Genomic DNA, 141579 nt, shown 5'->3' on the forward strand with positions numbered 1-141579 from the left:
TCCAAGGGGTTGGGGAGCAACATGTTGCCCCTGGTTGGGGATCACTGCTATAGACCATAGAGGAAGCATAGGGGAGTGTGACTTTTTTGTGTGGGGAGGCTAAATATGGGCCATACACAGACTGACCTAAAGCTAATGTGAGACTTAGTGGATTCGCTGCTGGTGTTAAAAAATGAACCTCCCAACTATCTCTTGCGGTTCCCACTGACTTCCAGGGACACTGCGCAAAAGTGCGGGTGGGAGTGTATTTTTTAACCCTAAAATGCTTAGGATGTAAAAGTATTCATCCGTGCACTTTTGTGAGGGGTTCTCCGTCCATTTGTGTTTGTGATCAGTTAGCTTAAAGGGGTAGTTCACCTTTAATTCACTTTTAATATGATGTAGGCATTGATATTCTGAGACAATTTGCAATTGGTCCTCTTTTATTTTTCATGGTTTTTCAGTTATTTAGCTTTTTTTCAGCTCTCCATTTTAGCTTTTTTGTTCAGGTCTCTGTTCAGCTCTCCATTTGGTATTTCAGCAGCTATCTGGTTGCTAGGGTCTTATTTACCTTATTTTTTTGTATTATTTGTATTTTTTGCAGTGGCCCCCAGCAGCACATCTGAGTGGTACGGCTCTAGCAGGTTGTACTTTGCATGATTGGGTGAGAAGAATTGTGAAAAAGAAAGAATGTTATTGATTGGGGGGATAAAAACGCGTGCACAACTCCTGTTGGCCCCATGCTGTGACTGCTACGCCAGCAGTGCGTGCCACGGTCAAACACGCAGGCTGACCTCAGTAGCTTGGTTCCCAGGCCGTCCCTGCCTCATCCAGCGCGTGGGATGACATTATCCATCACCCAGACTGGTTGTATTTGTTTGGCCATCGAGCTTGGCAGCACGACGACCCCTAACATGGGACACTGGGATTGTGTCCCATCTACCACATGACATTCCCCATGTGACAGCATGGCACCAACTGCCTCCCAGGCCTGTTGGCACAAACCAATTGACCAGTCCGGGGGCTATTTATACCCCTAAATTGCTGACTATTTTACCTTGTAGAGACATTTTGTATAAAGTTGCCAATTTCAGTGCACAGTGTTGTGCTTGTCATCAATATTATCCCTGCGCGTTCCTCGGGTTTCTTAATCAAAGCAGAAATGAGCCTATTTCTCTCTTTGTAACAGAAACTGGCACCCTAACTGATATGCAAATGAGCTGCCAACGGCTGCTGGGTATCTCCGTGCCCAATAGGAACAGCGCTACTGCTGCTGTGGGAGAGGGAACTGTTATGTAATTGGGGGGGGGGGGGCACAGCATCACTACTGGCTGCAGGTTTAACTTTAATATTGATTGTTTTACATAGGTTTTAGCAGATGAGCCCCAGCATAGGTGCATTGCTCTATCTTTGACCATCAGGGACTCCCCATGACACAACCTGATACACTCTACACAACTGCAGAGGGCCCTTATGCTACACACCACTGAGTGCCCCAGTCATTTAGCCAATTGGCATTTATTGATGGGTTTTTGACCTCTTCATTTCATTTTTGGCATAGAACGTCTTTGGCTTTATGGCAGCTCCTGCAATCTGTTCTTTAGCAAAAGCTAGATGTCAGTGGTGTAACTATAGGGGGTGAGGAGGGGGGGGGCTCTGGGATATATGTTTCTTTTTCTATACTATTTTTTCCTAACTATATTTTGCGGTTCCCACTGACTTCCAGGGACACTGTGCAAAAGTGCGGGTGGGAGTGTTTTTTTTAACCCTAAAATGCTTAGGATGTAAAAGCAGTTTGTAATATCTCCCGAGCCCTGTCTGCATCTGTGCCTTGATTGGTCAATTTTACTGTCTGTCAAGAAAGCTGTGCTCTGATTGGGGAATCCACAAGAAGAAAGATCCAATCAGAGCGTAGCTGATTACAGCAGAACCGGAGCTTGCAGGAACAGGAGAATATTTGCCGGACAGTGCAGAAACAGAGCGAGGTTTTTTTTTTTTTTGTTTTGTTTTTCTAAGGTGCCAAAGCAGGTTTAGGGAGGCTTAGCCTCCCCTAGCCTTATTGAAAATCCGCCTATGAGAGGAAGCATAACAAGGGCCACAGTTGGGCCAGGAACTATTTCCTCTATACAGGGGGCCTGTGTAGCTCATGAAGGACCTGGCAGTGCTTTGCACAATCCAGCCTCTAGCATGTTGCTCAGCCCAAAAGGTGTTCAGAACCCAACATACACCCCTAGCACATTTCACAGCCCCAATAGTACCCTTTTACTGCCTTACGCAGCCCAAAAGGTGATGATTCTGCACACTGCACCTGCAAAATCTTCTGTGACCCACAATTTAGTGTGGGGGGCCCAAAAAAAAAATTCTTGCAGGGCCCACAATGTTACCCTACTAGAACATGCAATGCCTTAATAGCCCAGGGATAGCTGCTCTGTGCCCTCACTAACTGCCCAGCCATGAAATACAGAACACAATTGACATTGAGCCTGGTGGCACAAGCTCCTCCCCACATTTTTATTTTATGTATTATTCATTATTTGCAGAGACATGATTGCAGAGATTGTTATTGATATCTGTCCCTGTCCCAGTGGAGCTAACAATCTAAAGTCCCTATCACAACATGTTTCAATAAGCATCGCTTACCTTAGGCTGATGACACACTGGCTCAGCTGGTAGAAAAGCACCCCAAAACTGCCTAACTGCCACCTCCCATTCACTTGCCTGGGAAAGGTGTGAGTGGCATTTTCCAGGTCAGTGGGGGGCTCAATGAGCAATCAGCTTTGAAGTGGGGGATACAACACCACCCAGTTGTTTTATTACATTATATATTATTCATTGGTAGGTCTCTGCCTAAAAAATGCCTCTGTGTATTTTTTTTTTTTAGGCTTGGAGGCACAATCACACTTGTGCCACGCTGATGTCAGAGGGTGCAGCTCTGATGTCACACAGTGCCCCAGGGATGAAGACGAGTGACAAACTGGGGACCTCCCAGGGTTCAGCGCTGATCTGCACAGAGCGTTACGGATCGAGCCGCACCCATAGGTACCTGGAGGGAAGTAACGGCAGCCTGGTGTGCGAGAGGCACCCTGCTGAGCATGGCTACCGCTCACTGAGAGACTTCTTCGTGGTGAGGATTCAGGGGTTGGAAATGGCTGAAGGGAGAATTGATGGTTGCATTGTTTCACTCTGTCTAGCAGGGAAAGTTTCAATCCCCCTCAATTCCACCTTTTATCCTCTCTTTCCATTGTGTCTTTCAGTCCCTGCTTCTTCCCCATGGATATCCGGACAGTGTCAGTAAAGACTATTTGGCATATCAGCTTTGGGACACCATACAGGTAATATCTGCCCCCCATTACCCTGCTGTACCCCACTTGCTTCTTCTTTCCCCATTTATGTATTTTTCCCATTCCAAATGGCTTTATTGCAGGCATTCTCCAGCAGTGTAACCGGGTCATTGGCCACACAATCCCTTCTGCGCGGATCAGGTGTCGGGGACAGCACTGCCACGGTAGCAGCTGCAACCATCACATGGATCCTTAGAGGTACCTTGTGGGTCGGAATTACAGGACAGACATTTATGGGGGGATATTTCGATGCAGATCACTGGTTGGCTCCACAAATGCAATGTAGGCATTATAGTCACCTTGTGCCCTTAAAATTGATTCCAGAATCTAGCCAGTGCCTCTGCTGTGTCTTGCATAGCTCGTGGCACGGCAGTGCTTTGCACAGTTGAGCACCCAACAGGTGTCCTAAGGAACCTTGCAGAACCCAGCACATCTGTTGAGCACCTTATACATCCTAAATAGAACCCCTTGTATTGCCTGCATACTCTTGTGCTGGAAATGCAAAAACATCAGCCCCTTGGGATACTTTCAACTGATTCCATTTTAGTGAAGTCACCAGTCATCTCATCTCACTTATGAGGTCATTGCGCTGACATCATCAGCTGTTAGCCTTTAAATGTCAGCCCTTTTCTTCCCAAATACAGAGTCTAAAGCAAATGAATGCAGTTGCTTACAAACGGATACCTGTTAGGAACAGAGCCAAACTCATAAAGTGTAGCAGTAGTTTTCCTTCAAAGGGCATCTCCACCCAAACATAGCTTTTTGAAACAGAAATTTCAATCAACTTTGCAATATACATCACTTAAAAAATATGCAGCCTTTTCATTATTATTGTTATTAACATTTATTTATAAAGCGCCAACATATTCCGCAGTGCTGTACAATAGGTTTTCATGATTTATAATGCAATAATATGGTTTGGAACAGTTCCCTAAGCCCCACCCCCTGTTCCCCTGCTGATCTGGCTACTTTGAGACTCAAATAAATGTAACAGTAGTTGCCTGTCCTCAGCTTGCATCCTCCACATCCCACAATTCCCTGCATGCGTGATGTCAATAAGGAAAGGAACATCACAGTGCAATGCATTGTGGTTTATGTAGTTCCTGCATGCTGTGGAGAAGTTGTTACAATTTGTAACATCAATGTTTTAGTCCTTCCTCCCCTGCCAGGATTTAAAATGATGCAGAAAGATTCATACTTTTGGAAGGAACAGACTAGAGTAATAGGTATATTTGGGGTTTCTATGTTGTGTGAGGCCTGTTACCAAATTTTGGTTCAGAAGCCGGAGTTCCCCTTTAAACTGCCTCTAACTGTGGCATATTTATTTTTCTGCCCCCTACAGATGGTACAGGAATGGTGGGAAGGATTCTCTTTGCATGGATGAAAGGGTTTGTATCTCTGTATCTGGGCTGATTTAATGTGGGCTCCTATGTGCATGATATAAAGCAGCGCTGTGCAACTCTTTCCATGTAGTAGGCCAATTAGGGGCCTGCAGTTGTAGGTAGCTCATGGATTGCAAGTTGCACCACTGCTTAGCCTTGGGGCCTCAACACTTGTTCAATCTGTCCTCATTTCTTTCTTACTATTCTTTAGGAGCCGACTTGACTGTGACGCTAAAAGATGGAGGTAAAGCACTCGTATGAACATCCAGTGTGTGTGGGTCCAGTATTGTAAATGTTTCCCCCCATAGTCTAAAAGTCCTTTGCCATAAGTAGTTGGGGTTCATATTTCACCCATAAAGGGGTTGTTCACCTTTAAGTTAACGTTAATATGACGTAGAGAGTTATATTCTGAGACTATTTGCAATTGGTCTTTTTTTTTACTATTTGTAGTTTTTTTAGTTTCATTTTTAGTTTTCATTTTCAGTTCAGGAGCTCTCCACTTTGGAGTTTCACAGCTATTTGGTTGCTAGGGCCCAAGATACCATAGCAATCATGGAGTGGTTTGGATGAGAGTTTGGTATATAATAACAATGGAATTCTAGCCTCACAAAACAATAGTTTTTGGCTGCCAGGGTCAGTGACCCTCATTTAAAAGCTGGAAGAAGGCGGCAAATAATTGTACAAATAAATCACTGTAACAAATAAATAATGAAAACCAATTGAAAAGTAGCTTAGAATTGGGCATTCTATAACATACAAAAGGTTAACTTTAGATATAAGGTAAACCACCACTTTAAGCCAAGGAGCACCCTTTCCCTATTATCATGGCCTTCTCCAGTTGGTCTGACCTATTTGGAAGTGAATCTGATCACATGACGCTCACATGGAATAATGGCCTGGGTGGTGTGGATGGTTTACGCCAAGCAGTGGGGTGCAATGTGGATGATCTCAGGGGCGGGCCAAGCCGACTGGGCGCCCTAGGCAACCCGGTCGGCCAACTCCGCCCACCTCGCGGGGCGGGGGGATTAGATCAGTCATTGCCTCCGTCGCTAATGACAAGCGGCGGAGGCAATGACAAAGTAGCACTAGGGGTAGGCAGGAGAGGCTTCTGCCTGGCGCCCCTCAATCTTTGTGCCCTAGGCAGCTGCCTCTTCTGCCTACCCCTAGTTCCGGCCCTGGATGATCTGACCTTCTCTCTCTCTCTCTCTCTCTCTCTCAGGCTTTTCGCTGATCTTCTGAATGATATTGCTATTTTCATGGAGATCATGGCGCCGGTTTTCCCATCATGCTTTACTTTGACTGTGTGCGCAGCAGGAGTGTTCAAGGTAACACAGCCATATTAGTTCATATGCTGTTATGAGTTTGTAGTGGGTTTGCAAACTCATTGTGCACGTATAGGGGCACATTCACTCAGCAATTTTGAGAAAAAGTAAATTTTTTTTTTTTACTTCTAGATAATTTACAAATGGGTTTTTGCCAGTACTCGATTTTTCTGATATTGTTTCAGTAGATTTGATCTGTTGAGTACCATTGAGTCCTATGGGGGCTTAGAATAGTAGAGGAATTGAATAGTCAGTGACAGCCTGTCCTTGACGTATTTTCAAGTTAATTCCCTTATTGTTTTCTGTTTCACCCAGTTTCAAGGGGAAGTTAATCCCATCATTGTTTTCTGTTTAACCTAGTTTCAAGTGAAACTTAAACACAATATTGTTTTCCAAGAATGAGCACCAATGCTCTCAAAATGACTGCTGGAGCACTTCCTGTTTGGAAAAAATAAAGAGGATACCTGGAAATGAATGTTTGTTTAAACTCAAATTTTTCGAAACTTTTCAGACATTTTATAAATATAACAATGATCAAACTTATTAGAATTTATACCATGTGGAGTTTTTACGAATTTGAGGGCTCCTTAGTGTACGTGGCGCTGTAAAAATGTGTGCCAGTTAATTCAGTATCTCTCTTTTCTGGGCTACAGTGCATTGTGGGAGTGGCAGGAGGTGCCACAAGAGCTGCTATCACTGTCCACCAGGCCAAGCGGGACAATATGGCTGACGTGTGTGCCAAAGATGGAAGCCAGGTAAGATTTCATGTTGCTTGGTGTTGAGCCCTGCCACAAAATTGTCAGTGGATGCTACAACTAAATGTTTATTACCCAGACTCCCCATTGTGGGAGATTAAAGGGGAGGTTCACCCTTAAGCTAACTTTTAGATAACTTTTTAGTTTTAGAATGTCCTTTACCTAGCAACTTTGCAGTTGGTCTTCATTATTTATTTTTTATAGTTCTTGTATTATTTGCCTTTCTCTTTTACATCTTTCCTGGCAGCCATAATCCAAGTGCTCTGTGAGACTACAGTTTTATTATTATTGTTACTTTTTATTCCTTATCTTTCTATTCAGTCCCTCTCCTATTCATATTCCAGTCGCTCATTCAAGCCACTGCCTGGTTGCTAAGGTAAACAAGACCCTGGCAACCAGATATCTGTTGAAATTCCAAACTGGAGAGCTGCTGAAAAAATGGATAAATAATTGAAATACGATAAAAAATGAAGACCAATTGCAAATTGTCTCAAGTTATCACTACATACGAAAAAAAAACAATCCCTCTAATAATCTTCTATTGTCTTGCAGGAGACCCTGGTGAATCTAGCCGGCCTGCTGGTCAGCCTCTTTCTTGTCCCACTAGTATCGGACAGTATGATGTAAGTATCTGGCACCTCCCAAGAGGCTCAGTAGTGTTAGTGTGTTGTGTAACTGTCCAATACTCACTGGGCCACCTTTGCAGGGCGACATATTTACTCTTCTTCCTCCTGACCATCCTTCACCTCTACGCAAATTATCGAGCCGTCCGATCTGTCATTATGGAAACTCTTAACCAATCAAGGCTCAGCATTGTGTTGCACCATTACCTGAAGGAGGGGAAGATCCTTGATCCGGAGGCAGCAAATCTCCGGGAGCCGCTTTTACCGGGTAAAACATGGATGTTGAGGGGACAGTATGGGTGTCAATGTAATTGTGAGGTAGAGTATAGGTGACAATGTGAGGACGGGTACAAATCTGAGATGGGGCTGAGGTAAATGTAAATGTCAGGCTGGGTACAAATCTGAGATGGGGCTGAGGTAAATGTAAATGTGAGGCTGGGTACAAATCTGAGATGGGGCTGAGGTAAATGTAAATGTGAGGCTGGGTACAAATCTGAGATGGGGCTGAGGTAAATGTAAATGTGAGATGGGTACAAATCTGAGATGGGGCTGAGGTAAATGTGAGGATGGGTACAAATCTGAGATGGGGCTGAGGTAAATGTAAATGTGAGGCTGGGTACAAATCTGAGATGGGGCTGAGGTAAATGTAAATGTGAGGCTGGGTACAAATCTGAGATGGGGCTGAGGTAAATGTAAATGTGAGGCTGGGTACAAATCTGAGATGGGGCTGAGGTAAATGTGAGGCTGGGTACAAATCTGAGATGGGGCTGAGGTAAATGTAAATGTGAGATGGGTACAAATCTGAGATGGGGCTGAGGTAAATGTGAGGCTGGGTACAAATCTGAGATGGGGCTGAGGTAAATGTAAATGTGAGACTGGGTACAAATCTGAGATGGGGCTGAGGTAAATGTAAATGTGAGACTGGGTACAAATCTGAGATGGGGCTGAGGTAAATGTAAATGTGAGACTGGGTACAAATCTGAGATGGGGCTGAGGTAAATGTAAATGTGAGACTGGGTACAAATCTGAGATGGGGCTGAGGTAAATGTAAATGTGAGGCTGGGTACAAATCTGAGATGGGGCTGAGGTAAATGTAAATGTGAGGCTGGGTACAAATCTGAGATGGGGCTGAGGTAAATGTAAATGTGAGGCTGGGTACAAATCTGAGATGGGGCTGAGGTAAATGTAAATGTGAGACTGGGTACAAATCTGAGATGGGGAGAGGTAAATGTAAATGTGAGACTGGGTACAAATCTGAGATGGGGCTGAGGTAAATGTAAGAGGTAAATGCGCTGTTTAGGGACATGTGACAGTTAATGGTATATATACAGGAACTCTGAATGCCACCTGAAGCCACTTTAGGCAGTGACAGACCCCACGGTTATACAGAGGAATGAACCTACATGGGCAGGGCTAGAAGAGGCCAGTAATAATGACAGGTGAGATGCTGGGGGAGAGGATTAATCTGTAGGAAGGTGGGGGGGTGCTAGGGGAGACTTTATTATTTAACGCACATTGGCAGCACCATAAAAATTAGACTTTGTAATGACTAATAGGCACATAAGAGCGGGAGTTGATTTTACTTTTATTTTTTTTCTTGGCAGGTCTGGGCTCTCAGGCACCAATCAATCTTGGCGTTCCCCTGAGCTATCTGGCCTCCAGGTGTAGTGCTTTAGCCTCTGTACCTCTGTCGCTGCTTCTCAGCCCTGCTCAGCCACAAGGTCACTGCTATTTAGTACTGATGTGGGGTGTCCTCACACTACTGGTACAGACTGGTCTCTGGCCCATATCCCAGCATTCCCTGCCTGCTCACACTACTGGTACAGACTGGTCTCTGGCCCATATCCCAGCATTCCCTGCTCACACTACTGGTACAGACTGGTCTCTGGCCCATATCCCAGCATTCCCTGCTCACACTACTGGTACAGACTGGTCTCTGGCCCATATCCCAGCATTCCCTGCTCACACTACTGGTACAGCCTGGTCTCTGGCCCATATCCCAGCATTCCCTGCTCACACTACTGGTACAGCCTGGTCTCTGGCCCATATCCCAGCATTCCCTGCTCACACTACTGGTACAGACTGGTCTCTGGCCCATATCCCAGCATTCCCTGCTCACACTGCTGGTACAGACTGGTCTCTGGCCCATATCCCAGCATTCCCTGCTCACACTACTGGTACAGCCTGGTCTCTGGCCCATATCCCAGCATTCCCTGCTCACACTACTGGTACAGACTGGTCTCTGGCCCATATCCCAGCATTCCCTGCTCACACTACTGGTACAGACTGGTCTCTGGCCCATATCCCAGCATTCCCTGCTCACACTACTGGTACAGACTGGTCTCTGGCCCATATCCCAGCATTCCCTGCTCACACTGCTGGTACAGCCTGGTCTCTGGCCCATATCCCAGCATGCCCTGCTCACACTACTGGTACAGCCTGGCCTCTGGCCCATATCCCAGCATGCCCTGCTCACACTACTGGTACAGCCTGGTCTCTGGCCCATATCCCAGCATTCCCTGCTCACACTACTGGTACAGCCTGGTCTCTGGCCCATATTCCAGCATTCCCTGCTCACACTACTGGTACAGACTGGTCTCTGGCCCATATCCCAGCATTCCCTGCTCACACTACTGGTACAGACTGGTCTCTGGCCCATATTCCAGCATTCCCTGCTCGCACTACTGGTACAGACTGGTCTCTGGCCCATATCCCAGCATTCCCTGTTCGCACTGCTGGTACAGACTGGTCTCTGGCCCATATCCCAGCATTCCCTGTTCGCACTGCTTGTACAGACTGGTCTCTGGCCCATATCCCAGCATTCCCTGCTCACACTGCTGGTACAGACTGGTCTCTGGCCCATATTCCAGCATTCCCTGCTCACACTGCTGGTACAGACTGGTCTCTGGCCCATATCCCAGCATTCCCTGTTCGCACTGCTGGTACAGTCTGGTCTCTGGCCCATATCCCAGCATTCCCTGCTCACACTACTGGTACAGACTGGTCTCTGGCCCATATCCCAGCATTCCCTGCTCACACTACTGGTACAGACTGGTCTCTGGCCCATATCCCAGCATTCCCTGCTCACACTACTGGTACAGACTGGTCTCTGGCCCATATCCCGGCACTCCCTGCTCACACTACTGGTCCAGGCATGGACTGAGATTCAAAAGTACACAGAGGCCCATACAGCACCCCACCCCCACCAGCCCACTAAATAGTGACTGTCTGTGGCATCTTACAGTAGCCCCTCTGGCATTTGCCAGAACCCAAAGGTTGCAAGCCCAGGCCTGTATCCCATATCCCAGCATTCTCTGCTCACAATGCTAGTTCAGTGTATGTCCTGTATCCCAGCACTCCCTACTCACACTGCTGAGATATATAATATATATATAAATATATATTTACTTATATTAAGTCCTAGCATGTGCGGTTCTCTCTCTTTCTCTCTCTGTCTCTCTATATATATATATATATATATTTACTTTCTGCTATCTTTTATTGTTCCTATTTTTTTACTGTTCCTCTGTGTCTCTCAGTGTCCCGGAGCTTGAGCAGTTAAAGAAAGATAACCATTCCCTTTACCTTTTGGGCTGGAGAGAGGATACAGGTAACATTATCTGTTCCCTATCATTTTCTCTGCATGAGTTTGGGCTGGTTTTGTTGTAGTTATGTGAATATTAACTCTTTCCCTTCCCCTAGGCAGTTTGGCTGTAGTGCTACATGAGCGAGCGTCCAGTGTGGATATGATCAGAGCCTGTGTCCATGCAGAGATGCTTCACAGGAAAACCAGCAGCTCAGGTAAAAACCCGCCTGCCCTCAGTCCTGTGTTGCCCTGATCTGTCCCTACTCTGCCCTCCTTCTATGCACATCTCTATAGCTTGTGTAAATAAAGCTTTTTTGCTTTTGTTTTTTTTTTAAGATCACCACAAATCTAGCAGTTTTCCCATCCTTTCTGCGCTGCAGTGTGTAAGAGGAAGGGGCTCCCGCCCTTGCACAGGTTTTGAACAACATGGCCGCTTCACTGCTTTGGAACAGACCCACAACCAGATCAACAGCATGTTCCCCACATTTCTGCAAGGTAAAAATGAGAAGCTATGGAACCAGGGGGATCACTAAGGGGACCCTCTTTATTCTGTACAGATTAAAGGGGAAGTCCATTAGATATAGTATAATGAAAGAAAATTTGAATCTAAGCAATTCTAAGGCAGTATATTTTCCTTTCTGTACTCTATACTGCCTGTTCTGACTACATGTACCAGTATTTGATCTATGAGCTGAAAGTTGTATATATATATATATCAGAGAGCAGCATAGCTTCATTGTAATCAGCTTGAAAAAGGAACTAAAATGTTCTGAAAGCTTGCTATGGTTATCTTAGTTAGCCAATAAAGGTATCACCTTTATACCACTTTTGTTATTTTTTATTTCAAAAGGGTTACTCTGTAAACATTATAACAATGTAGCACCTCTTCCCCAGCCAAGACTCCATTTGTCACAATGTATTACATGTTTGTATAAAGTCTCCTTTCCAGCTCTGTTAGAGCGGTGGCAGAAGGGACTGTTGGTATTAGGAGTCTTAGCTGGAGGAGAGCTGATTAGTACTATATTGTTTCAGTGGTACATGTAGTCATGACCAGCATTGCAAAAAACAGCACAGTAGTAATTTCATAAACCATACTAGACAGTTGCTTGGAATTACATATGCTTTCATTGTGCAAAATGCTCTGGTGGGGTTGACTTCCCCTTTATTACTGTATAATATACAGCATTACACCATCCCAGTACTGAAAACATGTTCCATGGGGGTATATACATGGGGTGAGGGGAGACGTCATAGCTTATTTCTGTGCTTTATTTTTGTGTCTCTCAGGTCTGACCGCATCCGGATGGGTGACCAATCGCAATCTGTTGGACTCTGATGACTGGAGAGCAAACTGGGATCTGAAAAAGCAGCAATGAGGAGTAGTGACGTCATAACGAAATGATATGTTGGAGAGACCGTGTTGGACTGGGCCCCCTAGGGCCCACCAGAGAACTCTGAGTTCCCACTCTCACTGTTAAATGCTGATAATGCTAAATGCCATAGGGGTCATAGATAAGTGTGGGGTAACTAATGGTAATGCCCTTGGCTGGTGCCTGCCATGAAATCAACCCCAGGGAGGGTAACAAAATGAGGACCAAACTGTTGCTGAATAAAGAGCCAAAGGGGTATTGGTTCCCATATGTATCGGGTACCCTGCCCTCTGTGCTACATGTGGGACCTATAACCTACCTGCCCACATTTATACACCCAAAGTTGTGCCATTTTTAAACCATCGCACCCTTGTTACACCCAGACATTTTCATTCATGTGACCTATTTCTGGTTGTGCTTGGCCCCCTTTCATTTTTTTAGGGGTCCACATGTTGGAACTGTCCCTCAGGCCATTCCCCCAATACCCCCCGTATGCAATAACAGGAAGAGGACAATGGTGGCGGGAACCAGTATAAACTGGCATTAAACCAGGGACCTATCTTCTATTTAGGCATCGAAGGGTGTGGGGGGGGGGGGGGGTTGACTCCACGATTAGGGATTTTCTTATTATCAAACTTTATTTAGATTCTCCCAAAATTCATAAGTCATTAATAGAGCAGCCAGGGAAACCTATCATCTTGGCTATCGAATCCAATCAATTGTAAATTACATTGGTTATTTTTTTTTTTTTTTTACAACCTTTGGAGCAAAGTCTAGACTCTATGTGACAGCAGACACTCGATTCAACTTAATCAGAGTCTTAAAATACCGGCAGGATGCCACTTGGGGACCATAGATGGGGAGCAGTCTTTACACCATTGCCCAACATTATATGGGATGTACAAGCTTGTAGGCCCAGAAACACCAGGGCAGTCCACTTACTGAATATAAGAGCAGTTTGTTAGACATCACCCTATCCCATAACTTTTATTTTTGAGAACAAGTGTTATCTGCAAATAGCTGTGGGGTAAAGTGTTGTGCCATCCTTTGCCAGTCTGTAGATGGCTCAATATGAGGGTAGTTACTGTATATCACACCTTTGTTGGGTGGGCCCATCTTATTTTATAAGAGATATATTGATGACGTGTTCTAAGTGTGGCAGGACTCATTTTCTGCTCATTCTTTTTGTGGGTAGACTTGATTCCCTCCCCTCGCTGGAGGAGGAAGGGACATCCGTGACATACTTGGCATGGTGCCCACGTGGGTTGGCTTATTTGGGGAAGGTTACAGTGACATATTGTGAGCAGATGAATAATCATAGATGTGCAGTCGGATCAGCACTTGCCATGGGGAAAAGCGGAACAACCTGTTACTAAACATTTTTGGAAGGCTGGGCACAGACTGGCACAATTCGGGCCACACAGACCTGGTGGGGGGGATAGGGACTCTGTCATCTGAGATGCCAAAAAGGTGGATATTCCCTCTGGACACCTTAGCCCCAGGATAGGATTTAATGAGACACTGCTATGTTCATTTAAAACGTTTTTTATTCATTTATTGATTTACACACGACTTATGAATCAGTTTGCAGTACACCAAATATGTGCTCCATTTATTACGATATATTTTTTTTCTTGTATTTGCATCACTTTGTTTGTAGGGTGAAGTTTGTTATCCTGTAACCTGTCTGTTCCCGGGTTTGTAATGGACAAGCAAAAGTGCTAAGAAAATGCTAAAAGCAGATCTTTGCTTGTTCTTTATTCTGTTGTTCTACTCTTCTTTGCAGGGTTTCTGATAGGCTCCAGTCACAATAAGCCATCTGTGAGGATTGGAACCATAGTAAGGGGGTGGTTCACCTGCAGGTTAACTTTTAGTATGCTATAGAATGACCTATTCTTAGCAACTTTTCAGTTGGTCTTCGTTTTTTTATTTTGTATAGTTCTTCTAACTCTTTCCAGCTTTCAATTGAGGGTTACTGTAAGGCTACATATTTCTGGATATTGATCCTTTTTATTACTTATCTTTTTATTTAGGCCCTCCTCTATTCATTTTCCTGTCTCTCTTTCAAATCACTGCCTGGTTGCTAGGCTAAATTGGACCCTAGAAACCAGATAGCTGCTGAAATTAGAGAGCTGCTGAACAATAAGCTAAATAATTAAAAAAAACACAAATAATAAATTGAGACCAACTGCATATTGTATCAGAATAGCATTCTCTGCACCATACTAAAAGTTTAAATGCCACCAGTTCTTATTTTTTTTTTTAGGTAATGTGGATCTGCCCTTTCCCACTATAGGCTAGTAGTCACTGGGTATATGTGGCCTTCCCAAGCACAACTATTGTACCTATAGCAGTTTGGTTCCTTTACAGATTGTGACCAAAATGTTGGGTTTTTGAATTAATAAAAACTCTGATTTTTACAGTCCTGATGTACATGAATATATATAGTGTATAGTGTATATATGTATACACTTATTTATATATAAAGATGGTGGTGCATATGCACCAAATGGGTATGGGAAGGATTGGGCCTAGGAGTGTGTCTAGATATGTATTCAGGGTTGGACTGGCCCACTGGAATACTGGGAAAATCCTGAGCCTGTTACCTCCCCACAAGCCAGCCGCCCCCCGGCCACCACTGCTCGTGCTTCACTATGCTACTTACTTCTCTGTTAAAAATGAAAGATGGCCATGTGGTCCACTGTGGAATGCACGGACATCTTTCATTATTAACAGCAAAGTAAGTGACACACTGGAGCGGGAATGGTGGGTGCAGAGTGGGTGCAGGGAGCAGTGGTGGCTGGGGTGGTGGGCCTTGGGTACCCCAGTCCAACTCTGTATTAATCCAGCATTGGGCACAGGGCTGTCAAGTGCATGCAGCAGCCATGTTTCCTAATGGATATTTGCTTTTAGCAGCCCAATGTTCAGTGTTAATGCCTTCTGGGCCAGACCGCTTATCCCTGACCATTAAAACCAGAAAGATGGCCAAATGTCAGTGCTGTACGTGTGCAAACTGGTGCACGTCCTCACTGTTTACATTTGTGTGCCCCAAGATGGCCGCCTGCACCAGGGAGCAGAGGAGTCATCTGATGTCTCTCTAGTCAGCTCTAAACAGAGCAACATGGCAGCACTTTGTGTACTTTCAAGGATTTCAAGTACACAGAGGCCCAAACAGCCTCCCACTAGCCCACTAAATAGTGACTGACTATGGCATCTTAAAGCAGCCCCTCTGGAATTTGCCAGAACCCACAGATTGCCTGTCTGGGCCCCAGGGTTGAATTGGGTGTGCAGGGCCCACCAGGGCTATTGCTTCAGGGGCCTCTGCACCCCCACCACCCTTCCCCGAGTGCGCTTAACTTACCATCAGCACGTCGGTGGGAGAGAGACTGGTGGCTCGAGGGAACGCCCTGCATAAATATATATATATTCTTCATATGCACGTACCCCATGTTGGATTCCCCATGCCTGAATGTCTGTTTGGCTTATGCTGAGTGAGCGAGTGGGAAGGCATAGTTACATAAGAACGAACCCATTTGCATGATGGAGTTGGACTGGGATCAAAGTTTTTTTGTCTTTTAGGTTGGATTATATGTTGGTTTTTTTTTCTCCATTAGGCACCGCCCCTGAACTCAATGCACTCGCATTGCCATATCAGACTGAGCCACATCAGGCGACCAAGCCACGTTGGATAAAATAGTCACACGTGTGGCCTTGGCCCTGCTGCACTCCTGGAGTAAAAGGTGCTTTTTAAGACATATGGTACATAGGGCATGAAGTCTGCTGGCGCAGGCACATTTGGGCAGAGGAGAATATGCTCCATGTGTGGAAAAGATGCTGCTGGGATAGGGGGTACAAGGACACCAACATGTGGGAAGGAATTCCACAGTAGAGATAGGAGGGGGCCCCGAATATTAGCTCATTATTAGTTACCTGACTCCCCTGGGTGCTGGGCCCTACCAACAAGTACAATAGGAACTCAATAAAAGGTGCCTTACCCCACGCGTGGTCAAGCCCCTGATCTGCCCTGACCAGGACTCAATATGCCAAAACCCATCCATGCTTTGCCTAAACTCCACCCACTACCTGCAAGCCCTACCCACCATGACCTAACATTTGCACCTTCATGTTTGGTTGCCAGAACTGGTACAAACCCGGTACCTATAGTATGTGACTTTATAATGTCAGTATAAGAGTCGGTAGCTTTTAGACTGATGTAGAAATTTATATTCAAGGACAATTGCAACTGGTCTTCATTTTTTATGATTTATATGGTTATTTAGCCTTTTGGTCAGCAGCTCTCCAGTTTGGTATTTCATCTTCCATCTGGTTGCTAGGGTATTATTTACCCTAGCAACAAGGCAGTAGTTTGAACGAGAGAAGGGAATATGAATAAGAGAGGGCCTGCATAGAAAAATAAGGAATAAAAAGTAACAATAGCAATAAAAACTGCAGCTTCACTGAGAAATTGTTTTTTTGGCTTCTGGGGTCAGCGACCCCCCATTTGAAAGCTGGAGTTTTGCAAAGTTTTGAGGAACAGTCCATACTATAAACTACTAATAAAGTTTTTTAGATGCAACATTTCATATTTGGGTTTATATGCCCTTTATGAGCAGGAATACAGAGTTCATTTCTGATGCAAGCCAAGTGTATGTCTCCTTTAGCCAGAAGGATACCGCAGCCAGAATAGGAAGAAAGCCGGGCCTGAGGGCTGGGTCTAATTATACACTATTCACAGAACGCCGGCTGCTCAGAGCCCTTCGTCTATTGGCTTACACGCTGAGCCCGCTGCCGCCTGATTGGCTGAAGTGTCTCAGCTGACGCGTTTGGACAGGAGCGGGGGGAGGAGCCTGAATCTCTATGCTGAGTCTGTACATGCCAGCTCCTATGAGAGGCGTGAGTGCCAGGGGTGAGAGTGTGTAAGTAGCCGATGCTCTGCCAGGGGAATTTCCATTCATTTGTATAGCAATGGGGTTTTCTGGAGTCATACAGTGTCCTCTGTCCCACTGTGTCCTCTGTTAACTGGTATATCTATATCTATGCTCTATATATGCACTCTGCCCTATCCTTTATGTGCTATATAGTGATATATGTGCCTTATCCTGTATGTGCTATACACTCTGCCCTATCCTGTATGTGCTATACACTCTGCCCTATCCTGTATGTGCTATATAGTGATATATGTGCCCTATCCTGTATGTGCTATATACACTCTGCCCTATCCTGTATGTGCTATACACTCTGCCCTATCCTGTATGTGCTATATAGTGATATATGTGCCCTATCCTGTATGTGCTATATACACTCTGCCCTATCCTGTATGTGCTATATACACTCTGCCCTATCCTGTATGTGCTATACACTCTGCCCTATCCTGTATGTGCTATATAGTGATATATGTGCCCTATCCTGTATGTGCTATATACACTCTGCCCTATCCTGTATGTGCTATATACACTCTGCCCTATCCTGTATGTGCTATATACACTCTGCCCTATCCTGTATGTGCTATATAGTGATATATGTGCCCTATCCTGTATGTGCTATATACACTCTGCCCTATCCTGTATGTGCTATATACACTCTGCCCTATCCTGTATGTCAGTGGTCCCCAACCTTTTTTGCACCACGGACCGGTTTCAAGCAAGACAATTTTTCCAAGGACTGGGGATGTGGGGGTGGTGCAACTAGTGCATAGTATATAATTTTAATTATTACATATATAATGTAAATGTAATTATTAAATGTTATATTATGCACTTTATTATTATTAAATACAGCTTAATAAAGTACTTTGGTCCTTGTACTTATCAGTAGAAAGCTTCCTGGGCTTCGCATAGCTGTTATGGCTGTGTAACGCATCGGGGAGTTGGGATCACAGGTAATTGGGACCAGAGGTGGCCCGGTTCAGCACAGCCCACGGCCCGGCACTGGTCCCCGGACCGGTGGTTGGGGAGCCCTGCTGTATGTGATATATACACTCTGTCCTATCCTGTATGTGCTATATACACTCTGCCCTATCCTGTATGTGCTATATACACTCTGCCCTATCCTGTATGTGCTATATACACTCTGCCCTATCCTGTATGTGCTATATACACTCTGCCCTATCCTTTATGTGACATATACACTCTGTCCTATCCTGTATGTGCTATATAGTGATATATGTGCCCTATCCTGTATGTGCTATATAGTGATATATATGGCTCTGCCCTATCCTGTATGTGCTATATAGCGATATATATACCCTATCCTGTATGTGCTATATACACTCTGTCCTATCCTGTATGTGCTATATAGCGATATATATGCCCTATCCTGTATGTGCTGTATATTGATATATACACTCTGCCCTATCCTGTATATGCTGTATATTGATATATGTGCCCTATCCTGTATGTGCTATATAGTGATATATGTGCCCTATCCTGTATGTGCTATATATTGATATATGTGCCCTATCCTGTATGTGCTATATATTGATATATACACTCTGCCCTATCCTGTATGTGCTGTATAGTGATATATGTGCCCCATCCTGTATGTGCTATATAGTGATATATGTGCCCTATCCTGTATGTGCTGTATATTGATATATGTGCCCTATCCTATATGTGCTATATAGTGATATATGTGCCCTATCCTGTATGTGCTATATACACTCTGCCCTATCCTGTATGTGCTATATAGTGATATATGCACTCTGCCCTATCCTGTATGTGCTATATACACTCTGCCCTATCCTGTATGTGCTATATAGTGATATATGCACTCTGCCCTATCCTGTATGTGCTATATAGCGATATATGCACTCTGCCCTATCCTGTATGTGCTATATAGTGATATATGTGCCCTATCCTGTATGTGCTATATAGTGATATGTGTGCTGTATGTGTGCCCTGGGAGAGAGAGGGAGATATGATGCACAGTGTATGTATCAGGCCAGCTATGGGCTGGTATATGGGCTGGTGTATGGGCTGGTATATGTGCTGGTGTATGGGCTGGTATATGGGCTGGTGTATGGGCTGGTATATGGGCTGGTATATGGGCTGGTATACGGGCTGGTATATGACCCAGTAGTCGGAGTGAGCTGGGTATGATATTGAGTCGGACACAGGCGAGTGCTGGGCTGAGCGGGTGTCACTAAGTGAGAATATGGAATGTCTCAGGCAGCTGTTACTTGGCTGTGCTGCTGGGGCAGGGGGTCTCTGTTCCTTTATATTCTCCAAGCTGCACACATTCCCCGCCCAGCAGCTTCTCTTTGTGCTGCTCCTAATCTGCCCACCCCACTCCTGCCCATGGGGGGGCGGAGAGAAAAGGGCGACACCCAATTGTATCAAGTGACCGGAGCTTCCAGCCCCCCTATTGTGTTAGCAGTCACACTGCATCCTGCCCGAGCACCCACAGCTCTGATGCCTATTGGGTGACACTGACCGGGTAATGCCAGTGGGCCCTTCTCTTTCTTTTCTCTCTGTTACTGTGCGCCTGTTATTGTGTGTGTGTTTAGTGTACACTTGGCTACACTGGCCTATATGTGTGCTGTGTAATTGTATATGTGCCATGCTCACTGCTCTCATATTATTTTATATTCACTGTATTTGTCATGTTATTATAATATTCCTGTGTACCAAGTGCAACTCCCTATAGGCAACATAGAGCCTGTACGTGGTTAGAACTGATAGTGACTGGCACCATTGGCCACTGGATTCTCATATAGGGCAAGGGGGGGGGAAGGAGGGGGGTTGGGCTAGTTCAGCAGTGGGTGAATATTGGCTATACATAGATAGGGCTTTGTTCCCCTTTAATTTACCATGCCCCTACAAACAGCTCTGACTGTTGGAGAGAACTGCAGATTGTTACTGTATTTATTTATTTATCACTTGGGGGCCACACTGCGTTGGGTAAAAGGGACAGACACATAATAGCTACATGCCCCACGCTGAGAGGGGACCCCCACTAGAGATACATTAGTATATAACCTGCCACAGTGCTTTGCCCGTAATCAGTGCAAAATGATATTTCTGTTCTACAAAAAAAAAATGCTGTTCTCCTTCCCTGTGGAGCAGAGGCGGAAATCAGCCAAAGGGTGGGGTGAACATTTATTGCTTGCAATAATAAAAAGACTTATCCACCATTATATATATATTATTATATGAACCCACAAAGTGTACTGGCACCAGTGCTAGACTGTATCCTGTACACGTGATGTGTTTGTGGGTAAGTAACATCCTGCCTGCACAGTAAAGGGGAAGTTTCACTAGCAACCAGAAACACACGGACTGTAAACTGAACGCTGTTAGCGTGCCTACAGATGTAACTGGCAGCTGTATGGAATGGGGCAGATGGTGAGGCGTTTATAGGGCACTGGCTAACTCTGTCTCCCTATTGTGCTACAGGTCCTATCTGGTTTGGCCATGCGTGGAGCAAAGCAGTCTGGGGGCATCGTGCAACGTTCCAAGAGATGGTATGTCCTTCCTGCCCAGTTCCTTACTGGATAAAGGGGATGATTTACTATGCTAAGTAAAGTCGCCAATAGCAACCAGTCTTACCCCTAATGTACATTACACACCTGTCCTTCTGCTTTTGGACCTCGTTAGTTCTAACTTCAACGATCCCTTATCCATTAGGTTACCTGTGCCTCGACTTTCCATCAAGCGGCGCCTCGGTCAGCTTCCGCCTTCATTAAGACTGCGCTCTTGGCAGCTGCTTAAGCCACTCCTACATGCTGGGCTTCGCCCACCTAGTCGTGTTAGCAAGGTAAATAAAAGAGGGGCGCAGGAAGAAATGAAGGGCAAATAAACTGTAATTGGGTTCAGACTGATTTATCATCACTTTGGGGCTTATGTTGAAAAAAAAAAATATAGCCTGCCCCTTTAAGGGGAACTATACCAATGACCTTTGTGGGCAAATATAACACTTTTTTGTCCTTTTCTGTGTCACCAGGCTGTGTACAGCAGAGCCCCCACGCGCCTGTTATCTCGAGTGTGGGGCCTGATTAATGAGGTCAACCTCCCTCACTGGTTGCGCCGGCCCCTGCTCTCACTCTACGTATGGGCCTTCTCTGTGAATATGGCCGAGGCCGAGGAGGAAGATTTAAACCGGTATCAGAACTTGGGGGAGCTCTTCCGACGGTCACTGAAACCCACAGCCAGAACCATTGACTCTCATTGTGTGGTGTGTTTGGGGGGGTTAATACCTACTCGGATATCTTATCCAGCCTTTACACAAGAGTGGGGACCGAATGTAATCGATGGAATACCCGTGTTTTCATGGGTTCAGCTATTAGTTCTGACCAATATCACTGTAACCCCAATCCATTAAAGAAGGGGTTGCCACCATAGTGCTGCCTTTGTGTATATTAGTCTGTAATGGTGCCTCCAAAATGGAGCCTCCAAAATCAGGAGTTCATATTGGGACTAATGTGCTCTATTGCATATAAGTAGATACTTGCCCCTCTATCTGGGTGCCCTCTGATTGTTGACACTTCTCCAGACGTACAAAGCATCCCTTGAATTACATTGGAAATTCCCAAAGCTCTACCTTTATTACTCATTCACTGTCCAACTGTCCAACCTCGCACCCTTGCAGGGACTCTAGAGAGGGATCCAAGACATTTACCCAAATAACTCCCCCTTAGACACCCTGCTGGAACTTATTTGTTCTTCTCTGCTGCTCCATGCATAGCATTCCTCACCAGCCTAAAATAATTGCATGTATGTATGTATAAGGGGGTCCCTCTTCTAGTATATGAGCTGGTCATATAAGAAAAGTCAAGTCATTGCTATGTTTTCTGCTCCCTTTGTAGGTCAGTCCATGTGACGGACGTGTTCTGCACAGTGGCCGAGGCCGTGGTTCTCAGATCGAGCAAGTTAAAGGTCTGACATATTCACTGGAGAGCTTCTTGGGACCCCAAGACTGGCGGGAACCAACAAATCTATGTAAGTGAATGCTATTGTTAGCTCCACTCTCTCATCTCACAACTATTTTTTCAAGACCTTCAGATCCATTTTTGTGAAGATTTTCTGTTCCTTAGTTAGAAAGCCTAGTTTTGTTATTACCTTCTAAACTGGCCAGTACTGTCTTTAGGTGAAAGCAGGTCAACGGTCTTGAGTTAGTCTTTAGGAGAAGGCTGGGCATTGGGCTTCAGGTAGTCTTTAGGAGAAGGCTGGGTCAGGTAGTCTTTAGGAGAAAGCTGAGTATTGGCCTTCAGGTAGTCTTTAGGTGAAGGCTGAGTATTGGCCTTCAGGTAGTTTTTAGGTGAAGGCTGGGCATTGGCCTTCGGGTAGTTTTTAGGTGAAGGCTGGGCATTGGCCTTCAGGTAGTTTTTAGGTGAAGGCTGGGCATTGGCCTTCAGGTAGTTTTTAGGTGAAGGCTGGGCATTGGCCTTCAGGTAGTCTTTAGGTGAAGGCTGGGCATTGGCCTTCAGGTAGTCTTCAGGAGAAGGCTGGGCATTGGCTGTTAAATAGACTTTTCTAATCACTGCCAGAGAAGCAGTGGCATTGCCATGTCTGGTCACAACGTGATCCCTTCAAGTTTGGGATGTTATTCCCTCATTCCATAGCCAGTAAGCCAAGTTGTATTAATGCTAGATGCTCCACCTCTCAACTAACCAACCAAACCCTAACATCTCATTCCTCTATTCCCAGGCCTGCCACTCCTGCAGCAGTTAGGTGTAAGATCCTCCAGCCGGATCTACCACCATGTCATATACTTGGCACCGGGTGATTATCATCGCTTCCATTCCCCGACAGACTGGAATGTCCAGCATCGGAGGCACTTTCCAGGTACACTAACCCAATTAGCCCCAAAGACCAAAAGTACACAAAATATTTATGTACCCAAATTCATGCCATTCACTAACTGGTGAGTTATATGGATTATATGGTTTTGTGGAGCCTACATTTATACCAGAATTCTGGTGAAAAAGATGCTTTGTGGGAAGAAATATAAGAAAATGTAAGCCCTATGTCTGCTCCGTGTCTATGTCTATTTGTCCATCCCTTTCAGGAGCACTCATGTCCGTCAGTCCTCACGTTGCCCACTGGATACCCAGTCTCTTCTGCCAGAATGAACGTGTTGTGCTTAGCGGCCAGTGGCAGTTTGGCTTCTTCTCGCTAACAGCAGTGGGAGCAACTAATGTTGGATCCATCCGTATCTATGGGGACCAGGTATGATACTTATGCCATTTCCCAAAAACAACTTATTTGTAGACATCTGCCCCTGTCCTGTACTCTGAGAAATACCCCTATCATAATACCAGCCCATCCTTACCTTCCCCAGTAGCTAGAACCCCTCCCTTGGACTGCTTGGAACCAATGCTGTGATGGGGGAGGTTGGACTTGGGTCTTGTAACCTCTTAAATGTTTTTTGTTCAGATGTTATGTTGTTCACTTGAAAAAGGGCTTTGCCCGAAACATGTAGTGGAACACACGAATAAACACTAATTGCAGCAAAGCCCTGCAGTGTCAGGTGTCCTCCATTATCTTATATGATGTCTACATGCAATTAGTGCTACAACAGTGATAGCCTGCTTAAATGAGGTAGCTGAACTGGAATACTGGACTTGGAAAGATTTTGCTTCCCTAGTAGCTGTAGAGACCCAGGAATGGAGGGAGATTGCTAATATACAGATGCTGGCCTTGCCCAATTGGGTTTGCAGCCTATATGATTGATAGCTGAATAAGCCCCTAGTCAGGAAGCCTATTAATATGGCTTCCTCCAGTAGCCGATACTGGCTGGCAATCTCAAACCGAGGGCAACAAAAGTTTGGTCTAAAGTCTCATTCCATTCATCTTTCTCTCCCTAGGACCTGCACACCAACTGCTCCCGCCACGTCAAAGGAAAGTACCATGACTACAGCTATACGGATCAGTATGGACCTGAAGGACTATCCCTAGTGAAGGGACAACCCTTGGGCGAGTTCAACTTTGGTTCCACCATTGTGCTTATCTTTGAAGGACCTCTTCAATTCAAGTTCCAGATCACGGCAGGGGGACGGATTCATGTTGGAGAGGCCCTGGGAACCTTTTGATGACTTTGCACTAAGGAGCAACAGTATTGACACCTAAACGGACTCTAGGGTGTTGAACACCCTTAGTTTATTTTTTTGTTGTTTTTTTTAAAAAAAAATCATTTTTCTAATAATGGAAAACAAAGCACATGAAACTGTTAGGAAATCGTGATTTTATTTAAAATACAATTTATAAAAACGACACACACAAGAGTGCACTCTTTTCTTCACACACAGACAGACACACACACACAAAGGCTCGGCGGTACCCCTAGGAATAGCTTCCCCGGGGCATCACCCCATTCACCAGGTCTTGTCGGACAGCCCAGCGCAGGGCGTACCTTTTCTTGTCTGTGGGAATGACATAGGTGTTAGGTGGCGGAACAGAGCGGGGAGCAGGCTGAGGGGGTGCAGACATCATTTGCTCCCGGATCCCCCAGCGTAACTCCTTTCTGCTCCGCTCTAGTGCCACCTGTAAGGCATCCCACTTTTGTTTGTACTCTTGGTACCGACCGACGGGATCTGAGCGCTGCCGGTACTGATCCAGCAGTGAATATGGGGGAGGGCGGATGAAGGACTTAATACAGCTAGCTGAAGAGCGGCCAGAAGATTCAGAGCGAAAATCCACAATGGAGCTCCCAGAATCCCCCTCTTCGGTCTCAGTTTCACTGTAAAGAAAGGACTCGTCGCTTACGTGCGTCTGTCCGTCACTTTTTCTGCGCAGTACTTTACGTGTTATTTGCGGAGCTTTCTTTGTTGGCAGCGTGTTTCCCCCCAAGCTCACTGTGTGTTTAGTGTAGGAGTCTTGGCTTCTCTGCTGATTGCCCCATTCTGTGCTGGAGGTTGCGGTGGTGGTGGGCCAGGCTGAGGCCTGATGATGCCAGGCATTGCTTTCCGCAGGCGGGGGCGCAGTGGTGTTGGTTGTCTCCTCAATGGTCTCATTTTCCAGCCTAGAGGTTTCTGGGGATGCTGCCACACCACCCTGGTTCATCAGACGTTCTAGATCTTTCTTGAATTCCAGAAGCCTCTGGCGGGGAACATAGGAGAAACCCAGCAGAGACAGCTCATGACGCAGCTCCTCTTCTGAGACAGTTACAGACATATTGTCCTGTGAGTGCTCAGAGAGCAAAATACTGTCACCTGATTGCCCAGAGGCTTCCAGGGGCTCATATGATTGGTCATGCTCTGTGGACTGTGGTCTGAAGTGATTTCTAACCAATGGCAGGGCGTTCTCTGAAGGCTCCTCCCTGAACTGCCTGTCTCTACGCGACATGCTGGGGCCACAGGAAACACTGTAAAGGCAAATAATATATAAATAATATATATATAGAATAATATGTACCACCACATGTTGCACTATTGGATGTGTGTCTGTTACAGCACAGCCTGGGTGCTGCACTTTCACCCCTGGCTCCACAGACTGCTATGGGTGACAGTGAAGACTAAATTAGAATCCTGTATAAATACCACTCTCTAGCCAATCAGAATGTAAGCTTTCTTGAGCAAAATGGCCTACTTTCAGTGATGGCCCTTGGCTAGTCCTGCTATCAAGCTGAAGCAAATCCTTTATTCAGTGCCCCCTACTGGCTAGTGCTGTTAGTGCAGCTGATGAGCAGATTCAAAGGGAAAAGCCCCTCGTTAGCAGTAGGACAATCCTGGGAAGCTGATATTGCATCAGGAACTGATACGTAACCTTTCCCCTACAGACCCAAACCTTATCAGTTAATATTCTGCTCATGTGGAAGCGCATGAGGCTCTGGCCACGATCAAAGGACTTAGGTCAAGTGACTTATCCAGTCAATCTCCTGATAATGTAGAATACACAGTAAATGATGAAACTCCACCTGCTCAGTGGAGCGGCCAATTATCATTTCAGCAATCCAAGATACATGAACTCATTTGTTTTGTTTATATAATACGGTTATATCATCGCTGGCACAAACATTCCCACGCTGCGGGGATCATGGCGGATGGATTACCTACAGCCAAAGAGCCTGCTCCTATCAGGGGATCAGTTGGGTGAAGATATTCAGCACAAGTTGGCCATGAAATGTCAGAGCTGGCCCTTACACCAGTGGCTAGAGGCAAGGTGTGATGGGCACAACTGGTTATTTGTCACTGTTACAGCCTATTGCTCATGTTCCCTGAACATTCAGGGTCCTTCAGACAGATTCAGCATCTTATCTGCCCATGTATGGGCAGATCTCGTTTGGGCAGGTTTGATTTTCCTTGGGATAGGAGACTGATCCTATTGTTGATGCGGCCCTTGGTCCCATGGCACCTATGCCTACTCGATCGTTTAGCCCTAGGGCCAAGCGATCAAATTAGCCCAATATCGCCCACCTTTAGGTGGGCATATCGGGAGAAAAATCTGCTTGTCAACCTTGCCAAACGATTAAATCTGACCATGTATGGCCACCTTTAGGGCTCTGGCACACGGGGAGATTAGTCGCCCACGACAAATCTCCCTGTTCGTGGGAGACTAATCTCCCCGAAATGCCATCCCACCGGTGGGATGGCATACGCGGCGCCGAAATCGCTGAAGTTTCCTCTCAAGGCAACTTCACCAAATCGCCGCGTATGCCATCCCACCGGCAATTTACGCCGGTGGGATGGCATTTCTGGGAGATTAGTCACCCACAACAAGGGAGATTTGTCAATAAGCATTAACTATTTGCTTTACCCTGGCTGATATAGATAAGTTAGTATGTAAATGTACCAATTCAGAGCTAAAGAGAACAGAACATTGCCTGGGAAAGCAGCGCCACCTGCTGGGTAGGAAATGGCAGTGCAACCTAGAAGATTAGATAATCTTGCACACACCAAGAAGTATGGAAAGTCTACAACTAAATCTCTCTAAAAGTTAATTTTTTTGTTGCATGAAATTAATCTTTGCTGCATACAATCATTATAACATTGCCACAGCTGCACCTCAGAGCTACACCAACACTGTGTTCCAATACAGAATTATATCCAGCGTTATTATACAAAGCAGTTACACTTGCAGTCTTCTGAGAGTCTGGGCATCGAGTTCCTAATATTATGAGTGCAACTGTACGTCTGTGCACCATGGCAACTATAGCTATGTTTGCAGGTCTGGCCTGGGATTCAACATAGGCCTTGGCATTGCACCACACATAACTTTGCCAGTTAAGAAGAAAACGATTGAGGAGCTTCCCTTGTGTGAGGGATTTCTTGTGCCATAATGCCTTGAATAACAAAAACAATGAAACCCACGTATCACTGGCAAGTTTAACCCTTTAAGTGCCAGCCGAATTCGTCATTTCAGTTCCCCCCAGTGCCAGACGTTTTGTAAACATTCTGTGCTCTCTCAATGTAGGGGCTTTTACTGGGGGCAGGGTTAAGTTTAGGTAGGCAAACTATATATTGTTTTTTTCAGGAGAACCTGAGCTTTCCAAATCTACCTGAGTTTTTGTGTATTTCCACTTCTGGAACAAGATTTAGAGCTTGAAATACAAAAAAAAAAAGAAAAAATGCTATTTTTCATGATATAAGGATTTATACCAGAAACACATTTTATTTTATGGACAAAAATTCAACTGATTTGGAAAGCCTCATGTCTCCCGAACGTGCCAATACCTGATATGTATAGTTTTATTGAGATTTCTGACTTCTATAGATCAAAAACTCCCAGCAGTAAATTACAAAATTTTCAAAGCATTACAGCAGAATACGGCATACTTTACATTCCAAAGCCAAAAATCCTGGAATATTAGGTTTACCCCAGGAAACCATACATTTTTGAAAACTACACATTCTGACGAATCCGAAATGGGTAACTATGTCTTCAAACTCCTAAGTACCAAACGGCAATGCTTTACTGAATTTAGCATTTTCTATAAAAAATTATGAAAATTCTAAAAAATCACCTCAAATCTTCCATTTTCAAGCACCTTATCTCCCACATAACATTAGGTACGAAGAAAACACACCCTAAATATGAAAGCCAGGGGTCCACTGAACAGTTTGATGCCCATTGTGCATAGGATCACCAATGTATCTGGAATTTAGAGACCCCAAAAGGAAGTTAGTACATACAAATTGCCCAGGAGATCTCTTTAGCTACTGAAAATTCAACACATTTACTGCATTTTCTGTGGGGTAAAAACACAAAAAAATACATTGACCCCCCAAAATCATATATTTTTGGAAAGTACACATTCGGACGAATTCAAAATTGGTACCCATGTCTTTCTACTCCAAACTACTGAGCCGCAATTCTTTCCCAAAATTGCCAGTTTTGATGAAATACCTAAAAATCACATCAAATCTTCCACTTTCAAGCACCTTATCTCCCACATAACATTAGGTACCAAGAAAACACACCCGAAATATGAAAGCCAAGGGTCCGCTGAACAGTTTGATGCCCATTGTGCATAGGATCAGCACTGTATCTGGCATTTAGAGACCCCATAAGGACGTCAGTGCATAGAGATTGCCCCAGAGGTCTCTTTAGCTACTGAAAATTCAACACGTTTACTGCATTTTCTGTGGGGTAAAAACACAAAAAAATACATTGACCCCCCAAAACCATATATTTTTGGAAAGTACACATTCGGGCGAATTCAAAATTGGTACCCATGTCTTTCTACTCCAAAAGGAAGTTAATGCATACAAAGTGTATATACTGCAATATAAGCTACCGGCATGTGCATTATGCGGCATAAGACCCCCTAACAGTAAGGAGACCCTAGAAAACCATATATTTTCCGAAAGTACACATTCTGACAAAACAAAAATGGGTACATACATCTTTCTACTACAAACTACCAAACTACAAAGCTATGCTAAACAGAACGGTTTTTATGACATTTCTGAAAATTGTCACAAAGCTTGCATTTTACCCCATTATGTACCCCCGCATTTTGTACCGTATCAACATAAAACATTCTAAATATAAACGCCAGGGTTCTACTGAACAGTTTGATGCCCTATATGCATAGATTTACCAAACTATGTGGGGTACAGGGGCACCCAAGTAAAAATAGTGCATATGAATTTTCACATAAGATGCTTCGGCTCATGCAGTTTTTGCACCCGGTATGTGTATTATGTGCCATACGACCACCTAACAGTAAGGAGACCCTAGAAAACCATATATTTTCCGAAAGTACACATTCTGACAAAACAAAAATGGGTAAATACATCTTTCTACTACAAACTACCAAACTACAAAGCTATGCTAAACAGAACAGTTTTTATGACATTTCTGAAAATTGTCACAAAGCTTGCATTTTACCCCATTATGTACCCCCACATTTTGTACCGTATCAACATAAAACATTCTAAATATAAACGCCAGGGGTCTACTGAACAGTTTGATGCCCTATATGCATAGATTTACCAAACTATGTGGGGTACAGGGGCACCCAAGTAAAAATAGTGCATATGAATTTTCACATAAGATGCTTCGGCTCATGCAATTTTTGCACCCGGTATGTGTATTATGTGCCATACGACCACCTAACAGTAAGGAGACCCTAGAAAACCATATATTTTCCGAAAGTACACATTCTGACAAAACAAAAATGGGTACATACATCTTTCTACTACAAACTACCAAACTACAAAGCTATGCTAAACAGAACGGTTTTTATGACATTTCTGAAAATTGTCACAAAGCTTGCATTTTACCCCATTATTTACCCCCACATTTTGTACCGTATCAACATAAAACATTCTAAATATGAACGCCAGGGGTCTACTGAACAGTTTGATGCCCTATATGCATAGATTTGCCAAACTATGTGGGGTACAGGGGCACCCAAGTAAAAATAGTGCATATGAATTTTCACATAAGATGCTTCGGCTCATGCAGTTTTTGCACCCGGTATGTGTATTATGTGCCATACGACCACCTAACAGTAAGGAGACCCTAGAAAACCATATATTTTCCGAAAGTACACAATCTGACAAAACAAAAATGGGTACATACATCTTTCTACTACAAACTACCAAACTACAAAGCTATGCTAAACAGAACGGTTTTTTATGACATTTCTGAAAATTGTCACAAAGCTTGCATTTTACCCCATTATGTACCCCCACATTTTGTACCGTATCAACATAAAACATTCTAAATATGAACGCTAGGGGTCTACTGAACAGTTTGATGCCCTATATGCATAGATTTGCCAAACTATGTGGGGTACAGGGGCACCCAAGTAAAAATAGTGCATATGAATTTTCACATAAGATGCTTCGGCTCATGCAGTTTTTGCACCCGGTATGTGTATTATGTGCCATACGACCACCTAACAGTAAGGAGACCCTAGAAAACCATATATTTTCCGAAAGTACACATTCTGACAAAACAAAAATGGGTACATACATCTTTCTACTACAAACTACCAAGCTACAAAGCTATGCTAAACAGAACGGTTTTTATGACATTTCTGAAAATTGTCACAAAGCTTGCATTTTACCCCATTATGTACCCCCACATTTTGTACCGTATCAACATAAAACATTCTAAATATGAACGCCAGGGGTCTACTGAACAGTTTGATGCCCTATATGCATAGATTTACCAAACTATATGGGGTACAGGGGCACCCAAGTAAAAATAGTGCATATGAATTTTCACATAAGATGCTTCGGCTCATGCAGTTTTTGCACCCGGTATGTGTATTATGTGCCATACGACCACCTAACAGTAAGGAGACCCTAGAAAACCATATATTTTCCGAAAGCACACATTCTGACAAAACAAAAATGGGTAAATACATCTTTCTACTACAAACTACCAAACTACAAAGCTATGCTAAACAGAACGGTTTTTATGACATTTCTGAAAATTGTCACAAAGCTTGCATTTTACCCCATTATGTACCTCCACATTTTGTACCGTATCAACATAAAACATTCTAAATATGAACGCCAGGGGTCTACTGAACAGTTTGATGCCCTATATGCATAGATTTGCCAAACTATGTGGGGTACAGGGGCACCCAAGTAAAAATAGTGCATATGAATTTTCACATAAGATGCTTCGGCTCATGCAGTTTTTGCACCCGGTATGTGTATTATGTGCCATACGACCACCTAACAGTAAGGAGACCCTAGAAAACCATATATTTTCCGAAAGTACACATCCTGACAAAACAAAAATGGGTAAATAAAACTTTCTACTACAAACTACAAAGCTATGCTAAACAGAACGGTTTTTGTGACATTTCTGAAAATCAAGCGAACAAGAACTATGCATAACTGAAAATGCTATAAAATGGCTAAACATGCAGTAAAATACCCCAAAATCCACCAAAATCACAGAAAATGTAGTAGAAACACCAAAATAATACACAAAAGATATTGCGCAGTGCGGTTAGCGAATACACTATCCGCAATGGCAATAAAACATTTTTTTCAGGCAGGAATAAAAACGATGCGATTAGAAAAAAAAAAAAAATTACAAAATTACATAAGTGTGTAAGTGTGTGTGTACATTAGGTAAAATGTGTTTTGTGTGCATGTATGCAAGTAAGTGTGTGTAAGTGTAAGTGTTGTGAATGTTTGAAATCTCCCAACTCCCCTAAAATGTATGTGTTTGTGTGTAAATGTGAGTATAAGTGTGTATTAGTGTATTATTAGTGTATTATGTGTGTGTATGTGTGTTTTTGTGTGTTTTTGCCACTTACCTGTGTAGGAGATCGTGGATCTGCAGGGAGACACACACGCAGCCGTTCCGGAGTAAGTATCAGCAGCAGGAAGCAGGGGGGCCAGCAGTGGGGGGAGCAGAGAAAGGCAGAAGGCGATCGTGAAATCCAGGAATGGATTTCACGTGCCTGCCTTTTCTTATGTGGCCCCTGGGCGATCGCGCCCCAGGGGCCACTTGTTCCCCACCTCTGACTGTTGTCTGGAGGCTGGGGAACGAGCAGGGAGCGAAGGAGCGGCTTGAAAAGCCGCTTCTCCGCTCCCAAACCCGGAAGTGCCCCAGGACGTAGAATCTACGTTCTGTGGCACTTAGGTCCTTTAGTACCCAGGACGTAGATTCTACGTCCTGTGGCACTAAAAAGGTTAAAGGGATAAGTTCAACATCGGGCCACCCCTGATGATCAGCAAGTAACTGTCTCAACTACACAATAAGTTCTAAACGGAACGCCAGAGTTTTGGGTGAACATGGACTCACAGTAAAATAACATTCAGTGCCTTCTATAGGCAGAAGTCCTTTGCCAAGTGATATCAATTTATAAATTCAATCAGTCTTCTGTCAGCCGACCCTTAGCTCGTGATCCTGGGGGATCCTCAGATGTCAGGTTAGTACTTTAGTGAAAAACCACTAATGGCTAAGGGTGAAGACACACTGAGCTACTAGTAGCAGCTACTTTTTCGCTGCAACTAAACGCCAGAAAATCCCCTGCCATAGACAATACTGAGAATTGCCTCTGCTAAAACACACGTAGAGACAATTATCAGCAAATGATCAGCACTGTCTGTTTCTGTAGCTGCTACTAGTAGCTCTGTGTGTCTTCACCCTAAAAAAACAAGTCCAGTCTATCTACATTCTGTAGGTGGCCCCTCGGGATAACTGTGGCTCTCACATTAGGGGTCATTTGCAAACTGTGGGCGGTTACACGGAGCACTGGTGCAAATGTAGCCAGAGGGGAACTTCAGCTTTGAGCCCCACACAACACAGAAACCCTTAATTTATCTATCACTGTAATCTGTTCATTAATTAGGAATAAATCCCATTTTTATATGCTGAAATCCAGCCGCAAAATAGTTCTTCTCTTTCAGCAACATTTGAAATGCTGGCGGGGAGGAGGGACTAAAACACTGATGTTAAAAATTGTAACAACTTCTCTACAGCTTACAGACTGCATGCAGGGACTACATAACCCACAATGCACTGCACTGGCAGGGGAGGAGGGACTAAAACATTGATGTTACAAATTGTAACACCTTCCCCACAGCTTACAGACAGCATGCAGGAACTACATAACCCACAATGCATTGCACTGGCAGGGGAGGAGGGACTAAAACATTGATGTTACAAATTGTAACAACTTCTCCACAGCTTACAGACAGCATGCAGGAACTACATTACCCACAATGCATTGCACTGGCAGGGGAGGAGGGACTAAAACATTGATGTTACAAATTGTAACAACTTCTCCACAGCTTACAGACAGCATGCAGGAACTACATTACCCACAATGCATTGCACTGTGATGTTCCTTTCCTTATTGACATCCCGTGTGCAGGGAATTGTGGGATTGGGAGGCTGAATGCTAAGGGACAGGAGACTACTGTTGCATTTTATTTGAGTCACAAAGTAGTCAGCCAATCAGCAGGGGAACAGGGGGCGGGGCTTAGTGAACTGTAACAAACCCTATTATTACATACAAAATCATGGAAAAGCTGCTTATGTTTAATTCATATGTACAGCAAAGCTGCTTGAAATTGTGTTTATTTTTCAAAAAGCTTAAGTTGTTTTTGGGTGGAGTTCCCCTTTGAATGAGCCCCAACACTCAGTTCCATCTGTCAATTAAGTTGGACATACCAGCGCCAAGGAATCCCTTCTATTCCGTTCCTAGACACAACTTAGTACAAAAAAAACCCCAAAACAAATACAATTCTGAGCGGAAAATATAGTTATTACCTGCACCTGATGCTGCGCGTCCCCTCAGGTTCCTCCCAAAGGTTTAAATAACGGCCACTTCCTCTCTAGGAGCGGAACTTGCGTCACCGGCGTCTCTGCTCGGTCGCCTGGTTACTGGCTCTGACGTCACTGGGCTGAGCCGGAAGCGGTAGCGGACGCTGGTGCGACACGTGATCGGTAATATTGAAAGCGCCTGAAAAGTAAAACGGTGTTGCTGGAAATAAGGCCATATAGTGAGGAGGTTGGGAAAGTACATGAATCCCTGTGGTTTGAGTAGGGAGAGTGCTGTGCAGAAAGGCAGTACAGTCAGTGCAGCAGGAAGCGGCCATATAGCTTGACTTTCAGTGTATGAGTTGCCCTGCCTCCTTTCCCAGCTCCCCTTGCCCTGCACTTAGTGATTCTCTTAATAACCGTAAAGGTATAAGGTTTCTGCAGAGCTGACAGTCTGTGTGGGTAATTCAGCCCTTACTGCAGCTTTCTTTGCCCTTGAAATTCATAGAACACATTTATACCGTCACATTCTTCATTTGTCAGAAATCCCCCCCTCCTCATGTTATCAAAGGCCCCAACAAGCTTTATTAACAAGCCTTTATGTACTATATACATATCAAAGGGGAATGCTTTAATATAGTATACTGATTAAGTGATCAGTAATCAGTGAAAAGAAAATGGTGAAACTTATCGGATGGGGAGATGCGTTGAACAGTTTGAGTGTAAGTTTTAGCGCAGTGACCGTTTTTGTTTTGTGTAGGTGGCGTTGTCACGATGTCACAGGAAGATGAAGTGACGCAGCTGCGACAGAGGGTACGAGAGCTGGAGGATAAAGTGCTTCGGCTTGAGGAACAGTGCAGAGGAGAGGCCCCACCTCAGGGGGTTGTGCAAGGGCCAAGCCACACAAAACAGAAACAGCGACTGCAGCGTGCCTTTGATTTCTCTGCACACCCAAAGCAGCATGTGGCCCTGCGATTGGCCTACTTGGGCTGGGGTTACCAGGGATTCGCTAGCCAAGAAAACACAAAGAATACAGTGGAGGAGACTGTGTTTAATGCGCTCATCAAGACACGTTTGGTGGAAAGCAGGCAGACTTCCAACTATCATCGCTGCGGCAGAACGGACCGAGGAGTCAGTGCACTGGGACAGGTGAGATATAGCTAGGATAACTAGATGTTACTGGGCCCCACAGCAAATTGAATTTAGGGATCCCAAAACATTAGTAAACATTAGTGTTCAACCAAGTTATATTGAAATTGTTCATTTATTTAGTTCCCTTCTGGGCCCCCTACACTCCTGGAACCCAGAAAGGCCCTAAGTAAAAGAGCTTCCTCTATGGTAAAGCCCCTGATAATGAGCAAGAGACAAAAAATGTCAGTCCTGTTGACACTATGGGCTGCTCCATTTCTTACCAGGTGATCTCTCTTGATCTGCGATGCAGTGGCGAAGGCAAACCTGAGATACGGTATGTCCACATCCTGAATCGTGTGCTTCCACCAGATATCCGCGTGTTAAGCTGGGCCGCAGTGCCACCGTCATTTAGCGCTCGCTTCAGCTGCCGCTCCCGCACTTATCGATACTTGTTTCCTTGTGCGCAACTCGACGTGGAAGCCATGGACAAAGCTGCTCGGTTGCTGGAGGGAACCCATGATTTCCGAAACTTGTGCAAGATGGATGTCGCCAATGGAGTCATGAACTTTATTCGTACTGTTCTTAGTGCCAGAGTAGAGCCTGTCCCTGAGATTCCAGGGGACATGGGGCCATTTCAGCTCTACCGTTTGCAGATCACAGGACTTGCCTTTCTCTACCATCAAGTCAGGTGCATCATGGGAGTCTTGTTTCTTGTCGGCCAAGGGAAAGAGAAACCTGAAGTGATCACAGAACTGCTGGATGTGGCAAAGAACCCGCGCAAACCCCAATACAAGTAAGATGGGGCAGGGTCATGATATTTAATATTATTTAGTGGGCATACATTGATGCTGTCCATTCCAGAAACCTATGCAGAGGTGCCAAATACCAGTGGATTTTGTGGAACGAGTTGTTTACCCATTTTAAAGACTTAACTTAACCATATAGGTGCTGTAACACTTATTCATAAAACTGGGCATGTTTGTCTTGGATCTAAGAGTCCTTGGTGCTTTTTTTACTGGATGGAGTCATGAGAGGATAGCATCTTGGGGAAGTTGCCCTTGAATTACTTCTATGTTATTATCTACAGAAGAAGCTGAAGAACACTCCCTGTAGCCATCCCACCTGAGGGCCTGTAGCCAAAAATGTGATTGAAAAATGTAGCCTGAAACGTTAAATTATGGACTTGTGCAGACTGAGACTACCCTGCGTGGTTGATAGTCTTTTCAGCACTGCTATGACTTAAGGTCCCCATACACTGTAAGATCCGCTCGCTTGGCGAGATCGCCAAGCGAGCGGATCTTCCCCCGATATCCCCACCTACGGGTGAGCGATATCGGGGAGCTTGTAGTAAAAAAAAAAAAATAATCCGATCGTTTGCCCTGGGGCCAAACGATCAGATTATATTGCGGCAATGGGGCAGTCGGTTCGGGGACCACATCAACGAGCCGATGCGGTCCCCGATCCGACCAGGTTTTCTAACCTGCCCGATCGAGATCTGGCCAATTTGAGGCCAGATATTGGTCGGGCAGGCTAGTTGGGAGTGCCCATACACGGACCGATTAGCTGCCGAATTGGTCCAAGGGACCGATATCGGCAGCTACTATCGGCCCGTGTATGGGGACCTTTAGATAAGCCTTTAAAGGGGAACTAAAGCTTAGAGATAAGGTTAGAAATATGGCACAGAATGTTTTTGTCTTTTTTAGTAGCCCAAGGCAGATGCCCAGTAGCACACAATCTTCTCTTATGCTTTTTTTTTTATATCCCTATTTTGTTCCTCAGTATGGCGGTGGAGTTTCCATTGGTGCTGTACAACTGCCACTTTGATGATGTGCAGTGGGTATCAGAGAAGGAAGCTCAGAGTCTGACTGTATCTCACCTACAACGACTGTGGACACAAGAAGCGGTGAAGACTCAAATACTGTTTATGGCCATCGGTGGCCTGGACTACATACCCATCTCCTTGGAAACAGGTAGCGACGTCATCCATATTTCATATAACATTCTCCATTTCTCCAGTACATCATCCAGTGAATCATCCATGTTTGACAGCTGTCTGCATTGCCTATGTCTTAATTATGCAAAATGTTATGTTTGGGCCCCTACGCCATAAATAAAGATTGTTGTGTGATGTAATTTCCGTCCTTTTTGATGTCATAGGTCAGGATCTTGTTCCATGGAACCTATGTAAGCCTACAGTTTGTGATCTTAGTGGCGGCCTGGTCGAAGGAGTAAGCGCTCGCTCTTATACCCCTCTTATGAAGAGACATCTCTGCCAAGGTCTGGAAGAGCGAGTGCAGCATTACGTGAAGCGCGGAAGAATTACATTGCCCTCCGACAGAGACAGGCTGGAGGACAAGACACCCACCGAGAAGGGAGAAAAAGAGGTTGCTGATAATCAAGTACAAAACAATGGACAATTGCCACATAGTAACACTCAGAGTAAAGGGGGAGTTAAACTGGATCAGAGCCGTGATTATAACAAGGAAGGTGCATTCAGCCAAACTTTGGAAAGGGGAGAAACAGTATCAGAGAGTGAAAATTGTGATCCAACAACACAGGAGAAGCCAGCAAAGAGGCAGTGTCTCGGTACTGGGAACTGATATGTGATGGCATTTCTGTGGGTCAGATAGGCCCATGAATTAATTATGCCTCAAAATACAGATCCCTGATACGTCTTCAAAATCAACTCACGAATTGTGCCCACAGCCAAGTAGCATGTCCTCTGTAATGCACTGTTCTCACCAATAACCAAAGACCCCCTGGGTGAATCCCTCTTGAGACCATGCAGAGCACTAATGCTCTTATCAATGTACCCATCAGGTAGAGCAAATCACCAGCTAGTCACCATCCAGTGCGACTTCCAATACAATGTAGTGTTCAGCCAGAGTGACAGGCAGAGAATGGCACCCCCCTCAGATCTCAGATTACCCTGCCAACAAGGGCTGTTTCTCCTCAGTTAATGAACGCTGCCAAGCAGTATACTATTGTGCCTCATATTTCCTTTCATGCCAGTCTCTGCCGTGGCATCTTTAAATCGTTTCATATCACCCACACTTGTGTGCAGGGTTGTACACTCTTTATTTTACAGCTCTTTTTTTTTATTTCGATATAATAAAATTTTATTATATTCTACAAACTATGATTGGAAGTCTTTTTATTAGCCCTCTGCTAGGTTAATGCAGTATTCATGGGGAAGCAAGAGACAGGAACTAGTCCTGTAGAACATACAGACACTCAGTACAGGTAAGCATGCTGGGATTTGTAGTGCACAACAGCAGGAGGACTTTTATCCCCGACCTGTAAGGCATGGCTTATAGGCTTTAGCGCAGATATCTACTTTTTGTGCTGTTCTCTGATTGTCTGCTTGGTTCATGCATAGCCTGTATGCACAGATATCTGGCCTAAATGGACTATCAACCAGTCACATGTTTGCTTTGAAACAGGGGCATGATAAATGCTACCTGCTTATTGATTGCTATGGGTTATAGGACATTGGTACAAAGCATGTGGCTTTTATTACAACCCATCCTTCCCCCCCAAGTGTGATTGTTTTCAGTATATACATCAGCCTGCAGCCCTCCTGCTGCTGTTGGACAGCAAGCTCCTTCAACTGCTGTTTGTGGGATACTGCTTGTCAGACATGTCTGATTACCCAGCTGCCCCCAGTCTTCCTGCTCTGTGTTAATTCACTTGTCAACAAACAAAAGGTGGCCATACACGCTAGGACCTGCTCGCTTGGTAAGGTCGCCAAGCGAGTGAATCTTCTCCCGATATCGCATTAATTCGGTCGTTTGGGCCAGGGCCAAACGATCGAATTAGAACGACGGGCATAGGCGTCCGTCGGTTTGGGGGCCGCATCAACAAGCCAATGCGGTCCCCGATCCGACTAAGAATCAAACCTGCCCGATCGAGATCTGCCCGATTTAAGGCCAGGTGTGGGTCAGGCAGGCCCGTCATTAGTGCCCATACACGGGCTGATAAGCTGCCGAATTGGTCTAGGGACTGATATCAGCAGCTAGAATCGGCCCGTGTATGGCCACCTTAACTGTGTGCTGGTCCAAATCAGGCTGATCCTATTGCTGGCCTATAGAAACCTGTCACTCACAGATGTGGTTCTTGTCCAATGGAGTCTTCAAAGCTGCCAAATAGATATCTGGCTGGGTGTTTGGCAGTTCATTGGGAGGCCTCCATATACTGCTTAATATGCTGCCAAGTTGTTTACCCATGTTGGCCGGTGGTAAAATGGTGTAAAATAATGCTAGTAGCTAAATATGACTAATATGGATACCAAAGAAACAGTTACTGCATTGTTCTTTGTTGCTAAAGGGAAAGTTCATTAAAGGTATAGTCCACCTCCTAATATGTTATAGAATGGGCATTTCCTAGCACATTTTCATTCTGTATTCTTTCTAGTTTCTGAATTATTTCCTTTCCTTTTCTGACCAGTTTTCACATGGAGGTCGCTGACCCCAGTAGCCCTAAACTATTGCTCTTTAAGGCTAAAATTTTGTTGTTTTATTGCTTATCTTTGTATTCAGACCCGCTCCTATTCATATTCCAGTTGCCTGGTTACTAAAGTAATCTGGATCCTAGCAACCATATAGCTGTTAAAATGCCAGACTGGAGCGTTACGGAGTAAAAAGCTACATCATTTAAAACCAAAAATTATAAAAAATGAAGACAAATCGCAAACTGGTTCAGAATATACTAAATACTAAAAGTTAACTGACAGGTGGACAAGCCAGTCAACAAACTGGCAGGTAAATATCACTATAAATCACAGTAATTAATAGTACTATTCTGTTAGCAAATCTTGATATAAGTAGACTGTCATTTTCTGCTATATAAGGTAACACCACAACTTTTAGTAAAGTGGTTAGGTAATGGAAACAGAACACAGACATACAGGTGCCACAGAGATCCCTACTTCCCTATGTAATTGGCATTATGTGGGGGCTGCCACTATTAAAGATGGCGTCGGCTTTCTGCACTACCATATGACGTTTCCGACTGTGATTGGCTTCTTTCGGACCCCCAGAAAAAATGGCCGTATCCTATTTGAAAGTTGCAGCAGAGGTTTGTTTTTAGTTCCGTGCCCTTGGGAAACATGGCGGCTGCCGGCGGCGGAGCTACACGTGGGGCTCGGATGTTGGCGGAGCGGATCCGGGCTGAGAGGAAGGTGTTAGAGGGAGCGGCGAGGGAGACGAGTAGGAAGGTATTACTGCTGCTCCTGTGTCTCTGCCTCATAGCTTTGTACTGGGTGTGCGCAGCTGGGCGGGGGAGTACCATTCTGTAAGTAAGGGGAGCTGTACCAATAGCAGCACTGTCAGGGGTACCATTCTGTAAGTAAGGGGGGTTGTACCAATAGCAGCACTGTCAGGGGTACCATTCTGTAAGTAAGGGGGGTTGTACCAATAGCAGCACTGTCAGGGGTACCATTCTGTAAGTAAGGGGGGTTGTACCAATAGCAGCACTGTCAGGGGTACCATTCTGTAAGTAAGGGGGGCTGTACCAATAGCAGCACTGTCAGGGGTACCATTCTGTAAGTAAGGGGGGTTGTACCAATAGCAGCACTGTCAGGGGTACCATTCTGTAAGTAAGGGGGGTTGTACCAATAGCAGCACTGTCAGGGGTACCATTCTGTAAGTAAGGGGGGCTGTACCAATAGCAGCACTGTCAGGGGTACCATTCTGTAAGTAAGGGGGGTTGTACCAATAGCAGGACTGTCAGGGGTACCATTCTGTAAGTAAGGGGGGTTGTACCAATAGCAGGACTGTCAGGGGTACCATTCTGTAAGTAAGGGGGGCTGTACCAATAGCAGGACTGTCAGGGGTACCATTCTGTAAGTAAGGGGGGCTGTACCAATAGCAGGACTGTCAGGGGTACCATTCTGTAAGTAAGGGGGGCTGTACCAATAGCAGGACTGTCAGGGGTACCATTCTGTAAGTAAGGGGGGCTGTACCAATAGCAGCACTGTCAGGGGTACCATTCTGTAAGTAAGGGGGGCTGTACCAATAGCAGCACTGTCAGGGGTACCATTCTGTAAGTAAGGGGGGTTGTACCAATAGCAGCACTGTCAGGGGTACCATTCTGTAAGTAAGGGGGGTTGTACCAATAGCAGCACTGTCAGGGGTACCATTCTGTAAGTAAGGGGGGCTGTACCAATAGCAGCACTGTCAGGGGTACCATTCTGTAAGTAAGGGGGGTTGTACCAATAGCAGGACTGTCAGGGGTACCATTCTGTAAGTAAGGGGGGCTGTACCAATAGCAGGACTGTCAGGGGTACCATTCTGTAAGTAAGGGGGGCTGTACCAATAGCAGCACTGTCAGGGGTACCATTCTGTAAGTAAGGGGGGTTGTACCAATAGCAGCACTGTCAGGGGTACCATTCTGTAAGTAAGGGGGGTTGTACCAATAGCAGCACTGTCAGGGGTACCATTCTGTAAGTAAGGGGGGCTGTACCAATAGCAGCACTGTCAGGGGTACCATTCTGTAAGTAAGGGGGGTTGTACCAATAGCAGGACTGTCAGGGGTACCATTCTGTAAGTAAGGGGGGCTGTACCAATAGCAGCACTGTCAGGGGTACCATTCTGTAAGTAAGGGGGGCTGTACCAATAGCAGGACTGTCAGGGGTACCATTCTGTAAGTAAGGGGGGCTGTACCAATAGCAGGACTGTCAGGGGTACCATTCTGTAAGTAAGGGGGGTTGTACCAATAGCAGGACTGTCAGGGGTACCATTCTGTAAGTAAGGGGGGCTGTACCAATAGCAGGACTGTCAGGGGTACCATTCTGTAAGTAAGGGGGGCTGTACCAATAGCAGCACTGTCAGGGGTACCATTCTGTAAGTAAGGGGGGCTGTACCAATAGCAGCACTGTCAGGGGTACCATTCTGTAAGTAAGGGGGCTGTACCAATAGCAGCACTGTCAGGGGTACCATTCTGTAAGTAAGGGGGGTGCTGTACCAATAGCAGCACTGTCAGGGGTACCATTCTGTAAGTAAGGGGGGTGCTGTACCAATAGCAGCACTGTCAGGGGTACCATTTTGTAAGTAAGGGGGGCTGTACCAATAGCAGCACTGTCAGGGGTACCATTCTGTAAGTAAGGGGGGCTGTACCAATAGCAGCACTGTCAGGGGTACCATTCTGTAAGTAAGGGGGGCTGTACCAATAGCAGGACTGTCAGGGGTACCATTCTGTAAGTAAGGGGGGCTGTACCAATAGCAGGACTGTCAGGGGTACCATTCTGTAAGTAAGGGGGGCTGTACTAATAGCAGCACTGTCAGGGGTACCATTCTGTAAGTAAGGGGGGCTGTACCAATAGCAGGACTGTCAGGGGTACCATTCTGTAAGTAAGGGGGGCTGTACCAATAGCAGGACTGTCAGGGGTACCATTCTGTAAGTAAGGGGGGCTGTACCAATAGCAGGACTGTCAGGGGTACCATTCTGTAAGTAAGGGGGGCTGTACCAATAGCAGGACTGTCAGGGGTACCATTCTGTAAGTAAGGGGGGTTGTACCAATAGCAGGACTGTCAGGGGTACCATTCTGTAAGTAAGGGGGGTTGTACCAATAGCAGCACTGTCAGGGGTACCATTCTGTAAGTAAGGGGGGTTGTACCAATAGCAGCACTGTCAGGGGTACCATTCTGTAAGTAAGGGGGGCTGTACCAATAGCAGCACTGTCAGGGGTACCATTCTGTAAGTAAGGGGGCTGTACCAATAGCAGGACTGTCAGGGGTACCATTCTGTAAGTAAGGGGGGTTGTACCAATAGCAGCACTGTCAGGGGTACCATTCTGTAAGTAAGGGGGGCTGTACCAATAGCAGGACTGTCAGGGGTACCATTCTGTAAGTAAGGGGGTTGTACCAATAGCAGCACTGTCAGGGGTACCATTCTGTAAGTAAGGGGGGCTGTACCAATAGCAGGACTGTCAGGGGTACCATTCTGTAAGTAAGGGGGGCTGTACCAATAGCAGCACTGTCAGGGGTACCATTCTGTAAGTAAGGGGGGTTGTACCAATAGCAGGACTGTCAGGGGTACCATTCTGTAAGTAAGGGGGGTTGTACCAATAGCAGCACTGTCAGGGGTACCATTCTGTAAGTAAGGGGGGCTGTACCAATAGCAGCACTGTCAGGGGTACCATTCTGTAAGTAAGGGGGGTTGTACCAATAGCAGCACTGTCAGGGGTACCATTCTGTAAGTAAGGGGGGTTGTACCAATAGCAGCACTGTCAGGGGTACCATTCTGTAAGTAAGGGGGGCTGTACCAATAGCAGGACTGTCAGGGGTACCATTCTGTAAGTAAGGGGGGCTGTACCAATAGCAGCACTGTCAGGGGTACCATTCTGTAAGTAAGGGGGGTTGTACCAATAGCAGGACTGTCAGGGGTACCATTCTGTAAGTAAGGGGGGTTGTACCAATAGCAGGACTGTCAGGGGTACCATTCTGTAAGTAAGGGGGGCTGTACCAATAGCAGCACTGTCAGGGGTACCATTCTGTAAGTAAGGGGGGCTGTACCAATAGCAGGACTGTCAGGGGTACCATTCTGTAAGTAAGGGGGGTTGTACCAATAGCAGCACTGTCAGGGGTACCATTCTGTAAGTAAGGGGTGCTGTACCAATAGCAGGACTGTCAGGGGTACCATTCTGTAAGTAAGGGGGGTTGTACCAATAGCAGCACTGTCAGGGGTACCATTCTGTAAGTAAGGGGTGCTGTACCAATAGCAGGACTGTCAGGGGTACCATTCTGTAAGTAAGGGGGGCTGTACCAATAGCAGCACTGTCAGGGGTACCATTCTGTATGTGGGGGGTAATATCAGGGGTACTATTCTGTATGTGGGGGGGAATTTTAGGGGTACCATTCTGTATGTGGGGAGCTGTGCCAGTGGGGGGTAATATCAGGGGTACTATTCTGTATGTTGGGGGGAATTTTAGGGGTACCATTCTGTATGTGGGGGGGGTGGATATCAGGGGTACCATTCTGTATGTGGGGGGATATCAGGGGTACCATTCTGTATGTGGGGGGGAAATATCAGGGGTACCATTCTGTATGTGGGGGGATATCAGAGGTACCATTCTGTATGTGGGGGGGATATCAGGGGTACCATTCTGTATGTGGGGGGGAATATCAGGGGTACCATTCTGTATGTGGGGGGGATATCAGGGGTACCATTCTGTATGTGGGGGGGGGGGGATATCAGGGGTACCATTCTGTATGTGGGGGGGGGGATATCAGGGGTACCATTCTGTATGTGGGGGGGGGGGGGATATCAGGGGTACCATTCTGTATGTGGGGGGGGGGGGATATCAGGGGTACCATTCTGTATGTGGGGGGGGGGATATCAGGGGTACCATTCTGTATGTGGGGGGGATATCAGGGGTACCATTCTGTATGTGGGGGGGGAATATCAGGGGTACCATTCTGTATGTGGGGGGGATATCAGGGGTACCATTCTGTATGTGGGGGCCGGGGAATATCAGGGGTACCATTCTGTATGTGGGGGGAATATCAGGGGTACCATTCTGTATGTGGGGGGGGGATATCAGGGGTACCATTCTGTATGTGGGGGGGGGGGGATATCAGGGGTACCATTCTGTATGTGGGGGGGGGGGATATCAGGGGTACCATTCTGTATGTGGGGGGGGGGATATCAGGGGTACCATTCTGTATGTGGGGGGGGGGGGGATATCAGGGGTACCATTCTGTATGTGGGGGGGGGGGGGATATCAGGGGTACCATTCTGTATGTGGGGGGGATATCAGGGGTACCATTCTGTATGTGGGGGGGATATCAGGGGGTACCATTCTGTATGTGGGGGGGATATCAGGGGTACCATTCTGTATGTGGGGGGATATCAGGGGTACCATTCTGTATGTGGGGGGGGGATATCAGGGGTACCATTCTGTATGTGGGGGGGGGGGGATATCAGGGGTACCATTCTGTATGTGGGGGGGGGGGATATCAGGGGTACCATTCTGTATGTGGGGGGGGGGATATCAGGGGTACCATTCTGTATGTGGGGGGGGGGATATCAGGGGTACCATTCTGTATGTGGGGGGGGGGGATATCAGGGGTACCATTCTGTATGTGGGGGGGGGGGGGGGGATATCAGGGGTACCATTCTGTATGTGGGGGGGGGGGATATCAGGGGTACCATTCTGTAAGTGGGGAGCTGTGCCAGTGGGGATAAAATTCACCAAGTGGGGTGCTGTGCCTTTGGTATTTTCTGTTGTGCCACTTATTGACCTTGTTTGGCTGAATGACATTATTCCCTCCGTTTGCACCCCTGTGTAGAACGCTCCCACCATCGTGTACCTCAGAGAGTTAAAGAGTCAGGTGGTTCGTGAGGACCCAGAGCTTGTGCTTGTGAATAAGCCCCATGGACTGCCTGTGCACGGTGAGGCCCAGTTTCCCTTTAGTCCCAGAGATACTCCACCAGTTTTGTTGTATGTAGCAGTGCAATAAATTTATAAAATGTGCTCCAAATCTGGTAACTCATAGCAACCAGGTGTTTGCTTTAAAAGGTGTTGCTTTCTGATTGGCTGCTTGCTGACTGGCTCTTATTTAGTAAATTCTCATTTAGTAAATTCTCATTTAGTAAATTGCTGCTTGCTGATTGGCTCTCATTTAGTAAATTCCTTTCATGTTATTGCAATCTATGATTTCCTATGCTGTGTCTTGCTTAATGGGGCCCATTGTGGCATCTCTCGGTAGGTGGCCCTACAGTGGAGCGCAGTGTGGCCTCGCTACTCCCAGCGCTAGCTAAGCATCACTTTGGCTGGAAGGCAGAGCCTTTAAAGCTTTGCCATCGATTAGACAGAGACACTACAGGAGCCCTGATCCTGGCACGGACCACAGAGGCGGCAGAGCGAGTGCAGCAGGCACTGAGAGAGCGAGAAGTGCACAGGGTGTACTGGTGAGTGCATATAGGGGATACGGGTGAGCAGGAAGCGCACAGGGTGTACTGGTGAGTGCATATAGGGGATACGGGTGAGCAGGAAGCGCACAGGGTGTACTGGTGAGTGCATATAGGGGATACGGGTGAGCAGGAAGCGCACAGGGTGTACTGGTGAGTGCATATAGGGGATACGGGTGAGCAGGAAGCGCACAGGGTGTACTGGTGAGTGCATATGGGGGATACGGGTGAGCAGGAAGCGCACAGGGTGTACTGGTGAGTGCATATGGGGGATACGGGTGAGCAGGAAGCGCACAGGGTGTACTGGTGAGTGCATATGGGGAATACGGGTGAGCAGGAAGCGCACAGGGTGTACTGGTTAGTGCATGTGGGGGATACGGGTGAGCAGGAAGCGCACAGGGTGTACTGGTGAGTGCATGTGGGGGATACGGGTGAGCAGGAAGCGCACAGGGTGTACTGGTGAGTGCATGTGGGGGATACGGGTGAGCAGGAAGCGCACAGGGTGTACTGGTTAGTGCATGTGGGGGATACGGGTGAGCAGGAAGTGCACAGGGTGTACTGGTTAGTGCATGTGGGGGATACGGGTGAGCAGGAAGCGCACAGGGTGTACTGGTTAGTGCATGTGGGGGATACGGGTGAGCAGGAAGCGCACAGGGTGTACTGGTTAGTGCATGTGGGGGATACGGGTGAGCAGGAAGCGCACAGGGTGTACTGGTGAGTGTATATGGGGGATACAGGTGAGCAGGAAGCACACAGGGTGTACTGGTGAGTGCATATGGGGGATACGGGTGAGCAGGAAGCGCACAGGGTGTACTGGTGAGTGCATATGGGGAATACGGGTGAGCAGGAAGCGCACAGGGTGTACTGGTTAGTGCATGTGGGGGATACGGGTGAGCAGGAAGCGCACAGGGTGTACTGGTGAGTGCATGTGGGGGATACGGGTGAGCAGGAAGCGCACAGGGTGTACTGGTGAGTGCATGTGGGGGATACGGGTGAGCAGGAAGCGCACAGGGTGTACTGGTTAGTGCATGTGGGGGATACGGGTGAGCAGGAAGTGCACAGGGTGTACTGGTTAGTGCATGTGGGGGATACGGGTGAGCAGGAAGCGCACAGGGTGTACTGGTTAGTGCATGTGGGGGATACGGGTGAGCAGGAAGCGCACAGGGGTGTACTGGTGAGTGTATATGGGGGATACGGGCGAGCAGGAAGCGCACAGGGTGTACTGGTGAGTGTATATGGGGGATACGGGGCGAGCAGGAAGCGCACAGGGTGTACTGGTGAGTGCATATGGGGGATATGGGCGAGCAGGAAGCGCACAGGGTGTACTGGTGAGTGCATATGGGGGATACGGGCGAGCAGGAAGCGCCACAGGGTGTACTGGTGAGTGTATATGGGGGATACGGGCGAGCAGGAAGCGCACAGGGTGTACTGGTGAGTGTATATGGGGGATACGGGCGAGCAGGAAGCGCACAGGGTGTACTGGTGAGTGCATATGGGGGATACGGGCGAGCAGGAAGCGCACAGGGTGTACTGGTGAGTGTATATGGGGGATACGGGCGAGCAGGAAGCGCATAGGGTGTACTGGTGAGTGCATATGGGGGATACGGGCGAGCAGGAAGCGCACAGGGTGTACTGGTGAGTGCATATGGGGGATACGGGCGAGCAGGAAGCGCACAGGGTGTACTGGTGAGTGTATATGGGGGATACGGGCGAGCAGGAAGCGCACAGGGTGTACTGGTGAGTGTATATGGGGGATACGGGCGAGCAGGAAGCGCACAGGGTGTACTGGTGAGTGCATATGGGGGATACGGGCGAGCAGGGAAGCGCACAGGGTGTACTGGTGAGTGCATATGGGGGATACGGGCGAGCAGGAAGCACACAGGGTGTACTGGTGAGTGTATATGGGGGATACGGGCGAGCAGGAAGCGCACAGGGTGTACTGGTGAGTGCATATGGGGGATACGGGCGAGCAGGAAGCGCACAGGGTGTACTGGTGAGTGCATATGGGGGATACGGGCGAGCAGGAAGCGCACAGGGTGTACTGGTGAGTGCATATGGGGGATACGGGCGAGCAGGAAGCGCACAGGGTGTACTGGTGAGTGCATATGGGGGATACGGGCGAGCAGGAAGCGCACAGGGTGTACTGGTGAGTGTATATGGGTGAGTGGGGGTTTATTCTTAGATCATTCATAAATGAGAGTTGAAGGAGCAGGGCATGCTGGATGTAGTGATGGGGTAGGGCTCAGGATATAGGGGCCACACTTGGATGGTATTGTATATGATTTCCAGGGGAGAACACAGGGATTATGGGAAAGAGTATTAGGTACACAGGGGCCACACCTGGATGGTATATTTATGGTTTATAGATGGGCACACAGGGATTATGGGAAAGAGTATTAGGGACACAGGGGCCACACCTGGATGGTATATTTATGGTTTATAGATGGGCACACAGGGATTATGGGAAAGAGTATTAGGGACACAGGGGCCACACCTGGATGGTATATTTATGGTTTATAGATGGGCACACAGGGATTATGATAGAAGGGTAGCGGGTACAGAGGGCAGTGGATCGGCCCTAATATCGCTGTCGTTCCACAGGGCTCTGTGTCTTGGCACCCCCTCTCCACGGGAGGGCATTTTGGACATTCCAATCATGGAGAAAGAGACTTCTGGCCCCCAGAAACACTACAAGGTGATACTATATGTTACTCGCACCCTCCATACGGCGAGGATTCTTGCTCTGTCTGCGTCACTGCAATGTTCTACTCTCTGTAGATGGCTCTCTCCCCTCGGTTCCGCGTCTCTGAGGAAGGGGCAGTGGAAAGAGTCCGCGTACCCCGATCTGCGCACGAGGCGGTGACACGGTACCGCACCTTGGGGGCGGCCTCAGGAGCCTCCTTGGTGGAGCTACACCCAATCACAGGTCAGTCTCGGAGATGCCAGCTCCACTACTTCCTTCTGGCTTTTTTGTCATTTCTACCCGTTTAGCAGAAGGGAGGTTCCGTTTAAATATTGGGAAAGGATTTGTTACAGTGAGAGCTCTCAGTACAAGTGAGGGAATACAGGGGTAGGGGAGATAGCTCTCAGTACAAGTGAGGGAATACAGGGGTAGGGGGGATAGCTCTCAGTACAAGTGAGGGAATACAGGGGTAGGGGAGATAGCTCTCAGTACAAGTGAGGGAATACAGGGGTATGGGAGATAGCTCTCAGTACAAGTGAGGGAATACAGGGGTAGGGGAGATAGCTCTCAGTACAAGTGAGGGAATACAGGGGTAGGGGAGATAGCTCTCAGTACAAGTGAGGGAATACAGGGGTAGGGGAGATAGCTCTCAGTACAAGTGAAGGAATACAGGGGTAGGGGAGATAGCTCTCAGTACAAGTGAGGGAATACAGGGGTATGGGAGATAGCTCTCAGTACAAGTGAGGGAATACAGGGGTATGGGAGATAGCTCTCAGTACAAGTGAGGGAATACAGGGGTAGGGGGGATAGCTCTCAGTACAAGTGAGGGAATACAGGGGTAGGGGGGATAGCTCTCAGTACAAGTGAGGGAATACAGGGGTAGGGGAGATAGCTCTCAGTACAAGTGAGGGAATACAGGGGTATGGGAGATAGCTCTCAGTACAAGTGAGGGAATACAGGGGTAGGGGAGATAGCTCTCAGTACAAGTGAGGGAATACAGGGGTAGGGGAGATAGCTCTCAGTACAAGTGAGGGAATACAGGGGTAGGGGAGATAGCTCTCAGTACAAGTGAAGGAATACAGGGGTAGGGGAGATAGCTCTCAGTACAAGTGAGGGAATACAGGGGTAGGGGAGATAGCTCTCAGTACAAGTGAGGGAATACAGGGGTAGGGGAGATAGCTCTCAGTACAAGTGAGGGAATACAGGGGTAGGGGGGATAGCTCTCAGTACAAGTGAGGGAATACAGGGGTAGGGGAGATAGCTCTCAGTACAAGTGAGGGAATACAGGGGTAGGGGAGATAGCTCTCAGTACAAGTGAGGGAATACAGGGGTAGGGGAGATAGCTCTCAGTACAAGTGAGGGAATACAGGGGTAGGGGAGATAGCTCTCAGTACAAGTGAGGGAATACAGGGGTAGGGGAGATAGCTCTCAGTACAAGTGAGGGAATACAGGGGTAGGGGAGATAGCTCTCAGTACAAGTGAGGGAATACAGGGTTATGGGAGATAGCTCTTAGTACAAGTTGCCCCAGGGACTGGTCCGATTGCCATCTTGGAGTCAGGAAGGAATTTTTTCCCCTCTGGGGCAAATTAGAGAGGCTTCAGATGGGGTTTTTGCCTTCCTCTGGATCAACTAGTAGTTAGGCAGGTTATATATAGGCTTTATTTTTTAGCATGATGGACATAAGTCTTTCTTTAACCTAACTTACTATGTTACTTGGGGTTCCTCTCCCTGTATGTGACTGTCAATCTAATGTCCCCCCTACAGGAGTGAAACACCAGCTACGGGTTCATCTTGCTCTTGGCCTGAACTGCCCGATCCTCGGAGATCACAAGTACTCTCACTGGGGCCGCCTCGCCCCACAGGTAATAGAGTAATAGAGTATTAGGGGGACTGCCAGATGCTGAAATAGATTGGGACTGTGACGTAGCTAGGGGTTCCCTATGTGATCCAATCATTGGCTGCTGTAAGTCATCTCACTGCTGTGTGTGGTTCTGTCTCCTCACAGAAGCCCCCGGACTCTGTACTCAGGGCTCTTGGCTTAACGGTGCCACAAGCGCGGACCCTCTCGCTTCACCTTCATGCGGTACAGCTCACCCTGCCATCTTCTGATGGAAGCACTCCCATTGTACTGCAGTGCCCACTCCCGTACACTTTCCGCAAAACTCTACGCAAATTGCGCATCCCTCCCCCAGATTTAGAAAGCCTCCAGCCCCCACCAACAGACTGATATCCCCAACCAAGAAAGATTCATCACTGCAGCGCCCCCTGGTGGGCCCCAAGCGAGTGGCAATAGGTACTTGCCTGACTACAGAACGGCGCTGGGCTCAGAGGGAATGGTCCGCTTACAGAGTGAGCCCTGTCATAAAGTAAAGGAAGTCGTCATGGCAACACTTATGTATAAAACACACAATGAGGTTCCTTAAATAACACGCAATTTATTAAATGCAATTAATATATTACAAACCCTCCCCTGCACTGTGTCATGCAAAATATGCCCACAAGAAGATGGCGCAGGACATCATAATCAAGGCGTTGATATTCACCAGGCGGGCATACTTGGGGTCCTCTCGGATATCTGGAAGGTCGGACAACTGCTTCTCCTGGGTCTGAGGATCGCTGACCCCTAGTGGACAGAGAAATGAGTACATGGTGAATAAAGTGTATTTATATTTTTGACTATTTTTTGTGTGTTTTGCCTGAGACTGTTGGGGATCAAATAGTGGTTGGGGGAACCATATTTCTAGATGTTCTTGTAGATTATGTTCCTGAACTGGATTCCATTGCTGTGGGGCAAAGCTTGGACCCAGCCTAGAGCTAAACAGGGTTTTTTATGACTACATTGATATGTGTGGGTAAAGTAAAGCTGGTTGTTTAGACTTCCTGGCCAGCAGAGATCAATGCAGAGTCAGTCGCCAGTTAGCGGAAGTGTATGGAATTCCTGACTTGGGGGCAAGTTTGGTTGAATAAAAACAAGATTTCCTACCAAATAAAGCTCCTGTAAGCTGATAGGGTGCATAGAGGCTGCCTAATAGCCAATCACAGCCCTTATTTGGCTCCTCCATGAACTTTTATGATGTTTGTGCTGCTCTCCAAGTTAGAAGGTAATATTCCAAGAAAATTAGCAATTGGTCTTCATTATTTGTGTTGTTTTTTCACTTCTTGTTCAGCAACTCTACTGTTTGGAATTTCAGCAGTTATCTGGTTGCTTGGGTTCAAATTACCTTAGCAACCAGGGAGTGTTGAATGAAAGATGGGAATATAAATAGGTGAGGACTCAAACAGAAAGATAAGTATGGCCCGGATAGTTTGAGCCATGTTTGAGGGCTTCTCCTGCTGAAGGCACATTACCTGTCTCCTCCATTTCTTCCCGCGGCTCCTGGCTGTGCCGGAGACTATAGACCAAGCGATGGAGCTGGGGAGAGAAGCAATTGGATGTGAGGGAGAAAGAAAACTCAAACATTCCCACTTTCTTCACCGTTACTCCACCCATGTCCATCCCCTGCCGTATTGTCCATCCCCTGCCGTATTGTCCATCCCCTTGCCGTATTGTCCACCCCCTGCCGTATTGTCCACCCCCTGCCGTATTCTCACCCAGCCCCAGGGGGCAGTACCTTCTTCTCTGGGATTGGAGGGGTGCACAGGGATACGATCAGGACGATGGCTCCAGAACACAGGAAGAGAATGATGGCAAAGTACAGATAGTGAACCCCACAGATTATGGTTGGGCAGGAGCTTGGGGCCGAGCAGCTTCCAGATCCGAATATAAACTCGGGCACCATACGGCACAAGCCCAGGAACAGGCCGCCGACCAGTCCCCAGAATGCACCCTGCAGGGGGAAGAATAACGAGAGGGAACATTGGGCGCTTCGAGAGAATCCAGGCTAATTCGACTAATTATCACGAGTGGCATAGGCAAAGTCGGTCCGGGGACCGCATCAACGAGCTGATGCGGTCCCCGATCCGACTAGATTTTTTTAACCTGCCCGATCGAGATCTGCCCGATTTCAGGCCAGGTATCGGTCAGGCAGGCCCGTCGCTAGTGCCCATACACGGGCCCATTAGCTAGAATCGGCCTGTGTATGGGGACCTTAAGGGTGGAGAGTGTGTGGCTAACAGATATGTGTAGGGGAGAAGGCAGTGGGGCATTATGGGTAATGATCGGTATGGGTAATGTTAGAGATACAGAGCAGGAAGGGGTGGTTTTAATATGTTATAGAGAGCAATTCTAAGCAACTTCTCAATTGGTCGTCTTTTTTTATGTTATAATTTTTGAGTTATTTACTTTTCTTACTCCTAGCTTTTAAAAGGGGGTCGCTGACCCCAGCAGCTACAAGTTTACTGTTATTGTTAATTTTTATTACTTATCTTTCTATTTAGGCCCTCTCCTATTCATATTCTAGTTTCTCATTTAAAGGAGAAGGAAAGGCTAATAAAGAGTTAATCCCAAGCTGCAGGCATACCTTCAGTTCTCTCAATAGGGCCCTTAAGTCTCCCCATATTTCTCCCGTTCAGATGATCAGAAGCCAAACAGGAAGAAAAAATGCTGAGCTGTGTAATTAAAGTTCCCATAATGCCTCACTCCTGCACAGACACCGAGACCAAGTGTACATGCTCAGTTAGTTAGACTATGAGTCAGCTTCCTGCTGATTGGCTCAGATCCACATTCCTAAGGGGGGGGGAGCAGGAGAGAGCAGAAAGCTGTGTGTCTCTGGAAGAGGAATTACAGACACAACAAATCTTTTCACAGAGAAGTCAGTGCAGTGTTTCAGTGCTTATGGCTGTATTTACACAGACCTTTCTGATAAAGCTTACTTAGTTTTTACCTTTCCTTCTCCTTTAAAATACCACTCTCTACAACAGGGGTGGGCAAACTACAGCCCGCGGGCCACGTCTGGCTTGTACCCAGAACCCGTATCTGTTCCTTCTCCAACCCACTCCAACTTGCAAGTGGTCTGTCTGCAACCTGCGATAGGGATGTCATCATAGACTGGAAGTGACATCATAACTATGAAAGTGATGTCACAGTTCTTACCCACAACCTACAATTGCCCCTTAGGCACCCAACCCACTGCAGGACTCTAGTTTGGGAGTTAGGGCTGTTATGTAGGGGCAAGGGCCTCAGGGTATAGAGGCAGAGATGCATTGTGGGTAGTGTATAGTTTTGGTTACGTGTGTGTGTGTCAGCCCACAGTACTGTGTATCTTACCGGCTCATTGACTCTCTTCACAAACAGCGCAAGGAAATAGACAGCCGCAATGGGCGGAGCCAGGAAACTTGCCACCGACTGAATATAATCAAAGAGCTGCCCCCCTTGTGCAGCCTGAACCACAGGGATCCACGCTATACTCAGTGCCACGAGGCAGACTGTCCACACCCTGTCGGAAAGTGAGAGACCCATCAATGGAAACACAGGGAAGAACAATCAGCAAGTCATGGCTCCTCCCCATCCCTGGAATGTTATGCTTATAATAGTAACCAGGTGTCACCAACAAAAATGTTCGGTTGCCAGGGTCCCACTCACCCTGCCAACCAGGCTCCTGTTTGAAAAATAGACTGGAAAATAAATAGGAAGATGAGTAATAAAACAGTACAAACAATACAAATCCAGCTTCAGGATAATTCTGCTTTCCAGCTTCCTGGTTCTTGCAAGCAACAGTGGGAGGAGTAGTGAATCAAACCACCAAGCCTCTATATCGTGAACTTCTCCTTATCTGAAAGCCTGGCACAGACTGCAGCTGAAGGAAGGGGGGGGGGTTGTTTATACAGAGCTCATTTATCCCTTTTTTTTAAACAACCTATCCTGATTACAGAGGCAGGAGGTAGTAAAGGTAGAAATAAAAAATAACAATGATCCATGCTTTATAATAGGGTATAGTAGGACAATATTGATTTTCTTTGTATATAAGAACCAGCAACCATGCAGCAATTTGGAAGTCAATATGTTTTGGTGGGGGTCACTGACCCCCCAATGGATAGACAATACTTTCAACTGCAGACTATAAAAACATAGGAAGGCCAATAATTCCATAACTATTAAAACAAAAATGAAGACCAAAGTAAGAGCCATCAGTAACATACTAAGGGGGTTATGTAATAAAAAGCACTAAGTTTGCCTAGGAGGAGTAACCCATAGCAACCAGTCAGTAGGTAGAATATACTGGTCACCTGTTTAAAAGCAAACATCTTATTGGTTGCCATGGGTTACTGCTCCTGGGCAAACTTAGTGCCTTTTATTACATATAGGGGTAACAGTTCATTGAAAGTTCCCCTGTAAAATGGAATTCTAAGGTAAAACTGACCAAGATGATCTTGCTGTACCGAATAAACCATGCAGTGTGGGGGGAGTATATTGATCCATCACTCACCTTCCCACCAACAGCAGCTCCTTCTCCTCAGCCCGGGGCCTCATCCTCCTCCAGACGTCCATAGTGAAGAGAGTCCCACTGCTATTAAATATGGATGCCAGGCTGCTCATGAGAGCGGCCAACATCACGGCCAGCATGAGTCCACGGAGACCTAGGAGAGAGAAGAATGAGACGGTCCCTAGATACAGCTGATGCTGCTTATGGAATCCAATATGGAGGGGGATCCTATAGGTACACAGAGCCATTTACAGTTACAGTAGAAGACTCACCATTTGGCATGAGTTCTATGACCAGCTTTGGGTAGGCGATGTTGGAACATCCGATCTTTGTGCCACAAGCGGCGAGACAACGTGACGGCTCCACACAGGCCACGTCCTCTGCAACACAAAGAGCTGAACAGTAGCGTTGGGCACAGTATAGTGTGGAACATGGCTACTTGGGCAGCCAAAGGACTCAGGCCCCTCTCACACCCTCTTGCTGGGGAATGTGCTCTTTTGGTGTCCAAACCCAATTATCTATCAATATCAGGGCCACGCGTCTTTATACAATGTCTACGGCTGCATTCATGACCTTAAATACTGCCCTCTAGGGCCCACGTGCCCTGTACCCCTTGCTTCCTGTGCTCTGATGGCCTCGGCACAATGTTCCAAAGCTTGGCTCTGGGCCCAATCATAGTAATCAGCAAAATCAGAGTAAAGCAGCAAAAGAACCCATCATTGTACCTGTGAAGAGGACCCTGCTAATCATCCCGGGCATAACCATGAGGAACATGGGCAGGATCTTCATGTAGCCGCACAGCACACAGCCCAGCTTAACGTGGGTGATGGAGCGGGCAGCAAGGCACCGTTGCACAATGACCTGTAATATCGACCAACCGCAGTTATGTCTCAGGAATATTCTTTTGAACACATTTTTATAGAGATGGAGTTGCCCTAGACCTATAGTATCACAGGGCTATACAGGGAAGGGTGGGCAATCATGAGGTAGGGTATGAGTGAAGCAATTGGGGAGATACCACAGAGGAGACTGGGGGGGGGGGGGAAGAGATGAAGGTGATACTGCAGAGGAGAATGAGAGGGGCAGAGAAAAAGAAATGATGGAGATACCACAGAGGAGAATGGGGGTGGGGGGAAAGAGATGAAGGACTGGTGGAGATACCACAAAGGAGAATGGGGGGGGGGGGGAAGAGATGAAGGAATGGCAGAGATACCACAGAGGAGAATGAGGGGGACAGTGATAAAGGAATGGTGGAAAGACCACAGAGGAGAATGAGAAGGTGGGACAGAGATGAAGGAATGGTGGAGATACCATAGAGGAGAATATGGGGGGGCAGAGATGAAGGAATGGTGGAGATACCATAGAGGAGAATATGGGGGGCCAGAGATGAAGGAATGGTGGAGATACCATAGAGGAGAATATGGGGGGCCAGAGATGAAGGAATGGTGGAGATACCATAGAGGAGAATATGGGGGGCCAGAGATGAAGGAATGGTGGAGATACCATAGAGGAGAATATGGGGGCCAGAGATGAAGGAATGGTGGAGATACCATAGAGGAGAATATGGGGGTCCAGAGATGAAGGAATGGTGGAGATACCATAGAGGAGAATATGGGGGGCCAGAGATGAAGGAATGGTGGAGATACCATAGAGGAGAATATGGGGGGCCAGAGATGAAGGAATGGTGGAGATACCATAGAGGAGAATATGGGGGGCCAGAGATGAAGGAATGGTGGAGATACCATAGAGGAGAATATGGGGGGGCAGAGATGAAGGAATGGTGGAGATACCACAGAGGAGAATATGGGGGGGCAGAGATGAAGGAATGGTGGAGATACCATAGAGGAGAATATGGGGGGCTAGAGATGAAGGAATGGTGGAGATACCATAGAGGAGAATATGGGGGGCTAGAGATGAAGGAATGGTGGAGATACCATAGAGGAGAATATGGGGGGCCAGAGATGAAGGACAGGTGGAGATACCATGGAGAGGAAAGAGGGGAGGAGTGAGGAGGAGAGGTCACCTGGTCGCTGCACCAGTACCAAGTGGAGACGATGGTCAGTCCTAGGATCAGGGCCGGCCAAGGGAGGTCCCCAGATATGGGATCCCGTAACAGATGCAGCGAATCAGCACGAGGCACTGCACATGATTCGGACACATTGCCCAGCACGGTTGGCACAGCCGTCATATACTTCTCCATGAGGGCATCATAACCCCCAACTTCATTGAATGCTACAGCAAAGAAACAGAAAGAGAAATGAATGGGAATCGGGGTAAGGGCTGTCACAGGGAAACTCCTGTCATAGATACAGGGAGCTGCACAGCTATGTCCCCCAACATTAACCCTAGCGAGAATCCTGGTAACTTTAATTCCCAGTATTTAATGAGAATTTCAGCTCTTCTAGTGCATAGTGCACCATGTGCCTTTATATGGGCACAGAACCCCTCAGTGACTGCTAATATCCTTATCATTTACAGTAGGGGTACATTATCCCTTATAATACATGAGTGATACTCAGAGTTCCCTGTATAACTCAGCCTGCAGCCTTGTGCCTTTATATGGGCACAGAACCCCTCAGTGACTGCTAATATCCTTATCATTTACAGTAGGGGGTACATTATCCCTTATAATACATGAGTGATACTCAGAGTTCCCTGTATAACTCAGCCTGCAGCCTTGTGCCTTTATATGGGCACAGAACCCCTCAGTGACTGCTAATATCCTTATCATTTACAGTAGGGGGTACATTATCCCTTATAATACATGAGTGATACTCAGAGTTCCCTGTATAACTCAGCCTGCAGCCTTGTGCCTTTATATGGGCACAGAACCCCTCAGTGACTGCTAATATCCTTATCATTTACAGTAGGGGGTACATTATCCCTTATAATACATGAGTGATACTCAGAGTTCCCTGTATAACTCAGCCTGCAGCCTTGTGCCTTTATATGGGCACAGAACCCCTCAGTGACTGCTAATATCCTTATCATTTACAGTAGGGGGTACATTATCCCTTATAATACATGAGTGATACTCAGAGTTCCCTGTATAACTCAGCCTGCAGCCTTGTGCCTTTATATGGGCACAGAACCCCTCAGTGACTGCTAATATCCTTATCATTTACAGTAGGGGGTACATTATCCCTTATAATACATGAGTGATACTCAGAGTTCCCTGTATAACTCAGCCTGCAGCCTTGTGCCTTTATATGGGCACAGAACCCCTCAGTGACTGCTAATATCCTTATCATTTACAGTAGGGGGTACATTATCCCTGCTTACCATATACACTCAGCACACAGGCCCCGCCAATGATCACAAATGTCTGTACTGTATCTGTGTACATGAGCGCAGCCAGGCCCCCTGTGAATAAAGGAGACAGAGGGGGGTAAATGTTAAAAGCAAAGCCAAACATGCAGAGGGGCAGGTATAAAGCGCAGGAAATAGGAAGATACTGTGTCTATATTATTGCATTATTGGGGGGCCCTTGGGTCTTGCACACCCCAAGTCCGACCCTGACTGTAAGTGCCACCCAGGGCACATGGGGGTACATACCCGTCACTGTATATATCGTAGTTATAACCAACAAGGCAATCACAGACAAATAAATATTCCAGCCCAGGGCAACTTGGATGAAAACTGCTCCAGAGAACATATCAACCTGTGGGGGGGACAAAAGAGACCCCGTAATTCCCTGCAGCATGGCTCCAGCCCTGTAACCCATAGCAACCACAAGCATTTGGAACCCCTTGATACTCACAGAGATCTTGGTGAATATGTACATAACCAGGGAGAGCGCCGACAGGTACATCTGGATCCTCTGCCCCCCAAAGCGCTTCTTCAAGTACTCGGGCATGGTAACCACCTGGGCACATAAGGAGAGATAGTCACTAACTGGGAGCCATGTTCCAATCCGGCGCTGATAGGCATCTCCTTCACTTACCTCTGCTGTCAGGTAGACTGGGACAAATATCCAACCCAGAAACAGAACCACGAACAGAGCCTGGGGGGGGCAGGAAGGAACCATAGTTACTGAGTAGTAGGGGTGCTTTAGCCATGGGGCACCCCATTGGCACTCTCTAGCTTAGGCATCTGGATGAACCCCAGGGGATGCCACCACCATATTACAGGTATAGGACTCGTTATCCAGAATGCTCGGGACAAAGGGTATTCCGGATAAGGGGTCTTTCCGTAATTTGGATCTCCATACCTTAAGTCTACTAAAAAATCAATAAAGCATTAATTAAACCCAATAGGATTGTTTTGCACCCAATAAGGGGTAATTATATCTTAGTTGGGATCAAGTACAGGTACTGTTTTATTATTACAGAGAAAAGGGAATCATTTAACCATGAAATAAACCCAATAGGGCTGTTCTGCCCCAATAAGGGGTAATTATATCTTAGTTGGGATCAAGTACAGGTACTGTTTTATTATTACAGAGAAAAGGGAATCATTTAACCATGAAATAAACCCAATAGGGCTGTTCTGCCCCCAATAAGGGGTAATTATATCTTAGTTGGGATCAAGTACAGGTACTGTTTTATTATTACAGAGAAAAGGGAATCATTTAACCATGAAATAAACCCAATAGGGCTGTTCTGCCCCCAATAAGGGGTAATTATATCTTAGTTGGGATCGAGTACAGGGTACTGTTTTATTATTACAGAGAAAAGGGAATCATTTAACCATGAAATAAACCCAATAGGGCTGTTCTGCCCCCAATAAGGGGTAATTATATCTTAGTTGGGATCAAGTACAGGTACTGTTTTATTATTACAGAGAAAAAGGGAATCAGTTTTAAAATTATTTGATTAACATGGAGTCTATGGGAGACAGGCTTTCTGTAATTCGGAGCTTTCTGGATAATGGGTTTCCGGATAAGGGATCCCATACCTGTACCAATAAGTCATAACTCTTTAGGCTCCATTTTAGGAAAGCCAAGAGCTTCATCTTTGGGCACAAGGCTTTTCAGATGAGGTCTACTCTATATATTTAATCTGTAGGTTCCACTAATAAAAGAAGAGGGGCAACTAGGGAGCAAACCATCTCAATACCCCTGCATGGAAACTAAACACTGGCCCTTGCCCACAATACATAGCCAGAGCTCTGCATTAAACAAAAGGAATTCTGGGAATGAATTCCAAACAAGCTTCATTCCCAGAATTCCTTTTGTTTATTTGTATCTGTACGAGGCAGTCTCCCCAACCCTAATAGTTTGTTTGCTACATTAAGGGGCAATAATAAGCAACATGGAGCATCTACTTACATTCCACTCAAATCCAGCCACCGCAATGCCACTTGCTGCCCCAGTACCCGCCAGTCCTACAAAATGCCCACTCCCAATGTTACTGGCAAATAGTGAGGCGCCGACCTTGGGAGAGAGAGAGAGGGAGAATGTGAGATTAATGTGCAGCCTCCTGATTGGAAGAGAACTCAGCCAATGAGATATCAGTAAGGGTTACATTAGGAGAATGGGTACTCACCGGACCCCAAGACATGCTTCTTCCAGCCAGAAAATACCCACCAACCGTCCCCCTGTTGGCTCGGCGCATAGACTGAAAGGGCAAAGCAGATAATGTTGGACAGATGGTCATTGGGCGACAACTCTAGCTACAGACACATAAAGGCCAACTAATAGTGGCCATGTTGTTCCTGACCCAGCCAGGTCCCAAGAGTGAAAGTGGCCTTTAAAGGGGACCTGTCACTCTAAGAAACAATTCCAAATCCTTTTCTATCATGTTAGTTGAGCAAAATAAACTTTACTTACGCTATATTAATTTGGGCCCCCTTTAATCTATTACGGGCCCTGTCATCAGTAAGTCAATGCAATTGGTCGTGCCTCGTGCGTAGGTGTGACTTCAGTACGCACGGGGCGCAACTTTATAAAAGGGCCCGTCTTCTTTCCCGTGGAAAGTGTAAAGGTGTCTTTGGAAGTATCTTGTGGAGGAGCCCAAAGTCGCCAGAGCTGCTGCTGAAGAAGAAGCCAAAGAAGACCATCTTTTGGGGGCACTGTGTATAGGAGCAATTGGGGGCACTGCCTTTGGGGGCACTGTGTATGGGGGCAATTGGGGGGCACTGTGAATGGGGGGCCCTGGCCAGCATAGCGTTAGGGGGGCACTGTGTATGGGGGCGGCACTGTGAATAGGAGCAACTGGGGGCACTGCCTTTGGGGGGCACTGTGTATGGGGGCAAATGGGGGCACTGTGAATGGGGGCCCTGGCCAGCATAGCGTTAGGGGGGCACTGTGTATGGGGGCAATTGGGGGCACTGTCTTTGGGGTGCACTGTGTATGGGGGGCCCTGGCCAGCATAGGATTAGGGGGCACTGTATATGGGGGGCCCTGGCCTGCATAGGATTAGGGGGCACTGTGTATGGGGGGCCCTGGCCAGCATAGGATTAGGGGGCACTATGTATGGGGGGCCCTGGCCAGCATAGGATTAGGGGGCACTATGTATGGGGGGCCCTGGCCAGCATAGGATTAGGGGGCACTGTGTATGGGGGGCCCTGGCCAGCATAGGATTAGGGGGCACTATGTATGGGGGGCCCTGGCCAGCATAGGATTAGGGGGCACTGTGTATGGGGGGCCCTGGCCAGCATAGCATTAGGGGGGCACTGTGTATGGGGGCACTGTGTTAGGAGGGCCCTGATACTTTTTATGTCTGTGTGTCCTTTGTACTGATGAGAGGGGGCCCCAGAAAATTTTGTTGTGAGGGGCCCCATGATTTCTGATGGCGGCTCGGTGTGCGAGCAGTAGACTTGTCCAGGGCTCTATTAGGTTCTTGGGAGACCCAATAAGACTGAAGACTGCAGCTTGAAGATACTCCCCTGTACCCACCAATACTATTCAGTAGCCAGTCTGGCAACCAGGGGGTCTATTGTAATGTTACTGCTGCTTTGACCACCTACATCTTAGAGAACAATGTTGGACTGAGCGCTAGGCATGGCCGCCCCTACTCCCTGGATACTCCAGTAGGTATTACTGCCTACACTGCACACAAAGCTATGGGCTGGCTATGAGTACTGGTTAGAGCTAGTCACGCAGTGGGCTTGAGATTGCTGACCACAGAAAGTACTGGTACAATGGCCGCTGGGGGCCTGTGACAATAAGAGAGAAGGCAGTGGCGGGCATCCAGGCGTCTCGCTAATCAGCAGTTTTTACACCAAATGAGCACATTCCATCTCCATGTAAGAGACTCTGATTAGTGATTGAGCAACGAGAGCATTTCCCAAGCCATTGGAGCGTCACCAGGAGGCCCAGGGATCACCGACTGGCACAGGTGTTAAATATATCAGCACAGCCTGCCCGAATATACACACTGTGACCTACGTTACAGCACAATTGGCCGCAGATCAGCTGACCCAATGTGGTCCCCTTATTACATGGAATGGGTCAATCATTTCTGGAGGGTCTCATTTGATTAAAATGTCATACAGTGAATTCTATGGGGCCACTAAGCAGGCTGGTAGCCACGGAAATCCTTTGGAGGGCCACAGCCGGCCCCCAGTTGGACATTCCTGAGATATCCCATTGAATTCCGAGGCAAAAGAGTCTCCTGCCTGCTGCCACTAGAATTCTATTCCAGGAAGGTCAAGGCCCCAACTTGAGGATACCCCTAGAGTACAGTGGTGCCCAGGATCTAAAGGGTCACTGTGCTATTCAGATATGGAGAAAGGAGTCAGCCATGGATATTATCTTATGCAAAAGTACAGCCAAGGCACAACACCATGCTATCCTTGGCACTAACCCAGTTAGCCCGATGCGGACCCCCCATTTCACATTAAGCTTAGAGTGCTGGTATCATTCTTTATTGCCCATATTTCTGCCTAACCCTGCTCCACTGTGCCATTAGGGGTCACAAGCAGAATAACACATTGGGTGCGGCTGTTGCTGGGTATATATGGAATAAGAGGACCTGCACTTACTGGCACCCACCTGAATCTCATAGTGCTCACTGATAGCATTTCATGCAGGTTGGCACAGCTGGAGTAAACCATTTGCCCACACAATTCCCATTGGGTATTCATGGCACAACGCAGACAAACATGGCTCCATTACTTACCCACAGGCCCACTCCGATGATAATGATAAAGTATCCCACAATGACGGAGATATCTGCTGGGTTGCTGATGGCCACGTTGCCCTTCGGGGAGATATGCGAAGTTGTCTCTGGTATAATGGTGCTCTCCATGGCTCTCTAATTTGTCTGCTGGTTGGCACTGTCTCTCTTCAGCTTCCACTTCTTTTCTACCCTCAAGTCTTGTGTTCCTTCTGTTATACCCTCTCTGTCTCTCTGCACTCTCACATTCCTGCCACCTCTATGCCTCACATTCCCTCCTACTTGCCCTCTCTTATTCTCTGCCTATGGTTAATGGGGAACAAGAGTAACCCAAATCATTAACCCGGAGGAGCCTCACAGGCCGCCCTGCACAATGAAGCCGCTCCGGGTATCTCACATACACAGCCCCAAACACACAGCAGGGGGCAAAAAATATTTTTAATTTTATCTGAAATTCTACATTTCACAGGACAGAATGGGGAATTTAGGGGATTGTCAGACCCACCATGGATACGAAAAATGACGTTGTGACAGCTTGGGCCTGCCTTACAGTGTTCCCAACTGTGCCGCCCTAAAGCCTTCCCAGTGTTCCCAACTGTGCCGTCCTAAAGCCTTCCCAGTGTTCCCAACTGTGCCGTCCTAAAGCCTTCCCAGTGTTCCCAACTGTGCCGTCCTAAAGCCTTCCCAGTGTTCCCAACTGTGCCGTCCTAAAGCCTTCCCAGTGTTCCCAACTGTGCCCCCTAAAGCCTTCCCAGTGTTCCCAACTGTGCCGCCCTAAAGCCTTCCCAGTGTTCCCAACTGTGCCGTCCTAAAGCCTTCCCAGTGTTCCCGACTGTGCTGCCCTAAAGCCTTCCCAGTGTTCCCGACTGTGCTGCCCTAAAGCCTTCCCAGTGTTCCCAACTGTGCCCCCCTAAAGCCTTCCCAGTGTTCCCAACTGTGCCGCCCTAAAGCCTTCCCAGTGTTCTCGACTGTGCTGCCCTAAAGCCTTCCCAGTGTCCCCAACTGTGCCCCCCTTAAGCCTTCCCAGTGTTCCCAACTGTGCCCCCCTTAAGCCTTCCCAGTGTTCCCAACTGTGCCCCCCTTAAGCCTTCTCAGTGTTCCCAACTGTGCCCCCTAAAGCCTTCCCAGTGTTCCCAACTGTGCCGCCCTAAAGCCTTCCCAGTGTTCCCGACTGTGCCGTCCTAAAGCCTTCCCAGTGTTCCCGACTGTGCTGCCCTAAAGCCTTCCCAGTGTTCCTGACTGTGCTGCCCTAAAGCCTTCCCAGTGTTCCCAACTGTGCCCCCCTAAAGCCTTCCCAGTGTTCCCAACTGTGCCGCCCTAAAGCCTTCCCAGTGTTCTCGACTGTGCTGCCCTAAAGCCTTCCCAGTGTCCCCAACTGTGCCCCCCTTAAGCCTTCCCAGTGTTCCCAACTGTGCCCCCCTTAAGCCTTCCCAGTGTTCCCAACTGTGCCCCCCTTAAGCCTTCTCAGTGTTCCCAACTGTGCCCCCCTTAAGCCTTCCCAGTGTTCCCAACTGTGCCCCCCTTAAACCTTCCCAGTGTCCCAAACTGTGCCGCCCTAAAGCCTTCCCAGTGTTCCCAACTGTGCCCCCCTTAAGCCTTCCCAGTGTCCCAAACTGTGCCGCCCTAAAGCCTTCCCAGTGTTCCCAACTGTGCCCCCTTAAGCCTTCCCAGTGTCCCCAACTGTGCCCCCCTAAAGCCTTCCCAGTGTTCCCAACTGTGCCCCCCTAAAGCCTTCCCAGTGTTCCCAACTGTGCCCCCCTAAAGCCTTCCCAGTGTCCCCAACTGTGCCCCCCTAAAGCCTTCCCATTGATTGCAGCAGGGCATCTGTTTTTTTGTACATTAGGAAAATTGTTACATACAGACAAAAGGGGCCTAGGTGCTCCATCTTGGAGAGCAGAGACCTGCGACTATGTATGGCCTGGGTTAGGCATCAAACTGAGATGGGTGTTAGGCTTCCCTAACTTGCCAGTCATTCAAACCTGTCCTTACCACCTGACCTATGGGTCCTACGGCAAGTGGTAAGGAAAGGGCTCGCCTGTGCCCCCTGTGCTGCACTTTTTCCGGAGGCGCAAGTGCTTGTTAGATGGGCACACACACTTTTCCATCCCATCACTACTCTTTCCCAACTAAGCAAATAAAAAAAATGTAGATGCAATGAAAAGAACAACGCTAAAATCACATTTCCCAAACAATACTCAATTTCACATCAAAAAATAAATATTTTATTTTGAAGATTGCAAAACAGCAGTGGTACAAATTACCACTGTCAGGCTTTACAGAGAGTGCTAGTTCTACGGCAAGGCACAACTTCACCCAGTGCTCACTTATCCAACCCAGCTAATATTCATACAAAAACACCTCGGCACATAACAAAATTCAATATACAGTCACGTGAGGGCGCGTCAGTGGCAAGTGTCTTTCCTCTGTCTGTAGAAGAATTATTTAAAAAACACTTGTGCTCTCAGTAGATGGAGAATCCAGTGCAGAGTAAGTCAGGGGCACTCTGATGATTTTAGAAAATGGAGAATCCATTGTTCGATAACCAGGAGCACGCTGGTGGAAAGATCGCACTTTGGTCCTTTTGAGCAGCTTAAGAATCTATTGCAGAGTAAGTCGAGTATACATACTCTACTGCTCTTGGTAGATGAACAATCTATAGTGAGTAAAGATGGAGAATCTATTGCAAAACAAATAGAGTGTTTATTGTAGAGTAAAGGTGGCCATACATGGGCAAATTTAGGCTTCCGATTCAGACTGATCCAGCAGCTTATCTGCCCGTGTATGGGGCCCTTCGATGGGCCTCACTGACCAAAAATCGGTCAGATATCGATGGGGCAGGCTTGATTTTCCTCTCTGACCGAGAACTGCTTTGGCTCACTGATGCGGCTCCTATTGCCTTCATTGTAATGCAATTATTAAGCCCTAGGGTTATAACGATATTGCCCACCTTAGGTGGGCATATCAGGGGAAAGATCTACATGTTTGGCAACCTCACCAAACAAGTGGATCTTATAGTGTATAGCAACCTTAAGTCAGGAGCACATTTGTACCCTCAGCAGATAAAGAGTCTACTGCAGAACACTCTAGTGCTCTCAGTAGATGAAGAGTATATTGCAGAATAAGGTAGGAGCACTCTAGTGCTCTCAGTAGATGGAAAGTCTATTGCAGACTAAGTCAGGAGCACTCTGGTGCTCTCAGTAGACGAAGAGTCTATTGGAGAGTAAGTCAGGAGCACTCCGGTGCTCTCGGCAGACGAAGAGTCTATTGGAGAGTAAGTCAGGAGCACTCCGGTGCTCTCAGCAGACGAAGAGTCTATTGGAGAGTAAGTCAGGAGCACTCCGGTGCTCTTAGCAGACGAAGAGTCTATTGGAGAGTAAGTCAGGAGCACTCCGGTGCTCTCAGTAGATGGAGAGTCTATTGGAGAGTAAGTCAGGAGCACTCCGGTGCTCTCAGTAGATGGAGAGTCTATTGGAGAGTAAGTCAGGAGCACTCCGGTGCTCTCAGTAGATGAAGAGTCTATTGGAGAGTAAGTCAGGAGCACTCTGGTGCTCTCAGTAGATGGAGAGTCTATTGGAGAGTAAGTCAGGAGCACTCTGATGCTCTCAGTAGATGGAAAGTCTATTGGAGAGTAAGTCAGGAGCACTCTGGTGCTCTCAGTAAACGAAGAGTCTATTGGAGAGTAAGTCAGGAGCACTCTGATGCTCTCAGTAGATGGAGAGTCTATTGGAGAGTAAGTCAGGAGAACTCCGGTGCTCTCAGTAGATGGAAAGTCTATTGCAGAGTAAGTCAGGAGCACTCTGATGCTCTCAGTAGATGGAGAGTCTATTGGAGAGTAAGTCAGGAGAACTCCGGTGCTCTCAGTAGATGGAAAGTCTATTGCAGAGTAAGTCAGGAGCACTCTGGTGCTCTCAGTAGATGGAGAGTCTATTGGAGAGTAAGTCAGGAGCACTCCGGTGCTCTCAGTAGATGGAGAGTCTATTGGAGAGTAAGTCAGGAGCACTCCGGTGCTCTCAGTAGATGGAGAGTCTATTGGAGAGTAAGTCAGGAGCACTCTGGTGCTCTCAGTAGATGGAGAGTCTATTGGAGAGTAAGTCAGGAGCACTCCGGTGCTCTCAGTAGATGGAGAGTCTATTGGAGAGTAAGTCAGGAGAACTCCGGTGCTCTCAGTAGATGAAAAGTCTATTGCAGAGTAAGTCAGGAGAACTCCGGTGCTCTCAGTAGATGGAGCAGTTTCTCGCAGTGATGTGCCCAGGGTACTGTCCCGCTCCTCGGGGAACGATGTTCAGACTCGCTACTGAGAGAGGAAGAAAGTTTTTCCCCGGCATTCAGAGACTTTAGGTGCTGAAAAACAAAACAACAGCTTGTAACTATAGGGAAAAAGAGAACAGAAACCCATTTGTAAACATGAATGGAACACCAAATGGGAGACACTGTGCAGCTGGAAACAAACACAGAGAAGCAAAGAGACAGTGAGTGGAATTGCGAGACAGCCCACCTGCCGCACGTTGGGCGTTTCACTCAGGCTGCGCAGCGCAATCACAGATGCGAGTCGGACTGTCTGTTCTTGGTCTGTGCACGCCGACTGCAACAGAAGCTGTGGGACCTTTAACATCAACGGAGATGTCTGCCCCCCTTCCCCTAAAACACTTCCCAAATTCCCAAGAGCACTTGCAGCATGAGCTCTGGTTTTTGACTGGGGGTCTCTCAGGAGAGTCAGGAACTTAGATGCTGCAGTGGACACCCACGGGTTGTAAATGTTTCCTTTGGCTCCATGGAATGCTGTGTTCCCCATGGCAAAAGCGGCAGAGCGTCTGACTCTGGCATCCCTGTCCGACAGGCAGTCCAGCAGTCTCTTCACAAAGGACTGGGGCAGAGTTTCCCCCAGTCGTGCCAGATTCCCTGCCAGTGTGCACGCTGCGGCTCTCAGGCCGGACTCAGACGCCTGAAGGAGCCAGGAGAGGAGCTCTTCCCAGTCGCCCACAATCCTCTGTAGCAGCGGCAAATGAGACGAAGACACTCTGATCAGGTGACTAAAAACTGACAGCAAGTCACAGGTCAGACTGTCCTGTCCAGAATGCAGAGCATTGCCCAGCCAGATGGCCAGGTCATCGGAGGAGGTGACTGCCTGGGAGAATTCAGCCAGAAAGTCAGGTTCCATGAGAACAAGGCGGCATACGAGAGAGACGGGCAACTCTGCAAGAGACTGCGGCAGATGGCAGCATGTCTGGAAGAGAGAGATATGATATTGGTATCAGCTGCGAGAGGGACAAGGTGCACTGCATGGAGGAAACATTTTATATTATTATCTATATTTATATAGTGCAGACATTCAGCAGCGAGTTACAGAGATGTAAGTGGAGCTTACAATTGAAGGCCCCTATCCTATTCACCCATAAGGAGCCAATGAATCTGCCCGTACGTATTTGGAGTGTGGGAGGAAACCAACACAAGCATGGGGGGGGGGGGGAACATACACACTCCCAGTTCAGACTACTTCATACCTCCTGGCCTCACCTTCAGTAGCAATGTAACAGTCTGATGCTCCCTTAGAGACTGCAGGATCTCTCTCAGTGCTTCCGTAGGGGTCTCAACGGAGAACGGGATGCACAGCAGCTGGCAGACAAGAATGACTATCTCGGAGATGGTGTCAGATTCGTCCCATCCGCAGCTGTTGCAACTGTAACGGAGGAGACTATTGGAAAATCCCATAATATAGAGACCAGGAAAATCCCATAATAATAATATAGTGTGGGCAGTAGATATGGCTCAGCCTGGAAATAAGACAGCGAAGTCACAAGTCTAAGTTAAGGTGCCGATACACGGGCCGATTCTAGCTGCCGATATTGGTCCCTTATGCCCGTGTATGGGCACTAACGACGGGTCTGCCCAACCGATATCTGGCCTGAAATCGTCCAGATCTCGATTGGGCAGGTTAAAAAATCTAGTCGAATCGGGGACCGCATCGGCTTGTTGATGCGGTCCTCGGACCGACTTTGCCTATACCCGTAGGCCCTGGGACCAAACGATCGAATTAGCCTGGATTCTCCCGATATCGCCCACCCGTAGGTGGGGATATCGGGAGAAGATCCGCTCGCTTGGCGACACTGCCAAGCGAGCTGATCTGAAGGTGTATGCGCACCTTTACTTTGCCTTACCCTTTTTTCCCCATGTATTTCTGTTACTTACGCCTCAGAGACATGTGCCAAGAAGCTGGGGGTCAGTAAGCGGTTCACTGCGGCCATGGCGATGCTGTCAGGGTGGGCCAGAAGGGACAGAAAGCGATCGGGGTCTCGCACAGAAGTCAGAAGAGACAACTCCAGAAAGCTCACAATACCTGGTGAGAGACATGGCAGTTAGTCCTCCAATCACCATAATGTTAGATGAGCACAACTGGTGGGAGGAGTAAATGCTCATACTGGGGTGGAGCCCTGCTGGCTAGTCCTTGCCCCTTCCCCACTTACCCCTCACAGAAAGCAGGTTCCAATCTGGCTTGGAGCACTCGTTCTCCCGCGGCGTGTCTCCTTCTAAACGTGGCCTCTGGTGGGAAACTTGCAGCAGCACTGATAGCCGGTGCCAGAGAAAAGCACCCTCTTCAGAGACAGCCAGAGACAGCGCTTCCTCCTGAGAGAGACAGAGACCAGGATTCTCTTTGGTTATTCAGCTTCCTGCAATGGTTCTTCATTATGCAGTGATATGGGTTCCCAAAAAGAACTTTTATACTCTGTTCTTACATTTGCAATTTCCACATTTTCCTGTTTTGACTCTGTTTGGTGCCCTTGTCTCTTAGACTGCCAGCAGGGGGCACTGTGTGGCATTACAGTAAATGTGCTATTAACATTAACTGGAGCCCATCTCACAGCAGTGATGGCACCTTTCAGTTTTCTCCTACAGAAACCATAAAACTATAGGGATTCCCCTGTACTAAGCACAATTCAGCAGGAACAGCCCCCTAAGTTTGCTCATAGCCTGTACAGAGAGATACCATAAAACTATGGCAGCATAGGGATTCCCCTGTACTAAGCACAATTCAGCAGGAACAGCCCCCTAAGTTTGCTCATAGCCTGTACAGAGAGATACCATAAAACTATGGCAGCATAGGGATTCCCCTGTACTAAGCACAATTCAGCAGGAACAGCCCCCTAAGTTTGCTCATAGCCTGTACAGAGAGATACCATAAAACTATGGCAGCATAGGGATTCCCCTGTACTAAGTACAATTCAGCAGGAACAGCCCCCTAAGTTTGCTCATAGCCTGTACAGAGAGATACCATAAAACTATGGCACATAGGGATTCCCCTGTACTAAGCACAATTCAGCAGGAACAGCCCCCTAAGTTTGCTCATAGCCTGTACAGAGAGATACCATAAAACTATGGCAGCATAGGGATTCCCCTGTACTAAGCACAATTCAGCAGGAACAGCCCCCTAAGTTTGCTCATAGCCTGTACAGAGAGATCCCATAAAACTATGGCAGCATAGGGATTCCCCTGTACTAAGCACAATTCAGCAGGAACAGCCCCCTAAGTTTGCTCATAGCCTGTACAGAGAGATGCCATAAAACTATGGCAGCATAGGGATTCCCCTGTACTAAACACAATTCAGCAGGAACAGCCCCCTAAGTTTGCTCATAGCCTGTACAGAGAGATGCCATAAAACTATGGCAGCATAGGGATTCCCCTGTACTAAGCACAATTCAGCAGGAACAGCCCCCTAAGTTTGCTCATAGCCTGTACAGAGAGATGCCATAAAACTATGGCACATAGGGATTCCCCTGTACTAAGCACAATTCAGCAGGAACAGCCCCCTAAGTTTGCTCATAGCCTGTACAGAGAGATACCATAAAACTATGGCACATAGGGATTCCCCTGTACTAAGCACAATTCAGCAGGAACAGCCCCCTAAGTTTGCTCATAGCCTGTACAGAGAGATACCATAAAACTATGGCACATAGGGATTCCCCTGTACTAAGCACAATTCAGCAGGAACAGCCCCCTAAGTTTGCTCATAGCCTGTACAGAGAGATACCATAAAACTATGGCACATAGGGATTCCCCTGTACTAAGCACAATTCAGCAGGAACAGCCCCCTAAGTTTGCTCATAGCCTGTACAGAGAGATACCATAAAACTATGGTAGCAATTGCCACTTTTAATAAAGTGTTACAAGTGAATGGCTGATTGGTTGCAACAGTTGCAATTTATCATTTATCCTAGTAAATCGTCCATGTTACCTGGTTCAGCTGCTGCTGTAAGAAGTGAAAAACCCAGTCAAACGTTCCAGAGCCGAGAGGTGGACATATTTCCTGAAAAAACACCATATTGCATTAAGGTTACTAACAGGCAAGCTGGCTAGAAATAAACAGAGGCCAGAGCAGCGGCTATAATGGCTTGTCTTACTTGTGGAGTGTCGGCAAGGGCGCTTCTTATGGCACAGATCAGGTTGTCCTGGGATAGTGCAATGGGCACCCCGCAGTCTTGGATGGCACAGGTTAGGGCTGTAGAGGAAACCTGCCCAGGGGCAAAGCAGAAAGATAGGACAGACATAGACTGAAGGGTTGTGGAATGGATTAAAGGGCAACTATATCCTTCAATTTCCCTTCAGAATTTAGAGATAATCACATTGGCACAGAAATCTGCGATCACACTGTGTCGAATATGAGAAAACCAAGGAAATTATTTCCCATAATAAGGAGATAATAAAGTCTTGGCTCAACCCCCAGGCTGTTAGGCTACACCTCCATCTAGCTACTTGTTAGGGTACGATGAGCTTATTATAACACAATAGGAGTTAAAAACTCAGAAAAGTCCAGTTAATTCTACTAGATACTGTATATCATGACCTGGATGAATGAGAATCTTCATAGACATATTCCTTCACACTAGGTTTTTTAAAAGCAAAGCTGCTATGCAGCAATGGAGGTATAGATCTGTAAAACACCATTGTATTTAACAGAGCTTATCCATTATCTGCTATGTAACCTGTGCCTTTCGCTTATTTTTCAGCTTGAATAGCTGCCCCCATGGCTGCTCATCGGCTTTTTTGGTGTTATTGTTTCTTTGATGTTTTTATTGGGCTAATACAAAGGGAAGTGAAGGCCAATTAGTAAGGCATAAATAAGAACATGGTGACAGTGGGGGCTTGGGGTGCCAATATCGTAAAAGGACCCCTAGGGAAACTCACCACAACAGAAGGCAAATCACATGTAAGGAGACGTAGAAGTAAGAGCGTCATACGGGACATTCTGGAATGAGAAAAGATTATTGTTATTTGTTTGCTATTAAAGAAGAACAAAAGGGGTGGCAATCTGTTAGACACTCACTGTGGTGGGAGAGACTGTAAGCGCAGGACAAGAAGAGACATCAGAAAGAGAGCTTGCCCCGCTGTGTGAATCATGGAGGCATCCCACGCAGAGACCTGGAACAGAAAGACCCCTTGTATCCACGGCACAATCTGTTCAGCCATTGGCTGCAAATGCAGAATTTCCTTGGCTCAGCACCTACCTCTCCCTCCAGAAGAGAAATGATACACTGTAAGGCACAACTGTTGCTTACAAGGCGCTTGCATAGGTCAAGACTGACGTGACAGCAGCAATACAGGACCTGCAAAGAGAAAGCAACATCGCCCAGGTCATAACCCATTGGCTGCTGATCTATGGCTTCCCAACCAATCAGATAAGAGCAAACTCTTTGGATGTTCCTAAATCCTTAAGTTATATCTCGTTTATAGTATTACCTTCAAACGGCTCAGAGTGCAGTGCGAGTGCTGAAGGCTGGTGACAAAACTGTCAAAGAGACAACCCATGTCAGAGAGCAATTTTTCCGAGACGTATAAAGAGACCTGTTAAGAGAGTGCAAGAGAAATCAGAGGAACAGGGCAAGGTTAGTAAGAGACAGACAGAGGCCAGAGGCAAAGACATACATTCTCTTTAAGTCTTCGGTGCTCTCCGGATGGAGGGATGTCACACAGAGACGCCAGAGCCTCGGTGTAAAAACCTGCCAGTCGCTCCCCTGCGGAGTAATCCGGCTCTGTGACACCTACAATATATGTGTATAGAAGTGCAAGTTAGAGCAATGGTAACACTCATTCATAAATGTGGTTGCTTGGACCTCTGAAGCTCAGTTACCTGCAGATCTTTTAGCAATGGGGGGCTGGGATCTTGCTATGATCTTGTCAAGGAGCCCTTTGTGCTCAGACTGCAACATGTTGTAGACTTTCTCACACTCTGGGACAGGACTGCAGTCTGCACTCTCGCAGAGAGACACCAGGCACTACGAGGCAGAGAAAGATAAATGGGGCAGAGTTAGGGGAGGGTGAGAGGGTAGAACTGGCAGTGGAAGAATAAAGGGGTTGTTCAACTTTAATTTAACTTTTAGTATGTTATAGAATGATCCATTCTAAGCAACTTTTCAATTGGTCTCCATTATTTATTTCTTATAGTTTTTGACTATTGAATGATTTGCCTTCTTTTAAAACCTTTGTAGCTTTCAAAATGTCAGCCAAAAGCTATTGCTGTTTGAGGCTACAGTTTTATTGTTATTTTTTATAACTTTTTTTTTCTCTTCAGTCCTTTCCAAGTCATATATCAGTCTCTCAATCAAGCCACTCCCTGGCTGCTAAGGTAATTTGGACCCTAGCAACCAGATGTAACCAGCTGTAATAACTCCAAAGTTAACTCAAAGGTGAACAACCCCTATAAGCCAGAAGCCTACCTGCAACCCCAGCTCCTGTAATGTAGTGTCTCCTTCTTGAGGACCAGAGAGTAGGAAATCCAACACTCCAAGGAAAAGGCCTTCACAAGCCTGAAGACTGCTGCAGAAGAGAAGGGAGAGAATTCATGTGGTTCATATATGCCTCTTATCTGTGTCTCTGTCAGGCACAATCCTATTATCTGTATCTGGGTCTCTTTCTCATAACCCTTTGGCACTATGGCTTGTGCTTAGGGTGCTATTACTTTTCTTTATACTTATTTAGAGTAACTTATCCACTTATACATTTTAACCCTGACTTAACGGGATACTGTCATGATTTTTATGGGGTACTTTTTTATTTCTAAATTACACTGTTTACATAGCAAATAATTCACTCTGCCATTTAAACTTTTATTCTTGAACTAACAAATTTATATTTTTTAGCTGTAGGCACTATCTCAGTGCATTGTGCCAAACGTCTGAGCTTTCAGAAGGAGCCAGAGCTACACATTAGAACTGCTTTCAGCTAACCTACTGTTTCTCCTACTCCCATGTAACTGGAGGAGTCCCAAGCCGGACTTGGATTTCTTACTATTGAGTGCTATTCTGATACCTACTGGGAGCTGCTATCTTGCTCCCTTCCCATTGTTGTTGGGGGGGGGGGGGGGGGGGATATCACTCAAACTTGCAGCGCAGCAGTAAAGTGTGACTAAAGTTTATCAGAGCACAGGTCACATGGCTGTGGCACCCTGGGAAATGAAGAATATGGCTAGCCCCATGGGAAATTTAAATGGATTTTTAAAAAAACATGTTTTCCCATAACAGTATTCCTGTATTGACATTAATATTTATTATTAATAGATGTTGTCAGTATTAGTTGGACATCTTTCTCTCACCTGGAGGATTCTGGGTGTCGTTTGAAATGGTAATATGAATTCAGTAAAGCAAAAAGATCAGTCAGGAAGGAGACGGCCCAGGGGTGCTGCAAGTACACAAGTATATAGAAGAAATAAGGAACATGGCTATTACAGATAGGTCAAAGGCTTGGTAATTATTATTACATGCACAACTACTGTTACCTTGCTAGTATCCTGCCTTAAGTAAGAAACCTCATTGTAATGAGTCAATATACTGCATTTTCTTGGTGCAAAGTATCTCCTAACTTATATTATGGAAACTGCCTAAATCAGTGCTCTCCGACCTTCCCCTGTAGTGGGACAGTCATGCCCATACACCAATTCTGCTTTAATGATGAAAATTAAACTATAAATTAAACTCAGTGATGTCATTTAGTTCAAGGAAACGTGCGTAAAATATAAGGACATCAGAAGAGATCTTGTAGTTGGATGGAGTGCGTATCAGCAAAGAGATGGTAACGTTAGGTAGGAATCGCAGTAGGCATATCTATGGACAAGGGAGATGTGGTAACTCTGACCTGCTTCAGATCTGTGTGTAGTGATTGGTTGATGACTTTCAGAAGAAACTGCGGTAATTGGAGTTCTGTGCACAGGTCAGAAAGCAAAGCCGGGTCACAGCCAGACGTCAGGAGGTTGCAGGTGACACGCAGAGCTGGGCGGAGACGGGAAGCAGCTTCCAGAGAAACCTATGACCGAAGTAGCCAGCCATTGAGGGAAATAAGGCAGTATCCACTCTGTTACTGACTGAGGGTGGGTCTGAGTAATCACTGTATGAGGGGCTGTCTCAGTATTTCTTCTCTCCTAACCAAACAGCCAAGATCCACTTTTATTATGAACCAAAAATCTGTATCAATATTCACTCTGTATTAGCCTAGGTATTCACTCTGTTACTGCTGGAGTATTAGTCAAAGTATCCACTCTGTTACTGACTGAGGATGGGTCTAAATAATCACTGAGTGAGGGGTTGCTCTTCTAACCAAACAGCCGTCTCAAGATCCACTTTGTTATGAACAAAAATTCTGTATCAGTATTGATTATGTATTAGTCTAGGTATTCACTCTGTTACTGCTGTTACTGCAGACTAATGTCTGAGTATCTACTGACTGAGGGTTTGTCTCAGTATTTCTCCTCTCCTAGCCAAACATTGATCTTGATATCCACTTTAATTATGAACCAAAAATCTATTTCAGTATTCACTCTGTATTAGTCTAGGTATTCACTCTGTTACTTCCGTACTGCCAGAGAGTATTAGTCTGAGTATCCACTCTGTTACTGACTGAGGCTGTGTCTGAGTAATCACTGAATGAGGGGTTGTCTCAATATTTCTTCTCTCCTAACCAAAGAGCTGTCTCAAGATCCACTTTGTTATGAACCAAAAATCTATTTCAGTATTCACCCTGTTACAGAGGATCTGTCTGGGTATCCACCCTGTTGCTGCCGGAGTATTAGTGCGAGTATCCACTTGGTTACTGCTGGAGTATTAGTCTGAATATCCACTTGGTTACTGCCGGAGTATTAATCTGAGTATCCACTGCTACTGCTGGAGTATTAGTTTGAGTATTCAATATGTTACTGACAGAGGATCTGTCTGAGTACTTACTCTGTTACTGCTGGAGTATTAGTCTGAGTATCCACTGTTACTGCCGGAATATCTGTCTGAATACTTACTCTGTTACTGCTGGAGTATTAGTTTGAGTATTCAATCTATTAGTAACACATCGGTTAGTGATACATCTGACCATATATTTTTCAGAGTACCAGTTCTATTATTGACTTAGTGGCTAAGAATCTGGGTATCCACCATGTTACTGACTAAGATCTCTGTAAGCATGCTCTGTTCTTCTGAACTTGGAGTAATCCGCACTTTACTAAATGAGGGTCCTTCTGGGTATCCACCCTGTTACTGCATGGACTACCAGAGTGTACTAGTTAAGTATATGTATGTGCAAGGTAGATGGTTGGCAAACTCACCAGTGGGCAACAGTCTTGCAATCGGCTTTTTACTCGCTGCCGGAAGCTGCTGTCCTGCAGAAGGAGGAAGGGGGTACTGATCTGAGCTACCGAGGGGTCAGTGGCTTCCAGCATCACAGCCCACTCGTCGTCACTGTCCTGTGGGAAGGAAACCAAAAACAAGTTCCAATTTACACGGCACCAAACAGCTTAGTGCTTACTGTTAGTGTTAGAGACCTATATATTGGGTGTGACGTATTTTTTTCTCTCTACACAATTTAGCATTTTTACATTTCAGGCAATAGCATGGCAGAAAAGAAAGAAATAAAAAAAAAAAAAGACCAATTCAAATAGTCTTAAAATCTACATTATACATCAAATCAATTGTGAATTTGATGTATATATCAAGTTTACCTCATTTTCCAGCCGTACTTTCTGAATGCTGCCTCTCACGCTTTTCTCCAGGGAGAATTCTCGGTCGTAGTCCTCTGAGATCCGATGCTCCCTGAAATAAGCATGGGCAAAATGAGCATGGAGATATGGACCGACTGGCAGAATCCTTATGTATTTTTGTAACTGTTTTTCTGGGCTGCTCTGGGGAAGACACTTACCTTGGGGTTGGTGGAGAAAACTTGGTGCCTGAGATTCTTGGAGCTGGAGCCTGTTGGCCATTCTCTGGTTGTTTTCTCTATATAGCAAGATGGGTGGTATTAGTGGCAGGTATCTGGGATAAAAGTGATGTGTTGGGAAAGAAGATGGATTTGTGTGTGTTGGGGGGGCACATGTGGAGTTTTGGATGCTACTGAAGGGGGAAGATGGATCTGCATAGGTGGGAGGGCCTCACAGGTACAGGGTAAGAAGGATGGATCTGTGTGTGCCTCAAGGGGGGATGAATCTACATGTGCCTTACTGGGGGGGGGGGAAAACTCTGTACATGCAGGTTACATACGACAGGCTTCTCCTTTCTCTTGGCCACGCGCTGGCGAGCCTTGCTCAGTATACGAGAGTGCACGCTGCTCTGCCCTGCATTCTCACACAGCTGGTTCCTTAGCTGCTGCTGTTCTTCAGTCAGAGGGGAAGTGAAGGGACTGTTGTTGGCATTCTCCTCCACTACTAAAAGACAGACAGGCAAGACATTGGGAAATGAATTTAGGGGCCTTATGGAGTTCACCAGGGATAGGGGCTAATTTATTGCACAAGGTATAAAAACAGATTAATAATAATAACTACATAGTTCTAGATAAACACACCCAGTGTATGTTTTAGTCAAAGAACATCATTACTTTCAATCCTAAAATGAGTTCCCCTGTAGCTCCTGCCCCCCTTTCATTTTCTTCATTTCACAGGTCCCTCTAGGTCCCATTATCCCATTTCTTATCAATCTTACAGGTTGGTTTCATTCATAGATTTAGATATGGTGGCAATAAAATGACCAGCGTGCCAATCTAGTCCCTTAGATACCTTCCAAAAATCCTTTTTCCTCTTAGGTTACATTCTCTTATTTTTCACAAATAATAAAAAATGAAGACCAAGTACAAATTGTCTCCCTGTATCATAATAAAAGTAAAAACAAAGGTGAACAACCCCTTTAAGTCTGACTCTTACCTACTACTTGATCTTTGATAAATGGATGCCTCAGCAGTTCTGGCCATGAAAGCCTGACAGCAGGATCCTTTGTGAGAAGACCCTGTAAAAAATTCTGGAAAAAAAGCAAATATGATTAAAATACAAAAACCAGTACCCCTAGCCAGACAGCAAACCATGTGATTTAGGGGAAGAAATTGCTACACAGGAATTGGCTTCCTGAAAAAACATAATTCATACTGTAGATGCTGAACAGAAAGCTGCTATCACAAATATCTCCCAAAATACTTGGGTCTGCCCATTCAATGTATTTTTAAAAAATGCAGTACTGGCAATGACCCAGTTTCCCATTATTTCTAACTTCCCTTCGTACCGTCAACTCCGGAGAAACTCCGCGTGGCCAGCGCACGGCTTGCTGGGTAATGATGCTGACCAACTGGAAGATGCTATGTGCGTAAAATGGAGGCGTCCCAACTAGGAGTTCATACACAATACACCCTAAGGCCCAGAGGTCAGAGCGATGGTCGTATGGACGCTCAAGAATCAGCTCTGGAGACATATACAGGGGAGTCCCCTTTATAGAGCGCACCATGAGAGTATCCAGGCTGAGCTCCCGTGCAAACCTGAGGGAAACAAACATTGGAATAAGAATTAAAACAAATAACCTGCACATGTGTAAGTGACTGGCAAACTGGACTGGACATGAAAACACGCAGGGCCGCCATCAGGGGGTACAGTCGTCCCAGGCCCGGACGATTCTCGCTTTTAAGGGGGCCCGGCCGTGATTTAGTTTTTCAGTTTTTTAGCTCGGGCCTCCTTTAAATAATTACGGGTCCTGTCATTGGTGGTCAGCGGGTAATCCGATTGGTCAAGCCCCATGTGTATGTGTGATGTCAGTACACATGGGGCACAACCTTAAAGTTAGGACGCAGAGGGGAGCCGGAGGACGCAGCAGGGAGCTGGAGGACGCAGTGGGGAGAGGGGAGCTGGAGGATGCAGAGCGGAGCGGGCCATAGTATGAGGACACTTGGGGAGGACCACCAATGTTTTAGGGGGCCCTGGCCACCAATGTTTTAGACGACCCTGTCTGTGTGTCCTTTGTACTGATGGGAGGGGTCATTGGGGGGGTGTGGGAGGAGGGGGGGGCCCAGAAAATTTTGTTGTAAGGGGCCCCGTGATTTCTGATGGCGGCCCTGCCTACATGAACTACAGACTAACTGCTTTATATAATACAAAGAAAGAGCACTCATGAAACCACAGGAACATCCCTGAGTGAGACTCAGATCCCCACGCTGCTCTGACACTCACCCAAAGTCACAGAGCTTGACTGTGCCATCTTTGCTGAGCAAAATGTTCTGAGGTTTCATATCTCTGTGCAGGATCCGGTGAGAATGCAGGTAATAGAGGGCTGACACCAGCTGGGCAGAAATATCCCTCACCTTGAAAGAGTAGAAAATTATCTATCAGGTACCAACAAGCTGAAATAGCTCAGGCTTTAGATACATCAAAGCCAAGGAATGAGCAGAATGTAGACATGAGTATAGAAATGGCTGTTCATTAGAGACAACAGTAAGAGCCCCTCTGCACTCACCCATTATCAATATATATATATATATATATGCATTAAGCTGCCAAGATATGCCCTACCTCAAATTCATCCCCTCTAGCCAGTCCTACATGTACTTATCTGATTCATTAAGAATTCTACCCCAGTAGAAGTCATAATAATTCAGATAAAAGTGAGTGTAGGACTGGCCAGAGGGGATGACTTTGACTTAGTTGGCTAGCTTGAAGTATATTGCAATATATGGACACACAATCCTTGTTTAGCTTAATGTAAGCTCTTGCGAGCAGGGCCCTCCCCCTAGTGTCTCCGATCCTCATCCAATGTAACTGCAAACCATATTTGTGAATTGTTTATATGTACATGTTAACTGTTCTGTCTTTTGTACCCGTCTGTTCTGTAAAGTGCTGCGTAAACTGATGGCGCTATATAAATAATAATAATAAAAGGGGAGGGCATATCTTGGTAGCTTAATGCACACAATGCCTTAATGCCCTATATATATATATTGGTAATGGGTGAGTGCAGAGGGGCTCTAGTTGTTGTCTATATGTATTCTGTGGTCACAACCTCACTACACCGCCGCCGCACAACGTTCCCTTTTTTGTTAAGTAGACAGTAGTAGTAGATGTCTTTGAGAGAGATTAAGCACAATGTGGTCCATGGATTTCCATTATTTATAACAGTACTAAAATTGCAAAGAACCCAATATGGACCCTGACACACGAGGACATTAGTCGCACACAATAAATCTCCTCTACTACAGGTGACTAATCTACCCCAAATGCCTTCTGACTGGTGATAATGCACTGGATATTTACATTATCTCTAGTAGGGAGGAATTTGGAGGAGATTGCTTACCCGCAGTACAGGAGATTTGTTGGGAGTGGCTAATGTGCCCCTAACAGTTCACAGTAAAGCCCTTTAAAAGTACCTACCAGCTCTTCAGGAAAGTGCCCATCATCCTCCAAGATTTTAAACAGTTCGCCTTCAGCATATTCGGTAACCACGACAACCTGAAGAAATAATACGGTCATGCAACGTGGAAAGCTAAAATACAGCCTATATAATGGGGTTAGGGCCTCCCAAGGCAACAGGTAACTCACATGTCTTATGGCTTTCTCTTTTATGGTCTGTCACTTACCTCTCTTTCAGTCTCACAGCTGTCTAGCATGCGCACAATGTTGGGATGTCTCAGATCTCTCATGATCTGAATCTCTCTTTTTAACCCTTTCAGTTCCTTCTCTGAACGCCCGACTTTAGGGATAAATTTCAGAGCCACAACCTACAGAATGAGAAAAAGCTGATGACTTGTAATTCTTCTTTATGTATATAGCACCAAGGCCTTGACCATCACTCCCATCAGGCCCTGCCCCAGTAAAGCTTGCAATCTAAGGTCCCCCAGAGAGTGGAGCATTAATCACACAGCTCATTGCTCTCTACTTGTCATGCAGAGTAAAATTCAACCTTGGCACTTTCCCTAACTACTGGGGGGGTACCTAAAATGTTGAAATCGCTTACCTGAACCCCCCAGCCGTTGCTCCTGTTAGGAGGAAACAGCACCAGCCCGAGGTAGCTGTGAGAGAGCCATCCTATTCTGTCTTTGCGCTGCTTCCCGGGATCCGGGAAAACAAAGACAGATGGAAAAGGATCACTGTCTCACAGGTGCCCTGGGCTGGTGCTGTTTTCTCCTAACAGGAGCACCAACCTGGGGTTCCAGGTAAGCAGTAAAATCACTGGGGGTGCACCCCCCCTCCCCTCTGATTGTACCTTTCCTTCTAGGAAACCTTCCTTTAACTATCACCCAAAACACAGTTGTAGCTTTATGCAACCTTACCCCCTAAGAACAGTTCTTAGAGCATAACCTGAGTGACTGCACTCCAGACTTGTAAAGGCATTGTTGTGAGACGACAGACATTACCCACCAACCGCTACCAGATTAGCCAAACTTCCCATCACCCCTGACTAAAGCACTATCACATCTAGAATGTAATAACATCATGTAATACCATTCAGATTCTGTTAGCCACTCTGGGACCTCACCTCCCCGCTGTGCTTCCGTCGCCCCTTGTAGACTCGTCCAAACGACCCTTCCCCAATCAGATCCAGGACGTGGTACTTCTCCATCCTGCGGGCACAAACATAAACCTGAAGATCACGCAGAAGACGACTAGTTTGATCTATATCCTTGCATAATTCTGCTGCACCTGAATTACCCAACTGTGTCTTATTGGGCTGATCTTTTCCTACACAGTCAAAAGACTGGGGTGCATCTGACAAAATCATTTACAAGAATACGGTCACCAGGATTAAAAAAAGTGTTAATTTATGCCTCAAAACAATGATGGTTAAATGTTTAACCCTTTCTATACCAGAATTCCTTTGATGTTGCTGTGTCAAGAGTTGAGCATAGACCCAAAGGGACTGTAGAATGTACAGGAGCAAGGTGGAAAGGGCAGTTCTGTCAGCAACAAGGTGTCCCTGCATTTAATGCAATAGGCAGGGGGTAATTACAGAGCTTTACTGCACCCTGTAACCAATGGCTCTCCCTAAAGCCGGCCATACACGCACCAATAATATGAAGGCTGCTGATATTGGTTGACTCATTGATCAGCCAGGTTAAAAGATTTTGATTTGGCGCCATTGAAGGGCTGAATCAGAAGAAGGAGGTAGAAATCCTATTGTTTCTACCTCCATATCGGACGATTCAGCCCTGAACGTCAGTGGAGGGTGGGAATGGTCGCATGTAAGATCGGCATCTCTAGGTGTATAGCCACCTTAACTTGCAATCTAGGTGTATGGCCACCTTAACTTGCAATCTAGGTGTATGGCCACCTTAACTTGCAATCTAGGTGTATGGCCACCTTAACTTGCAATCTAGGTGTATGGCCACCTTAACTTGCAATCTAGGTGTATGGCCACCTTAACTTGCAATCTAGGTGTATGGCCACCTTAACTTGCAATCTAGGTGTATCGCCACCTTAACTTGCAATCTAGGTGTATGGCCACCTTAACTTGCAATCTAGGTGTATGGCCACCTTAACTTGCAATCTAGGTGTATGGCCACCTTAACTTGCAATCTAGGTGTATGGCCACCTTAACTTGCAATCTAGGTGTATGGCCACCTTAACTTGCAATCTAGGTGTATGGCCACCTTAACTTGCAATCTAGGTGTATGGCCACCTTAACTTGCAATCTAGGTGTATGGCCACCTTAACTTGCAATCTAGGTGTATGGCCACCTTAACTTGCAATCTAGGTGTATGGCCACCTTAACTTGCAATCTAGGTGTATGGCCACCTTAACTTGCAATCTAGGTGTATGGCCACCTTAACTTGCAATCTCAGTACAGAGCTGTGGCGCCCAGACAGCGCTATATTCATAGGGCAAATATGTCAGTTTGCACCAGATTTTTGCACTGTGTAGCTAAGCCTTGCCATGTCCCTTTGCACTTTTCAGTACTTTTTTTCCTCTCCAAGGGGCCCCTATGCCCATCTTTCCTACCTGTACAGAAACAGAGTACACTATCCCATTTGAACTCCCCCTCTACTTTCTGACTTTTAAGATGGTCTTATCATCCAACCCTGGGCAGCCAATCAGTGATTAGCTTTGACTGGCCAACTGCAAGTGGAACAATGAAAACAAGCATGTGACAGGTTGCTATGGCTTAGTGCCGTGTTGCTTCTATGCGCTTCTGTCAGTCTCCCCACTACACATTACTACCCACTCTGCCTTCTATCCCTTACCCTGCCGGTGTCTCTCCTTCACCTCAACTCCGAACTCCTCCGCTAGTTTCTCCGTCCACTAAACTGGCTTCTTCCTTCCACTTCCGCTTTGATGCGGGTTTCCCGGGCAACCAGCGCATACTTCATGACGTAACTGAAACATTCCCTTATCTTTTTTTTCTCCTGTACCAACATGGCGGCTGAAGCGGAAGAAGAGGAAGAGTGAGTAGAGCAGGCGGCTTATGTAACCGGCTATGGGAAAGAGGCTATGGATTTTTTAGTGTAGAGGGGTTACATGTTTCCATAAACTACAGCACCCAGGATTCCAAACACAGCCGAGGGGATCATGGGATTTGTAGTCTAACAGCTTTTAGAGGGAGTGCCGGATTTATGGAGTTTGTTATGACTGTAAACAGGGCAGACTGTAATGAGTTATGTGTTTCTCTCAGTATAACTTATTCATTATTAATTATGAACATGTATTTATGAAGCCCAACACAATAAGTTGGTTTATACAGAATTACATACAAAGTGACCAATAACTGATACAAGAGGTAAAGAGGGCCCTGAACAAAAGAGCTTACAATCTATAAGCAGGGGCGAGCCAAGCTGACCGGTGCCCTAGGCAACCCGGCTGCCCCCCCTTGTTGTCATAAATCCTTAAGGGTGAAGCCACATGGAGCTACTAGTAGCAGCTACTAAAACAGACAGTGCTGATCATTTACTGATAATTGTCTCTACGTGTGTTTTAGCAGAGGCAATTCTCAGTATTGTCTGTGGCAGGGGATTTTCTTGTGTTTAGTAGCTGTGAAAAAGTAGCTGCTACTAAGTAGCTCTGTGTGTCTTCACCCTAAGGGTTTTGGCACACGGGGAGATTAGTCGTATAAGTGTATTTGCTGCTTTAAAGCAGGGTCTGTCTGTCCCTTTTGCTGCTCGTTCTGACTCCTAGAATAATGTAACGGTCTTCTGGTACATTGTTTCAAGAGTCAGAACCAGAGGCACTACTGACATTTGATTTCCTTAGGCAAAAATAGTCTTTGAGTGGAGTAAGATTTAGCTATTCTTAGGGCTCTGGCACAAGGGGAGATTAGTCGCCCGCGACATGTGCCATCCCACCGGCAACTTACATTGTCGCCGGTGGGATGGCAGGTGAAGGCAACTCGGGGAGATTAGTCGCCCGCGAACAGGGAGATTTGTTGCGGGCAACTAATCTCCCCGTGTGCCAGAGCCCTAAGAATAGCTAAATCTTACTCTGCCGGGGAGGTGTATTCCACCTTTTGCCTAAGGAAAGAAAATGTCAGTAGTGCCTCCGGTTCTGACTCTTAAAGCAATGTACCAGAAGTCAGTTACGTTGTTCTAGTCAGAACGGGCAGCGAAAGGGACAGACAGACCCTGCTTTAAAGCAGCAAATACACTTATATCAATGTATATTGGGCGGCTGCTTAGAAGACAGTAACTGCTATTAGTGTTTGCTTCTGCCTCTGGGCCAAAGTACGCCTGCACGACACTATGGATATATGGGTAGGGAGGGTTATTTATTGTCTCTGTGTTGGTTCATTATAGGGCCCCGAGTTTATTGCTTTACAATCAGTACATGGATAGTCTGATTTTTATCCATTATAACAACAATAATTACCTCCTCTCATGCCTGGTTGTTTCTCCCTTTTAGATCCTTGCAACAGGAGCTACAGGTGCTAGAGTCTATTTACCCCGATGAACTGCAGATCTGCCGGGGAGAGAGGTGAGCAGTATATTATGGGCTACATGCACTCAGGAGCGGGGACGTGGGCAGAAATGTATACACTGTATACTCTGTCCCATCTACCTCCCATTATTCCTTTAATCACATGGTACAATGGTATAGGTACAGGTATGGGACCCATTATCCAGAATGCTTGGGACCTGGGGTTTTCTGGATAAGGGGTCTTTTTATAATTTGGATCTCCTACCTTTAGTCTGCTAATAAAATTATTTAAACATTAAAAACACAATAGGACTGTTCTGCCCCCAATAAGGGGTAATTATATCTTAGTTTGGATCAAGTACAGGTACTGTTTTATTATTACAGAGAAAAGGGAGTCATTTAACCATTAAATAAACCCAATAGGACTGTTCTGCCCCCAATAAGGGGTAATTATATCTTAGTTGGGATCAAGTACAGGTACTGTTTTATTATTATTGGCCTTTCTGTAATTTGGAACTTTCTGGATAACGGGAGCTTCCCACCTCACTCTAGGGCAAGGGTCCCCAACCTGTTTGTTTTTTTTTAATTTTGAGCCACACTCAGATGTAAAAAGAAGCCACACAAGCATTAAAAAAGATCCCTGGGGCTGCTAACTAAGGACTGTGATTGACTTGTTGGCAGCCCCATGGGGACTGCTGGCCTGCAGGAAGCTCTGCTTGGTGTAAAACTGTGTCTCTGGGCTTCCAAAACTTGCCTCCAACCCAGAAATGTAAAAATGGGCAATTACTTTGAGGCCACTGGAAGCAACGTCAAAGGGAGTGGTGAGCAACATGTTGCCCCTGAGCCACTGGTTGGGGATCACTGCTGTAGATTAATTTACGGTAAATTATCACATATGGCAATTTATTTTTTTAATTTTAGGCCCAGCTTGCACCCCACTATGCCTCGGGTATTTTCCCACCTTGTAACCATAGCCTGGGGCCTTGCCCTTCACATCAAAGGTTTAAAGTGTTACTGACATATTTCAGGTTTTTACCAGTAGGTGTCAGTATTACTTTAAAAAGCTATAGGCCTCTAGTATAGATCCAGGTATAAAATATTTTATCCGCAACCAGCCTTTTCTTTAAGCCTTTAATCTAAGGCAACAAAACCCAGCCGCCGACTTTTAGTTTATTTTATTAATTTCTTTTTTTTTTTTTTTTTTCTTATCCTATATCCTTTCTCTACTGTAATATTTGTCGTTTATGCTTAATTATTTTTTTTGTTTCTATATACTGGGACTGAAAGTCCCTCTTTCTACTGTATTATAATGTTGGAAAAAGTCAATAAAACTTTTCAGCACCTATTTGATGATGTTGTGCTTAGGGGGAAGGTAAAGACACAACACTAAAGTGGCCAATATCAGAGTTATCTGGTCGTTTGGACCTGGGTCAAAGTGATCGAATTACAATGACAGGAATAGGACCTGTCGTAGCGAGGGCCGCATCAGTGAGCTGATACGTTCAACATCTGACCAATTTTAGGGCAGATATCGGGTACGCACTTTGTTGGTCCCCATAAATGGACAGATAAGCTGCTGAATCGGTGTGAAGGACGGATGGCCATCTTTACTGTAGCCCTTCAGCCTATCAGATCTTTGCCTTGCCCTGAACAGGACTTGACTGCTTAAAGGACCAGTAACACAAAGAAATGAAATGAGGTTACATAGCAGATAACATATAAGCTCTGTACAATATAAAGGGGTTTCATCTGGTATCTGCTAAGTAACCTGTGGCTTTTCTCCTTTGAATGGCTGCCTCCATGGCTACACAGCAGCTTTGTTTATATAAACTAGATGCAAAAACACCAGTTGCACCAATGCAGGGCAACAGTGTATTAAAGTAATTACAGTATAATTCACTTTCATTTTTTTGGTGTAACTGTTCCTTTAAGCAGCCATTGCTAAAGAGGTGTCAGTGACTGACACGGGTAAGTAAAAAGTAAGGCTGGGGGTAGGCCACAAATCTAGTTTTAACACTTTAAACTGGTGCTGAGAAGCCCAACTGTAGTTAAAGTGGCCAAACACAGTCGTCTTCCTGAGCAGCCAGATTATTGTGCCTACTTGGCAGATGGATTAGGTGGCCGGGTCTCATTATTTACTTTTGGCCAATGACAAGACACATGTTGGTAGGTACTATAGCACAAGCATTAAGGATGGGATATACTAATGAGAGCTGTTTGTGCTTGCAGAGTGGTTCTTAGCATCACACTACACCCAGCCACCGGCCATGATGAAGAAACACAGTATGTCAGAATTACACTGGAGCTGTCTCTTCCCCCAAAGGTTTGAAAAACATTTCCTATTGTCCAGATCACTCTGAATCCTTCTGCCGCTCCTCCAGATCACCACTCCGTTTCTCATATTGGATCTTTTCACCCCCCTACTGTCATGGCTACAGGCCTCTATATACAGTGTGAAGTGTTTCTTTGGGGAAACTGTAGCCATAAGAGGCAGGCTGGAAGAAGATACAGAAAATGGCACCCATAATTCCTCTTCTTATTTGAAGACACTGTGATGTCCACTCTTTGCCACTTCTGTTCATGGGTCTTGGGTTTAAGTTCCCCTTTGCTCTCATTCTGATGCTCCCAATTATTGCTTTAAACTCCTCTAGGGGAGTCAGGCCCACTTTAGGGGAACCCCTTCTTTGAAGCTTCTAATCTCTAAATTCCCTCCCTGTCTCTCCTTTTGATACCTGTGTTCAGATGGTGTTACCCCATTTGACTAATAACATCCTGCTGTTGAAATTTACCCCCCTCAATTTAATAACCTATAGAGCTACTTTTTCAAAATAATATTAAAGGGCACATAATACTCTACTTATAACTTAATGTAAAATTACTCAGAGTGCAAATTACATTAGACTTCTACATTTAATGAAATTAGATATTTTTACACTAATATTATGAATGTAAAACCTTAGCACCCCCTGCCTTCCGTACCAGATGGGGCCAGGTAGAATGGCAAAAGCTTAATTTACTGAAGCAGGAAGCATCAGAAATGAGCTTGGATGTCTAAAAACTAGAAGAGCACTCTTCCTATATCCCCCTATAAGTATATAATCATTGTAATACTCCATCCAATACTACATCCACCCAAACGCAACTTAAGCTTTTTAAAAAGTAAACAAAAATTAATGCAAATAAAACGTCGCTAATTCTTGTCCTGCCTTCAGCCTGTATCCTCCCAATCCCACATAGGGTCCAGAGGGGGCAGGCAGGAGCGGCCCTGTACAGCTGACAAGTTAGTTGCAGGTACAATGACCTACCCCCATCCTGCAATGTAGGAAATCCCATCTTGGGGTATTGGGAAAGTCTCACTTAGTGTTCTTTGCATTGTTTCCCAGTATCCGGCAGAGGTACCAGAGATCAGCGTGAAAAACCCCAGAGGCCTGTGTGATGATCAGATAAACAGGTAAGTGCGAGGGTCTCCTTTTGGTACAAATCGGCCACCCCAGTTGCAGACCTGATTATAACTGCAACCCCATTACTTTAAAAGACAGTAATAGGATTAATTCACCTTCAAATTATCTTTTATTATGTTCTAGTATTAGCAATTCTTAGCAGCTTTTCAGTTGGTCTTCATTTCTTGTTTTTTTATTAGTTTTTGAATTATTTGCCGCCTTCTTCCAACTGTTTCCAACTTTTAAATGTGGGTCACTCACCCAGAAGCCAGAAAACCTTGATTACTTAGCATTTTGTTCAGACCTCTCCTATTCATATTCTCACTCAGTGGCTCAACTATATATATATATATATATATATATATATATAATCGCGTGGTCTGCTGTACCTTAGTCCCTCCTCCCTCGCCCCACTCCTACCTTAAATATAGTGGGGCAGGAGGTGCAGCGCGGTTGGGGAGGAGGAACCGGTTACGCTGGGCCTTTTCAAAATATTTTCCTGCAGGGGGGCTCAGCGTGACCAGGTTGCGCTGCTGTTCTTACTCATAGCAGTGCTTGGTTGCTAGGGTAATTAGGACCCCAGCAACCAGATAGCTGTGAAATTCCAAACTGGAGAGCAGCTAAACAAAAAACTAATTCAATAATAAAAAATGAAAATCAGTTTCAAATTGTCTCAGATTATCCCTCTCTTCACCATACCATTAATCTAAAGATGAACAAAACCTTTAACCATTATACCCATAATTTAGATTTTCCCCAATGTTTCATGATTTGGAGATAACAAAGAACTCTCCCTCTTCCTTTGCAGCATTGTCAGCTCTCTGCGCTCCGTGGCTGAGCAGGGGGTCGGCTGCCCAATTCTCTATGAGCTGATTGAGGTGAGCTACAGACATATAGAATAACTACAAACCCCTTCAGTCTTGTAGGCAATAATGAAAATTATTATCTTTAAAAAAAGATTTTAAATGTCCCTGCCAGAAGCACAATAGGAGCCAATCACAGCCCTGCAGTCACACAAGCACAGACAGGCTTCAGTTCTCTATCAGGTCAGCCTAGCTGCTGATTGGTTCCTATCCTACAGCTAGGGGCATAACTATAGAGGAAGCAGCAGGGGGGCTCTGGAGTGTAGGGGCCCCAAATAAATGAGCAATTTCAATATATCTTGGTAGAACAAGAATGTTTGGTAATGTTTTGGGGGCCCAGTAACCTCTAGTTAAACCACTGCCTACAGCGCAGGGTGCTGAATACCGTCGCCCCCCCCCCCCCAGCCTGGGAAAGGAGGAAGCAGGAAGTGGGGACAGATGGGTGGGACCAGAAATCTGCAGATATTTTCAATTAATCAGCCTGAAACAACTTTTCTCAGCACATTCCTTCTATATTTAGAGAAATGTAATGTATTGACACATTCTTGATTTTCAAACAATGTTTCCTTGAACCTGTCTATAATTATAGAAAGCTATACACGCAGTGATTGTGCCGTCCGTATATAATAGGCTCTCATACTTCCTTAGTCTCTTTAATTGACAGAAATAGATGACGGTCCCTCTTTCAAAATAGGATTTGTTTCCTGGAAAGCGTAGATATGCTTCACTTAATGAACTGAATTTGCTAATAACCAGTTTCTCCTGTAGAAGGTGCAGTCGGGTGTGGTTGGTACAATTAGGTAACCGCGATACATAATACATGTATGTGATACACAACAATCCTTGTTAAATGTGCTCAGCAATATCGTCAGTTATAATTAGTGCTGAGTGGTGTCATTTGTGTCACATGACTCGCTGATACTGATGTGTATTTTATAAATAAAAAAAAAAATACACTGTTGTAAGATATGATGATATTTGAGGTCACCTTAGCATTCCATGACCTGCAGCCTTGTGCCTTTATATGGGCACAGAACCCCTCAGTGACTGCTAATATCCTTATCATTTACAGTAGGGGGTACATTATCCCTTATAATACATGAGTGATACTCAGAGTTCCCTGTATAACTCAGCCTGCAGCCTTGTGCCTTTATATGGGCACAGAACCCCTCAGTGACTGCTAATATCCTTATCATTTACAGTAGGGGGGTACATTATCCCCTATAATACATGAGTGATACTCAGAGTTACTTGTATAACTCAGCCTGCAGCCTTGTGCCTTTATATGGGCACAGAACCCCTCAGTGACTGCTAATATCCTTATCATTTACAGTAGGGGGTACATTATCCCTTATAATACATGAGTGATACTCAGAGTTCCCTGTATAACTCAGCCTGCAGCCTTGTGCCTTTATATGGGCACAGAACCCCTCAGTGACTTCTAATATCCTTATCATTTACAGTAGGGGGTACATTATCCCTTATAATACATGAGTAATACTCAGAGTTCCCTGTATAACTCAGCCTGCAGCCTTGTGCCTTTATATGGGCACAGAACCCCTCAGTGACTGCTAATATCCTTATCATTTACAGTAGGGGGTACATTATCCCTTATAATACATGAGTGATACTCAAGAGTTCCCTGTATAACTCAGCCTGCAGCCTTGTGCCTTTATATGGTCGCAGAACCCCTCAGTGACAGGGTAGACACCAGTAATACTCTTCTAGCTGATATGATGCTGCTTCTCCCCCAATAGACAAGTTGATGGCAGACAAGACAAATAACATGCTTGACTTTTTCTTTGTCTGACCATATCTCTTGCTCCGCAGAAAGGAAAGGAGATGCTGACTGACAGTAATATCCCCCGTGGCCATTGTGTCATCTGCTTATATAACTTCCAGGTGAGCAAATGTGCGGGTAAGATACAAATCCTTCTTTTTATGCACAATAATGGGCTGTGATTGTTTTTACTTGTATGTTTGTGTTTGGCAGCGGCATAGAAACACATGTACAAAAGGGATCCTGTTTGACTGGTTGAGAAATGCCAGAAAAGATACAATGTGACATGTAGAATGGGGGTGCAGGGCTGTCTTCTTGAGTCAGGGTGAAGAGGGGCTTCTCTTCAGCTCTATGTATCCGTAAGCTGCACAATGCAAATCCGTCTATTTCATCCACAGGAGGGGGATTCACTGACCAAGACCCCATGTTTCCACCATTTCCATTCATACTGCCTGGGTCGCTATGCGCAGCACAGTACAGAACAGAAGCAGATGGAGGTAAGTTACAAACAGTCCCATATCATCCTGAGCCTGATGCCTGCAACTGCAAGGAAACCGTTCCCTTTCCGAGTCTATAGCAGTGATCCCCAACCAGTGGCTCAGGAGCAACATGGTGCTCACCAACCCCTTGGATGTTGCTCCCAGTGGCCTCAAAGTAGTTGCTCATTTTTGAATTTCTGGCTTGAAGGCAAGTGTTGAATGCAAACAGAGCCACCTATAGGCTGCCAAATATCCAATTATAGCTCTTATTTGCACCCCCAGGAAGTTGCTCCCCAACACTTTTTCCATTTGAATGTGGCTCACAGGTATAAGAGGTTGGGGATCCCTGGTCTATAGTAATAACATCTTTATCTTCAAAAAAACATATTTGTATTCCCTTTCCTATTTGTTCCTATATCTAGTGTCTATAACGCAGATTGTCTTTTCAGGAGCTTTCAGTTTTGTGCCCCGTTTGCCGCGAGGATGTGACCTGTGACATCATCAAACTACAAGCAGCTCCGCCCCCCTTGCACCCAGAGGTAAGTTCACCCGTCGACACGGTTAATAGCGAGTCATTGGTCAGGCTTCAGTAGGAGGCCGGGAGTATAAATGGTCATAATTGTTGTTATTGTGGGTGGTGTCTGATTCCCAGCTCTGTGTCATATTATGCTCCAGTAAAATATACCAACCCCAGCAACTAAAGACTATATTCCGGTAGGTCCTGAGTATCTCAACGTTGTAATTATGTGCAACAAAAACCTAAAATATAATGTAAAATAGCCTATGCCTCCAAGATGGTACTTGAAGGTAGATGGTAGAAGGAGTCCTCTTTGGTCCCTGTTGTCAGGGTCAGACTGGGGTGTTCAGACTGACTCCTGCTGCCCTCCAGCTCCTCCACCTCCTCCACCCCATGAGCACCTTATACTTAATTTTGCTGCAACTGGGGAAATGACCGGGGAGGGCAGGCAGGCAGGAATCAGGTCTGGGCCCCCGAGAGCCAGGGCTCACCAGGTTTTTTTTCCAAGTGTCCCACCGGCCCAGTCCAACCTGCCCATTGCTTATTAACTTATTAACTATCCTTCCCCAAAAGCACAGTAGGATGTAGGTAGCCAATCTCAGTCCTATCTTCACCTAGGGCAGGGATCCCCAACCTTTTTTTACAGATGTAAAAGTGTTGGGGAGCCACACAAGCATAAAAAAAGTTCTTAGGGTATGCCAAATAAGGGCCGTGATTGGCTATTTGGTAGCCCCATATGGACTGCTGGCCTGCAGGAGTAAAACTCTCTGGGCTTCCAAAACTTGACTCCAAACCAGAAATGTAAAAATGGGCAATTACTCTGAAGCCACTGGGAGCAACATCAAAGGGGGTGGTGAGCAACATGTTGCTCACGAGCCCCTGGTTGGGGATCAGTGACGTAGGGAAATATAAGGTGCAGTCCCCTGTCAGGTCTGGCGTCAACTGATCTGCTGTGTTTTGTCTGCATAGGAGATATATACCCCGGATTGTATCACCCTGGAGAAACAGAAGGAGCTGCATCAGATTTACCAGGCTCAACTCGCTAAAGGAGGGATAATTGACATTGAGGCAGAAAGGAACCGTTTTTTCATCAGCATCCAAGAGGTACTGAAAGGGAAATGGGGAGGATGTTTGATAAATAGTACCTGTAGAATGCCTATAATCTGCTTTATTTTCTTTGTTTTCCAGCCACCACCACAATTCGATGCTGTCCTTGAACCCCAGCCAGATGAAGTGCAGTCACCTCAGCCAGAGTTAGAGCCACCACCACCACCACCAGTGGAGTCCAAACTTCCCTGCTCCAGGGGCCACCCAGGCAGGCAAAGACCAGGGTACAGGAGTCAGCACTACCGGCCTGTACATACTGATCACAATGCCAACAGCCATCTGCACCACGGCAGAGGGAGAAAGTTCCACGGCAGAGGGAGACCTGAAAGATACGACTTGAGCGGGGACGGTAAACCAGCCATAAGTAGAGACCACGATGTGCCGGGACGGGGGAACTACAGGGGCCGCAATTTTAGGACTGGTGCAATAGTCCAGCCTCCTCCCAGAGGCAGAGGGGAACACTATATGAAACACAATCCCCTATAGCACATTATTTAACTGCCAGAAAATGTATTCAAAAAAAGAGATTATATGATTAATAAACTGAGGCAGCACCATTCCAGGCCGAGGTGCAATAATCAGACACTTGGTGCTGCGTGAACGAAGGGCAGAAATAAAGATTACGGGGGAGCAATGTTGCAGGTTCGGTTTGAATTGCCAGATGGCTGTGTAAATTATTGGCTGATCTGGGCCAAGGCTGCGTGCAATAAGGAGGGAGTCTAGAGGCCAGGGCATGTATGCACTACTCCAAAATGCGAGGCTGAACTTTATCATGTGGTTCTCTATCCTCTCAGCAGCCGTCTTAAAGGCACAGACTGAATCGGGACCCACATGGTAGTAAGTTCCCCCCAGTGCAGAAGGCTTTACATTGTGAGAAGCCAAGCAGTGCTTTGTGTGTGTGTGCGCTAATAAAAGCAACCGTGTGATGTGCTTAAAGAAATAGTGCAAAACGACATGAGGGCCCATTGTGCTCCGCCGAGTGCAGTGGATAAGGGGATTCTATTTATCAAAATAAAGGATGTTATTGCCTGAAATTCCTGTGTTTGCTTTAGTCAATGACAGTCCCCAGTCCCTTTTGTGCTCTTGTATTACAGCCCTGCAAGTCATGTTTTGTTTGTATAGCCGCCTTTCACTGCTCTTGTCTGGTCCTGTCTGGCATCAGCGCAGTGATGTGGCCCCCTTCCAGCTGGCATACATAGGCTGACATTATCCAGAAAACCAGCAACCACTATGGGCATACAGGCACTCAGGGCATCACAAAATATTCAAAGTTACATTAAAACATCTCCATGAACCCAACGCGTTTCATGCCGACATTATTATTCAGTAGGCAGTTGCACCGTGCTATAGCCACGGACAAAAATGAGCCTGGATTGGCTGACTTCCCTCAGGGGTTGTACTAACGGGTATAGCTGAGGAAGCAAGACTTAAGGTCCCCATACACGGGCCAATTGTAGCTTCTGATATGGGTCCCTTAGACCAATTCGGCAGCTTATCGGCCCGTGTAGGGGCAGAAACGACGGGCATGCCCGACCGACGTCTGGCCTGAAATTGCCCAGATATCGATCAGGCAGGTTAAAAGATTGTCGGATCGGGGACAGCATCGGCTCGTTGATGCGGTCCCCGAACCGACTGCCCCATTGCCGCCATTATAACTCAATCGTTTGGCCCCAGGGAATGTCAGCGAGTTTTTTTTTTTTTCATTTGGAGAGCCAAGGGGAAGTAACCCCTATAAATTGGCTGTAGGGAAAAAGGATCATAATAAGCAAGGGGATGTAACCCCTATAAATTGGCTGTAGGGAAAAAGGATAATAATAAGCAAGGGGAAGTAACCCCTATAAATTGGCTGTAGGGAAAAAGGATAATAATAAGCAAGGGGAAGTAACCCCTATAAATTGGCTGTAGGGAAAAAGGATAATAATAAGCAAGGGGGAGTAACCCCTATAAATTGGCTTTAGGGCAAAGGATCATAATAAGCAATGGGAAGTAACCCCTATAAATTGGCTGTAGGGAAAAAGGATAATAATAAGCAAGGGGAAGTAACCCCTATAAATTGGCTGTAGGGAAAAAGGATCATAATAAGCAAGGGGAAGTAACCCCTATAAATTGGCTGTAGGGAAAAAGGATCATAATAAGCAAGGGGAAGTAACCCCTATAAATTGGCTGTAGGGAAAAAGGATCATAATAAGCAAGGGGAAGTAACCCCTATAAATTGGCTTTAGGGCAAAGGATCATAATAAGCAATGGGATGTAACCCCTATAAATTGGCTGTAGGGAAAAAGGATCATAATAAGCAAGGGGAAGTAACCCCTATAAATTGGCTGTAGGGAAAAAGGATCATAATAAGCAAGGGGAAGTAACCCCTATAAATTGGCTTTAGGGCAAAGGATCATAATAAGCAAGGGGGATGTAACCCCTATAAATTGGCTGTAGGGAAAAAGGATAATAATAAGCAAGGGGAAGTAACCCCTATAAATTGGCTGTAGGGAAAAAGGATAATAATAAGCAAGGGGAAGTAACCCCTATAAATTGGCTGTAGGGAAAAAGGATAATAATAAGCAAGGGGGAGTAACCCCTATAAATTGGCTTTAGGGCAAAGGATCATAATAAGCAATGGGAAGTAACCCCTATAAATTGGCTGTAGGGAAAAAGGATAATAATAAGCAAGGGGAAGTAACCCCTATAAATTGGCTGTAGGGAAAAAGGATCATAATAAGCAAGGGGAAGTAACCCCTATAAATTGGCTGTAGGGAAAAAGGATCATAATAAGCAAGGGGAAGTAACCCCTATAAATTGGCTGTAGGGAAAAAGGATCATAATAAGCAAGGGGAAGTAACCCCTATAAATTGGCTTTAGGGCAAAGGATCATAATAAGCAATGGGATGTAACCCCTATAAATTGGCTGTAGGGAAAAAGGATCATAATAAGCAAGGGGAAGTAACCCCTATAAATTGGCTGTAGGGAAAAAGGATCATAATAAGCAAGGGGAAGTAACCCCTATAAATTGGCTTTAGGGCAAAGGATCATAATAAGCAAGGGGATGTAACCCCTATAAATTGGCTGTAGGGAAAAAGGATCATAATAAGCAAGGGGAAGTAACCCCTATAAATTGGCTGTAGGGAAAAAGGATCATAATAAGCAAGGGGAAGTAACCCCTATAAATTGGCTGTAGGGCAAAGGATCATAATAAGCAATGGGATGTAACCCCCTATAAATTGGCTGTAGGGAAAAAGGATCATAATAAGCAAGGGGAAGTAACCCCTATAAATTGGCTGTAGGGAAAAAGGATCATAATAAGCAATGGGAAGTAACCCCTATAAATTGGCTGTAGGGCAAAGGATTATAATAAGCAAGGGGGAGTAACCCCTATAAATTGGCTGTAGGGAAAAAGGATCATAATAAGCAAGGGGAAGTAACCCCTATAAATTGGCTGTAGGGCAAAGGATCATAATAAGCAAGGGGGATGTAACCCCTATAAATTGGCTGTAGGGCAAAGGGATCATAATAAGCAAGGGGGATGTAACCCCTATAAATTGGCTGTAGGGCAAAGGATCATAATAAGCAAGGGGGATGTAACCCCTATAAATTGGCTGTAGGGCAAAGGGATCATAATAAGCAATGGGAAGTAACCCCTATAAATTGGCTGTAGGGCAAAGGATCATAATAAGCAATGGGAAGTAACCCCTATAAATTGGCTGTAGGGCAAAGGATCATAATAAGCAAGGGGAAGTAACCCCTATAAATTGGCTGTAGGGCAAAGGGATCATAATAAGCAAGGGGAAGTAACCCCTATAAATTGGCTGTAGGGAAAAAGGATCATAATAAGCAAGGGGAAGTAACCCCTATAAATTGGCTGTAGGGCAAAGGATCATAATAAGCAATGGTAAGTAACCCCTATAAATATTGGTATTGTATCGGTACAGGTGTATAATCTCTAGTTAGATCTCGCCTTCCTCTCCATGTATAATGATAGCTGACATTTGTTATAATTAATTACCTTGCAGGGTGGCATTTTACTACCTGATCCCAATTAAAAGCTTAGTCCTTGGCTGCTAATTATAAAGTTTGCCTCTGTGTAATCCCATTTGAACGATACGGTTCATGATCATAATGAGCGGCGTATGGCAGCGCTTCAACTCCTGGAAGAATTATCCGCCCTAACGAGCTCGGCTCGGCGTTGAAGTCGGGGGAATAGGAGACTGCAGCGAGCGCCGATTGCATCACGTTGCGTAACCGTTGCAGCCTTCAGCTCTCCCCGACGTGCAGCCAGATCTCATTAACCTAGTGAATGTGAGACTGAAAACAATGCCTCATAAAGTAGAGGAGTTTTGACTTTTTAATAAACCGGCTCCCCGGGTGATTTTTAGCTTTCCTTGTCCTTTAATCGTGCCGGAGTCGGGCGAATGCATATGGCGGCACAGTGCTGCCGTATGGGCTCCAAACACAAGGAGATATATCTGCTTTTACAGGGCCCCCTTTGCTGTGAGTAGATACTCATGACCCCCACAGACGTCAGACCATTCCCAGCCGCCCCCTACAAATGCCGGCTATGGGCTGGGGCCAGAGATTCAAGGGGTCATTTTTTTCCGCAAGCAAAAAATGCAGTTTTTGGACCCAATTTGCAGCGGTGTAACTACCCTACAACAGACCCTATAACCATACCGCCCAACATTTGACAAATGAAAAGAGGGACAAAAATGTTTGACCACACCCACTTTTGTGGCCACGCCCCAATTACCCCCCACCTTTTTTTGTTTAAAAAAATACTCCTTTTATATAGTTGAAATGGCGGGATCAGACACAAAATGTGCTATACCCCCATACTGTACTACCTAAGGGAAACAATATAGCAACTCCTACATATAAAATACAAATATAGAGAGAAGGCAGTCAGTTATATGTGAGTTATAACTATGTACCAGCTTTGCCCCCCCATACACAGTACCCTCATAGACAGTACCCCCATACACAGTGCCCTCATAGACAGTACCCCCATACACAGTACCCTCATAGACAGTACCCCCATACACAGTGCCCTCATAGACAGTACCCCCATACACAGTGCCCTCATAGACAGTACCCCCATACACTGCCCCCCAATAGACAGTACCCCCCATAGAAAGTGCCCCCATAGGAAGCACCCCCAATTGACCCCATAGACAGTAGCCCCCATACACAGTGCCCCCATAGAAAGTACCCCCCATCAGGGGCGATTCTGGACATATAGCCGCCTAAGGCGGCTCCTGGATGCCACCCCCCCCCCCCCACTCCCCAGCGCTTACCTTCTGAGCGCAGGAGCGGGTCCGGGGGCGGTGAGATCTCTAGTGCAATTGCGCTCTCTGCACTAGAAGAGCCGAATTTCCGGTTTAACAACCGGAAATTCGGCTCTTAAAGTTAACTGGGGCGCTTCTGCCATCTGAGGCGAGTTTTTCAACTCGCCTAATGGCAGAAGCGCCCCTGCCCCCCATACACAATGCTCCCATAGAAAGTGCCCCCAATAGCCCCCATAGACAGTACCCCCATACAAAATGCCCCCATAGTAAGTGCCCCCAATCACCCCCATAGACAGTGCCCCCATACACAGTGCCCCATAGACAGTAGCCCTCATACACAGTGCCCCCATAGACAGTACCCCCATACAAAATGCCCCCATAGTAAGTGCCCCCAATTGCCCTAATACACAGTAGCCCCCATAGACGCTCCTTCTTCTGCTGCGGCGACAGGCCCTTTTATAAGGTTGCGCCCCATTATATATTGATGTCACAAGTACCCACGGGGCACAAACTTTTAAAAGGGCCTGCCGCCGCCGTACAGGGATCGGCACAAGAAGTAGAGCCACAGAAGAAGCTGGAGCTCCCGGCTACAGCCAGCGCATCCCACTGTATTCGATAGTTTAAAGAATGGCCCGCATTTCACTAATCTATTACGGAAATGCGGGACATTCATGGAACTATCCGGGACTGTCCCACGGAAAGCAGGACAGTTGGGGGGTATACTATAACTTCTGGGGGTATGAACCAAAGTGGGGACTGCTGTATGATGGGGGGAGACAGAGTTTGCACACTGAAACTGCCCCCTCCAAAGATTTTTTCCCGGTGGGGAAGTCTCTATTAAGTTTTGCCATTGGCAATGTATTTTACCTACAATCATTTCAGCGTAATGGGGGCCAGGGGGGGTAAGTGGGGCTTGGGGCAGTTGCGTTCTGTGTGTGGGAAAGAATTACTTTTTTGGGGGGGAAGGGGGCTGCTGTACCACTTCCTACCTACAGCAGTCATATAGAAATGAAGTCATGGATGCTTTGGCCATTGCTGGTTTGGTCCATCGAGATCCTTTTTGGAAGCTGCTCGAGCAATAAAAAGCATGACATTTTTTTTTGTCCATTTAATGAAATCAGGTAAAATAGAACTCATTGTAAACATCTATTTACAGTAATATAAATATAATTTACACATTAAGGAAAGGATATTTCAGTTATGTTACACGATTATTGTATTTGGAATCCGAGCTTGGATATATGTGATACAATGCCATTATTTTACCCACCACCTTCTCCTCTCCTGCAAACCAGGGGTCAGTTTACTCTGAAGATCTGATGGGGGGGGGGGGTAGTTCCTATAGAATTTGGGGTTGTTAATCCTTATAAATGGTGACCTCCCCTACAGTAGTTCTCAGGGGCCCTAAATTAATTCCGTAAATCTGCTTTGTGGCCTAGAACTTGGTGTAGAACTTGATGTAGGACCTCAATATCATCACATTATCAAAAGGAATCATGGGGACCCACTCTAAACAATTTTTGATCTTAACCCATAGATTAAAATAATCACTGTTCTACAGAGACCTCATTGTCTGGGGTAGAAAACCATACCCAATGTTCTAGAGTCCAGTGGGTGCTTGAATTTTGTTCAACATCAACAGTTCATGGTCCTTCAACCCAGCCTCAGTCCAAATCCGTGCCAAAAAAGGTATATAGTATGTGAAAAGCGTACAATTACAAAGCCAAGGTCATTCTTGGAACAGTCCTTAAGACATCAAGACGAGGGCATTGACGAGGGACAGCAAAAAGCCAAAAAGCAAGTTGGCACTGAATATGCCACCGGCTAATGAAGTTGCTGAGTTGCCGGCAGAATTTACATTAGTGGAAGACTGCACCACCCGTGAATTGAGCTGCTGAAGGATGCGGAAATTATTTACCATGTTCTGAGGACTTCCCGTGCTGTTCAGATAAATATTTGATGAGAAGTTCTGTATCTAAGTGGGGGATAGAAAGAGACATTGTATTAAAGGGCCACTGTACTCAATTGTGCTTAGTGTAGGAGAATATCTACAGTGTTATAGGAACTCGTTGTCCAGGCCAATCGAAAACTTATGATGTTGTTCCTGCTAACCTATGCTTGTAGGAGGCTGTTTCCATCCCCTATTGGCTGACTGTGCCCCCGGAGACATCACCTGATTCCCCTCCTCCTGCTGGTTTTATGTAATTGAAAAATAGTAGGAGGCCATAAGGCTACACCTGGAGACACCTTCATGGTGGAGGGGGACTATGCCATAGCTCACCTTGGGCAATGGGTTCACAGTGAAAAAGCTTATCAGGAAGGAGAATCAAGAGATGTTAATCTGTTGGGCTTAATACTTACCACGCTGGCTGGGACGAGAATTGGGTTTCTGAAAACCGTCCACACTACGGCCTCATCGCACGTTGGGGTTGTGAGAGAACCCAGGTATCGATAATAAGAGGTCCTATCAACAGCTCCCAGGATAGAATCAATGGAAAAGGAGCCATTAAGAGTTATATTCGTCCCTGAAAGAACAGAAGGAATAAATGAATGAGAGGTCTAGAAATCTCTGAGGTCTCTTCCAGACCTACACTCCCCCATATTAAAGATGTTTTTGTAAATGTTCAAGACCCAGAGACAGCAAGTGTTGACGGGTGGTTTAAAATTGCCCACAGGGTTTTCTTTGGTCCCTAGGAAGATGTTCTGCTAAGGCTCTGGTTCCCAGACTGTGGGGCTTGCCCACCCCCCAGGAGAAATGGAGCAGTGGCATGGTGGCTTCTGAGGTGAATAATAATTTGATCTCCTATATACACCTCAAAGCTCAGCTTGTAGATCAGGTGGAGATTTTTGGTGAATATTTATTTACTGTCGTAGACTTTCTTGGAACTATGGCTTAATAACTGAGTTAAGAGGACCCTGACCAAAGGTTGAATCTTTAAGAGAAGCCTTTGATAAAGTTTGGACCTTAAGGAGCAGACTTAAATAAAGGTTGGACCTTCAAGGGGTGCCTTTGATAAAAGTTGGACCTTTAAGGGAAGCCTTGGATAAAGGTTGGACCTTCAAGGAGAGCCTTGGGAAAAGGTTGGACCTTCTAGGAGAGCCTTAGGAAAAGTTTAGACCTTCAAGGAGAGCCTTGGGAAAAGGTTGGACCTTCAAGGAGAGCCTTGGAAAAAGGTTGGACCTTCAAGGAGAGCTTTGGGAAAAGGTTGGACCTTCAAGGAGAGCCTTGGGAAAAGGTTGGACCTTCAAGGCGAGCCTTGAGAAAGGTTGGACCTTCAATGAGAGCCTTGGGAAAAGGTTGGACCTTCAAGGAGAGCCTTGGAAAAAGGTTGGACCTTCAAGGAGAGCTTTGGGAAAAGGTTGGACCTTTAAGGCGAGCCTTGGGAAAGGTTGGACCTTCAATGAGAGCCTTGGGAAAAGGTTGGACCTTCAAGGAGAGCCTTGGAAAAAGGTTGGACCTTCAAGGAGAGCTTTGGGAAAAGGTTGGACCTTCAAGGAGAGCTTTGGGAAAAGGTTGGACCTTTAAGGCGAGCCTTGGGAAAGGTTGGACCTTCAATGAGAGCCTTGGGAAAAGGTTGGACCTTCAAGGAGAGCCTTGGAAAAAGGTTGGACCTTCAAGGAGAGCTTTGGGAAAAGGTTGGACCTTCAAGGAGAGCCTTGGGAAAATGTTGGACCTTCAAGGCGAGCATTGGGAAAGGTTGGACCTTCAATGAGAGCCTTGGGAAAAGGTTGGACCTTCAAGGAGAGCCTTGGGAAATGGTTGGACCTTCAAGGAGAGCCTTGGGAAATGGTTGGACCTTTAAGGAGAGCCTTGGGAAAAGGTTGGACCTTTAAGGAGAGCCTTGGGAAAAGGTTGGACCTTCAAGGTGAGCCTTGGGAAAAGGTTGGACCTTCAAGGAGAGCCTTGGGAAAAGGTTGGACCTTCAAGGAGAGCCTTGGGAAAAGGTTGGACCTTCAAGGTGAGCCTTGGGAAAAGGTTGGACCTTCAAGGCGAGCCTTGGGAAAAGGTTGGACCTTCAAGGAGAGCCTTGGGAAAAGGTTGGACCTTCAAGGAGAGCCTTGGGAAAAGGTTGGACCTTTAAGGAGAGCCTTGGGAAAAGGTGGGACCTTCAAGGAGAGCCTTGGGAAAAGGTTGGACCTTCAAGGAGAGCTTTGGGAAAAGGTTGGACCTTCAAGGAGAGCTTTGGGAAAAGGTTGGACTTTCAAGGAGAGCTTTGGGAAAAGGTTGGGCCTTCAAGGAGAGCTTTGGGAAAAGGTTGGACCTTCAAGGGGTGCTTGAACTGAAAATATTTGACTGCCACTGCCCCAAATCCTTCATAATGCAGAAGTCCTGGGGCTATGTTGGTGAGGGACGCACAGGTAGTTTATTAATTGTTCAAAGAAGTACAAAAGAATGTAGCAATGTCATAAAACCAACCAGTTGCCATAAACCAGTTTTAGACAGGATTCTTGCTTGCTCTGGGATGTTGTGACTTAACTCTTAAGTGCTTTACCATAAATCATGTGCCGGGAGATGTAACCCTTTCCGTACTTTACCTGTATCTGCTTTACTGCAAAGGTCTTGAATGCAAACAAATTAGAAAAAGTTTGTTCTTACCTGCATTTGAGACATTTACTAATAGGCTGGCCAGTGTGGGCAGTTTGCTGGATGATGTCCCAACCTATGAAAAGAAGAAAAGAAAATATGACCTAAGTCAGATTCTGGGGAAGGGTGGTTCTGTTACACCGGTGGGCTCTGGGAGAGGGTGCTTTCGTTATTTCAAGGATTTTGCTGCTGCATAGTAAGACCATGGGGTGGGTGCTGCTGTTATAGTAAATCTGGGGAAAGAAGCTAATCTTACAAAGATAACTCTGGGGAAGGGTGATACATTTATATAGTTAGGCTCTAGGGAAGAGCCTGTTGTTGGACAAGGTTGCTACTATTATACAGTCAGACTCTGAGCAAGGGACTAGCTGTTATACAGTCAGACTCTGGGAAAGGGACTAGCTGTTATACAGTCAGACTCTGAGCAAGGGACTAGCTGTTATACAGTCAGACTCTGGGAAAGGGACTAGCTGTTATACAGTCAGACTCTGGGCATGGGACTAGCTGTTATACAGTCAGACTCTGGGCATGGGACTAGCTGTTATACAGTCAGACTCTGAGCAAGGGACTAGCTGTTATACAATCAGACTCTGAGCAAGGGACTAGCTGTTATACAGTAAGACTCTGGGCAAGGGACTAGCTGTTATACAGTCAGACTCTGGGCAAGGGACTAGCTGTTATACAGTCAGACTCTGAGCAAGGGACTAGCTGTTATACAGTCAGACTCTGGGAAAGGGACTAGCTGTTATACAGTCAGACTCTGGGCAAGGGACTAGCTGTTATACAGTCAGACTCTGGGAAAGGGACTAGCTGTTATACAGTCAGACTCTGGGCAAGGGATTAGCTGTTATACAGTCAGACTCTGGGCAAGGGACTAGCTGTTATACAGTCAGACTCTGGGCATGGGACTAGCTGTTATACAGTCAGACTCTGGGCAAGGGACTAGCTGTTATACAGTAAGACTCTGGGCAAGGGACTAGCTGTTATACAGTAAGACTCTGGGCAAGGGACTAGCTGTTATACAGTCAGACTCTGGGCAAGGGACTAGCTGTTATACAGTCAGACTCTGAGCAAGGGACTAGCTGTTATACAGTCAGACTCTGGGAAAGGGACTAGCTGTTATACAGTCAGACTCTGGGCAAGGGACTAGCTGTTATACAGTCAGACTCTGGGCAAGGGACTAGCTGTTATACAGTCAGACTCTGGGCAAGGGACTAGCTGTTATACAGTCAGACTCTGGGAAAGGGACTAGCTGTTATACAGTCAGACTCTGAGCAAGGGACTAGCTGTTATACAGTCAGACTCTGGGCAAGGGACTAGCTGTTATACAGTCAGACTCTGAGCAAGGGACTAGCTGTTATACAGTCAGACTCTGGGAAAGGGACTAGCTGTTATACAGTCAGACTCTGGGCAAGGGACTAGCTGTTATACAGTCAGACTCTGGGCAAGGGACTAGCTGTTATACAGTCAGACTCTGGGAAAGGGACTAGCTGTTATACAGTCAGACTCTGGGAAAGGGACTAGCTGTTATACAGTCAGACTCTGGGAAAGGGACTAGCTGTTATACAGTCAGACTCTGGAAGGGACTAGCTGTTATACAGTCAGACTCTGGGCAAGGGACTAGCTGTTATACAGTCAGACTCTGGGCAAGGGACTAGCTGTTATACAGTCAGACTCTGGGAAAGGGACTAGCTGTTATACAGTCAGACTCTGGGAAAGGGACTAGCTGTTATACAGTCAGACTCTGGGAAAGGGACTAGCTGTTATACAGTCAGACTCTGGGAAAGGGACTAGCTGTTATACAGTCAGACTCTGGGCAAGGGACTAGCTGTTATACAGTCAGACTCTAGGAAAGGGACTAGCTGTTATACAGTCAGTCTCTGGGAAAGGGACTAGCTGTTATACAGTCAGACTCTGGGAAAGGGACTAGCTGTTATACAGTCAGACTCTGGGCAAGGGACTAGCTGTTATACAGTCAGACTCTGGGAAAGGGACTAGCTGTTATACAGTCAGACTCTGGGCAAGGTACTAGCTGTTATACAGTCAGACTCTGAGCAAGGGACTAGCTGTTATACAGTCAGACTCTGGGAAAGGGACTAGCTGTTATACAGTCAGACTCTGGGAAAGGGACTAGCTGTTATACAGTCAGACTCTGGGAAAGGGACTAGCTGTTATACAGTCAGACTCTGAGCAAGGGACTAGCTGTTATACAGTCAGACTCTGGGCAAGGGACTAGCTGTTATACAGTCAGACTCTGAGCAAGGGACTAGCTGTTATACAGTCAGACTCTGGGAAAGGGACTAGCTGTTATACAGTCAGACTCTGGGAAAGGGACTAGCTGTTATACAGTCAGACTCTGAGCAAGGGACTAGCTGTTATACAGTCAGACTCTGGGAAAGGGACTAGCTGTTATACAGTCAGACTCTGGGCAAGGGACTAGCTGTTATACAGTCAGACTCTGAGCAAGGGACTAGCTGTTATACAGTCAGACTCTGAGCAAGGGACTAGCTGTTATACAGTCAGACTCTGGGGAAGAAGTGGTTGTTATACAGTCAGACTCTGGGGAAGGAAGTGGTTGTTATACAGTCAGACTCTGGGGAAGGAAGTGGTTGTTATACAGTCAGACTTTGGGGAAGGAAGTGGTTGTTATACAGTCAGACTCTGGGGAAGGAAGTGGTTGTTATACAGTCAGACTCTGGGGAAGGAAGTGGTTGTTATACAGTCAGACTCTGGGGAAGGAAGTGGTTGTTATACAGTCAGACTCTGGGGAAGGATACGGCTATTATACAATCATACTTTGGGGAAACTTTGGGGAAGGAAGTCGTTGTTATACAATCATACTTTGAGGAAGGGTACGGCTGTTATACAGTCAGACTCTGGGGAAGGGTACGGCTGTTATACAGTCAGACTCTGGGGAAGGGTACGGCTGTTATACAGTCAGACTCTGGGGAAGGGTACGGCTGTTATACAGTCAGACTCTGGGGAAGGATACGGCTGTTATACAGTCAGACTCTGGGGAAGGTACGGCTGTTATACAGTCAGACTCTGGGGAAGGATACGGCTGTATACAGTCAGACTCTGGGGAAGGGTACGGCTGTTATACAGTCAGACTCTGGGGAAGGGTACGGCTGTTATACAGTCAGACTCTGGGGAAGGGTACGGCTGTTATACAGTCAGACTCTGGGGAAGGGTACGGCTGTTATACAGTCAGACTCTGGGGAAGGGTACGGCTGTTATACAGTCAGACTCTGGGGAAGGTTACGGCTGTTATACAGTCAGACTCTGGGGAAGGGTACGGCTGTTATACAGTCAGACTCTGGGGAAGGTTACGGCTGTTATACAGTCAGACTCTGGGGAAGGGTACGGCTGTTATACAGTCAGACTCTGGGGAAGGTTACGGCTGTTATACAGTCAGACTCTGGGGAAGGATACGGCTGTTATACAGTCAGACTCTGGGGAAGGGTACGGCTGTTATACAGTCAGACTCTGGGGAAGGGTACGGCTGTTATACAGTCATACTCTGGGGAAGGGTTCGCTGGAATACTATCTGATACTGGGAAAGGGTGCTGCTGATTTACAGTTGGACGCTGGGAGGAGTGTAAGGGGGCTCTGCTTGCAGTAGGGAAGCTTATCTATATGAAACTGTACTGCAGGCACAGCTCTCACTGGAACACATGGTACGTACATCAATAAAGAATCCCAGCACTGCAATTCCATTAGGGTCTTGTTTGGCAGCAGTCAAATTCATTCCATTTTTGGTGTGAACAATGTGCATCTGTAGAGATAGAGAGGCTTGTTGGCTAATAACATGTATATGTTTCCATGGCAGTGTCGGACTGGGGTGTACGGGGCCCCCCATCCCAGACAGGAGCTGCAACAATTTTGATGTCAACCCCCTTCCCCCCCCACATATTGCACTTCCTAATTGTAGCCACAATGGGAGGGGCAGCGCCGGTGCCTGCAGTTACCGGCGGGGGAGGACCGGGCTTGGATTGGCTGTGGGGCCCACCGGGTTTTTTCCCAGTGCCCTGCCGGCCCAGTCCGACCCTGTTTCATAGCTTAATATAGCTATATATAGCCCCATTGTTAATAGACTGAGCAACACAAGACTGATTTATGAGTACTAAGGGGCTGATTTACTAAGAGAAGTGCTAAATTGCCCAAATGTTTTTACCTAATGAACAAGCTCCCTGTAATTTAGTGACAGAACTATTGAAAACAATAGACACAATCAAGATCATCCCTTGCTCAACAGTCTACTAGTTTATCAAGATTACGGCAGGTAACACTCTCATTGGGCAAGCAGCCAAGTCAGGCAGCACATTCCTTCCTGGTCCCATCACTCCAGATCATTTATCACTGATTGCTAACAAATCAAAATGATATTTGCTCTTCCTAGAAAGGCATCCAACCCATTTTTGAAACCCAGCCAAGGAGCCACTCATTTCCGGCTCTCTTACGAGAGAGTTTTAAAATCCGGCCTGCCCTTGCAATAAAGAACCCCCTTTTTTTGCTGATGGTGAAACCTCCTTTCCCCAGTCTCCATAATAGATCATTAGTAGATTGTAACCTCTTTTGGGCAGGGCTCTCTTCCCCTCTTGTATCGGTTACTGATTGCTTTATATGTTACTCTGTATGTCCAATGTATGTAACCCACTTATTGTACAGCGCTGCGGGATATGTTGGCGCTTTATAAATAAATGCTAATAATAATAATAATAATTATTATTGCCCCTGTGATGTTTCTCAGGAGAATAACCAGAGAATAACCAGTTACAAAGCTATGCAGCTGCAATATTTGTACAAGGCTCAGATTCCAGATGCCTTACGACCCATGTGGGTGCCCTGCCGTGTCTGCTGTGGCATTGCCAGAGGTGGAGGAGTTTTCCAACATGGGGGGGCTGCCATAGCATTGCAGCAGGGGTTAATGTTGAACTCCAGTTAAAGACATGGAGACTGCTCACTAATGTTTGTGACTTATTCATGAATAAACTGCCTTAGATTTACAGTGTGTGACTGTTACCACTCACCTCCATTGGAAACTGCCTTCCCCCCAGTTGGTGTTCCGAACCATTTTGACTCGTGTTTCCCCAGTGGAAGTGGAAAGCGACTGCAGAGTATGTGGAAGGCAGGCCACCCCCGGATAGTGTCACCCCACTAGCCAGCTGGACTTCCACTGCAATGAGAGAGCAACTGTCTGTGAGTGGGAAGAGCTGCGGCCATCACATGAGCATTAGCGAGTAGCAGCAGTGCGCTCTGTACCTGTGTGGCCTGGGTTATTCAATAACACCAGTTTGCTGCTGTCACCATAGTTGGTGAAGGTGAAGGTCCCCAGGCTGGCGTTGTACTGTACAGATGCATCCACAATGTTTATAGGAGACTGTCGTGATCCGTTACAAAATCCCTGAGTGACCCAGGTACTAGGGCCTAAAGGAGAAGAACAAGGCTCGTTATATTGCGCCTGATTGTGCACCGTACATGGGTGCTCTAGCCTCAACAGGAGCAGTTGGTACCAAACTGTGGGGCTGGCCCTGGTGGGGGGACCTGAAACAGTGGCAAATGGGGCTTCCGCCTGAAGGCCAGTTGGGGTGATAATTAGGGAGAATGACTATTTTCTCTCCCAGGGGTTGACCAAAGGATGGATCTTCAAGGAGGACCTTGGCCAAAGGTTGGAGCTTCAAGTTTGACAATCACTAGCTTGATTGTAGTAAGGACAGGTGAGACAACTGGGAGACTCCTTGCTACATAACCCCCTTCCAGCCAGCTACACATGGTACCTAGGTGATCCCCAACCAGTGGCTCCTGAGCAACATGTTGCTCCCCAACCCCTTGGATGAGCAGGTGCCCCAATTTCTGACCTGGAGGCAAGATTTGGAGGCATGAAGATCAGGTGTATTGCCAAACAGAGCCTCCCGCAGTCTGCCAGTCTACTATGGGCTACCAAATTACCAATCATCACCCCCTAGAAACTTTTTTCACGCTTGCATTGCCCCTCCCCAACTTTTTTTCATATATATAAATGTTGCTCAGGCCGTCAAAGCCCATCAAAGGGATATTTTCAAACCAGCTTAAGGGATTAGTATCCACAAATATGTTTGTGATCAGCTCTGTTGCATTCAGTCATCTATTCTATAAGCCTAAACAAAGCCCTTCCCCGTAGATTGGGCTTATTGGAGCCTTTGATAATGCTTATTCATGTCTCTGTCTGCTTTGTAGACAAAACAAAAACATTATATGGAAATGTTTTTATGGCACATTGGTTTCCTTGGGTTACTGGCTCAGTGCCTGGGTAGCCATTGGGCCAATAGTAAAGGTCCCCATACACGGGCCGATTCTAGCTGCCGATATCTGTCCCTTAGACCGATTTGGCAGCTAATCGGCCCGTGTATGGACACTAACGACCGGCCAACCCGACCGATATCTGGCCTGAAATCGGCCAGGTTAGAAAATCTAGTTGGATCGAGGACCCCATCGGCTCGTTGATCCGGTCCCCGGACAGACTTTTCCTATACCCGTCATTATAATTCGATCGTTTGGCTCCAGGGCCGAATTATCCTGGATTCTCCCGATATCGCCCACCCGTAGGTGGGGGATATCGGGAGAAGATCCGCTCGCTTGCTGACATCGCCAAGCAAACAGATCGGCCCGTGTATGTGGACCTGTAGAGCAGGGTGGCCTTGCACCGGGGGAGAGGAAGGCTTGCCTTGTTTGCCCTGGGACCAAGGTAGTTGCCAATGGACAAAAGACCTCTAAAGATACAGAACAAATCAAAGGGTGCCACTTACCACACGCTGGGTCTGTGTAACACCACTCTGCAAATAGAGAGACAGAAGGTTATAACAAGCAGGTCACAGAGCACAATATAAGGGGGGGCACATATAATAAAGCAGGGGTACATACAGTACAGTAATAAGGGGAGGGAATGGAATAGAGAAGGAATGGGCCGGAACCTGTGGGGTTTGAGTTTACCCATGGGTCAGAGAGGGTAGGGTCGACCCACTGCCCCTAGAGACGGGTTATGGGTGGGTTCAGTTATGCGGGATGGGTTAGGGCACTTTATGGTTGGGCATTGCTAATAGACACAGATAGGGAGAGACAGTTGGGGTGGGCAGTGGCGTAACCACTATGGACTGGGCCCCACCCCTGAGATTTGGGAGGGCCCGTTGTGCAGAATTTTCTAATATACCACCCCCCCACCCAATGCTGACCGCTATCCCACTTGCATTTACGACAGGTGGTAAAAATTAAATTGCAAAAGGGGCTAGGGAAAGGAGTTTCCATACAGCAGCCCCCTACGTCGCTGTGCTCCCCTGTGGTTATGGGGGTCTGCTGTATGGTGGTTACACCACTGGGGGTGGGGCTAACAGAGAATTGAAAGGTGGAGAACATTTTTTTGGAGAAGAAACCTGCAATAGAGCAGGGTAATTGTATGGGATGGGGCAGTTATATGGAGTGGGGCAGTTATATGAGATAGGGCAGTTATATGGGGTAGGGCAGTTATATGGGGTGGGGCAGTTATATGGGGTGGGGCAGTTATATGGGATGGGGCAGTTATATGGGGTGGGGCAGTTATATGGGGTGGGGCAGTTATATGGCATAGGGCAGTTATATGGGATGGGGCAGTTATATGGGGTGGGGCAGTTATATGGGATAGGGCAGTTATATGGGGTGGGGCAGTTATATGGGGTGGGGCAGTTATATGGGATGGGGCAGTTATATGGGATAGGGCAGTTATATGGGGTGGGGCAGTTATATGGGATGGGGCAGTTATATGGGATAGGGCAGTTATATGGGGTGGGGCACTTATAGCAGAACAGAGAAAAGGTAGTTATACTGGGAAACTTACAGGACCGTTTTGGGCTTATAATATTCTAGGACAGTGCTGTCCAACTTCTGTTGTACCGAGGGCCGGAATTTTTCCGACCTACGTGGTGGAGGGCCGATAATGGAAGCCAGTTTTGACCACTCCCCTTTTTGAAACCGCACCCACTTGAAAACACACCCATGTTATCACATGACCGTACCCATATTAATGGTTGTAGTACAGCAAAACCTGCCATACTCTGCCTGCCCTACCCTGCCTGTGTGTGCCATACTCTGCCTTCCCTACCCTACCTGTGTGTGCCATACTCTGCCTTCCCTACCCTGCCTGTGTGTGCCATACTCTGCCTTCCCTACCCTACCTGTGTGTGCCATACTCTGCCTTCCCTACCCTGCCTGTGTGTGCCATACTCTGCCTGCCCTACCCTGCCTGTGTGTGCCATACTCTGCCTGCCCTACCCTGTCTGTGTGTGCCATACTTTCACTGTGTGTGCCATTCTTGGCTGGTTTGTGCCATACTTGGCCTGTGTGTGCCACACTCTGCCTGCCCTACCCTGCCTGTGTGTGCCATACTCTGCCTTCCCTACCCTGCCTGTGTGGTGTGTGCCATACTCTGCCTTCCCCACCCTGCCTGCGTGTGCCATACTTTCACTGTGTTTGCCATTCTTGGCTGGTTTGTGCCATACTTGGCCTGTGTGTGCCATACTCTGCCTTCCCTACCCTGCCTGTCTGTACACACTACAAAAAGAACATATACTGAGGTGGTACTTCAATTAAAAAGTTTTTTAATATATAGTTATTGTGCAGACTGTAGGAGCAGTGCCAGCATTGTGTCACTGTAGGCTGCCTGTGTGTGCCATACACACAGGCATCATAGGGCAAGCAGAGTATGGCACACACAGGCAGCATAGGGCAAGCAGAGTATGGCACACACAGGCAGCATAGGGCAAGCAGAGTATGGCACACACAGGCAGCATAGGGCAAGCAGAGTATGGCACACACAGGCAGCCTACAGTGACACAATGCTGGCACTGCTCCTACAGTCTGCACAATAACTATATATTAAAAAACTTTTTAATTGCAGTACCACCTCAGTATATGTTCTTTTTGTAGTATGCAGGGATTATTTGTGGGTTTCTACTGCTCCTGAGGTGTGAACAGGGGAACAATATGGGTGATTACAGCCTGAGCCTGAGGTGTGAACACTGCAGGGGGTGAACAATGCAGAGATTAAATGGTGTGAACAACACAGGGGATTACATATTTAAACAATACAGAGGGATTACAGCCTGAATCTGAGGTGAGAACAATGCAGGGGGGGCAGTTAATCTCAGTACTGATACCATTTAAAGCTTACACAAGAGTAAGCCATCAAAGCAGCCAGACAGGTGGGGGGCCACACAGAGGGGGGTTGGACAGCACTGTTCTAGGATATTGGTAAAAGCATTTACTGGGGGAGGGGCATATAATAGAAAAGAGGAGGGGCATGGCCGTTACACTGAGAGGGTTGATAGATACAACAATTAAAGGGGACCTGTCACCCTAAGAAATCATTCCAAATTCTTTTCTATCATGTCAGTTGAGCACTTACACTATATAAACTATTTAATTGTTTTTCCCTTCAGTCTTGGAATTTACAGTCACAGCCAGCAGGTCGGCGCCATTTTGTGAACCCTGTTATTAAGGCAAAGCTTTGTATCCCCCCATAATCTTATCCATTTGCCATCTAGGTGATATCTAGGAAGGGCTGAATGGAAAGTTAATCGTATATTGGGCGCCTCTGTTTCATTTGTAAAGGGCTTTTATTATACGGGTTTTTATGTGTGGGGGACAGTTCCCCTTTAAAAGTGGGATAAAGAAGAAGAACAGAACATGTGACTGTACGGAATGGTCTGTACCTGCAGCGATAGGGTCCAAACCGAGCAGAATCAGATGCACCGTAATAAGTCTCCACATGGCTGTTAGATCTACAAGCCAAATACATATAATAGCACCATTACACGTTGGGCTAATGGCATACACCATTACACGTTGGGCTGAGGGCATACACCATTACATGTTGGGCTAATGGCATACACCATTACACGTTGGGCTGAGGGCATACACCATTACACGTTGGGCTGAGGGCATACACCATTACACGTTGGGCTGAGGGCATACACCATTACACGTTGGGCTAATGGCATACACCATTACATGTTGGGCTAATGGCATACACCATTACACGTTGGGCTGAGGGCATACACCATTACACGTTGGGCTGAGGGCATACACCATTACACGTTGGGCTGAGGGCATACACCATTACACGTTGGGCTGAGGGCATACTCCATTACACGTTGGGCTGAGGGCATACACCATTACACGTTGGGCTAATGGCATACACCATTACATGTTGGGCTGAGGGCATACTCCATTACATGTTGGGCTAATGGCATACACCATTACACGTTGGGCTAATGGCATACACCATTACATGTTGGGCTGAGGGCATACTCCATTACATGTTGGGCTAATGGCATACACCATTACACGTTGGGCTAATGGCATACACCATTACATGTTGGGCTAATGGCATACACCATTACACGTTGGGCTAATGGCATACACCATTACATGTTGGGCTAATGGCATACACCATTACACGTTGGGCTGAGGGCATACACCATTACACGTTGGGCTAATGGCATACACCATTACATGTTGGGCTGAGGGCATACTCCATTACATGTTGGGCTAATGGCATACACCATTACACGTTGGGCTAATGGCATACACCATTACATGTTGGGCTGAGGGCATACTCCATTACATGTTGGGCTAATGGCATACACCATTACACGTTGGGCTAATGGCATACACCATGGCCAAGCAAATGGACAATTTTTCAGAAAGGTTTCAGAGAAACAGAACAAAAGCCTATAGACATACAGTACTGGGTGTGGAACTAGAGAATTAAGCGGGGAATGGTCTCGTCACACTCTGCACCAGTGATATGAAGATCAGGCAGTTCCCAACCTGTGACCAACCCTATCTCCTGTCTCACATGGCCGGGGGGGGGGGGGGGGAGCCCTGCATAAACGAATCTGATCTGTGACCTGCACCTTCAGCTAGTTTGTTGGCCTGAACCCGCCCAACCCAGTGTGTGTGTGTATTACCCCCTCTGTTGTACAGCGCCGCGGAATATGTGTTAGATACCAGCACTGCCCCATGCACCTCTGTTCTACTCGCTAATCTCCTTCCTCTCTATACAGCAGCCTGACATACGGACTTCTAGCAACTACTGTCATGGCCGGAATTCCGGGGAAATTCAGAGAAAAAAGCCCAAGCACACACTAGGAACAGAGATAGTCAGACAAAGAGGTAGAGAGAGAGATAGATAGAGCGATAGATAGATAGATAGATGATAGATAGATAATATATAGAGATTGATAATAGATAGATAATAGATAGAGATAGGTAGATGATAGATAGATAGATAGATAGATAGGTAGATGATAGATAGATAGATATATAGATAATTATTATTATTATTTATATAGCACCATCAATTTACGTAGCGCTTTACAGAACAGACGGGTACAAAAGACAGAACAGGTAACATGTACATATAAACAATTCACAAAAATGGTTTTCGGTTACATTGGACGAGGATCGGAGACACTAGGGGGAGGGCCCTGATCGCAAGAGCTTACATTCTAAAAGGGAGGGGTAGATAGATAGAAAGATGATAGATAGATAGATAGATAGATAGATAATAGATAGATAGAGATAGATAATAGATAGAGATAGGTAGATGATAGATGATAGATAGATAGATAGATAGATAGATAGATAGATAGATAATGATAGATAGATAGATAGATAGATAGATAGATAGATAGATAATAGATAGAGATAGGTAGATGATAGATGATAGATAGATAATAGATAGATGATAGATAGATAGATAGATAGATGATAGATAGATAGATAGATAGATAGATAGATACATAGATAGATAGATAGATAGATAGATAGATAGATAAATAGATAGATAGATAGATAGATAGATAGATAGATAGATAAATAGATAGATAGATAGATAGATGTTAGATAGATGGATAGATGTTAGATAGATAGATGATAGATCGATAGATAGATGATAGATAGATAGATAAATTAGATAGACAGAGTAAGATAGAGAGATACACACATAGATGATAAATGATAGATGATAGATAGATAGAAATCATTTGTTGAGAGTCACGCCCAATGTAATTACAAGTCTGTAATAGTCACAGTACAATTTATTTCTGTCATGCAAAATTACACTCCAATAAATTTATATCTACAATCTTCTACTCATATATTTATATCCCATAGTAAGAAAAGGGCACGTTCCTAGAACGAAAAATTCCTGGTGTAAGTAACAAAATGAAGGCATAGATTGGACACAGGACTCACGGACTCACCGGACTCAGCAAAGGTCAAACAAATTCCTTTATTAGTGCAAAACAATTGATGTTTCACTCACAACTCCTGGACTTTTCTCAAGATGAGAAATAATAAAGGATTTTTTTTGAACTTTTTGGACTTTTTTTGAAGTCCTGTGAGTGCTGCGTCCAATCTATATATATATACATTTAGCCACACACACACATTTACATGATCCTTAATCCAGAAACCTGTTATCCAGAAAGCTGTGAATTACAGAAAGCCCATTTCTCCATTATATGCAAACATTTCAAATTTTTAAAAGCAACCCCCCTTTTTCTCTATAATAATAAACCAGTGCCTTGTACTTGATGGCAACAGCAGACTTGAAGTCTGAAAATCCCTTATCCGAAAACCCCCAAGTCCCTAGCATTCTGGATAATAGATCCCATACCTGTAGAACTCATACCACAATATAAATTTAGCTTGTAAATAACATTAAAAAAAAAAAAAAATATATATATATATACACAGACACTCATATACTTGTATATAAACGTATGTGTATATACAGTATATATACACATTATCTATGTATATAATACATATTTATAAATACAATTACACATATATATATTTATATATACAATTATACATATATTTTTTAAATATACAATTACACATATATTTTTTATATATACAATTATACACATATATTTATATATACAATCACACATATATCAGTAGAACTTACCCTTGAGTAATTTCCCAATGCTGCCTGAAGGCTGTGAGTGTATCTCCTGTGCCCGTCAGGCTGTATCTGTGCAGGTCAGACCAGTAGTGACTGCCTTGCTGCCAGCATATTTATATGTTACACATGTTTGGGCCGCCCCTGTCTGTCTTGGTGTGTACAGCAGCCCCAGGCAGGGATTCTTGTGAAAAATAATTGCCTTTAGCCACGTAGGAGGCAAATGGCCAGAGAGATATCAAGCTGAGGTTTTCATGTCAACAAGGACTCCTGGACTTTCCCAGGTTAGGGGGGACTTGCCCCTGCCCAGTCAGGGGGGTTTCAATTGGAAGGGACTGAGAGCTGCCACTCACACACCTTTATTATACAAAGGCAACAGGGGGTAAAAGCATTGGGGGGGGGGGGGGGTTTAGTTTACAGGGATTCCTAATAGGAATAGGAAGTTAACAGTGGGGTTTATGTATTATATATGTATTATGCTATAAGTATAGGGTACTATGTGCTGAGGGGCAGCACATACTGATGTGTGTCCCCCATATAGTGAGAGGCACTGATGTGTGTCCCCCCGTATAGTGAGAGGCACTGATGTGTGTCCCCCCGTATAGTGAGAGGCACTGATGTGTGTCCCCCCGTATAGTGAGAGGCACTGATGTGTGTCCCCTCGTATAGTGAGAGGCACTGATGTGTGTCCCCCCGTATAGTGTCCCCCTAAGGAGGCACTGATGTGTGTCCCCCATATAGAGAAAGGCACTGATGTGTGTCCCCCCGTATAGTGAGAGGCACTGATGTGTGTCCCCCCATATAGAGAGAGGCACTGATGTGTGTCCCCCCGTATAGTGAGAGGCACTGATGTGTGTCCCCCATATAGAGAGAGGCACTGATGTGTGTCCCCCCATATAGAGAGAGGCACTGATGTGTGTCCCCCCGTATAGTGAGAGGCACTGATGTGTGTCCCCCCGTATAGTGAGAGGCACTGATGTGTGTCCCCCCGTATAGTGAGAGGCACTGATGTGTGTCCCCCATATAGAGAAAGGCACTGATGTGTGTCCCCCATATAGAGAAAGGCACTGATGTGTGTCCCCCATATAGAGAAAGGCACTGATGTGTGTCCCCCCGTATAGTGAGAGGCACTGATGTGTGTCCCCCCGTATAGTGAGAGGCACTGATGTGTGTCCCCCCGTATAGTGAGAGGCACTGATGTGTGTGAAGCACTGATGTGTGTCCCCCATATAGAGAAAGGCACTGATGTGTGTCCCCCATATAGAGAAAGGCACTGATGTGTGTCCCCCATATAGAGAAAGGCACTGATGTGTGTCCCCCATATAGAGAAAGGCACTGATGTGTGTCCCCCATATAGAGAAAGGCACTGATGTGTGTCCCCCATATAGAGAAAGGCACTGATGTGTGTCCCCCCGTATAGTGAGAGGCACTGATGTGTGTCCCCCCGTATAGAGAAAGGCACTGATGTGTGTCCCCCATATAGAGAAAGGCACTGATGTGTGTCCCCCATATAGAGAAAGGCACTGATGTGTGTCCCCCGTATAGTGAGAGGCACTGATGTGTGTCCCCCCGTATAGTGAGAGGCACTGATGTGTGTCCCCCCGTATAGTGAGAGGCACTGATGTGTGTCCCCCAGTATAGTGAGAGGCACTGATGTGTGTCCCCCCGTATAGTGAGAGGCACTGATGTGTGTCCCCCCGTATAGAGAAAGGCACTGATGTGTGTCCCCCCGTATAGTGAGAGGCACTGATGTGTGTCCCCCCGTATAGTGAGAGGCACTGATGTGTGTCCCCCCGTATAGTGAGAGGCACTGATGTGTGTCCCCCCGTATAGTGAGAGGCACTGATGTGTGTCCCCCCGTATAGAGAAAGGCACTGATGTGTGTCCCCCCGTATAGTGAGAGGCACTGATGTGTGTCCCCCCGTATAGTGAGAGGCACTGATGTGTGTCCCCCCGTATAGTGAGAGGCACTGATGTGTGTCCCCCCGTATAGAGAAAGGCACTGATGTGTGTCCCCCCGTATAGTGAGAGGCACTGATGTGTGTCCCCCCGTATAGTGAGGCCTGATTGTCCCCGTAGGAGGCACTGATGTGTGTCCCCCCGTATAGTGAGAGGCACTGATGTGTGTCCCCCCGTATAGTGAGAGGCACTGATGTGTGTCCCCCCGTATAGTGAGAGGCACTGATGTGTGTCCCCCGTATAGTGAGAGGCACTGATGTGTGTCCCCCCGTATAGTGAGAGGCACTGATGTGTGTCCCCCCGTATAGTGAGAGGCACTGATGTGTGTCCCCCCGTATAGAGAAAGGCACTGATGTGTGTCCCCCCGTATAGTGAGAGGTACTGATGTGTGTCCCCCCGTATAGTGAGAGGCACTGATGTGTGTCCCCCATATAGAGAAAGGCACTGATGTGTGTCCCCCCGTACGGTGAAAGGCACTGATGTGTGTCCCCTCGTATAGTGAGAGGCACTGATGTGTGTCCCCCATATAGAGAAAGGCACTGATGTGTGTCCCCCCGTATAGTGAGAGGCACTGATGTGTGTCCCCCCGTACGGTGAAAGGCACTGATGTGTGTCCCCCCGTACGGTGAAAGGCACTGATGTGTGTCCCCCCGTACGGTGAAAGGCACTGATGTGTGTCCCCCCGTACGGTGAAAGGCATGTATACACACACATCAGTATCCAACTAACCAGATACATGAAGGAAACCTGAATACAAATTATACTGAAATCAGCTGCTCCCACAAAGGGTAAGTTCATTGGGTATCTAACATGACACACTGAGGCCCATATGTTCTAATCCTGGGCTTCCCCGGGTGCCCAACAGAGGAAGAGACAGGGACGGGGCTGGAGTTGCACCATTCCATGAAACACTTCCTTTTCTGATTTAGCAACCTCTTTCTTCCAGTCTTGTTGACTGGATGTTGTGCTATTGTATTCCTATCCTAAAGGGAGGTTCCTTACACAGTTCCCTTAATTAATCTGTTGCCACACTCTGCACTTTGTTCAGGTATTCTGTCTCTATTTGTCTCTATTTATTTCTACATAGGTCAGTAATGGGAATAATGTTGGCATCCCTGCAATGAAATCCCCTTTATAAAATTTCTAAAAATTCATAGTTATTTTTAAATACTTGCTTATGTTTGGATTAATGTATCAAACAGTTATTTGTATTACAGTCTAGGTAATTGACTTTATCACCCTGATCCTCCGCCATTTTCTCTTACCCCCCATATTTGTTTAATTAGGTGGTGCCTGCAGATATATAATACTTTAACAGGTGGTTAAGTTCCCCTTTGAGGTCAGTCCATTACTTAGGGTCCCCTTTAGATCATATAAGGATACAGGTACAAGAAAATTCTTTTTAATCAGGCGTTCAGCCGTGATTCTGAAAGTGTCCAGGGAAGCAAATAATTGTTCAGTCCCTAAATGGTCTTGGGTTGGGCCTTCAGTTGTGTATAGAGACTGGGGATGGACAAGGGAGGTTGTGCAGGAGCAGGGAGATTGGATCAAGGTGTTGGAAGAGGAAAGAGAGGGTACGGAGATCATGGAAGGAGTAGATAAGTGGTGTAGTGGACACAGAAATACAGATAAATGGGGGAAGGACACAGAAATCAGGGAAGGAATGGGAGATGGCCATAAAGACTGAAGATCAGGGAAGGAACTGAGAGATCAGAATGAAGACTGAAGGAGATCAGGGAAGGAATGGGAGATGGGAACAAAGACTGAAGGAGATCAGGGAAGGAATGGGAGATGGGAACAAAGACTGAAGGAGATCAGAGAAGGAACTGAGAGATGGGAACAAAGACTGAAGGAGATCAGGGAAGGAACTGGGAGATGGGCATAAAGACTGGAGGAGGTCAGGGAAGGAACAGGGAGATGGGCATAAAGACTGGAGGAGGTCAGGGAAGGAACAGGGAGATGGGCATAAAGACTGGAGGAGGTCAGGGAAGGAACAGGGAGATGGGCATAAAGACTAAAAGACATCAAGGAAGGAACTGGGAGATGGGAAAATGACTAAAGGACATCATAGAAGGAAATGGGAGATGGGCATAAAGACTAAAGGAGATCAGGAATGAAATTGGGAGATGGGCATAAAGACTGGAGGAGGTCATGGAAGGAACAGGGAGATGGGCATAAAGACTAAAAGACATCAAGGAAGGAACTAGGAGATGGGAATAAAGACTAAAGGACATCATAGAAGGAAATGGGAGATGGGCATAAAGACTAAAGGACAACCAAGGAAGGAACTGGGAGACGGGCATAAAGACTGAAGGAGATCAGGAATGAAACTGGTAGATGGGCATAAAGACTGAAGGAGATCAGGGAAGGAACTGGGAGATGGGCATAAAGACTAAAGGACAACCAAGGAAGGAACTGGGAGATGGGCATAAAGACTGAAGGAGATCAGGAATGAAACTGGGAGATGGGAATAAAGACTAAAGGACATCAAGGAAGGACCTGGGAGATGGGCATAAAGAAAGAAGGAGATCAGGAATGAAACTGGGAGATGGGCATAAAGACTAAAGGACATCAAGGAAGGAACTGGGAGATGGGCATAAAGACTAAAGGACACCAAGGAAGGAACTGGGAGATGGGCATAAAGACTAAAGGACACCAAGGAAGGAACTGGGAGATGGGCATAAAGACTAAAGGAGGTTAGGAATTAAACTGGGAGATGGGCATAAAGACTGAAGGAGATCAGGAATTAAACTGGGAGATGGGCATAAAGACTGGAGGAGGAGCAGGAAGAATGTGAAGAGGGCACAAGGCTGAGGGGAATGGGGAGGAAACAGAATGGGGAAGAAGATTTAAAAAAGAGGGCATTAGGGGAAGAGTGGGGAGGGGGAAAGAGCATGGAGATCTGGAAAGGAATAGGGTGGAAGGGGAGATGGAAGAATGTGGGGAGGGCACAGAAATCAGGGAACTAGTGGGGGACTTTTGTAGAGGAGGTCATGGAGGGCATGGAAAGGGCTGGGAGGAGGCCAAGTTTTATAAAGGCAACTATGCCAAGTTTTGAGGAAGGCATTGGTTCAACCCATGTCTCATTACACACCCATAGGATCACACGCCAATATTCCCAGCACAGTGCCATTGGTGTGTAACATGACCCTTGCGGATACCGTCCTGAAGCCATTTCTGATTACCATTTCTATTTGCCATTTATTCCACCGAAGCGCCAAGTTTATTCGGTTCCTTGGGCAATTGAGATAAACAGCTGCCTCTGTACATCATCCTCACATGTTACAGTGGGATCATTTACATTCCCCATCCTCATCAAGAAGACAACAGCGACATGGATCTGGAATGTTTCATATATCATTCAGCGATACACTAAACGGCAAATTAAGGTCTTTAAAATACCAGGGTTTGATTATTAGGAGTTAATTGACATTTATTCATTTATTATTGACCCATTTATTCAACAGAAGGCACGTGCCAAGTCCTGGATTCAATGAATTCATTGGCACCTTATGCTACAGTCACAGTCGTGCAGAAATGGATGTTGTTGTTGCGCCAATTGATGCCATTTATTAATAATGGCATCCAAAGCCGCTCCTTGCACTGCCTCCTCTTGGCAATGGTGCACAAGTGAGACTATATTGACACTAGGGATCCCCGGGGCTACACTGGCGATGGTACCTACAGGGTTCCCAAAGTGACCAGCATCAAGAGGTGCCGTGTATTGGTGGATAATAAATCATGGGTAGCAGTCATTTTGATTCCTAGTGTCGGAAGTGACGCGATTCCCACTCCAAAACTGCATCTGATTCGTGTCCGGAACTCATTTTGATGCCTTATGGCAGGGGGTCCCTAACCTTTCTTACTCGTGAGCCACAGTCAGATGTAAAAAGACTTGGGGAGCAACACAAGCACCATAAAAGTTCATGGAGGAGCCAAATAAGGGCTGTGATTGGCTATTAGGCAGCCTCTATGCACCCTATCAGCTTACAGGGGCTTTATTTGGTAAGAAATCTTGTTTTTATTCAACCAAAACTTGCCCCCCAAGTCAGGAATTCAAAAATAACTCCCTGGTTTGGGGGCACTGAGAGCAACATCCAAGGGGTTGGGGAGCAACACAAGCACTATAAAAGTTCATGGAGGAGCCAAATAAGGGCTGTGATTGGCTATTAGGGGCCTCTATGCACCCTATCAGCTTACAGGGGCTTTATTTGGTAGGAAATCTTGTTTTTATTCAACCAAAACTTGCCCCCAAGTCAGGAATTCAAAAATAACTCCCTGGTTTGGGGGCACTGAGAGCAACATCCAAGGGGTTGGGGAGCAACACAAGCACCATAAAAGTTAATGGAGGAGCCAAATAAGGGCTGTGATTGGCTATTATGGGCCTCTATGCACCCTATCAGCTTACAGGGGCTTTATTTGGTAGGAAATCTTGTTTTTATTCAACCAAAACTTGCCCCCAAGTCAGGAATTCAAAAATAACTCCCTGGTTTGGGGGCACTGAGAGCAACACCCAAGTTGGGGATCACTGACTTATGGGATCACTCAACTTGTGTCCGAATTTGCACGCTGCACTTGTGGCTGAATATGACCCCTAATACATGTGTAATACATGTGTATAATGAGCCAACACAGTCGGCTGCCCCAAGAGAGCCATCCCGGTGCTCATAAGGGGCAATTTCTTGGGAAAAAACCAATCGTTTCTGCCTACCAGAGTGCAGGCTGCATTATGCACACACAATTTCTTGCTAATAGGTGCGCTTCAAAGAGTCGCTCTAGGAATGTTACAGAGCCGGGCCCCTTTGCTCTCAAGGGCAGCTCGACCCAATCTGTTTAAGCATAATGCTCACCTATGGGCTACTTACTGATCTGGTAAAACTGATTATCCCTGTTGTCACGAAAGGGCAGTAATGCGGAAACGGATCCTAAATTGGTTGCACTTGTAATTTTTTTATATCTGTAAAGCTTTTTTATCATCTGTAAATATTGTCCCTTTCTGACCCTTTGTGTTTATGGTACTGACCTGACTGATGCTGTTCTTACTGGTATGGCTGGGAGCATCTTCACACCCTGGGACACTCCCTGGGACACTCAGGTCACCGAGGCTCGGGGTCATTAGGACACATTTAGGCACTAACGCTTTCTCTGCATTCTGACATTGTTACCCCAAAATGGCTCCTATTGCCTCCAAGGCAGAGGTTAATAATATAATAATATAATATAAACTTTCTAATATAATATAATATAAACCTTCTAAATAGAATCAGTTACAATGCTGTACTGTATCTAAACTAACCAAGTTACTTTCATGACAGCTCCCCTAATCAATCATCCTGCTATAGTTCCAAGCATATCTAGGTTCCAAGCATATCTAGGTCAACACAGAGGCGTTTACTGCAACATTGATTCTAATTGTCCCTCAGACTGGACTTTTAGGCTTGAACTGGGCTTGAAGCCAACCCCCTTCCATGGTTTTGGGCCACTCAAAGAGCCTCAAAAACTGGAAACCTCTGCTGTAAAGGGCTACACGGGCAGAGTTAAGGTGGCCATACACGGGCCGATTGTAGCTGCCAATATTGATCCCTTGGACTGATTCGGCAGCTTATAGGCCCGTGTAGGGGCAGGAACGAGGGGCATGCCCAACCGATATCTGGCCTGAAATTGGCCGGATATCGATCAGGCAGGTTAAAAGATTTCATCGGATTGGGGACCCGAACCGATTGCCCCATTGCCGCCATTATAATTCGATCGTTTGGCCCCAGGGCCTACATGTTCCCCGATATTGCCCACCCGTAGGTGGGGATCTTCACGTGTATGGGCAACTTTAGGCTGCCAATTCAGGTCCTTCAGACCGATTCAGCATCTTATCTTCCCTTGTATGGGGTCCTCCTACAGGCTTTCCCGACTGATATCTGCCCAAAATTGGCAAGATTTCTGTTGGTCAGGCTTGATTTTTCGGTCGGATTGAGGGCCGCATCGGCTCATTGATGCTAGGGCCAAACGATCAGATTAGCAGATATCGTGGGCTTATTGGGGGAAAGATTTGCTTGTTTGGCAACCTCAACAAATGGGCAAATCTGACCATGTATGCCTCTTTTTTTCAACCGTTTCCAGCTCCACTTTCTTTTTTATGATTTCTCCCAATTCTTACTATTTCTAAGAAAAACAATTCAAGGTTATGAAAAGCTTGATTAACCTGTTTGCACTTCTTGGAACCCATCCCGGTCCTTCTACGCCATCTGTGTATATCAAGTGATCAGGTTCCCATTAATTCTTCACCAGGAAATTCTCCTTCAAGTAGTCATTAACCAGGTGGAAACCTCACCGCCAAAATTCCAATTTATCTGCCAGATTTCTATAATAAGAGTTTTACATTGAGATGTAACTAGGACATATGAAAAATACACGCTCTGTTTTATAAATACAGAAGAAAATTCAGGCCAAACTTAATGTGAAGGGAGGAAGTTATCTTTAATGGCCACATAAGGTCATTGTTTGTGCCCCCCAGTAATCTAAACCATCTATATAAGCCATAGTAACATATTGCTAGCCTTTACAGAGGCTTACTGACACTAATAGCTACAGCCAAGCTTGCTATCTCCAATTATTCCATAACTTTTACCATCGAACCTGTAATTACTTTGCTATCTGTATGTTATGGATTGTGTGGTATGAGCTGCCCCTTGCCCAGGGATGGTAACTCACAGTAAATCTGCACATTTGTATAGGAAACACTAGGATAACAAGCCGCACTCCTCGTAATGCAGTGTTTACACAGCAGGTAATAAGTGTCACCACTTTGTGATAACAAGCTTGGTATTTATGAGCCCGGGGCCAGTAGGCACATGTCTCCCAGTGAGGATGACCAGTGTGCACCAGATGGAGCTGGACATGTGAACGTGGCAGGCAGCTATAAAAATTGGCAGTGAGTAGGTAAACAATAAATATAAATTGGGGCAGTTTATTCCTCTGTTGGGAAAGCAGAATAAATTTATAGCAATATCCTTAGACACACACACACACACACATAGGAGGACTAGTGACTTGGCATCTACAACTGTATGAGACCATTGCTTCCAGGTCTGGGCTTCAAAATATGCCCTGGCATTTTGAGTACAAAGAGGCCCAAACAGCCCCCCCAGCCCAATAAATAGTGAGTGTCTGTGGCACCTTACAGCCCCCCTGGCATTCCCAGTACCCAGAGGCACAAACACCCCCCCAGCCCAATAAATAGTGACTGTCTGTGGCACCTTACAGCCCCCCTGGCATTCCCAGTACCCAGAGGCACAAACAGCCCCCCCCCAGCCCAATAAATAGTGAGTGTCTGTGGCACCTTACAGCCCCCCTGGCATTCCCAGTACCCAGAGGCACAAACAGCCCCCCAGCCCAATAAATAGTGACTGTCTGTGGCACCTTACAGCCCCCCTGGCATTCCCAGTACCCAGAGGCACAAACAGCCCCCCCCCCAGCCCAATAAATAGTGACTTTCTGTGGCACCTTACAGCCCCCCTGGCATTCCCAGTACCCAGAGGCACAAACAGCCCCCCCAGCCCAATAAATAGTGACTGTCTGTGGCACCTTACAGCCCCCCTGGCATTCCCAGTACCCAGAGGCACAAACAGCCCCCCCCCAGCCCAATAAATAGTGACTGTCTGTGGCACCTTACAGCCCCCCTGGCATTCCCAGTACCCAGAGGCACAAACAGCCCCCCCAGCCCAATAAATAGTGACTGTCTGTGGCACCTTACAGCCCCCCTGGCATTCCCAGTACCCAGAGGCACAAACAGCCCCCCCCAGCCCAATAAATAGTGACTGTCTGTGGCACCTTACAGCCCCCCTGGCATTCCCAGTACCCAGAGGCACAAACAGCCCCCCCCCCAGACAAATAAATAGTGACTGTCTGTGGCACCTTACAGCCCCCCTGGCATTCCCAGTACCCAGAGGCACAAACAGCCCCCCCCCAGCCCAATAAATAGTGACTGTCTGTGGCACCTTACAGCCCCCCTGGCATTCCCAGTACCCAGAGGCACAAACAGCCCCCCCAGCCCAATAAATAGTGACTGTCTGTGGCACCTTACAGCCCCCCTGGCATTCCCAGTACCCAGAGGCACAAACAGCCCCCCCAGCCCAATAAATAGTGACTGTCTGTGGCACCTTACAGACCCCCTGGCATTCCCAGTACCCAGAGGCACAAACAGCCCCCCCAGCCCAATAAATAGTGACTGTCTGTGGCACCTTACAGCCCCCCTGGCATTCCCAGTACCCAGAGGCACAAACAGCCCCCCCAGCCCAATAAATAGTGACTGTCTGTGGCACCTTACAGCCCCCCTGGCATTCCCAGTACCCAGAGGCACAAACAGCCCCCCCAGCCCAATAAATAGTGACTGTCTGTGGCACCTTACAGCCCCCCTGGCATTCCCAGTACCCAGAGGCACAAACAGCCCCCCCAGCCCAATAAATAGTGAGTGTCTGTGGCACCTTACAGCAGCCCCCCTGGCATTCCCAGTACCCAGAGGCACAAACACCCCCCCAGCCCAATAAATAGTGACTGTCTGTGGCACCTTACAGCCCCCCTGGCATTCCCAGTACCCAGAGGCACAAACAGCCCCCCCCCAGCCCAATAAATAGTGACTTTCTGTGGCACCTTACAGCCCCCCTGGCATTCCCAGTACCCAGAGGCACAAACAGCCCCCCCCAGCCCAATAAATAGTGACTGTCTGTGGCACCTTACAGCCCCCCTGGCATTCCCAGTACCCAGAGGCACAAACAGCCCCCCCAGCCCAATAAATAGTGACTGTCTGTGGCACCTTACAGCCCCCCTGGCATTCCCAGTACCCAGAGGCACAAACAGCCCCCCCCAGCCCAATAAATAGTGACTGTCTGTGGCACCTTACAGCCCCCCTGGCATTCCCAGTACCCAGAGGCACAATCACCCCCCCCAGCCCAATAAATAGTGACTGTCTGTGGCACCTTACAGCCCCCCTGGCATTCCCAGTACCCAGAGGCACAAACAGCCCCCCCAGCCCAATAAATAGTGACTGTCTGTGGCACCTTACAGCCCCCCTGGCATTCCCAGTACCCAGAGGCACAAACAGCCCCCCCAAGCCCAATAAATAGTGAGTGTCTGTGGCACCTTACAGCCCCCCTGGCATTCTCAGTACCCAGAGGCACAAACAGGCCCCCCAGCCCAATAAATAGTGACTGTCTGTGGCACCTTACAGCTCCCCTGGCATTCCCAGTACCCAGAGGCACAAACAGCCCCCCAAGCCCAATAAATAGTGAGTGTCTGTGGCACCTTACAGCCCCCCTGGCATTCTCAGTACCCAGAGGCACAAACAGGCCCCCCAGCCCAATAAATAGTGACTGTCTGTGGCACCTTACAGCCCCCCTGGCATTCCCAGTACCCAGAGGCACAAACAGCCCCCCCAGCCCAATAAATAGTGACTGTCTGTGGCACCTTACAGCCCCCCTGGCATTCCCAGTACCCAGAGGCACAAACAGCCCCCCCCAGCCCAATAAATAGTGACTGTCTGTGGCACCTTACAGCCCCCCCTGGCATTCCCAGTACCCAGAGGCACAAACAGCCCCCCCCAGCCCAATAAATAGTGACTGTCTATGGCACCTTACAGCCCCCCTGGCATTCCCAGTACCCAGAGGCACAAACAGCCCCCCCCAGCCCAATAAATAGTGACTGTCTGTGGCACCTTACAGCCCCCCTGGCATTCCCAGTACCCAGAGGCACAAACAGCCCCCCCAGCCCAATAAATAGTGACTGTGTCTGTGGCACCTTACAGCCCCCCTGGCATTCCCAGTACCCAGAGGCACAAACAGCCCCCCCAGCCCAATAAATAGTGAGTGTCTGTGGCACCTTACAGCCCCCCTGGCATTCCCAGTACCCAGAGGCACAAACAGCCCCCCCCCAGCCCAATAAATAGTGACTGTCTGTGGCACCTTACAGCCCCCCTGGCATTCCCAGTACCCAGAGGCACAAACAGCCCCCCCAGCCCAATAAATAGTGACTGTCTGTGGCACCTTACAGCCCCCCTGGCATTCCCAGTACCCAGAGGCACAAACAGCCCCCCCAGCCCAATAAATAGTGACTGTCTGTGGCACCTTACAGCCCCCCTGGCATTCCCAGTACCCAGAGGCACAAACAGCCCCCCCCAGCCCAATAAATAGTGACTGTCTGTGGCACCTTACAGCCCCCCTGGCATTCCCAGTACCCAGAGGCACAAACAGCCCCCCCAGCCCAATAAATAGTGAGTGTCTGTGGCACCTTACAGCCCCCCTGGCATTCCCAGTACCCAGAGGCACAAACAGCCCCCCCAAGCCCAATAAATAGTGAGTGTCTGTGGCACCTTACAGCCCCCCTGGCATTCTCAGTACCCAGGGGCACAAACAGCCCCCCCAGCCCAATAAATAGTGACTGTCTGTGGCACCTTACAGCCCCCCTGGCATTCCCAGTACCCAGAGGCACAAACAGCCCCCCCAGCCCAATAAATAGTGACTGTCTGTGGCACCTTACAGCCCCCCTGGCATTCCCAGTACCCAGAGGCACAAACAGCCCCCCCAGCCCAATAAATAGTGACTGTCTGTGGCACCTTACAGCCCCCCCTGGCATTCCCAGTACCCAGAGGCACAAACAGCCCCCCCCAGCCCAATAAATAGTGACTGTCTATGGCACCTTACAGCCCCCCTGGCATTCCCAGTACCCAGAGGCACAAACAGCCCCCCCAGCCCAATAAATAGTGACTGTCTGTGGCACCTTACAGCCCCCCTGGCATTCCCAGTACCCAGAGGCACAAACAGCCCCCCCAGCCCAATAAATAGTGACTGTGTCTGTGGCACCTTACAGCCCCCCTGGCATTCCCAGTACCCAGAGGCACAAACAGCCCCCCCCCAGCCCAATAAATAGTGAGTGTCTGTGGCACCTTACAGCCCCCCTGGCATTCCCAGTACCCAGAGGCACAAACAGCCCCCCCAGCCCAATAAATAGTGACTGTCTGTGGCACCTTACAGCCCCCCTGGCATTCCCAGTACCCAGAGGCACAAACAGCCCCCCCCCCAGACAAATAAATAGTGACTGTCTGTGGCACCTTACAGCCCCCCTGGCATTCCCAGTACCCAGAGGCACAAACAGCCCCCCCCCAGCCCAATAAATAGTGACTGTCTGTGGCACCTTACAGCCCCCCTGGCATTCCCAGTACCCAGAGGCACAAACAGCCCCCCCAGCCCAATAAATAGTGACTGTCTGTGGCACCTTACAGCCCCCCTGGCATTCCCAGTACCCAGAGGCACAAACAGCCCCCCCCCCAGACAAATAAATAGTGACTGTCTGTGGCACCTTACAGCCCCCCTGGCATTCCCAGTACCCAGAGGCACAAACAGCCCCCCCCCAGACAAATAAATAGTGACTGTCTGTGGCACCTTACAGCCCCCCTGGCATTCCCAGTACCCAGAGGCACAAACAGCCCCCCCAGCCCAATAAATAGTGACTGTCTGTGGCACCTTACAGCCCCCCTGGCATTCCCAGTACCCAGAGGCACAAACAGCCCCCCCAGCCCAATAAATAGTGACTGTCTGTGGCACCTTACAGCCCCCCTGGCATTCCCAGTACCCAGAGGCACAAACAGCCCCCCCAGCCCAATAAATAGTGACTGTCTGTGGCACCTTACAGCCCCCCTGGCATTCCCAGTACCCAGAGGCACAAACAGCCCCCCCAGCCCAATAAATAGTGAGTGTCTGTGGCACCTTACAGCCCCCCTGGCATTCCCAGTACCCAGAGGCACAAACAGCCCCCCCCCCAGCCCAATAAATAGTGAGTGTCTGTGGCACCTTACAGCCCCCCTGGCATTCCCAGTACCCAGAGGCACAAACAGCCCCCCCCAGCCCAATAAATAGTGAGTGTCTGTGGCACCTTACAGCCCCCCTGGCATTCTCAGTACCCAGGGGCACAAACAGCCCCCCCAGCCCAATAAATAGTGACTGTCTGTGGCACCTTACAGCCCCCCTGGCATTCCCAGTACCCAGAGGCACAAACAGCCCCCCCAGCCCAATAAATAGTGACTGTCTGTGGCACCTTACAGCCCCCCTGGCATTCCCAGTACCCAGAGGCACAAACAGCCCCCCCCCCAGCCCAATAAATAGTGACTGTCTGTGGCACCTTACAGCCCCCCTGGCATTCCCAGTACCCAGAGGCACAAACAGCCCCCCCCCCAGACAAATAAATAGTGACTGTCTGTGGCACCTTACAGCCCCCCTGGCATTCCCAGTACCCAGAGGCACATACAGCCCCCCCAGCCCAATAAATAGTGACTGTCTGTGGCACCTTACAGCCCCCCTGGCATTCCCAGTACCCAGAGGCACAAACAGCCCCCCTAGCCCAATAAATAGTGACTGTGTCTGTGGCACCTTACAGCCCCCCTGGCATTCCCAGTACCCAGAGGCACAAACAGCCCCCCCAGCCCAATAAATAGTGACTGTCTGTGGCACCTTACAGCCCCCCTGGCATTCCCAGTACCCAGAGGCACAAACAGCCCCCCCAGCCCAATAAATAGTGAGTGTCTGTGGCACCTTACAGCCCCCCTGGCATTCCCAGTACCCAGAGGCACAAACAGCCCCCCCAGCCCAATAAATAGTGACTGTCTGTGGCACCTTACAGCCCCCCTGGCATTCCCAGTACCCAGAGGCACAAACAGCCCCCCCAGCCCAATAAATAGTGAGTGTCTGTGGCACCTTACAGCCCCCCTGGCATTCCCAGTACCCAGAGGCACAAACAGCCCCCCCCAGCCCAATAAATAGTGAGTGTCTGTGGCACCTTACAGCCCCCCTGGCATTCTCAGTACCCAGGGGCACAAACAGCCCCCCCAGCCCAATAAATAGTGACTGTCTGTGGCACCTTACAGCCCCCCTGGCATTCCCAGTACCCAGAGGCACAAACAGCCCCCCCAGCCCAATAAATAGTGACTGTCTGTGGCACCTTACAGCCCCCCTGGCATTCCCAGTACCCAGAGGCACAAACAGCCCCCCCCCCAGACAAATAAATAGTGACTGTCTGTGGCACCTTACAGCCCCCCTGGCATTCCCAGTACCCAGAGGCACATACAGCCCCCCCAGCCCAATAAATAGTGACTGTCTGTGGCACCTTACAGCCCCCCTGGCATTCCCAGTACCCAGAGGCACAAACAGCCCCCCTAGCCCAATAAATAGTGACTGTGTCTGTGGCACCTTACAGCCCCCCTGGCATTCCCAGTACCCAGAGGCACAAACAGCCCCCCCAGCCCAATAAATAGTGACTGTCTGTGGCTTACTCTTGTGTAAGCTTTAAATGGTATCAGTACTGTGATTAACTGCCCCCCCTGCATGGTTCTCACCTCAGATTCAGGCTGTAATCCCTCTGTATTGTTTAAATATGTAATCCCCTGTGTTGTTCACACCTTTCAATCTCTGCATTGTTCACCCCCTGCAGTGTTCACACCTCAGGCTCAGGCTGTAATCACCCACATTGTTCCCCTGTTCACACCTCAGGAGCAGTAGAAACCCACAAATAATCCCTGCACACTACAAAAAGAACATATACTGAGGTGGTACTGCAATTAAAAAGTTTTTTAATATATAGTTATTGTGCAGACTGTAGGAGCAGTGCGAGCATTGTGTCACTGTATGCTGCCTGCGTGTGCCATACACACAGGCATCATAGGGCAAGCAGAGTATGGCACACACAGGCATCATAGGGCAAGCAGAGTATGGCACACACAGACAAATAAATAGTGACTGTCTGTGGCACCTTACAGCCCCCCTGGCATTCCCAGTACCCAGAGGCACAAACAGCCCCCCCCCAGACAAATAAATAGTGACTGTCTGTGGCACCTTACAGCCCCCCTGGCATTCCCAGTACCCAGAGGCACAAACAGCCCCCCCAGCCCAATAAATAGTGACTGTCTGTGGCACCTTACAGCCCCCCTGGCATTCCCAGTACCCAGAGGCACAAACAGCCCCCCCAGCCCAATAAATAGTGACTGTCTGTGGCACCTTACAGCCCCCCTGGCATTCCCAGTACCCAGAGGCACAAACAGCCCCCCCCCAGACAAATAAATAGTGACTGTCTGTGGCACCTTACAGCCCCCCTGGCATTCCCAGTACCCAGAGGCACAAACAGCCCCCCCCCAGCCCAATAAATAGTGACTGTCTGTGGCACCTTACAGCCCCCCTGGCATTCCCAGTACCCAGAGGCACAAACAGCCCCCCCCCAGCCCAATAAATAGTGACTGTCTGTGGCACCTTACAGCAGCCCCCCTGGCATTTGCCAGAATCCACATATTCCAGTCCTGCCCTGATAGCTTCCACACTAAGAGCAAAGTCCAGGGGTCCAGGCCCAATCCAGAGAACCTGCCCTATATGGTGTATCCAGTTTTGTCCGCTCCCTTGGGTAAAGGCTCAGGGAATAGAGTACCCTCATTTTTTTACTTCCTTGTAGATGCAGTGTTTGGACCCCCACTCATCATATAGGGGCAAACACACCCTTTGTAACTGCCCTTACTGGGTAGAACAGATCCCTGGGACTTCTTAGTGTTTATGGTACTGACCGGATCCATGCTGTTCTTTACCAATCAGGCTGCAAGCAAACAAATTCATAAGGAGCTTTATGGCCCTCAAGGGCCCATATGTAACAATAATATTTACCTCTCTAACTAGGGTTTTGGTTCTTCTAAGAAAGCAGACAGAGAATCCACACAGATAAGTGTATATTTAAGGAGACATATAAGATAAACAAACCCACAGCGGTTCAGTTTCCCATGATAGATCTCTGTTATCGCAGGCGACAAACTGCTCTGAAATGGCTTTTGAACGGCTTTTCCCAACTGGGAGTTTCCGGTGGAGATCCCTTCCCATCGCTTCGGTCATCCAAAGTCGCGCCAAGTTGCCTGCCGGAGGAATCCTCGCACGACTTCGGATTAAGTGCTTTCCTCCAGCAACTCCCGGTTGGGAAAAGCCGTTTGATTGTTGCTGTTGGAAAGCCATTTTGGAGCGGTTTGTCGCCCACGATGATCTATCACTGGTGACTGAAGTGCTCCGTGAGTTCCGACCCTTAAAAGGAACCGATACTGAGGAATAAATCAAGTGATTGTTACAATAGTAACATATTTACATTATAAATACCCCAACTGAGCAGATACCTGATAAAAGACCCCATACCTAGCCCTTTCCTGCTGAGAGGGTTTCAGCATTCAGTAATGAGATTCATGGTCGCTGTACCATTACAGGGATCCATTTTGATATGGACATTTTGCCTTTGGGTTGGACTGGGAATGTCAGCTTCCTGGACAACTAGTTACCTACTAAAGGTCCCCATACACCATAAGATCCGCTCGTTTGCCAAGCGAGCGGATCTTCTCCTGATATCCCTACCTACAGGTGGGCGATATCGAGGGAATTTAGGGTAATTCGATCGTTTGGCATTATAACGATGGGTATAGGAAAAGTCAGTCTGGGGACCGCATCAACAAGCCGATGCGGTCCCCGATCCGACGAGATTTTCTAACCTGCCCAATCGATATCTGCCCGATTTCAGGCCAGATGTCGGGAGTGCCCATACATGGGCCGATTAGCTGCCGAATGGGTCTAAGGCAGTGCTGGCCAACTGGCGGCCCCCCTCTGTGTGGCCCCCCACCTGTCTGGCTGCTTGATGGCTTACTCTTGTGTAAGCTTTAAATGGTATCAGTACTGTGATTAACTGCCCTCCCTGCATGGTTCTCACCTCAGATTCAGGCTGTAATCCCTCTGTATTGTTTAAATATGTAATCCCCTGTGTTGTTCACACCTTTCAATCTCTGCATTGTTCACCCCCTGCAGTGTTCACACCTCAGGCTCAGGCTGTAATCACCCACATTGTTCCCCTGTTCACACCTCAGGAGCAGTAGAAACCCACAAATAATCCCTGCACACTACAAAAAGAACATATACTGAGGTGGTACTGCAATTAAAAAGTTTTTTAATATATAGTTATTGTGCAGACTGTAGGAGCAGTGCGAGCATTGTGTCACTGTATGCTGCCTGCGTGTGCCATACACACAGGCATCATAGGGCAAGCAGAGTATGGCACACACAGGCATCATAGGGCAAGCAGAGTATGGCACACACAGGCAGGGTAGGGAAGGCAGAGTATGGCACACACAGGCAGGGTAGGGAAGGCAGAGTATGGCACACACAGGCCAAGTTTGGCACAAACCAGCCAAGAATGGCACACACAGTGAAAGTATGGCACACGCAGGCAGGGTAGGGCAGGCAGAGTATGTCACACACAGGAAGGGTAGGGAAGGCAGAGTATGGTACACACAGGCAGGGTAGGAAGGCAGAGTATGGCACACACAGGCAGGGTAGGGCAGGCAGAGTATGGCACACACAGGAAGGGTAGGGAAGGCAGAGTATGGTACACACAGGCAGGGTAGGAAGGCAGAGTATGGCACACACAGGCAGGGTAGGGCAGGCAGAGTATGGCACACACAGGCCAAGTATGGCACAAACCAGCCAAGAATGGCACACACAGTGAAAGTATGGCAGGGTAGGGAAGGCAGAGTATGGCACACACAAAGGCAGGGTAGGGCAGGCAGAGTATGGCACACAGGCAGGGTAGGGCAGGCAGAGTATGGCAGGTTTTTGCTGTACTACAACCATTAATATGGGTATGATCATGTGATAACATGGGTGTGGTTTCAAGTGGGTGTGGTTTCAAAAAGGGGAGTGGTCAAAACTGGCTTCCATTATCGGCCCTCCACCACGTAGGTCGGAAAAATTCCGGCCCTCGGTACAACAGAAGTTGGACAGCACTGGTCTAAGGGATCGATATCGGCAGCTACTATCGGCCCGTGTATGGGCACCTTAAGTGTCTATTACCCATGTACTCTGTGTGGAACCCCATGGATAGGAACACATACATATAGACAGCAAAATGATAGCAAAACCAAGATGGGAATTTCTAATAGAGGAATTACCAGTAACCAATGAATCGTTCCGGTTCATGCACTTTTACAAAATCCCTGGATCAGTGAAACCCTCTCTGCGTATTAACAGGGATAGGTTTTAGCTTTATGACTCTGTTGTCATTACAAAAGATATGATCCCATAAAATGATTTCCCCATTCTTCTATTGTATGAAAGTGCTGACTCAAAGATTAAAGGCATCTGGGTACGAGGTGTGTCCGACTCCTGGGTCGTTATTACATATTTGTGTGTCTTTGTATTAAAGGGAAAAGGAAGAAAGTTTGTGTCAATAATTGTACTTAATTTCACCAGCTCGGCTTTGGAAATGTCCCACTGGATGATCTCTGTATCTATCATATTTATCTATATTAATCTACCTAGTTTCTATCTAGGCTTTATCTATCTGTCAGTATCTGTCTAACTGGCATTACAGTTATTTGTGCCCTGGGTACCCCTGGAACTATAGCGGGGTGACTGTTACCCCAATGTTTCTATATATCTGTAACCTTGTTATGGGCTAAGGGGGCCCAGCCTGAAGGCCAGTTAGGGGGGATTTGGGGTGAGTGCTTATTTGTGCCCTGGGTACCCCTGGAACTATAGCAGGGTGACTGTTACCCCAATGTTTCTATATATCTGTAACCTTGTTATGGGCTAAGGGGGCCCAGCCTGAAGGCCAGTTAGGGGGGGATTTGGGGTGAGTGCTTATTTGTGCCCTGGGTACCCCTGGAACTATAGCAGGGTGACTGTTACCCCAATGTTTCTATATATCTGTAACCTTGTTATGGGCTAAGGGGGCCCAGCCTGAAGGCCAGTTAGGGGGGGATTTGGGGTGAGTGCTTATTTGTGCCCTGGGTACCCCTGGAACTATAGCGGGGTGACTGTTACCCCAATGTTTCTATATATCTGTAACCTTGTTATGGGCTAAGGGGGCCCAGCCTGAAGGCCAGTTAGGGGGGGATTTGGGGTGAGTGCTTATTTGTGCCCTGGGTACCCCTGGAACTATAGCAGGGTGACTGTTACCCCAATGTTTCTATATATCTGTAACCTTGTTATGGGCTAAGGGGGCCCAGCCTGAAGGCCAGTTAGGGTGGGATTTGGGGTGAGTGCTTATTTGTGCCCTGGGTACCCCTGGAACTATAGCAGGGTGACTGTTACCCCAATGTTTCTATATATCTGTAACCTTGTTATGGGCTAAGGGGGCCCAGCCTGAAGGCCAGTTAGGGGGGATTTGGGGTGAGTGCTTATTTGTGCCCTGGGTACCCCTGGAACTATAGCAGGGTGACTGTTACCCCAATGTTTCTATATATCTGTAACCTTGTTATGGGCTAAGGGGGCCCAGCCTGAAGGCCAGTTAGGGTGGGATTTGGGGTGAGTGCTTATTTGTGCCCTGGGTACCCCTGGAACTATAGCAGGGTGACTGTTACCCCAATGTTTCTATATATCTGTAACCTTGTTATGGGCTAAGGGGGCCCAGCCTGAAGGCCAGTTAGGGGGGGATTTGGGGTGAGTGCTTATTTGTGCCCTGGGTACCCCTGGAACTATAGCAGGGTGACTGTTACCCCAATGTTTCTATATATCTGTAACCTTGTTATGGGCTAAGGGGGCCCAGCCTGAAGGCCAGTTAGGGTGGGATTTGGGGTGAGTGCTTATTTGTGCCCTGGGTACCCCTGGAACTATAGCAGGGTGACTGTTACCCCAATGTTTCTATATATCTGTAACCTTGTTATGGGCTAAGGGGGCCCAGCCTGAAGGCCAGTTAGGGTGGGATTTGGGGTGAGTGCTTATTTGTGCCCTGGGTACCCCTGGAACTATAGCAGGGTGACTGTTACCCCAATGTTTCTATATATCTGTAACCTTGTTATGGGCTAAGGGGGCCCAGCCTGAAGGCCAGTTAGGGGGGGATTTGGGGTGAGTGCTTATTTGTGCCCTGGGTACCCCTGGAACTATAGCAGGGTGACTGTTACCCCAATGTTTCTATATATCTGTAACCTTGTTATGGGCTAAGGGGGCCCAGCCTGAAGGCCAGTTAGGGTGGGATTTGGGGTGAGTGCTTATTTGTGCCCTGGGTACCCCTGGAACTATAGCAGGGTGACTGTTACCCCAATGTTTCTATATATCTGTAACCTTGTTATGAGCTAAGGGGGCCCAGCCTGAAGGCCAGTTAGGGGGGGATTTGGGGTGAGTGCTTATTTGTGCTGTTACCCCAATGTTAGGAGCCAATATTCCATCATATTTAACACCAAAAACAGGATTTCCATGCACTGCTATATACCCAGGTGCAGTAGAAGGAGTTTCTATAAATAAGCTGCTGTAGCCACGGAGGCAGCCACAGGGCGCAGGTTACATAACAAGTAACATATAGGAAGATAATACTTGTCCTTTACAATCTCTCTCATGAAGATGGCCTCTCTCTGTGCCTCTCCCCATTTTACTGCAAGGAGAGACAGAGAGAGTAATTTGTTGTTATTTACATTCTGTATTTACACAACGTCAGATCTTTCCAACCTGATAACCGGCCCTCGACACTAATGGCAATATCCCCCCCCCCCCCTAATCTTTGATCTGAGATTTCACCCACTCGCATTCTTCTCTGCTCTTTCAGCTTGCCCCCCCCCCCTTTTCTGGTGTCTCTCGACCCCCCAAGTCACCCAGACAGCCATAGTAAGTTGGCAGTGGATGGGGCGGAGTTTACTGTAGGCTTCATTTAAAGGGGAACTAAACATGGAAATTTAGTATAAGCTTCATTATACTGAAATAAGAACAGAGGGATAATGAAGATAATTTTTTTTTTTTTATAGTTGAATTATTTGCCTTTCTCTTCTGACTCTTTCCAGCTTTCAAATAGGGGTCGCTGACCCCGGCAGCCACAAAACTATTGCTCTGTGAGGCTCCAGTTTTATTAATATTGTTACTTTTCTACTTATCTTTCTACGCAGTCCCTCTACTATTCATATTCCAATCTCTTGTTTAAACCACTGCCTGGTTGCTAGGGTAGATAAGACCCTTGCAACCAGATAGCTGCTAAAATACAAAATGGAGAGCTGCTGAACAAAAAGTTAAATAGCTGAAAAAACATCACAAAATAAAAAACGAAGACCATATTAAAAGTTAATATAAGGTAAACTACCCCTTTAAGAACAAAGGTGCTAAGGTGCACAGTGTAGCTACCAGCGTCAACCAATCAGCTTCTGGCTTTCATCCCTGTAGTAGACTGATCAAAAGCAATAGAAATGAAGGTCCAATCTAGGGGCAAAGTGCACAAAATCTGTACAAACTGCAATGTTTTTACCCAATTTTACCCAATAAAAGTTGCTCCAAAATGCCACCAGGGCCCAGATGTTGCTTTTACTGCATAGGGGTAAAATGGCACCCCAGACGCCTCCACACACTGCCCCTTTTGTGGGAAGCCCCTCCCCTTTTGCAGCAGTCCAGGCTCACTGCTTAAACCACACCCCCGACACGCCTCCTTCCTGCCCCCCCACTTACTCCCTGATGCTAACGGTGCAGTTAATGAGTCAGTTTCTGGCGTTTAGTAGCCGTGAAAAAGTAGCTGCTACTAGTAGCTCCGTGTGTCTTCACCCTAAAAGTCTATTTGCTTCCTGCATTCAGTTAACCCTAAGGTTGCTGGGCTCTCAGCTAAGCCAAAAGCCTGGTATTTAAAAAATGCGAAAAGCTCAGACACCTCAGGCCAATAACTGGGGATAAAAATATCCAATGTTTGTCTTTACTGTAACATATCTATGGGGCCCACGTGCAGCAATAATGGGATTTGCTATGAGATACTCTGTGTATAGAGTAACACTGCCCCATAATTATAATGGTATTGTCCCGGGTGCGACTGATTCACTGGGATAATGATATTGATACTCAATCTGTGTAACATACATGTGTCCCATTATTATTATTATTATTATTATTAATAAGCACTGAGATTCAAAATAGGCCTTGGCATTTGCCAGAATCTTCAGATTGCCAGCCTAGACCTGCTGCTTAGTACAGGGGAATCCCTATGTGCCATAGTTTTATGGTATCTCTCTGTACAGGCTATGAGCAAACTTAGGGGGCTGTTCCTGCTGAATTGTGCTTAGTACAGGGGAATCCCTATGCTGCCATAGTTTTATGGTATCTCTCTGTACAGGCTATGAGCAAACTTAGGGGGCTGTTCCTGCTGAATTGTGCTTAGTACAGGGGAATCCCTATGTGCCATAGTTTTATGGTATCTCTCTGTACAGGCTATGAGCAAACTTAGGGGGCTGTTCCTGCTGAATTGTGCTTAGTACAGGGGAATCCCTATGTGACATAGTTTTATGGTATCTCTCTGTACAGGCTATGAGCAAACTTAGGGGGCTGTTCCTGCTGAATTGTGCTTAGTACAGGGGAATCCCTATGCTGCCATAGTTTTATGGTATCTCTCTGTACAGGCTATGAGCAAACTTAGGGGGCTGTTCCTGCTGAATTGTGCTTAGTACAGGGGAATCCCTATGTGACATAGTTTTATGGTATCTCTCTGTACAGGCTATGAGCAAACTTAGGGGGCTGTTCCTGCTGAATTGTGCTTAGTACAGGGGAATCCCTATGCTGCCATAGTTTTATGGGATCTCTCTGTACAGGCTATGAGCAAACTTAGGGGGCTGTTCCTGCTGAACTGTGCTTAGTACAGGGGAATCCCTATGCTGCCATAGTTTTATGGTATCTCTCTGTACAGGCTATGAGCAAACTTAGGGGGCTGTTCCTGCTGAATTGTGCTTAGTACAGGAGAATCCCTATGCTGCCATAGTTTTATGGTATCTCTCTGTACAGGCTATGAGCAAACTTAGGGGCTGTTCCTGCTGAATTGTGCTTAGTACAGGGGAATCCCAGTGTGCCATAGTTTTATGGTATCTCTCTGTACAGGCTATGAGCAAACTTAGGGGGCTGTTCCTGCTGAATTGTGCTTAGTACAGGGGAATCTCGATGCTGCTGTAGTGTTATGGTATCTCTCTGTACAGTGTGTACGTTTTGGACAAATTCATACCTATATCTGCAGGAACAGCCCCTTAATCCCAATTCAGCAGGAAACCTAAAGGCACGGTGACCCTATATACCCTGCAGCACGTAGCAATAACCTACAGTAAATAGATTAGACATCCCGTAAGCTCGCTACACATGAAATGTTTACGTAAAATAAGAGAAACTACATTCCAATGGCGCCAGTCTATAAATACAGGACAAATGATAGGTACAGATTACAGATGAGCAATCCCAACAGCCAGCCATTCCCATACCCATAATTCCAAAGCTGTGATTTACCTAATAGGCAATGTAAGCAGGAAAATGGATATGGAAATGCAAAAAAAACCTAGTGCCTCACCCCTTTAAATCCACACCTATATAAAAATGCCTGCATGGCTATAGAGATATCATTGCAGTCTTCGGCATGCAGCTAAACCGCTATTAAGCCATACGGGATGTGAAATAGATATGGGCCGGGCAGCAATCATTCCACGACTATTACTGGGTGTTTGTGTGTTTTGATAAAGAATATCTGGCAGGATCTGGGCACTTATTTTTGGCCACAGCATTACCTCCCAACTATCCCGATTTTCGTGGGACGGTCCCGATTTTAACAGCTCAGCCTGATTGTTACTGAAAAGTCCCTCATTTCCCCTTGATCCCCTGCACTGAATGCCAAAAAAGATACAAAGTTTCTCAAACTTAATTAGATAAGTAGCTTTTGGCAGAGAGCCCAGAATGCTCACCCCCTGCACTGAGATATAGTATATACAATTATAACTAATAAGCCTAATATAACTAATAACTAATAAGCTAAAAAGTCTCTTGGGGGAACTGAGACTCGCAGCTTAAAAGGCAATTTCACCTTCATTAGCAAAACTGTAATAACACATAAAACAAGACCCCCAGAAACTTAATTGCAGGGACCATCAATAATGAAAACAGTAGTGATAACAAGTCAAATTCAAAGAGACATTTATTTAGACAAAAGGGACAGCCTAACGCATTTCTTGCCTTATGGGGCACTAACTCATAGGCTGTAACCAGGGCCGCCATCAGGGGGGCACAGTTGTCCTGGGCCTGGAGGATTTCCACTTTTAAGGGGGGCCCAGCCGTGCTTAACTTTTCTGATTAGCTGGGGCCCCCTTTAATCAAATACGGGCCCAGTCCACCTTAACATTGGGCATCTTAAATTTCATTGGTGGTCAGTGGCTAATCTGATTGGTTGCACCCCGCGCGTATGTGTGACATCAGTACGCAAAGGGTGCAACCCTATAAGAGGGCCTGTCACATGGAGACAGAAGTGAAGAGGTGTCTTTGGGGGATCTTCTCGCTGGAGGAGCCACAGCTGAAGGACCCGTTGCCACCGAAGAAGGAAGAAGATGC

At 46.7% G+C, this 141579-nt stretch overlaps 9 protein-coding genes across 14 annotated transcripts; 5 read left to right on the forward strand and 4 right to left on the reverse strand.

Moving 5' to 3' along the window:
* Positions 1-605: 605 nt before the first annotated feature.
* Positions 606-14793, forward strand: c16orf58 (chromosome 16 open reading frame 58). Its single transcript, XM_031892836.1, has 15 exons — positions 606-643; positions 2861-3103; positions 3234-3311; positions 3404-3518; positions 4663-4708; positions 4914-4946; positions 5922-6027; positions 6678-6779; positions 7332-7402; positions 7486-7670; positions 9007-9064; positions 10942-11012; positions 11105-11203; positions 11325-11483; positions 12276-14793. The coding sequence occupies exons 2-15, from the start codon at positions 2894-2896 to the stop codon at positions 12362-12364; spliced, it is 1422 nt and encodes a 473-aa protein (XP_031748696.1). The 5' UTR covers positions 606-643; positions 2861-2893; the 3' UTR covers positions 12365-14793.
* A 2433-nt stretch (positions 14794-17226) lies between these two features.
* On the forward strand, positions 17227-24569 carry LOC448069 (phosphatidylserine decarboxylase). Of its 2 annotated transcripts, none has more exons than NM_001005623.1 (8): positions 17227-17274; positions 20752-20819; positions 20983-21112; positions 21299-21529; positions 22161-22293; positions 23002-23139; positions 23363-23523; positions 24162-24569. In NM_001005623.1, the coding sequence occupies exons 2-8, from the start codon at positions 20770-20772 to the stop codon at positions 24384-24386; spliced, it is 1068 nt and encodes a 355-aa protein (NP_001005623.1). In that variant the 5' UTR covers positions 17227-17274; positions 20752-20769; the 3' UTR covers positions 24387-24569. The 2 variants fall into 2 exon arrangements, with proteins under 2 accessions (NP_001005623.1, XP_012825742.1); XM_012970288.3 differs by lacking the exon at positions 17227-17274 and adding an exon at positions 19685-19792.
* Positions 24522-34077, reverse strand: hyls1 (centriolar and ciliogenesis associated). Its single transcript, XM_004918102.4, has 2 exons — positions 33988-34077; positions 24522-25657 (listed from the first exon to the last, which is right to left on the reverse strand). The coding sequence occupies exon 2, from the start codon at positions 25636-25638 to the stop codon at positions 24637-24639; it is 1002 nt and encodes a 333-aa protein (XP_004918159.1). The 5' UTR covers positions 25639-25657; positions 33988-34077; the 3' UTR covers positions 24522-24636.
* A 34-nt stretch (positions 34078-34111) lies between these two features.
* Positions 34112-38245, forward strand: pus3 (pseudouridine synthase 3). Of its 5 annotated transcripts, none has more exons than NM_203638.1 (5): positions 34112-34164; positions 34739-35127; positions 35394-35902; positions 36889-37079; positions 37267-38245. In NM_203638.1, the coding sequence occupies exons 2-5, from the start codon at positions 34753-34755 to the stop codon at positions 37707-37709; spliced, it is 1518 nt and encodes a 505-aa protein (NP_988969.1). In that variant the 5' UTR covers positions 34112-34164; positions 34739-34752; the 3' UTR covers positions 37710-38245. The 5 variants fall into 5 exon arrangements, with proteins under 5 accessions (NP_988969.1, XP_012825700.2, XP_012825701.2 ...); XM_012970246.2 differs by having other exon boundaries at positions 34151-34228; XM_012970247.3 differs by lacking the exon at positions 34112-34164 and adding an exon at positions 34275-34333.
* Positions 38246-39996: 1751 nt separating this feature from the next.
* On the forward strand, positions 39997-51385 carry rpusd4 (RNA pseudouridylate synthase domain containing 4). The gene is given in 7 exon segments (NM_001045740.1): positions 39997-40324; positions 45399-45501; positions 45819-46020; positions 48622-48715; positions 48799-48946; positions 50469-50566; positions 50710-51385. Coding segments are annotated over 7 exon segments (975 nt in total). The 5' UTR covers positions 39997-40216; the 3' UTR covers positions 50932-51385.
* On the reverse strand, positions 51120-63400 carry slc5a2 (solute carrier family 5 (sodium/glucose cotransporter), member 2). The gene is made up of 15 exons (XM_002940595.3): positions 63130-63400; positions 60553-60624; positions 60336-60440; positions 59010-59069; positions 58827-58931; positions 58622-58727; positions 58349-58429; positions 57090-57298; positions 55792-55927; positions 55339-55446; positions 55070-55220; positions 53911-54079; positions 52316-52531; positions 52053-52116; positions 51120-51327 (listed from the first exon to the last, which is right to left on the reverse strand). Exons 1-15 carry the CDS (start codon positions 63256-63258, stop codon positions 51185-51187), a joined length of 1854 nt encoding a protein of 617 aa, XP_002940641.3. The 5' UTR covers positions 63259-63400; the 3' UTR covers positions 51120-51184.
* Positions 63401-65325: 1925 nt separating this feature from the next.
* Positions 65326-83676, reverse strand: stk36 (serine/threonine kinase 36). Its single transcript, NM_001142191.1, is given in 29 exon segments — positions 65326-67023; positions 67074-67467; positions 67622-68350; positions 68641-68803; positions 69313-69460; positions 69588-69747; positions 71354-71425; positions 71520-71630; positions 72304-72364; positions 72443-72537; positions 72624-72722; positions 72856-72960; positions 73042-73157; positions 73247-73391; positions 73833-73932; positions 74708-74793; positions 76700-76837; positions 77093-77183; positions 77290-77472; positions 77474-77588; positions 77590-77601; positions 77603-77791; positions 78284-78377; positions 78636-78885; positions 79571-79701; positions 80765-80842; positions 80971-81111; positions 81836-81954; positions 83572-83676. Coding segments are annotated over 10 exon segments (1119 nt in total). The 5' UTR covers positions 81839-81954; positions 83572-83676; the 3' UTR covers positions 65326-67023; positions 67074-67467; positions 67622-68350; positions 68641-68803; positions 69313-69460; positions 69588-69747; positions 71354-71425; positions 71520-71630; positions 72304-72364; positions 72443-72537; positions 72624-72722; positions 72856-72960; positions 73042-73157; positions 73247-73391; positions 73833-73932; positions 74708-74793; positions 76700-76837; positions 77093-77183; positions 77290-77366.
* rnf25 (ring finger protein 25) lies at positions 83664-94454 on the forward strand. Its single transcript, XM_002940587.4, has 10 exons — positions 83664-83772; positions 85220-85291; positions 87464-87557; positions 88618-88685; positions 89483-89552; positions 91368-91439; positions 91716-91814; positions 92246-92335; positions 93283-93417; positions 93502-94454. Exons 1-10 carry the CDS (start codon positions 83744-83746, stop codon positions 93904-93906), a joined length of 1134 nt encoding a protein of 377 aa, XP_002940633.2. The 5' UTR covers positions 83664-83743; the 3' UTR covers positions 93907-94454.
* A 5332-nt stretch (positions 94455-99786) lies between these two features.
* Positions 99787-116377, reverse strand: LOC100496280 (carbonic anhydrase 4-like). The gene is made up of 9 exons (XM_002940596.5): positions 116270-116377; positions 112998-113066; positions 110064-110090; positions 108541-108705; positions 108309-108454; positions 106964-107053; positions 103291-103354; positions 101055-101218; positions 99787-100668 (listed from the first exon to the last, which is right to left on the reverse strand). Exons 2-9 carry the CDS (start codon positions 113053-113055, stop codon positions 100441-100443), a joined length of 942 nt encoding a protein of 313 aa, XP_002940642.4. The 5' UTR covers positions 113056-113066; positions 116270-116377; the 3' UTR covers positions 99787-100440.
* Between the last annotated feature and the right edge of the window lie 25202 nt (positions 116378-141579).

The sequence above is a fragment of the Xenopus tropicalis genome, chromosome 9, assembly GCF_000004195.4.
Source record: "Xenopus tropicalis strain Nigerian chromosome 9, UCB_Xtro_10.0, whole genome shotgun sequence".
NCBI classification, from domain to species: Eukaryota; Metazoa; Chordata; class Amphibia; order Anura; family Pipidae; genus Xenopus; species Xenopus tropicalis.

Excerpts from the sequence above, each read along its gene's own strand:
- pus3 (XM_012970245.2), top strand. The coding sequence starts at position 34,336 with ATGAGTTGCCCTGCCTCCTTTCCCAGCTCCCCTTGCCCTGCACTTAGT. Across the intron at positions 34,406-34,738 it reads TTCTCTTAATAACCGTAAAG|GTGGCGTTGTCACGATGTCA; the intron begins GTATAAGGTTTC and ends TGTTTTGTGTAG. Across the intron at positions 37,080-37,266 it reads ACCCATCTCCTTGGAAACAG|GTCAGGATCTTGTTCCATGG; the intron begins GTAGCGACGTCA and ends TTGATGTCATAG.
- rnf25 (XM_002940587.4), top strand. The coding sequence starts at position 83,744 with ATGGCGGCTGAAGCGGAAGAAGAGGAAGA. Across the intron at positions 89,553-91,367 it reads TTCTCTATGAGCTGATTGAG|AAAGGAAAGGAGATGCTGAC; the intron begins GTGAGCTACAGA and ends CTTGCTCCGCAG. Across the intron at positions 93,418-93,501 it reads TTTTCATCAGCATCCAAGAG|CCACCACCACAATTCGATGC; the intron begins GTACTGAAAGGG and ends TTTGTTTTCCAG.
- c16orf58 (XM_031892836.1), top strand. The coding sequence starts at position 2,894 with ATGTCAGAGGGTGCAGCTCTGATGTCACACAGTGCCCCAGGGATGAAG. Across the intron at positions 3,104-3,233 it reads CACTGAGAGACTTCTTCGTG|TCCCTGCTTCTTCCCCATGG; the intron begins GTGAGGATTCAG and ends TGTGTCTTTCAG. Across the intron at positions 11,013-11,104 it reads GGGCTGGAGAGAGGATACAG|GCAGTTTGGCTGTAGTGCTA; the intron begins GTAACATTATCT and ends CCCTTCCCCTAG.
- hyls1 (XM_004918102.4), bottom strand. The coding sequence starts at position 25,638 with ATGTCGCGTAGAGACAGGCAGTTCAGGGAGGAGCCTTCAGAGAACGCC.
- slc5a2 (XM_002940595.3), bottom strand. The coding sequence starts at position 63,258 with ATGGAGAGCACCATTATACCAGAGACAACTTCGCATATCTCCCCGAAG. Across the intron at positions 58,430-58,621 it reads TACGATATATACAGTGACGG|GGGGCCTGGCTGCGCTCATG; the intron begins GTATGTACCCCC and ends CTTTATTCACAG. Across the intron at positions 52,117-52,315 it reads CTCCAATCCCAGAGAAGAAG|CTCCATCGCTTGGTCTATAG; the intron begins GTACTGCCCCCT and ends TTCTCTCCCCAG.
- LOC448069 (NM_001005623.1), top strand. The coding sequence starts at position 20,770 with ATGCGTGGAGCAAAGCAGTCTGGGGGCATCGTGCAACGTTCCAAGAGA. Across the intron at positions 21,113-21,298 it reads CACCTAGTCGTGTTAGCAAG|GCTGTGTACAGCAGAGCCCC; the intron begins GTAAATAAAAGA and ends CTGTGTCACCAG. Across the intron at positions 22,294-23,001 it reads GCGGGAACCAACAAATCTAT|GCCTGCCACTCCTGCAGCAG; the intron begins GTAAGTGAATGC and ends CTCTATTCCCAG.
- LOC100496280 (XM_002940596.5), bottom strand. The coding sequence starts at position 113,055 with ATGTGGAGACTTATTACGGTGCATCTGATTCTGCTCGGTTTGGACCCT. Across the intron at positions 110,091-112,997 it reads TTTGGACCCTATCGCTGCAG|AGTGGTGTTACACAGACCCA; the intron begins GTACAGACCATT and ends CTCTATTTGCAG. Across the intron at positions 107,054-108,308 it reads GAAGGCAGTTTCCAATGGAG|ATGCACATTGTTCACACCAA; the intron begins GTGAGTGGTAAC and ends CTATCTCTACAG.